The 144179-nt window shown below is 41.4% G+C and overlaps 2 protein-coding genes, 1 long non-coding RNA gene and 1 pseudogene across 5 annotated transcripts; 2 read left to right on the forward strand and 2 right to left on the reverse strand.

Moving 5' to 3' along the window:
* The first annotated feature begins 7287 nt into the window (after positions 1–7287).
* On the forward strand, positions 7288–63921 carry KCNJ16 (potassium inwardly rectifying channel subfamily J member 16). Of its 2 annotated transcripts, none has more exons than XM_084749377.1 (2): positions 7288–7392; positions 61419–63921. In XM_084749377.1, exon 2 carries the CDS (start codon positions 61531–61533, stop codon positions 62788–62790), a length of 1260 nt encoding a protein of 419 aa, XP_084605503.1. In that variant the 5' UTR covers positions 7288–7392; positions 61419–61530; the 3' UTR covers positions 62791–63921. The 2 variants fall into 2 exon arrangements, with proteins under 2 accessions (XP_084605503.1, XP_084605504.1); XM_084749378.1 differs by lacking the exon at positions 7288–7392 and adding an exon at positions 36688–36823.
* LOC311579660 (ATP synthase subunit d, mitochondrial-like) lies at positions 25407–26177 on the reverse strand (annotated as a pseudogene). Its single transcript has one exon. The product of its transcript is annotated as an ATP synthase subunit d, mitochondrial-like (transcript).
* Positions 63748–68246, reverse strand: LOC311579119. The gene is made up of 2 exons (XR_014773060.1): positions 66448–68246; positions 63748–66359 (listed from the first exon to the last, which is right to left on the reverse strand). It is a non-coding gene; the product is annotated as an uncharacterized lncRNA (long non-coding RNA).
* A 26838-nt stretch (positions 68247–95084) lies between these two features.
* On the forward strand, positions 95085–105899 carry KCNJ2 (potassium inwardly rectifying channel subfamily J member 2). Its single transcript, XM_084750232.1, has 2 exons — positions 95085–95253; positions 100391–105899. The coding sequence occupies exon 2, from the start codon at positions 100603–100605 to the stop codon at positions 101884–101886; it is 1284 nt and encodes a 427-aa protein (XP_084606358.1). The 5' UTR covers positions 95085–95253; positions 100391–100602; the 3' UTR covers positions 101887–105899.
* The last annotated feature ends 38280 nt before the right edge of the window (positions 105900–144179 follow it).

Here is a 144179-nt window from a genome sequence, read left to right on the forward strand (position 1 = left end):
TCCTTCCTGATCCTCCTAGCTTCGTTTACCTAGTATGAACCTAACCAGTTGGCAGTGTCTCACACTCAGTGATGGGTTTTCCAAAGACCAAAATGTACTCTTTTTTTTTTTTTTCTTGCCTTTTCAAAGAGAGCCACACAGGAAGGAAAACAAGAAATTCAACTTTTAAGCTGGGCTATTCACGGCCTTTGCTAAGTCCTGGCAGAATTACACGGTTTTTCATTACGATTCATCTCACTGATTTCCTGACAAAATGAACTGGCCTTTTCATTGAGGCCATCAGGAAGTGAAGTTGGGTCACCGAGTCATTGGGTTTTCGCTATCTGATGAGTGAAAAGCGGACTGCTCTTCAGTGTGCGTTTGGGAAGCCCTGTGTACTCTTTCACTAAGTTTCATTTTTGTGAAATTTGAGTCAAAGAGAAGGAGACGGTTGTTAGAACAGTGTATGTCTTTTTGTTCTGGGAGCCCGAAAAGGAGATGGATGGCCTCAAGAATTACAACTGCAGGGCTCACAGCGCCATTTGTTCACTTTCCGCAGGACACAGTCACTTCACCTGCTCAAGCAGTGCTGTGCTTCGCTTCTCAGAGGGCACACATGTTCAATTGACTGACGTAACACACTCCTCCCAACCCCAGTCCATGGAGAGGTCAACTCAGATTAGAGAAACATCAGGTCATTCAAACCTATTCCAAATTACCTGCTAGAGCAAAATAACGTCCACATCTGACTTCTAAAATTACTTCATGGATAAACCATATAATTACCCTTTTGTTTTTAATTTAGTTAAAATGTACTATTAAAAGAATCTGTGTTTATAGTTACTAAAACATACAGGATATTTATTTTTTTAGGGTAAAACTAAACAATCTTTGACTATAATAATTAAAATCTATACAATATAGTGAACTTTTTGAATGCCTATTCATTTTATTTTATTTTATTTTTTAATTTTATAGAAGAAGGAAAAATGGCAGTGTGTTGGGGTTAGTATTTGGCATTTGACATGATGCTCGAATTTTGTTAACAGGAGTAAACAATCCATCAGTTTGGCTTAGAGTTGGTTTAGAGTTCTAAATATTCAGATATTGGATTCCATATAAATAATAAAAAAATCATCATTAACTTACTAACCGTGCTTCTAAGTGCATTGAACACACTTGTTTTGCAGAGATTTTAATATTTTATTGTGACTGAAAACTACATACATCATTTCTCGTATCATTTCATCAGTCTACATTGTATACAATACAGGTACACCTGTGTGTGTTTGTGAAAGAGACAGGGGAGGGGGGGGAAGGAGGGAGGGAGGGAAGGAGGGAGGGAGGGAGGGAGGGAGAGAGAGAGAGAGGGAGGGAGGGAGAGAGGGAGGGAGGGAGAGAGAGAGAGAAAATGAGAACTTTTTTGTGGACGTAGCTGCTTGGGTTTGAAGTACACACACACACACACACACACACACACCAGGGTCCTGGAAACCATAAATACAATTCAAACTTCTAGAATGGTTGCATGTAGTACTTTAAAATTTGGTTTATTTATTTGTGCTTTATATAAATCAAAGCATGTAATTCAAGTGCACAATGTGTTGCTTCCTAAACTGGACTGTATATAAGAGAGCAAAACAACTGGCCACTAGAAATAGGGAAACAAAATCCATCATTTGTTGGGGGAAATAAAAGGAAGAAAAAAAAGGAAACTATCTTAAAATAGCACAGAACAAATCTACAACCAAATGCAAGAATTCTGAGTTTGTGAAATTTCAGAGAAAATTCCGTGTCTAGAGGTCTGTGGTGTTTACAGTGAGGTGGTGATGCCCTGCAGGGATTACAATGAGAATAGAAGATATTTCACACTGTCTATAATACTGTATATCTATTAGTCTGAAGACAGAACAACTGATCCATTCGTATGTGAACAGTTCCAAATACATTTTAAGATTGCAGGGCTCCCACTGAGGGCGTGGCTCAGTGGGTAAAATGTTTGCCGTGCAAACACGAAGACCTGAGTGCAGATCCCCTGCATTTATATAAAAGCCATCTTTACATGGTCATGTATATCTATAACTCCAACAATGGGTTTGTGTGGGGTGGGCAAAGACGTACTAATCCTTGGTATTGCCTGGATCCAAAAGGGTAAGCTCTAGGTTCAATGGGAGAGTGTGTCTTAAAATATAAGATGGAGAACAATTGAAACGACACACAGAGTGGCTTCCAAAAGTACATGGACTAGATAAGGTCATTCTGTCTCCCCTGCACACACACAAGCATAGAACGAACACACACACACACACACACACACACACACACACAATTATAGGCATACGAGGTGAGACTACAAAAACAAATCAGTGTTATATTGCTTATCTACCTTAATCAAGCCCTGTGACTTGCACTAAGTATTATACTCAAGGGTCTGCGTTAACTCAATACTAGATAGAACAATGAAAGTACTAATTTCTTTACTATCGTGTGTGTGTGTGTGTGTGTGTGTGTGTGTGTGTGTGTGTATACTTACATTTACTAAGCACACATTCTACATTAGGCACTATCCTAATTGGTGACTGTGTGGGGACACAGTCCTTGTTCTAACCTACGTAGTTTCATTTCATTATAACGTGGACAAAAGAAATAATAAGTTATTTGTAGCTAACAGAGGTTATCCAAGTCTTAGACTTTACATTTTGAAAAATATAGATGGGCAGACAGAAAGTGTCTTGTCAGAGGCACACTTCCACTGACTCATCTTCTAATGCCTGCTCTGACCATGCTCTCTCTTTATTTGTTTACTGCTGCTGAGTACCACTGTGGCATTTTCCTCTCTTGAAGAAACAAAAGATCTATAGAACAGTTTCCCCCCCACCCACATATTTGGATAATAAAAAACCATAATTATTTTTGACTCCTTATTCCTCTCACATAGCTAAATAATGTAAGAACTTTTATTCCATTTTCTTCTGTCAACAACTTCTTCTCCTTCTTCTTCTCCTTCTTCTTCTTCTTCTCCTTCTTCTTCTTCTTCTTCTTCTTCTTCTTCTTCTTCTTCTTCTTCTTCTTCTTCTTCTTCTTCTTCTTCTTCTTCTTCTAAACTCTCTAACTTCAGCATCCTCACTAACTTGTTCCTTCTAACTCCCCTCTCATACTGTCAGCTTAATCTGCTTCCTATTTCAGGAAAAATCTACTTTGGTTTCAGACTGCTGCCACATCTCTTAGTCCCTCGTGTAGTCTATAACATACTGCAAGAGACTTCATCCTAGACCAATCACTATGCCTGAAACCGCATCAATTTGCCTGAAAACTTTCCATTCATACTTTGTACGGGATGTCATCTCAAGAGAACAGCAACTGCCCGACTTTACAAATATTATTTGTTGAATTATTTTACATTGTCTCGCAAAAGCAAAGAACGGGATTGATCTTTGAACTACCAGATTCTGCTTGATTCTTTTGCTCTTACTCCTGAATCTTATTATTAGAGTCTCGGAGGACGGAACGCAAAGTGAAATGTCCAGAGCTGTTAGATAATGAGATGCAAAAAAGATGGAATAAAGGGGCCGGGGGGCCGGGGAGGGGGCTGAAAGAAAATGAGCAAGGCTTTCAAGGAGAGAAGTGATGTTTGAGCGGGTGACTTATTGTAGGAGTCCAGCTGATGGTTCTTGTTACCATGGGGGACATTTTGGTCTGTGATCCAGTGGCCTAGCTGGGTGAATTTTGTCTTCACAAAAGGGAAAAAAAATTCCATTTGCATAAGCCCAGGCATCTCATTGCAGCTGCACTCCCCTTGGAGATTCAGAAGCTCTCATGTTCTCCCTTGTCCAAATGCAAACAGAGGCTGGGTCAGGTTCTCATCAGCGCAGGAGAAGTGAAAGGGCACGTGACTCTGCTAGACAAAACAAGACGACTTACAGACTCACTGGAAATGTCTAGGTTTTGAAAAGTACCTGATGTGGAAAAAAATTGAGAGAGACAGGAATGGAAAATTCCTTTGCTGGCTTCCTGCTCTCCTTCCTGCTAAAGCAGGATTAGTTACCAGCTGTCAAAAGAAATATCATTTTTTGATTCTTATTTTGGGGAAAGGAAAGCATTAGAAAAAAATTCTTGGAAGGGAGTGAGGCAACAAGGTCTTGCCTTTTTTACAGTTCATTCTTGGAGTTTGAAACAGCAACAGAAGGTTCTAAACTAGGAAGAAAAGCATAGTACCCCTGTGTTGGAAAATGAAGAAAAATAGAGGAGATGGTACGGGTAATTTTCTTTCTCTTGAAGGTTTCCTAGTGAATAGGGCAATGTGTCCATGGGGTCATGGACACAGGACTTGGAATATTGAGGTAGCGATCGAAAGTCATCTACACAGAGATGAGGATAGGGCAAATACATGCATATTTATTGTGACTATGACTGCTGAGTGCCCAGGTCTAAATAGGGCATTCTATATCACCACCTTTGAGGCCCATAAAACGTCACAGAAGAGGACACAGGAAGATTCAAAGAGGTACAGATGGAGAGGGAGAGAAGAGTGCCATGAAACTGTCTTCTGGATGCGTCGTGGCAATTGCAGTCACAAATGACAGATGGAGCCACCTGTAATGAGAGAGAGAGAGAGAGAGAGAGAGAGAGAGGACACAAAGAAAGGGGTACTGTGGGGAACTATGGTCATAGTACCTTGTATGCATAAAAACGGAAAATAGAGTGTTGAACGCGGGCCTGGAGGGATGGCTGCACAACTGAAAGTGAGTATTGATCACTTAGAGGATCTGGAGTTCCCAATACCACAGGCAGGAAGCTCGCAGGCAACTCTAACTCAGCTAGGAGGATCTGGTAACCCCCACCGGAAGCTGCGCTTCCTTACCTATATACAAACCCACCCAGATATACATGTAATTTAAAATAGTAAAAGCTACTATGAAACTGAAGTCTGTTTCTATTTTGTGGAAGAGCTGGAAGAATATTGGTATTAGCTCTTCTGGGAAGGTCTGGAACAGGAGATGTCCTCTGAAAGACTCCACCCCGCAGGGAATCGAAGCAGATGCCGAGACTCACAGCCAAACCTTGGGCAGAGTGCTCGGAGTCATATGGAAGAATGGGGACATAGAAGGACCTGGAAAGGACAGGAGCTCTACAAGAAGAGCCAAAAGAGACATCAAATCTGGACCCTGGGGGGTCTGCGGAGACTGATGCACCAACCAAGGACCATGCATGGAGGGGACCTAGACCCTCTGCTCAGCTGTAGCCAATAGGCAGCTCTGTCTCCATGTGGGTCCTCTAGTAAGGGGAGTAGGGGCTGTTTGGGCCAGGGACTCTGTTGCCTCCTCTTCTATCACTCCGGGCAGCCTTCCCAGGCCACAGAGGAAGAGGATGCAGGCGGTCCTGATGAGACTGGATAGGCTAGGGTCAGTTGGTAGGGGAGGAGGGCTCCCCCTTTCAAAGGACTAGGTGAGAAAGATAATGAGAAAGAGGGAGGAAGGATGGGACTGGGAGGAGAGGAGGGCAAGGATGTATAATTGGATGCAAAGTGAATACATCTTAACAAATAAATTTAATAAGAAAGAAAGAGATCAGGTCATCTTAGTCAGATTGTGTCTGTGTGTCTATGTGTGTGTGTGCACTGCACCTGAGGAACAACATCCAAGCTTACGCTCTGACATTCACACGCTTGTCCACACAGATGTATTTATGCCACAAGCACATGCATATATAAGGGCGTATACATGCACACAAGCTCAAAGTTAAAGGCAGCATATAAAGGAAACCCAGCTCTCAGTCAGTGTAAGGGACAACAGCCACAGGACAGTGTAGACAGACGGATGTCATAGACACCACAACGAAAGCTGTTGCTTCAAGCAGTGCAGAAATGGAAGTCCACGGGAACTTCGTCTGGCTTTCAGATTTCTTTGCAGCGAAGGAAGGCAAGCTTTGGGCCCACTGTTGGCTGGACATTGGTGGGAAGCTTGGAAGAGTCTTTTGGAAGGTTGAGATTCTTCTGAGGTACTGCGCTTCTGTTTGTTCAGCACGTGTTTACATTAGAGAGTCAGGACCTCAAGTTAGCTAACAGTCGGGGCACAATGTTTATCTACCTGAGGGAGGCGTTGCTGCAGCTGTTGTTCACTGCCACAATCTAAACCGCCCCCCCCCCCCCGCCCTTTGTGCAAATGAGGAAACTGAGATTCTTAAATAAAAAAAAAAAAGTGAAGCTTCAGAAATCTCTCACAACTGCTGGGAACACCCGCGTTCAAGTCCAAACTTATTTCCCCAAGCGTCAGAGCCTTTGGAAATAGAATTCAAAGCCAAACAGGCTGAATACAGCAACCAGGGTCAGAAACTACAAAAAAATAAAAGTCCCCTAAACTTGGAGTGTGAACCATGCTATAGGGATCCTTCTCCCCCTCAGCCTATCTTTGTTCTTTGGAGTAAAATAACACAAATTCCTAACTAGAAAAATACCCCACGGACCTTTCCTGAAAACAGCTCTCTTGGGGGCAGGGATAGAAAGCCAGGGAGTGATTTCTTTAGTTCCCCATGGCTGGCTTTTGCATTCCTCTAGCATTTTAACCCACCTGTTCCCTTTTGAGGCAATGTTCTGTCTTCTAGTGAGCCGCACCGACAACATGAGTCCTTAAGTGCTTTACTTAACGCTCTAGGACACACTTGCAGGTACAGTAACTGACTATCAGGAAGTGTGCTCACGACCTGCACTAGAGCCTGGGCTTCATTTACCCATCTCATGGTTAGAGTGTGACTCTCCAGCTCTTGCGAAGGAGCAGTCCCCAGTCCCAATCCGTTGCCTTCCACCTTATGAGGGCTGGTCTACTGTGTTACCCACGATGACTTATCTTTAACTGCATGTAGACGAATGAATGTTTGGGTGTCTCTAGTGGCCTCCTCTCTCTTTCTCACTGCTCTTTGGCATGCAGTCCCAGCCCTCACCTGCTAAGCTATAGACAAATAGTTCTTCTGAAAAGGGCTTCATTGTATGGCACTTTTCAGAGTCATAAGAGAGTCAGGAATGTTTTCTGTAGGTTTCTCAATAGGCCTGTTTATAAACATCAGAGTCATTTACTGGCATGATCGAACATACTTCTGGCTCAAGAGCTCTTCCTCCTCCTCTGTATCCCTGACTGAAGAAAAGCTTGTCAGGGTATACTTGAACGACCTTCAGAGGCACAGAACCAGTGAGGTCATTGCTGTCTCAGCTGACCGGTTATCGCCTGCTTCATAAGATGCCAGGGGCTGCTGATGTAGATTCCAGGGTGGAACCAGGAGAGCAAACCAGTGTCAATGGTTAACCTGGGCTCTTGATATCTGAGGCTTTTCTTCCCTTTATTATTAACTCAGAAACATTCTTAACCATTGCAAGCTGAGAGCGACCAGCTCATACCTCTCTATGGAAGAGTGCGAATGAAGGTAAGCATTACTTCATATTTTGTTATTATATAATCTTTTGCTATATTGACGCCTTGCAGTTGATCTTTCTGTGCTGTGTGTATGTGGGGGTGGATCTTCAATACCATCAGTACAGATGCCCATGTTGAATTAGATACAATTAAATGATTTGATATTAGTGTGTCTTGTTCCTGAGTCTTTGGAGGCTCTGAGTAAAAGCAGTTTCACATCGGCGGCATTTGCCAGACAGAGATCATCCATCACTATACAGGTGGATATTTTAAAGTCACTTATCCTTATTGATTCCACCTGGGGCATTTTAGTATTTCTTTCAAAATCAGATTACTGGCACCTAAATGAGTATATGTATACATTTATCGGTGTGTATGCATCAAAGCTATGTATTTTATTTTCTCCCAAAAGCCTTTTTTAAAACTCAATTTTTTTCTTATAAACATATAATGATGCAAGAGGAAAGAAAACATCTATTTCTCTAGACTTGTCTTAACATGAATTTGATACCAGGAAATTGTTCCGCCGTTCCTCCAAAGCAGTGGTTCTCAAGCTGTGGGTTCTGATCCCTTTGGGTGGGGGTCATATATCAGGTATCCTTCAATCAGATATTAATAGTATGATTCATAGCAGTAGCAAAATTACATTTATGAAGTAACAACCAAATAATTGTATGGTTAGGGTCACCATAAAGTAAGAAACTGTATTAAAAGGATCACCGGATTAGGAATGTCATGTTGAGCCTATTTACTTATTTATTTTGTCTATGAGAATCTTAGACACTTTATTTTTTTTAATTCATTCAGAAAATTATGAACTACACTGTCTATCCTCTAGTTTCTAGGAGTTCAGACATATAAGATCGAATGTCTGTCTGTAGGCTCATGTGGTCAACAAGAGCTTTTCTCTAGACTAAGTGACATTTGCTGAGTGGCTTACATCCCTGTGGAGTTATGTGTCCGGGAGAGTGGGAAGAGAAGAGAGGGTCTATAGTATGACTTTTTAACATTACCCCTCACCACTCAGTGAGAGCCAAGGCTTTAAAAAGAAAATAATATATGCGTGTTCCCTTGCTGGTTTCTATGGAAAATGGAAACCAAGCACTCCCTGTGTACAATTTTAACCAAAGAAATAAAAATAAAGAATAACATGAGGTATTTGAATTACAGCTGATTTGTAGAACACATGTAAAGATGTTCTGAAATTAAGCCAAAAAGGAGGGCTAAAAATGAACCAGGCTCAGAGTTCAATTCAAATTAGGAGTGAGCAGTGGAGGAGTTAGGAGGCTGGGGAGAATCTGGAGAGACTGAGGGAGGGAAGGCGGGGGAGAGACAGTCAGAGAGAAAGACAAGACAGAGACAGAGATAGACAGTAACAGACTGAAAAGAGACAAAGAGTCACAGAGAGAGACACAGAGATACACAGAAAGAGAAAAGAGACAAAGAACAAACTTGGAAAGTATTGACGGATAGCATCTGATATAAATTTAATTTTAGAACAGAAGTGCTGTGATAAATCCAAGGCTCCAGTCTCATATGAAGTTCCGGGTGTGGTGGCGCACGCTTTTAATCTTAGCAGTCAGAAGGTAGAGGCAGGCAGAGCTCTGTGAGTTCAAAGCCAGCCTGGTCTATGTAGCCAGTTCCAGGCAATCCAGGACTACATAGAGAGACCCTGTTTCAAAAAGGCAAGCTAAATAAACAAGCAAACAAAGCCAAATCAGAACAAAACATTGACATTTGAAAGCATAAAATCAGAATGGAAAGGAAACTCCATGTGCTATTTTGATATGTTATTTTAAATTAAGTTCGTTTTGTGTGCATGGGAACTTTGCCTAAATAAATAAAATATATAGATATAAATATATTAAAATAAATGTCTGCACACCACGTGTATATTCGGTACCTGTTGGCTTTAGAGATGTCAGATTCCCCGGAACTAAAACTGTTAGCCACCTTGAGGGTTTTGGTAACCAAATCTGGTTCCTTTGCAGGAGCAAAAAAATTGCTCTTAACTGATGAACTATTGTCTTTCCAGCACCATTGACATACTCTTTTAATTAGCATTTGACTTATGGGGAGAAGATTTTAAGGACACTGAGGGGAAAAACATTTGTTGCACAATACATCTATGTGTTAGTTGTGAAGACTTTAGTGTAAGTTCAGAAATCATTAGGATTTGGCAAAATGATAGCTTTGAAAAAAATAAGGAAAGGTGCAAAAGGTCATCTAAAGCAAATATTTGATAGCCAAATAGTCTGTGTAATTTCTTGGTTTAGGTTGTAAAACCTACCACTTGAACACTGTTGAACTTTTGTCAAACATGAACTTTCCACTTGAGTACCCAATGGTGATTCCTAGTGGTATAAAAAGTGGCCACAAACCTAGCTTTAAAACTTCGGTGAAATTTTTGGTTACTTCATTCTCCATATAGACGACAAATATGCCCCATTCATATGGGGATGAAACACTTGGGTGATTACGGTATTCTGGGTGCTGAAGGGCTCTCCCCCATAGTATTTTATGCAAAGGACCTGTTCTGCTAGATCCATCCTATGCACGAAGCTCTGGTTTTTTTCTTCACAGGATGTGTCTTGGAACAGTCATATAACCTCTCTAAGAAGCAAACTCAGTCTTGTCTGAATTTTGACATGCATACAATATGCTTCCTCACCCCTCCCAGGACCCACCTTTTTCTGATTCAGAGACCCCAGGAGAGCATGGGTTGATCAAGGAGAACAAGGAAGTTTTCCACCAATATAGCTGACATTGGTTGCTGTGTTCTTCTGTGGCTGTAAATTCACTGGACCACAAATACCATCTCTTTCTCCCTTTCTCCAAGCTTATCAGTGACTCTTATTCCACAGGTATAGTTTCAAAAAATCGATGCAGTGGCTACCACTTAGGAAGCTTTCACTTCACTTCACGACTAAAGCCTAAAGTTTCAAGACAACTCCGTAATTCCTTTCTTTGCATTGCTATCACACATTTATTTTTAATTCCTAATGATATCCTATTATATCTTACTGATGAACATTTTTAAATAATATAGTAAATTATATTTTTGCCATTAGTACAATTTTATAAATAAAAATGAATTATTTTCATTTATTATTTGAGTATTTCATACAGGGATAGGATATAATTTGAGCTTATTTGCTCAATTTATTGCCACATCCTTTAAGGAGAGTAATACCTCTGTTAGGTTTTTGAAGAAAAAACCTCCAAAATTCTTGGATTTTTAAACATCTACCATAGTCTTGAGTTCTTTTCCAGTGTAAAGCTTAACACTGACACAATGTGTTTGTAGTCATTTGCCTGATTTGGTTGGTACTGCACTTAACAGTACAATTTTCCTTCCATCAATTTATTTGCTTCTTGGTTTTCTGAGAAAACTCAACAGGCTCAAAATCTGAGGATTCAATAGGATATCATCTATTAAAATTAAGCCATTGTCTTGAGCAATGCATGATTAGGACAAACGAAATATTTATCATAGAATAATAATTCCATAAATCCAAAAAATACTTATTATTTACCTATTCTCTGATAGACATAGATTAAATATAACAATATGTTAATAAATAGAAAATGACAGAAGATCTCTGCCTTGCTTAATCTCCCATTTTAGTAGAGCTTGTGAGAGTGTGTCTGTGAGTAAAGTGTATGTTAAATTATTAGTATATTGAATGGTGATAAGAAGCATGGGAGAAAACAGCCTAAGCGGGGGATCATATGGAAAGGACAGAGGACTGAGAATAATGTCTTCCTCCTCTAGTGATGCATAGCAAATGGTTTCAAAGTGCACCGATAAAGAAAGAGCAAATATTTTCCACCTTGTCATATTTGTGGGTCAGCGGGTTAGCTTCTGCAGGTCTTCTGGGGCATGTTCAATGTTCCTCATGTGCTGCACTCAAGATATCTACAGGAGCATGTCACTTGAGATAATCTTTATTTCACAATTCATCCTCTGGAAACTAGTAGGCTTCTTCATGTGCAAAGGGAGGGTAGACTGCCTCTCCTCTCTACTCTTATACTAGAATATGCCTTCAGTTTCTTACAAAGTAGGCTTCCTTGTAAACTGCCTCACAACACAGATACGGGGTTCAATTGTAGCAATCAAGTGAAAAGTTAGCATAAGAGCCGGAGCCCTTTTTCCAGGTAATCATGAAAGTGACAACCCCTAATTTTGACCATATTCTATTCATTAAAAATGTGTCACAGGGCACTGGAGAGATGTCTTGGTGGTTAATAGCACCTGTTGCTTCAGCAGAAGACCTGGGTTCAATTCGTAGACCCCATAATGTTGCTCACAAGCATCTGTTACTGTGCCAAGGGATCTGACATCCTCTTCTTACCTGTGAATGGGAACCAAGTACACACTTGCTGTATACATACAACCATGCAGGGGAAAAAAACCATTCAGACAAAAATAAACAAATTAAAATACATTAAAGCAAATCACTTAATACAGGTCACACTGAAGGGGAAGTTATTAAATAGACCCATGAATGATGGGAGGTGGGAATAACACTTTCAAGGCTTCTTAAATACACATCGGAATTTGTAAATTCCACTAAGAATGTACATTCAATAAGAACAGTGTTATCTGAGTGAAGACCCAAGGTGGTAAGAAGTCATCAATATAGATTCCTTCTAGAAGAACATTCCTGGTCTGTGGAAAAATTTCGGAGGCAGCAGGATCAACATTATGGTCAAGAAACAGGAAAGAAGTGAATAGGGCAAAAGCCAAGTTGGAAGAGGGTAAAGCTGAGGTTCCATGAACCAGATGTGCCAGCGTAAGTTTTCAAGATGGTGGGTGGAAAGGTAGTGAAGTGCTCGTGGGCAAATGATGTGGGTGAGCAAAGTGCGGAAGGAAGAACATGCAGAATTAGCATAGGCACTACAAGAGCTGAAGACACAACTCTTCTAGCTTACCCATAAGCCAATGACATCTTAGAGCCAAGACCGTGCTGAAGTTAGAAGGCACAGTCACCACAAAGAGACTAGTATGGACACCCAACTAATCAGCACAGGAGCCACGAGCTCTCTGGCTGGTCTCGGATGCTGGTCACACAAGGTAATGCCAAGTGAACATAGATTCCAGGGCCGCTAAAGAATTGGAGATGGTCTTCCATTGCCCTCCCGCTGGAAGGCACGCTGTGTTGTCATGGGGTGATGCCTGACCAACCAGCACATCTGTCAGCTTTGGCGCCTCCAAATCATCTCTGTTGGAAACCATACTAACGCTTTCTTTCAAGAGATCCTTTTGGGATTTCTTTCAAAGTTAAAAAATCAACTAGTAGGTGTTTGGGGCTGGAGTTCTTAATGCCAAGTCCAGCTTTTGGGAGAAGATGGTTTACGCTTTGAAATGCATTGCACAGAATCTCCCCCCACCGAGGAGAGTCCCACTGTGCCTTCAGAGCTGGCCATTTTCTGTAGACTCCTCTCGCCATCATCCTTCAGATCCTGTGTTCCTCATCCGTGCTCTGCATCCGTTTAGCTCTTCTCAATGAATGGGAAGATGGCTGCATTCCATGTAACTGCTTTTAAGTGAAGGGAAAAGATGAGATCACTTTTTTCCTTTACTTGTTCCAGGGTTCCACGATTCCAAAATCAAGAATTCTATATGAAACATACCTAGCACTCAGTCGAAGCGTTCATTAGTAAATGCAGCTTCTCCAAGTACCTTCGTTCCACATAAGGAGTCATAAAAATAAGTCTGAAACTATCCATAGGTACAGAGGCTAGTGTAAGAAAAGACAATCCTCGGCAGGGAGAAATGCCCTCAAATTAGATTTCCCAGAAGTTCACAGCGAGATAACTTTAACCTTAGCATCGGGTAGAAGTATGACCTTAATTCCAAATTTTCAATTTTCACTAAGTCCTATTTCAATTTATAACCATATTCCCATTAAATCAGTTCTCAGTGAGTCCCGTTTTTCTAACATTAGAATGGGGCAAGAAAAGGCTAATTTGTCAATAGTTCAGGGCAGACCGTGTTCAAGCACTGTGGTAACACATCTAACTGCACTTCCGGCAGGAAAACAAGGGTTCGTGGCTTACTATGTTGTCCAGAGTATGTCTTTGACACTCAGAGCACTTTGAAATACCAAGAGATTCTTCTCTGAACTCAGATTGTCCATCCTCAGAGGATCACTCTGACAATTCCCTTGCAGCTAGTCACTGCCCCTCTTATCTCAGTCATAACTTACTAAATGGGGTTCCCTAGAAAACATATGAGATAGTGTGTATAGAAAGATGAGGAGAAGGGGAAAAGGAGGAGGAGGAGAGAAGAAGAAGAGATGAAGAAAGGATTCACAATCGTAGTTTGAGACAGTACAAGAATATTACAGATTATTAGCCCAACATTTGTTTGGGTCAGAACTGATCCTGCTTTCAGGAGGGTGCAAGGAGAAAGTGGTGGGTAATTGGCACAAATGACCTAAGACTTATAAGTCACTCATTTTTAAATTTAGGCTTTCCGGGAATAGCAGATTATTTCATTTCCTCATGGCTGAAATTTTATTAGTAATGATATTGAGGGAAAGATAAGATTGCATGATTTGTTCTGTGGTTTTACATGATTAAGAACTATACAGTGCAACAAATGGGAGCATAGTAAATGGCACGGGCAGGACACAGACCCAACAAAAGTCAGACAGAATCAATGTGCCGTGTGCCTTATGCTTCTGAAAATGAACACCAGTGAGTCTTGGGACAATATCCCATGATTTGAGGTGCTGCAGACAAGAGTGTTTGCAGCTTTTCCTGCACAGATGTGTCAGCTTGTGCTTGTTGTTTGTAAGTGTAAACAGTGGGCGCTGCTTCTTGAAGTGCGCATACAATTTGGCTGACATCCACTAGGTCAGCTTGCGCAAAGGAGCAGGAACACAGAAGAAGCACAGCTAGCAGGCTGGGAGCAGCACAGCATTCTTCTATCACAGTGTCTCGCATGTCTGAGGATATATAAAACCAATGCCTGTTTAATGTATGGAGTGCTACCTTGATAACTGCTATACAGAGAGTGATATTTTTGTGGACCTGGTTATTTATACATCAAAGTAGCAGTGTTTGGGTAACCATTTCGCTACTCTGTAGGCAAATTGCTGTTTTCCTGAGTTGAGCAAATGCCACTACAGTGACTCACAGTTGGGTAATGGGGTGGGGGCGGTGGGGGTTAAGATTACACTTTCAGTTTCCTAGCCTTTGGTGAAGTCAGACGTTTGTGAATGGAGACATGTTCAGAAAGAAGGACAATGCCTGGGATGTTAGGAAGCCTTATAGAAGCTGTCATTTTTTTGTGCTGCAAGTCGAGAGAAGAGTCATCTGCCTGACTGTGCAGAGGCTGCCCGGTTTGGGAAATGTGAACCGTCCATGGTTGGAGTGCAGGTCCTTGGTGTGAGGACAGAGCAGAGTGGAAAGAGTGTGATGTACTAATAGTTACAGAATCATGTTGGCTTTCTACACGTGGGTAGACATGTAGACACTAGGACCTCAGCCTGCGTGAAAGCAAGTGGAAGGACCAATGGATGCGAAGGGGAAGAAGGCAAGGGATGAAGATCAGTGGTGATCTGCCAATGCCATCAAGGCACCATTAAGTCTCCATTGTTCCCTTGTGGCTTTAAAGACTCCAACTTGATAATGAAGATGCTCAGCAGGAGGGGCTGAAGCCACAGCAGTTGAGGAGGGCTGGCAGGATCCGATGACACGCTCCAAGAGTGTGCTTCCGGGAAGCTGTTGCAAGCTGCGTACTTGCCACAGCCATATGGTGTGGAGACTGCTTGATGCAGGAAGAATGAAGGTATTGGTTCTCTTCTGCCCTGCATTTGAGAGGAAGTACATTTCCTATAGCCTGGGCTAACTGGGAACCTAACTATGAAGTGTACAGGAAAAGGAGTTGTAAGCCTCTAGTACCAAAGTTTGCATACACCCAAATTCAGAATAAACAACAACACCAACAACAAACAATGCAGAGTTTCTGCCACCACGTAGTTGACTGGATGGTAACAGTTTCATCCTGCTCTTGACTATACGTGAGATCAATGCAAACTAACAAGGCTTGAAGCTGTTACATTTCTAGGAAGTTTTCGGAGAGCCACCTTGGCTATCTGCTCCTAAATTATTTCCATTTTCAAAGGTGAAATACTGGGGAGTGAATCCATCATAGATAATTTAATGAGCTTGGATTCAGTAAGATTGCCTTGTCTCTCTCTTGTCATATCAGGTGGTGGAATCATGGTATTGAATGGATAGCAAGCGAGCAACTTCATTAACCACGATAATTTGTTTTACATAAGTGTGCCCACTCTATAAAGCCACCATTTACTTTTCCACCATGTTTATATACTTTATATCTACTTTAAGCAATGAAAGCAATAAAGGTATATTGAAAACATTATCAAAAAAAGGAAAACATTATCAAAATTCTTTAATAATTGAAACACAAGGACAGGAGGTAGGAAATGTACTCACAAAATACAGTGTCAAATCCACATGATGCAAACGGGTTGCTGTTATGCAATCTACAGATGGTCTTTCATTTTTCTGTCTTACTTTATTCAATTGAGCCTGACCAACCTTTTTATTTAACCTTTACCCCAGTTTCTTCCATGACAATGTTATCTAGTAAAGAAGATTTTGTGTATTTCAACATTCTGTATTTCCTGATATTATAAAGATAGTGTCCAACTAAGTGAAGTAACTTACTCAAAATTTTATTTCTGTATCCCAATTGTTCTTCCACTGACTCATGAAAAGGCCATATTTCTGAACCTTTTATTAACAATAATAGACTGTGTGGAGATGGTACAAAACCATCACCTACAAACAACAAAGGAACACCCATCGGCTCATAGCGGAAGTCATAATTTGACATTAGCATTTATTATATATTTAACTCATGAAAGATTCTATGCACTACTATAAGTGCTTTGAAATACGGATTCTTCAGTCCAAAAGACAGACTTTATTGTATATGAGGAATACACAGGGAGGACAGCAGGTCTTCCAAATGTCACACATATAATACACTAAGTGATATAGCTGAGATTGAACCAGACACTCTTTCTCTGTAGTATGTATGTTTAGTCACTAGGCTACACACTCTCTAGAAGCTCATTTTCTATGAGTTTGTATCTGTATGATTTGTTGGGGGATGTTAAAAGCACTTGTACATAACTTTAAGTGTTATCTTGGGAGATGCTTGGGCTCTGAGTTGATGAAACACAGTAGGATGCTTTACTTCATTCCTGCTAGAGGTTTCAGAGTTCTAGTTTTCATTCACATTGGTTCCTCTGTGACCCTGTGACAAAACACATTGCAGAACAGAGGAGGAGGAGAAGAAGAAGGAGAAGAAGGAGGAGGAGGAGAAGGAGAAGAAGAAGAAGAAGAAGAAGAAGAAGAAGAAGAAGAAGAAGAAGAAGAAGAAGAAGAAGAAGAAGAAGAAGAAGAAGAAGAAATCGTTAGTTTGGCCCATGACTTCAGGGTGCCAATAAATTTCTGGAAGAGCCATTCATTGTGTGGCAGTGGGTCCTGTAGTGGAGGCTGATCACAGAAATGTGGATGGGAAAACAGCACATGTCAGGAACTGGTACCAGACTAAGCTGTCACAGTCAAAGACCCATACCCACTGGCCTGCTTCTACCAGCTGGGGCTCTACAACCTCCCAAATTAATGCCACCATCTGGGAAATGGTTGGTCAAACATTAGCCAGTCAGCAACAGTTCATTTCCAAAGCAGAGCACATACCAAGCTTAAAAAGCTCCTACCACATCGGGGCATTTAAATAAAAACAAAACAAGCAGATCAGAAATAGAGCAGACATTTGTATTTTATTGAATAGGTCCAGCATCTGATGTGCCAGAACAGGGCTTGTCCCTAAGATCAAAAGCTAATAACCCCAAACAAAGCTTCGGTAACACAAATCAATGAGAATTTTGACTCATTGAGCAAATATACTATCCAATCAAAAGGAAGTAATATTTCATTGATGAAGAACACTGTTCCTTGTGTTCTTAACGATGAGTGCCAATCTGATGCACTGAATATCAAATATTGAACTGTAACACCGTTTGAGGATAAAGAAGTGAGAATAAAAGCATAAAATATTTAAAAACACAAGAGCTGAAGAGCATAAAAGCATATAAAGATTCAGGAGTATTTGCTAAGTTGCTTAGTTTAGGATGAAAAATTCCTCCCTAAAATCCAACTCAGTGTGAACGGCACACGAATATTACTTTATAGCTACTGATTGCTGGGTCTTCGCCATAAGATTTTCATGAGAAAGGAAAGGCAAATGTTACCTTTTCTCTTTATGTGACAATTAGTTAATGGAGATTGACAGGGGTATGCAGTCACCTGCTAACATTTTGTATGCTGCTGAGTGCAAGGATCCTGTATTATCCATGAAGTCATGTTGATTTTTTTCGATGAAATTCAGACAAAAGCCTACAAAATAAAAGGCAGTTTTGGTGAAATATTTTCAGATTGGCAGGAAACTATAGCACCTAGGAAAGCAAGCGGCGCGGAGGAACCTGAACCGTTGGCTAAAGCAGTTACTCTCAGGGGACCAACTCAGGGGGAAAAACCGAGGATGTTTATACTTTTCAACTGAAAACAAGTATTATTGGAAGAGACACCGTGTTGTCCTCCCTGAAAACCATTAGTTCAGGCATTTTAAGATGACACAACCTCTGTCTGAGGTTCAAATAAACTTCTTTGTCATTTCCTTTAACGTCATCTCAGCTTTTAAACTAAAGATCAGTCTCTTTACTGGCGCAGTTTTATTCTTTTTTTTTTTTTTTTTTTTTTTTGGTCTATCTTTAGTTCTTTGCTGTTTTGATTCCTGCCGAAAATAACAAACAGCATTTGCGGTGGCATGTTGGGGCTTTGGCAATTCTTTCACACTGATTGGCACATTAAAAAAAAAATAACACTATGACATTTTCATACATGTATATAATCTGTTTATCATAGTCTCCTCTCACCTCTTCTGAGCCTCTACTTGTCTCCTTCCTGTGTTCATGTCTCTTCATGTGAGGAATCCAATTCAGTTATTTAATTTCACTATGGCCCCTTACAGGAACATGAGTGAGGGATTGCTTACAGGAGCATAAACAACTTAGCAGTAGCTATGCGACTTCTTCTTCAGTGTCTCTCATGCCCAGAAACCATTATCTGTGTCTAGATCCTAAGGTAGGCCTGTGCTCTAGTAAGCCTTGTCTCCGCTAGCAACTGGGAACTTGACACATTTCATAGCAAAACAACTCTTAATATTAGAATTCTCACTATAGTGCCGGAAATAACAATGATCAAATTCATTAAGTGATGTGATGGCATATCACAGACCCAGGAGCCCAAATTACAGTATCCACTAGTATTTTATTTGCCATCTGAGCACCATCGTGCCTTTTCCCTTGTTAACTAACTTACTTCCTTCCTTCCTTCCTTCCTTCCTTCCTTCCTTCCTTCTTTTCTTTTTTCAACACAGACATTTGAGTGTGGGGAGAGGCAGGAGCAAGAGGTGCCCCTCTTCTTCGTCACCTTCACCTCATGTACTATTTATGTGATTCTAACTTCTGTATCTAGTACTTTCTGTTCTGTAGGCTGATTTCAGTCTCATAGTTTGAATTTGAACTCACCTGCAGTTTAGAAAGTAAAATATGACTTACTAAACTAAAAGCCCTCATTTTACAAAAGACTACCAATGCAACTCAAAAATTCTTATCAGTCTTATCTTACAGGCAAACAGGTGCATTTTCGTGTGGTCTCAGAATGCTGTTTAGAGTCAGGCAGACAGGAGTGTGATCTATGCTCCTTGCTCATGAACAGCAAAGCCGAATTTAGCAGTTCTCAGTGTGAGGGAGTATTAGCCTCCTGTGGGAACTTATAAGAAATGCAGGTTCTTAAGCCCTGGCCTGGCCATTCACAACTTGGGGGACAGAGGTCAGTACATGTGTCTAACAACCCCCAACAGGCCTGTGGCACACACTGGTTTGGAAAACAGGTGTGGGACAACGTGCTCTGCAGAGCCTGGGCCGTCTTTGGTAATTGGATTGATGGCAACCGTGCCACAGAGCTCTCAGGAGGATGGGGATGTGGTTAGGATGCCAAATACAGAGCCAGCATGCTAGAAATGAAAACATTCCCAGGGCACTCAAGTTCCTTGCAAGGATTTATTCTAATGAATCACTTAAAATTGGCCTCTATAGGGGAGGAGAGCAAGATGGTTATCTGGTCACCTTTCTTGGATGCACCAGTATTTCTTAACTTGGAACTAATTAATTGGGCTACCTATGGGCACTCGGGCTGTATTCATAGTGGTCGGTGGCTGGTATGGAAAAGGAGGCAATAAAACTCATTGGTCTGTGCTTTCCCTTCCTTTCCCTTTTATTTTTTTCAACACAATTACTTTGGGGGGAGGAGCACATGATCGAGAGTTGCCTTTTTTTTCATCACCTTTATCTCATGTACTGTTTACGTGATCCTAGCACTTGTATCCAATACTTTTTTGCTCAATAGGCTGATTTTAGGTTCACAATTTGAATCACCTGCAATTTATAAACCAAAATATGACTTAATAAACTAAAAGTCCCCGTAATAATCTCAAAAATTACTCTCATAAAAGGTATTTTAATTTTGCTTCCCCCAAACATGTGGGCATTTTTATCTTTTTTCATTCTTCAAGCAGTTACTGTACTTGTCTCCAACCCTCACATGTCAAGCAGCAGTAGTATTAATTTTGTTGGGATTTTGAGGGGGCATAATAGAGCAATTCAGTAAAATAAGTAACATTGCTAGATGGGAATTCAGAAGCAGATGCGTGCGCGCACATGTGCACGCACGTGCTCGCGCGTACACACACACATACACACACACACAAATAAAGCAAGCCAATTCATGCTTCTGATTCATCATCCTTTGTTCTTTCCTTCCTTCCTTCCTTTTACTTTCCTTCCTTTTACTTTCCTTCTTTCTGACTCATCTTCCTGGATCTACAAAGGCATAAAATGGTTGTTAAATGCCAACTGAGCATCAGATTTTGTGCTATTCGTTAAAAACCATGTTATGTCATCTATATGTCCCTTTTAATGGGAGACATTCCATAACATGAGCTGGAGGGGGTAAGCTATATCAACTGGCTGCCTAAGATTTTGTTTTAGAATTGAGTTGTGTATAACTTAGCAGTTTTCGATGACCAGAAATTTGAGTAGTTGGGTTTTTTTTTTTTCATTCTGGTTCCTTGTGTTGGACGAGAAACAACTCTCTAAGTCCCTCCTCCTGGATCATTTTGTTATTTATTTCAGTAGAACACCAAAGTGATATTTCTGACTGGAGAAGACAGTGTCCAAATTACTGGAGCATAAAACGACAGGGCTTCAGTGACTTTGGCAGTCTACAACCTGAGGGCATAAACTGTTAAGTAAGTTTAACTTGCTTAGAATGAGGGGAAATATTTAGACATAAACTAGACTTCTAACTGCAAGTAACAATTCTTTCTAATCTCTGTTTATCAAATCTATGTGTAGGTAAAGAGACGAAAGAAAGCTTCCTTCTCCAATGTTTATAGAGAACACAGAGCTCGGAATGTTTTGACTCCACACTTAAACTACACTCAAGGCAAAGGAGACTATGACAGTTCTGACATGGTCACTCTAGAAACACTGGCCCCTGTTCTCCTGTGTCTATTGCTAAATCCAGCCCTGCTGCTTTAATGGAAAAGGCCCGAGAGGGAAACTGGTAGAATCTACTTCTGTCTGGCCTCGGCTGTCTGGTTCACTGTACCCAAAGAATGTGGCTCCATCATTTGCCCGAGCATTTAGCCTTTAGACTTCACTTAGAATTTAATCACCTATTATCTTCCTGTCAAAGTATCTGTGCTGGTGAAACGGGGCAGGCGATCTGGGCAGAACCTGTTTTCTCTGCTTCTGAGCAAAGGGTACCTGGAGAAAGCTGATGGCAGCGATTTCATGACTGAATGGGGAAATTGTTCTGAGGTGGTTTTTTTCCCCCTTTAAAGAAAATTCTACAGACCTGAAAGCTCTAAGATAAGGAGAAAGTCCATCTCTGTTTATTCTCTCACAGGCCTTTGGTGACTAGGAAAATAGAACATCCTTGTTGCTTGTTGGATGGATGAAGTTGCACACAAATACTTGAGTAATTCAGGTCAACAAACCACTTAGACTTTATTTTCCCAGGTATTTCTTTTTTGCTGGCTTGAGTTCTGTCTTACAGTGCTAGTAACCAACTATACTGTGCATTGGGTATGTTCACTTAACATTTAAAAAAATTTAATCTGTCTTCATTCTTAGGATTTCATACAAAGGCAAGGAAATCTTATAGCCACCCACTGTTTTGACCCCCTTTGACTCTCTGGAACATTCCACATCTACTGTCTTTTTAAACCCTTCTCTCTCTGTGTGTCTGTGTGTCTCTGTGTCTCTGTGTCTGTCTGTCTGTCTGTCTGCCCCTCTCTCTCTCTCTCTCTCTCTCTCTCTCTCTCTCTCTCTCAGGACCTATGACACTATGTAGCTCTGGTGGGCCTAGAATGTGCTATGTTTATCACACTGACCCAAAATGTACAGAAATCCACTAGTCTCTTCCTGTCTAGTATTGGGATGAAAAACTTACTCCATAAATGGCCTCACATGTTGTTGTTGTTTCTTTTTTTTTTGAAAACCCAAGTTCAATTATTGATACCCACATGTGTGTGGCTGTGGACAACCTACTGGAACATGTGGAACTGTAAACCAAATAAACCCTTCCTCCCCTATGCTTTATTTCATTTTATTTTAAGTCAGGTTAATTTATCACAGAATTGAAACTAGAACTGGTGCTTATCCATGAATTGGAGTCAGTGACTGGATTGTCTTCATGTTGAACATCAGTCATGAGAGGCCGGATCACATCAGTCATGAGAGGCCGCATCCCAGTCAAATGAACCCATCTTAGCCTGAGGCTTGAGAGCATGGACAGAGGCCATAGTGGGTTCAGTTACAACTCTTGAGAGGACCCAGGCTCAGATCCCAGCACCCACATGGTGGCACAGAGTCTGCAACTCTAGTTCCTGGGCATCCTACCCCCTCTTTTGGCCCCTCTGAGGGCACATTATGCATGCAGTGCACATACATACATGTGTGCAAGGGAATCTTTTAGCCATCTCCTATTTTGCTCCTCTGCAACTTTTCCGATATGCCTTATTTTATTTTTATCATTTTGAGACAGTACTGTACTACATAGCTCTGGCTGGCCTGGAACGTGCAGTGCATAGCGTGCTGACCTAAAATTCACAGAGCTCCACCTTATGGATGGACAAAACACCCATAAGCACAAGATAAATGAAAAGGAAACAAATGTCAAATAAGGTCATAGTCACAAGTAAAGCCTAACTTCATAGTCAGGTAAGATGGAAACACCTTTTTTTTTTTTCAGTAGGTCTTCTGTAATCCTCATAAGTACCTGAAAGTGATTACATGTCAATAAGCCTTCTTTATTCTAGTGATAATCAAAATGGAAAGACATGGACAGAGGAAAAGTCCTAATAAAAAATGGAAATGAAGCCGGGCATGGTGGTGCACACCTTTAATCCCAGCACTCAGGAAGCAAAGGTGGGCAGATCACTGTGAGTTTGAGGCCAGCCTGGTCTACAAAGCAAGCCTAGGATAGCCAAGGCTACACAGAGAAACCTTATCTCGAGAAAACAAACAAAAAATATGGAAAAGAATAGGAACAAAGGACCAATCATATGGGGAACATGGAGATTTATCATAAATAGCTATACTATAAACAAAGAGAAAATAGTGATTTGGATGTTAATCCCGTGAGTCGGGTTTTCTTCCATCACTTCCCACACAGCTGGTAATATGAAGCTTTCCTCTATACTTCCCATCTTCAGCATGAAGAGAATCAACAACAGTAACAGTAAATTTCCCTTTGCTTAAGGCTTTGGAGAGCATCAGCGTGAGCTTCCGGGAGTGCCACACGGAGTACCTGACTCAGGCAAGTCCGTCGGCAAGGATGCACCTGGGTCCTGACTTTCCTGGAAGCAAAAGTCTAGAGTAAGGGAGTTAGCAGAGGGTAGAATACCAACAATGATTTCTGTAGGGAATAGCATCCATGTAGATTTGTCTGTAAATCAGAAGAGATTACAGAAAATGGAAGAACTTGAGCTGGTCAGTCAGTAAAACTATAGATGGTTTGTGGATAGGCCATAGACTTTGTCCTCAGAATTCCAGAGGCATTGAGCACTGTTATCCTAGATTTCTTAAGATCAGAAAGTTGGACAGGAGAGATGGCTCAGTGGGTACTGTGCTCGCTGTGAAAGAACTGAGAACCGTAGATCAGACTCCTTGAACCTGTGGAAATAACCGAATCTGTGAGCACAAATCTGCAGCCCCTGAACTGCATGGACACAGATAGGCATTCAACTCAGGGAGATGCTGACTATCCTTCCTTTCTATCCAAAAGGCGATATTAGGGCTCCGTGGAAGATCCTGTCTGAAGGAAAATAAGGAGGTAAACACAAAACACATTGCATAACCTCTGACATTCACTCATGCATATACATGCATAACACACACACACACACACACACACACACACACACACACACACACACACACACACCCTACAACCCACAGAATGGGGGAAGGATGGAAAGGGAGAAAAATTCCAAAAGGTGTAATTACAATTAAATCAATCAAGCTTCAGTATTTTGACAAATATACATATATATGTATACATATTGTGTGTTTATATTTCTTTTTTAGTTTATTTATTTATTCAGAGATGGCTCAACCATTAAGGCTAGGCTCACACTCCAAAATATTTATATTTCTAAGAAAATAAATTACCTAGAAAACAAATGAGTAATTAATTATATGTCTGACTCAAATCATCATGGAAATTTCTGAATAATTAATTATCTCCTGTTACTCATGGATGGCACATTAATACTGGTGTGGAGAGAAGCATTTTCAGGAGTGTATTTCTGTACACTCAGTGCTCCATTCATTTCGTACTGTGTTGTGCCATTCATTACCTTGAGAGGTTGAGTATACAAATGGACAATGGCCAGGCCACACTTGGCAATGCAACTCTGACCATCCATAACAAAGAGCCAAGATCCCTTTATGCTTGTCTTCTCTTTTTCACCCAGAAGACACCAGAGACAGAAAGATGATGCTCCTAAACCAAGCCCAGAGAGAGGCTCTTACTTCTGGCTAGCCCAGATCCAGCTTCCCCTGTCAGCAGCTATTGATCAGAGCACACTTGAAGAATCCTGACCCCACCCCCAACCCCACCCCCACCCCACTATAAAGCTTCTCCAAGCCTCTGCACAACTGTGCGACTGTGCATCTTTACCTGATTCTTGGGGACAGCGAGCTGTGAACAAACAACCCATGCAAGTTTTGATTTGCAGTATCTTTGTCTATTTTCCGTGTCTATTACGCTTTCTGCACAGAAATATGTAAGTGCAAGATTAGCTCTGACCAAGTAAGAAGGAATTTAGTGCCAACTGGATGTCAAAGGTGGCATAGCTAGTTTTGATAGACAGATGAATGGTTGGGATTGGTTCGCCTATGGAAGAAGACTCCCGTGGGCTGGCTGAGACCTGCGATTATTTGGTGTTCCTAGACTCAGTTGACTTTCTAGATATCTCAGCAAAAAAAAAAAAAAAAAAAAAAAAAAAAAAAAAATATATATATATATATATATATATATATATATATATATATATATATATACATACATACATACATACATACATACTTCTTTGGGGAACTACTCAGGAATAACAAGAGAGTCACCTGCAAACAATGACTTGGCTCTATTTCTATTTTAATGAACCATTTCTACTCTTTGAGAATTTCATCCAGCCTATCTTGATCATTTTCACCCTCTAGTCCTTTCCCCAACTCTACTCAGACCCACCAGTTCCTCTACTTTATGTCTTTGGTTTGGTTTTCTTTCTTTCTTTCTTTTTTTTTATTTTTATTTATTTAATTTTTTTGAGACAGGGTTTCTCTGTGTAGCCTTGCCTGTCCTAGACTCACTTTGTAGACCAGGCTGGCCTCGAACTCACAGAGGTTGGTTTGCTTCTCTGAGTGCTGGGATTACAGGTGTGTGCCAACACGCCCAGCTATATCTTTTTTATTTTTTTTCTTAGTAGGAGACTATCTAGAAGCAAATGTCCTTGCCCTCTGGCTCTTAGAATCATTGGGCCCTTTTTCTTTCATGTTCTCAGAGTTTTAGGTATGAGGTTGTGTTGTAAAAGTACATTTTTTTCTATGTAAATGTTCTATTTCAATGGAGGTGGTGCTTCCTCCTGGCCTCCTTCACAGGTTCTCAATGGGCTGGTGGGGCCAGTATGGGTAGTTCTTAATTGTTTAGCTTGGTTACTGGGAAGGCTACACTCAAGTCATTAACGGCCATCTGGTCAAAGGGAATTATGTTCTTCATTTTCTCCAGCTGCTTCTCATATTCCTGGATCCTGACCTAGGATCCAGACTGGAACTCAGCACAGTTCTTAATATCCTCCTTTGCCTTCTTGTTCACCAGGGCTGTGTATTTATTCTCAGGCACAGGGATCTTCAGGGCATTTTTCTTCTTTTCAAAATCATCCACCAAACTCTCCTTGGCCGCATTGGCCTTGTTGTAAGCCCAGTCAATCGCTGGTGGTTTCTCAGACAGATTAGCCAACCTGCTGTGGAGAGCCTTATTGCAGGACTTGAAGGAGTTTGCAATTGTCTTTCGGTTTCAGGGTATGAGCTCCCCAAGAGCTACCCAATCAATGGTTTTTTATGACATATAAGTACCTCGTGCTAACCAATTGCGCCACTGGAGCTCCTGGTTTTTAGAGCAAGTTTACGCCCAGCCAACTTGGGATCAGTTGTGATTTTCTGTAATGATCTCCATTGCTGAAAAGAGAAGTTTCTCTGCTGGTGGGTGTGGTGGGTGAAGAGGACTACATTTATATGTGAGCACAATAAAATATATTTAGCATGCAATTAGAGATTACCCTGGTTTGGGAATAATACAGTATTATCTAGGTTTCATGCCCTTGCAAGTTTATGGATGAAGTTTATGGTTCCAGGCTATGAACTCCTTCCTATTGAGTGAGTCTAAAGTCTAATTAGATGGCATTTGGCTACCTCCAGGATGCACATGCCGCTATTGCACTTTTTAGAATCTCACCATAATGGTCCATGTTGTGACTCGTAGATGATACAGCTAGGTATGTTTATTGATTTATTCTCCCAAGTCCTGTGTTTGAAGTGTGTGGTGTCTTTAGCGGTATGCCTTACCTCCTATATGAAAGGCACAAGGACAATCATCTATTTTATTTTGGGGGTGGTGGTTCCCTTAGATACCCCTTACCTAAACTCTAAAAGAGTCTTGTTCTATTTCTTTAAGAAAGTCTGTTGTTTTTATTATTATTATTATTATTATTATTATTATTATTATTATTTATTATTATTATTATTATTATTATTATTATTATTATTATTATTATCCGAGAATTATGTATATGGAATCTACTGGATGACTCCAATTCAATTTCAGCCAATAAGATTTGTTCATTGTATGACATTGAAATGGTGTATTAACATGTTGGAACCTTATGTTGCTCATGTAAAAATTGCTATAATGGCCTTGGTACTTAGTATATGAGGTGTCTTAAGAAATAACACATAATTTCTGTAAGTCAGTGTCCTAACTTCTAACATACATCACTTATCAAATAAATAATAGCTCTTTTGGTTCATATTATTGTCATTACATCAGAACCTACACTTCCACTTCCAAATGCCATATTTTTGAAATGGCTCACTCAGCATTCATACCTGCTAAAACCTGAAAATTTCCATTAACTGGTTAATGTGTCAGGTTTTATAATTATCAGCCAAGGCTGCTACGAGAAAGCCTAAGCATTGAGTAATATGTACAGTAAATATGCTGTGCTCACAACGTAGGCCAGGAAGACCCTCAACTCTCCTGGGAATTAGTCTTGGAACCAGCACAGTGTGATGTTGTCCTGTTGGGGGTTCGCTTGACTTGCGCCTTCCCTGTGGCTTCTATTGCTGGAGCAGATCACAGGTGATAATCCTGGTCACGATGTTTAGGAATGAGCTTCATGTTTGGGAACGGAGACAAACCTACATTTGGAATCCTCGATTCCAGAAGAATAGACAAGCAGAGACAACCAAAGTCAAGCATGTCCTGAAATTAAAACAAACAAACAAACAAACAAACAAACAAACTACATATTCTCTTTTGAACCCTACAGAAACTTAACACATCATCCTACACCACAAAATACCCATTTTGCAGACATGGTGCATGCACATTTGAGTTCTGAAGTAAACAGAGGGAACATTCCTGCACATTCCTGCATTTTCTACCACTGTGATTCCCCAGATACAATTAGGTATCCAATCCCTAAAGAGACATGAGCTCACCTGGGTATAGGAGGAATTGTTACTGCATTTTTTTACTCAATGACAGGTTCCCCACAAGGGGCAGCATCAGTCACCGTGCCTTTGAGTGTACGCCTCTTTTTGCTATCGGAGGCTTTTGTGCCTCGAGGTCTCTTGCAAGCACTTTAGGAACAGATGGCTTGTGGTAATATCATTGTTCTGGTCACAAAGGCTGTTTTATGGTCAGTCCGTAAACTGAAAAAGAAATGAATGACCTATTAAAATTCACAAGTCTAACAGTGTTTATTTAGTCTGGTGGGCTTCCACAGAAGTGGAAGGAGAGATGGTGGTGGCGAAGCGAGCACCTGGAATCTGACTAAATGCAGACCACCTAAGGAGGGCCGTAGAACAAACTTTTCAGCGCTCCAACCTCGTCTTCTTCAAATATTTTCCATTCTATTTAAATGCATGCTTTTCTGGCCCCTATTCAGTAGCCTTCATATAAGAAAATAGTATCATGTATACATTTCATGCTGCTCAGCTTGTGAGTCAGATGGCGTTCTCTTCCTTTCAGACCTTAGACAAACCTACATTTGAAATATGAGAGTTCAGAAGCACCAAGAGTTATAGCCTACTGAAGACATGAAAAGTCTAATTCATTAAATGTTGTTGATTGTTCTCTTTTAAACCCCACTGCACTTCAAGATACCAGCTTATGCCTTGAAATGCCTGTTTTGTAGACATTTCCCAACCGAGTTCCTTGGAGTCATCTGGACCCTCATCACATCCTCTACTCTCTCTGCTCTTCCACTGCCTTTTTCTTCTGCCTCCTTTCCCTATTCTGATTGATGTGGACGCCATAGCTGACTCCCAAGCATCTCCAGAATTTATCCCCCCTTCTTTATTTTCCAGAGTTACATACTATTCTCCTTACTCATGTCTCCATCTCTTCTGTAAACAGCTTAATCACTCCCCTAGGCCCAGAATCTTCTATGTAGCTTCCATATTTTACCCATCAGGGCTGGAAAGATGAAGCAATCAGGAATTTGCCTGATGTGAAAGTATACGCACCTGAGAAGGGATCCCTGGGATCCACATAAGAAGCCAAGTGATTGGTTCTGTAATCTCAGTCCTGCTTGGAGCAAATGAAGAGATAGTTGAATTCCTGAAGCTCCCTGGACAACCAACCAGATCAACTATCTCAGAAAATGAGGTGGAAAGCAATTAAGGAAGGTACCTGATGTTGACCTCTGGCTTCAGTATACAAAAATGCACACAATCGCAGGAGTATGTGCATGCCTCACCCCCTACACACACACACACACACACACACACACACACACACACACACACACATTTTTACCATCGTGCTATTCAGATTGTCCTAGTTTCTGGATCAAAGCTTTGCATTCTCTGTGAGAAACTCCTAGCAGTTTGAAGAGATTTAACCAGTGGCTGCTCATCACATCAGCTCTCTGTGATATCTCTCCCACTAACTGAGCTAGAGATGAAACCCAACAGGCATCCTGCTGATTCATATTCAGGGCTCACACCGTTTGTCTCCCTCCCTGTCAGTATGAATAGAGGAAGGGTGTGAATTGCACCCTTGGGAAAGTGTGACTCAACAAGTAGCTACTGGAGAGTGGATACACTGGAAAGCAAAAACAAAGGCATCCACAACTTTTATTTATTTATTTTTTAGTTAATATGTTTTTTTTCATTCATTCATTTTACATCCCAATAGTTATCCCATGCCTTGTATCCTCCCATTCCACCCTCCCTCCTGCTTTGCCCCTACTCTCATCCCCTATGACTGTGACTGAGGGGGGCTTCCTCCCCCTGTATATCCTCATAGGGTATCAAGTCTCTTCTTGGTAGCTTGCTATCCTTCCCCTGAGTGCCACCAGGCCTCCCCATCCAGGGGACGTGGTCAAATATGGGGGACCAGAGTATGTGTGAAAGTCAATCCCCACTCTCCACTCATCTGTGGAGAATGTCCTGTCCATTGGCTAGATCTGGGTCGGGCTTCGATGTTTATTGCATGTATATTCCTTGGCTGGTGTCATAGTTTGAGCAGGACCCCTAGGCTCAGATCTGCCCATCATAATGTTCTTCTTGTAGGTTTCTAGGACCCTCTGGATCCTTCTATTTCCCCATTCTCCCATGCTTCTCTCACCTAAAGTCCCACAGGATGTCCTCCCCTCCATCCCACTTTCCTGATAAGTGAAGACTTTCATGGGACATGCCCTTTGTGCTAGTGTCCAGATATAAGTGAGTATATACCACTTGACTTTTTCTGCTTCTGGGTTAACTCACTCATTATGATCATTTCTAGTTGAACCCATTTGTCCACAAATTTTGGAAATTCCTTGTTTTTAATAGCTGAATAGTATTCCATAGTGTAAATGTACCACAATTTCTTTATCCATTTTTCTACTGAGGGACACCTAGGCTGTTTCCATGTTCTGGCTATTATGAATAAGGCCACTATGAACATGGTGGAGCATATGTCCTTGTTGTGTGCTGGAGCTTCTTCTGGGAATATTCCAAGGAGTGGAATAGCTGGGTCTTGAGGAAGCCCTATTCCCAGTTTTCTGAGATAGCACCAGATAGATTTCCGAAGTGTTTGCATTCCCACCAGCAATGAAGGACAGAACAGCCCAGGCCTTAAGGTCAACAATTAATAAATGGAGCCTCATGAGGCTGAGAAGCTTCTGTAAGGCAGGAGGCACTGTTAACAGAACAAAGCAACAGCCTACAGACTGGGAAAAGATCTTCACCAACTCTGCATCTGACAAAGGTCTAATATCCAAACTATATAAAGAACTCAAGAAATTAAACACCACCAAACCAAGTAACTCAATTGAGAAATGGGGCTCAGAACTCAACAAAGACTTTGCAACAGAGGAATATCAAATGGCTGAGAAACACTTAAATATTCAACGTCGTTAGTCATCAGAGAAATGCAAATAAAAAATGACTCTGAGATTCCATCTTACATCCATCAGAATGGATCCATCAAAAACCTCAAGTGACACCACATGCTGAAGAGAATGTGGAGAAAAAAGCATCCACAACTTTTAGAGTCAAGGAGCCTAATACTCCAGAGTGGCAAAGACTGGGCATAAAAACATAAGGAGATGTTTAAGTTCAATGTGTATGGATTTTCCATAAGTCATGAAAAGAGCTTGAGCATTAATTGACCTTTATGAAAATACGTTAAGACATTAAAAGCCATCATGATGTGTGTGTGTGTGTTATCACTCATTATAATACAAGTTTCTTACAAGTACATCCAATTCTTGTTAAAAGTTATTTCTTTTCCCTTCCCCTATCTCTCCCCCTCCCCCATGAAATCCCTTTTCATTACATCTGAATGCCACATGACACTCTGCAGCCCCATAACATGTCTTTGTGGATACCCCTCTTACCTCTCATTAGGACTCCAGTGGCTGGGGATTCCAGGAGTGTGCTCCTGTGTCCAGCTTTCATTTTCCTTTAACAGGCACCCCCAAGAGCTCATCAACGCAAACTAAAGCCTCAGCTCACAAGACCCAATGGTTCAGATCTCATACCAGCTCTTGCCCGATCCTGAGCTCTCGCATTTTAAACTTAAAAATCAGCCGTGATTGGAATATATACAACACAGAAATTGAAAAATGATTTGTGACTGGCCATGACTCAAACCTTTACACCGCAGTAATTGGAAACTTTATAAATCAGGCCTTTTGGTTTTCCGTAAGAGAGTCAGTTGTTAAAACATATGAGAATAAGCCTCGAGTCGTAGCTCAGTGGTAGAACATTTGCTTGGCGTGGCCAAAGCCTTGAATTCTGTTGTCAGTACTACGTGGCCCTAGCCAAAGCCTGTGAATAAATAAACCATCTAACCATCAGGTCTCCTTGGTACCCATTTCTTTAATGAGTTGGGACTATAACATTTATTCCATATGATAACAATAAAGGATTAAATGATTACTATGGATACTGGAAATAATGAAAGACTTTGTGTATTCTTTTTCTGGAAGAAGTGAAGACTGTGTTAGAAGGTAAGCTATGATTACAAGAGTCCCATCTTTCTCAGCTGAAAAGCTGGCTATTGGATGTTTTGCAGCAATCTGGGGAACCCTGAATACAGGAGAGTCTGTGAAGGCTATCAGAAGGCCCATTTTTATCTGCGTCTAAGGAAGGGCTTCCTCTTTAATTGTGTAGAATCATCAGAAAGCAAGAACAGAACATGTGGGTACCACTGAGATCCTGGCCTATGAAAACCATCAAATCAGACACTGAGAGGCATTTGGAAAAGGCATTATAGAGGGGACTCAGCTGATAAATTCTTATCCTACTATTCTCGTGATTCATATGAAATTTTGTGTGTGGTTGGCAGTGAGGAATACCAATCAGCTGTTTAAAAAAAAAAAAAGGATTCAGTTTCATAAATAAAGATCCACCCAGAAGTGCGTGGGGGCACCTCGGTGTTTGGTTCTAAAATTAAATGTTGTCTCTCATCAGAGAGGAAGTAAACATCTTACCAGTGTCCTACGCAGATTTCACAGGCCAACATCTATCAGAAGAACTTCACTTCAGGCGAGCCTGGCCGAGGGAAAGGAAACACATCGGGGAAGTGCAAAGCACAGAAGGCTCTCAAGCAGTGGGAAAGACATTGTGGGGTGTGTGTGTGTGTGTGCCCTGTTTACTGATGAGAACGTTAAACACTTCCTCCTCCACATCCTAGGGTAGTCCAGCAGCCAGAATAACAGGAAGTTCTCAGGCCAGCAAAACATGGCACCTGTGCAGTTTGCTTTAGTCAGTCTGAAGGGGCCACTTCAGCAGCGGCTAAGACTGCAGGGAACAGGAACAGCTTACGCATTTTCACTGGATATTGAAAATCAGGCTAAAGTTAAAAGTTCTGCTATTGTCCGTATGTACATGGTACTGTGCAGAGCTGGACAGGGTTGTGTTTTTGTCATACTCAGATTTCTTTAATGGGCTGGATATTGGGAGTATGGCTATGTTCCAGTGAGTATATGGACAACACAAATTGGACTTTGTGGGGTTTTTTTTTTTTACCTTTCTTTCTTTTTCTTCTTCTTTCCTTGGAGGATGGGTGTCAGAAGTGTAAGGGAGCAGACATGGGAGCACAGGGAAATGAGTGTGATCAGGCAGCATGATATGACATTCCCAAATAATCAATGAAAATAGTATGTCGGGGGGAAAAAAGTGCCAAAACATAGGACTGAGGTATAAGTCAGTTGGTGGAATTCATGCTCTGACTAAAGCCACGGGTTCTATCTCCAGGATGGCATAAACGCAGAGTGGTGATGGTGGTGGTGGTGCCGTGTTTCTGTCTTTCCAGCACCAGGGATGTGGAGGCAGCAAGATTAGAAGTTTAAGATAATTTAAGGCTCCATTGCAAGTTTGAGTCCAGTCTGCTATGCATGAGACGCTATCTCAAAGGAAATGAAAATTACTTTAAAAAATAGAATTACTGTATACAAATTATGTAGTTTTTACAGCTTCACCCGAAGTATAATTGGCAGTATTTCCAAGATCAATGTGTTTCCTTTGCATAACTTTAATTATACCTGATGCTTTTCTGTCCATTCCTTCTGTGGTGTAAGCTTTTTTTTTTTTTTAGCTTTCCCCATTTCCTGTCAATCTTTACACTATAGAAAAAAAATAATCCCACTCACTCACCACCCTCCTGTTGGTATCCTTTCTTTATAATCTTCCAATTAGAAACATTTCACGATGATTCTGACAGCTTTTACTTTGTCTGATATTGTTTTAACTCTTTTGAAAATATTAATTCATTTACTTCTTCTAAGAACTATATGAAGCAGGTCTTGGGGATTACACACATACACACACACACACATATGCACACACAGGCACATATATATCTTGATGTTTTGATGTTCAAATTATATATGTATATATAATTAGTTTAGCATGATAAGCAAATTAAGTCTACATATTTTAAGTCCCTTTAAAAAATCTTTCAATTATAAAGAAATCAGACCACTCTCGCAGTAAATAATTTCAATTATAGACCTTTTTAATGCTCTATTTATGCAGATAGTTATTCTGGCCTTTGAGAAATAAGCATTAAGCACTGACTCTATGCTCATCCATATTTTAAATGAGCATATGATTTAGTACAAGATTATAATTAATTTGCACACCAATAACCATATTATCTTAATGATAATGAAAATTTTGGGATTTATATTTCATATTTTATTTTATTTTTACATATTTAACAAGAATCATTACTTAAGAAATAAGAACAATATTTTTATAGGAGATAGAAGATAAAGAAAATATAGTAAATGAGATTATTTACTTTTTGGTTAGGAACATCAGACTCACTAGGAGAATGCAATGGCGGCTCTAATATAAGCATTGTATTCATTCCCTGTAATTTTGCAATGAAACCATGGAAGTAAAACAACACCTTCATATTAACCAAAAGACTTGGTTTTTAAAATAAATGATACATGAGTCGGGACAGCTACTTAATTAAGAAAATTAACCAATGGAGAGTTTTTTCGGTGACTAGTCATCCCCATTTTCATAGCCTGGGAGGCTCCACCCCTCCCCAAGAAGCCATTGGCCATTAATGTGTAGCTGGGAGAGAGTGGAATTCTTCAGAGGTGGCATCACTGGGTGCTCACCCATGCCACAGTATACAACTCTACACCATACTCAGGCCAACAATGTCAGTTAAAGCCAGTGGGACGGACACACACACACACACACACACACACACACACACACACACACACACACACGAGGTAAGTAAGTAGGAGGGTTGACGGGAAGAAGGAGGGTTTCAGCAGCTGTGAGGGTTTCATAGAGGATGTACATATTCAAACTAACTGACGTGAAAGCACTAAGGAATTCATTTGTTGCTGTTAACTTAGTGGTATGGCCTAAGAAATGCTTATTGTTAGGCCTATAATCATTTACCCACTTTTACAATCAATAACGACACAAACACCTGATGTATTTTAGAACAGCCTTGTTCACCTGGGGCTCGGGCAGATATTACCTCCTAAGCTACCTTTCCATTACCTCCCGGCCTCCAGCCCACGCCATCTGCTTCTAAGCATTTCTACCGGGGCTACCTCCCATCCATAATCCCCAACTACTTGCTAAGTTTGTTCATTTGGGCCGTTTCTTTTTATGTGGAACTTCAGAGTTCCTCCTCTGGGCCCACGTGGCTCTTTTCTATCCCATGGTGATTTTCCTCCCTTTTTCCTCCTCTGGCCCCTGGCTGCTTCTTCCTCCCAAGACCCTTCTCTCCTCAAGCCTGAGAACCTTAGCCATGCCTACCTTCCTCTGATCCTTCCCGGGTATTGGCTTTCTTCATTAGTCAAACAGGGAGGCAAGGTTAAACACCAATACTTGGGGCATATGAGAGTCTGTGGTAAGAATCTCTGGGGGCAAGCAATTAACAAATACAAAGCACCCGACCATACTCCAACATCAATTGAAGAAAGACAAACAAATCTCTCTTTCCCAGGATATCAAGTTGCTCTTCCTCACCCACGTGCCATTCCGCGCATCCCTCTGTCCCATTCCATCCAATCCCAGAGCCCTGGGAGAACCTGATGCCTCCTCTCTCTAATACCCTCTCACTGTTCTAAGTGCTTCGCCTTCAAAATTGTGACTTGTTTTCATCAAGGTCACCAGTGCCACTCCCCTGTCAAATGCCACTTCTCAATACTGAGGCGTCTCGAGCTACCTTCCGTGTCTGACGAGGGTGGCATTCCCTAGCCCCGGGGCCAAACTTTCATGGTGTCCTGTAGCTTACGTGTTTACTCTACATGGAACGATTCTCTTCAGTTTCCTTTTGTGAATCCCCTTCCTTTCCAGCCTCAGATTGGCTTTCATCCTTGGCCTTGGTCATGGAATTCTCTCTTCTAACTGTTCTGGCTTCTCGTGTGGTCTCTTCCATGACCCATGACTTCAAATGCCGAACACGTAACAGTAACTTCTAGTCTTACTCCTCTGAACTCTAGACCACTGTGTTATCTCCAGGGCATGTCCATTTGGTTGGACAGCATATTCAGTCTACCCCTGCTAGAATTCCACCGCTGAGTCTCACGTGTCGAAATTCCTCTTCCCAGTTCTCCGTGAATTGACCAGCATTCACTTGTTTTTTTTTTTTTAAGTCAGCATTTTCATGATTAGTTGTTCAAAATAAAGATAAGGCCTCATGGTGAATGAAAACGAGATGAGTAAGTGACTCATTCTTTCTCTCACTCCCAAAGTAAAGAAAACAAAAGAAAACAACCACGGATGAGAGCACCTTCTTGGACAACACGCAGTGCCCTTGGAATTAATACCAAGGTTGCTGATAATTTTTTCTAGGGTCACCTACTACCTTTGAGCCCACGTGAAATGATGTTGGGCAAGACACTTGTTTGCCTTTGGTATAGGGTTACAATCATCAGGCAGGGTGTATGTTTCCACAGAAAACTCCAGAGAGCCCGCACATTAAAAAAAACAAAACAAAACACCAGACTGGGATGAAGTTGTGCTAGCTCTGGGATGTCAGGCGGGAGAAGCCAGCCTTCAGAGTCAATGTGATGTTCAGGGGGCAGCATGTGGCCACTCAGTAATTTGAGAGATTCTTGTGACTTACCAGGCTCCTAGAGCTGCGATCAAAAGACTGAGTTGTAAGTGAGTCCAGAGAAAGGATATTTCTCCCGGCTTCTTGTTTTCTGTCAGCCCCTGTTGGCAAGCATCTCTCCCATGAGTAGGCATGGGAACCAGCTAAAGAAAGTGTTGATTCACTCGAGTAACGCTGAGAACTCTGGCTTTTGTCTATGCTGAATGTGTCCGGAAAGGCAAAAAAGGGCGAGATTCTGCTGTGGGGTTTTCTCATCTCCATGGTGGTGGGTGCTGCCGGCTTCGGAGGGTGAGCTAGAAGAAAAACAGAGAAGAGAGCGCACGAGATGTGTCTGCTGTAGTCAGGTTGAAGGTGAAAAGGCCACAGGGTTTGGATCTGCAGCTAAGGTAAGAGCTTGCTGCCATGCACAAACGGACCGAAGCCTGGGTTGCTTGCTTGCTTGCTCATCTGTTTCTGTAAGCTCATTCTTTCCGTGTGCGGGCCTTTGTTGGGTGGGCACCTGCATCTGCCATGGCTACGAAGTCATGCTTTACCACCACAAGGTCTATGGCTGGAGATTCCGTGTCCCTTTCCCACCAGCTCTAGGGAGTGCTGAACCAAACAGACTGAGAATGCAGGTGCCATTTATAGATTTCTTACGGGACGTGACATTCAGAGGAAGAGACTAAAAGGGGAGTGAATATTATTATTGTTTACTGACATGGCTGGTGTTGGAAGAAGTGAATCTTTAATTTCCTGTGCAAACAGGCATTCATAAAACAAAGCTATGCTGTATCCCTGTATCACCCGTTTATCGCCTCCAAGTGACAACAAAGGGACAGGAAGGACTTGAAATTGTGAGGAGATGCATCCTGCCTCTGCACTAATTTTGCCATAATTATATCTCCAAAACTAAAAAATAAGGGCACAAATTATTACTAAAGTGCATTGTAAAAAGTAGCTACTAAAAGGTCTATGGTAAGCAATAACACTCCAACTCCCAAGCACTGGAATATGTTTTAGGGATACGAACATCACCAGGCGTTCTAAAATGTAATGTTTTTCTTCCATTAATTATTTTATTTCAATTGTTATATCTGAGTGTTGTTATGGAATGAATAGCACTTGGTTTGACTGAAAATCCTAAGGCTATGTGTAGGTGCAGGATCATAGACTGGGCCAGAGGTGTCTTTGAGAGAACACTAATCTTAGCCTGTCAAAAGTTTCCTTTCCTTCTTTGTTTCCTGTGAGTCATCGAGTCACCCTGAGGACCCAGAGGAAACAGAGGCTGTGTCTGCAGAGGTTATGGAAGCTCAGCATCCAGTCAGCACTGGCTGCTTATCAGCAATGTGACCTTCCCAAGTTTTTCAGCTACTCACCAACTCCTTCAGAAAAGCCTTTAAGAGTATCTGTTCTTAGACGGTACATAATCTCTGTTGATATGGTACCTGGCACGTAGGGACCATGAGCTGCACAGAGGTAATTATTATTAGATACAGTTTTGAGGGAAGAGAAATTCTAGTATAGAAAGTCACTTGATTGTAATAGCTAAAGCCAGAGTAATACTCCAACAAATGGCTCAGATCCAAAGAACACACACCTCATTTTGTATTTGAAGAAAATATCAGCTAATAGTAGTTTTGTAATGACGAAGGTAGAATAGAAAAAAGGTGGTTCTAATATATTGCTAATATGTTGCTGCCATGTATTTTGTTCTTGTATAGCTGTATTCCACCCCTGGGCCTCACTCTGCCGATGAGCCCAGTCTCTGTGGCTAGTGATGCAGCTGAGGTCAGAGATGGTATGTTGAGATGGTCTGGCATGAGGAAGAAACAGGGTCAGGTGGACTTACGGCCAGGCACACTCTCTTCTGTGGAGTGACATTATAAAGGTTAACCATTGTATATGTGAATCTTTTAAGTTGGGATACATCAAAGCATCCACTATTGAATGAATCTGTCACAGTGGCTTCATCTATGCTTGTCATAGGGTTGTTCCAGGTCAGCTCATGTTTGACCCAAGCGCTTGTTTGGCTTAGTATACAATTTATAAAGACTGACAGGACCCCTGTCATTCCACAAGGCTATTGGATTTAGTTTCTGTAATTACCTATTTCAAGGGGTAAAATAAATAGCCTGGGTTACACAAAGTCAGTGATTGTGATGAGATTCTAATGAGAATACATCTGTCCATTCCAATCAGCTCTGAATAACTGAAGTAAAGGCAACATTGGATTTGAGAAGTGATGTGGCTGGTGTGTCCGATGACAAGAGCAAGAAATATCCCTCATAAGGCACAGATATATAAAAACAAAATTTTGCTTATTTGATCCCCTAGCCTCGTAAGGGACCGGGGATATCTGGAGTTCACAAGCCACTGGCCCAGAATCATATGTGGCTCTTGAGCATTTCCTATGGCATTATGCTTGTTTTGTCCTGTTTTGGGACAGAGGCTCTTTATACAGTCACAGCTGAACCAGAACCCATGAGGTAGACCATATTGACCGTGAATTGCCAGCAATCCTTCTGCCTCCATTTCCCAAGTCCGGCTATATAGTATGTGCTACCATGTATAGCTTCCTAAGTTTTCCTTAGTGGTTGCTCAGAAAAATCTGTAGTTGCATGTAAACTGTTTCTCTTCCTATTGTTGATTTGTTTTTAAGGTTTGAGCTACAGGCAGATCACAAAATAAAAATGAAAACAAGGAAAGTAAACCATAAAAGTCAACACGGATCAAAAGCAAACATAGCAGACATGAAAGGGAACTTCCTGCTGCTAGGACAGCAAAGCTCATAATTCTCCCTTTAAGTCAGAAGATTCAAGTACCTGGATCCTAACGAGATGATGGAATCTTTGTGTCAAAGATTTTTTAATCCTTTCGGACACCTAATCACCGTTGTTCATCTCCTAATACTGGAATAGATAGTGTGTGCTTGTTAACGAAGACTTTTAGCATCTTACTGTTAAAAGAGAACTTCAGAGTTATCTACCCCAAGCCCTTAACAAATGCAGGAAATTCCCTCACAAATCCTTTGATTACACAAATTTCAAACAAATAGTCCCAGCATGGTGTCTATTGTTAAAAACACTAGTAGCAAAACATTCTTGTTGATATGGGTATTAAATCTGGAACCCTATAAATAGAGTAGGCAGTTCTTAGTCAGACAAGTATTAGAAAACAGGGCCCCTGTGTCTATTGCATAAACATATGGATTTTCCATTTCTACATGCAAGGTGCCAGCTACTTGGAGCAGAGTTGTGTTTTAATTATCTTAGAAAATCTAGATCACCAAATACAGAGCAAAACTTGTCTCATGATTTTTTTTCCCAAGAAAGCATAAGGAAAGGACTAATGTGCCTCCATAGATCACCCACAGACCAAAGAGAGATTTCCCTTCAAGTCTAGAACAGTGTGTGAGTTTTCATTAACTACTTAGAGGGACAAGGGCAGCTGTCTAGAGTGCTGCAAGGTACCTTGAGCAAGTTCTGGGCACCTAAGCCACCAGGAGATCCCACCAAAGCCACCAGGAGATCCCACCAATTGCCTATGCTATCAATCGTGATCATTGGGATCTGGAGGAGGAGAGAGGCCTGAAGATCTCAGGACACTTCCTGCTGCTTCTGTAGGAGGTGTTAGCACCCGTGACATTATGAAGTTCCTGTGTGGATGATTGTAGCCGCTCAGCTCCAAGACATGTCCAGCCTAGAAAGAACTGTTTCACTGTGATGCTCGGTAAAGATTTTGAATACAGGAATATGTGTCTTTAATAGTTTCTCTTTCACTGACTCTTGTATTATTTCCAACTGTTTGTCTTTACCATTACATAGACCTGCCTTAAAAAACACAATACCACCACTCCCAGCAGACCTCCGTATATAAAATATTTTCACACAAACAACTGTTTGTTGCTTCCACTGGAAATTCTTTGTGGAACAAAATCTGGTTTTTCTTTTTTCCTTTTCCTTTTTGTTGAATAGTTGTTTGAACTTTCTGGGAAAGATGTTTGCTTTTTGTCCGTTTGCTTTTGTTCATGTCTCCCAGTTTGTTTGCTTCAATGTCTGGGCTGAACTCGGATGAGGTTTTAGGGACCAGCTTCTTTAATTTCCTTGTCTGTGACCTTCTCCAGCCCCTACATCTGAGGTCATTTGATGTCACATAGGGTCTTCTCACCTCCAGGCTCTGAGCTAGGGTATTCCCTAGGGTACTTACCTGCAAGGCTCTATAGTATATTTCTTAGGACACAACCAACATTCCTTGCATCCAATTCTGTCCCGAGTCCATGCTAAATTATAAGAATGACGTATTAATGAGTTTTGCCTCCAGCCACTTCTTAGCTCAATCCATCTTAGAGCTGTAGTGACATCACAGAAGGATGTCTGTGTCTCAGTGGTAAAGTGCTTCATAGCACAAAGCTTAGGCAGTGGAACGAGAAGAGCGCTCCGTACTCCTTTACTCCTGGTAGTTCCCGTTGGTCCTGGAAAGGCTACCAAGCTAGTTAAGCATCATTTCTGTATCTGGGGAGGAAATGATATTGGTGCCTGGTTCTCAGGGTGATGGGGAGAATGAAAAGCCTGACACTTAAGAAGTTCTTCTCTGGCTGAGGATTGTGCCATCCCCATGTGGTCTTTGGTTAGAGATTCCCTACATCCGGCTTCGTACCTGGGACCAGTGCTGTACAATGCTCACTAGCCTGAGTCATCGCACTGTGCACACTAACTTGCCTAAATTCCTTAGCTCTATGTTCTCCTCCCCTTCTCTTTTCTCTCTTTCTTGTCCATTAAGCTGATTAAAGCCCTGCCAGTCTTTGCTCCCCGTGCTTTCACCAAGAATATGCATGAAACGCCTGTCCTTCTCCAATCAGAGCTAAAATTTCTGTATTCCCAGTGAATACCCTTCAGTATATAACCTCAAATTCTAGGCTTTGCCCCCACAGTATGCTGGTCATTATATCATCTGTGAAACCAAATGCTTCAAATCTGTAACTAAATAAACCGTTGCTTACTTCTTTCCTGACGAAAGCACTCCTCCCCGACCCTGGTGTGCTCAATTCTCCGAGTCCTCATACCTGATGCAATGAAAACTTCTTGTCACAACCAGTGAAACAGCAACAGCGGGGAATTCTCAAAGACAGACTGAGATGGCTGGCTACTTTCTCTGTTCTTTAGAGATGGTGTCCTCGGAGATGGTAGAAAAGTTTCCCTTGGGGTTATAGCCACCTCTACTTTTATTTGCTTATTTTGATTTGACAGATAATAATTATAAATGCACACATATAAGCCGTGAAATGACAAATTTTCCCATAAGTTGTGTGATTAAAAACAAAAGCATTGAAAATCAACAATTAAAACATATTGCTTAGCATAGTCATCAAGTTGTACAGTAAGTTCACAGACTGCATTGCTTTGACCTAACCAAATTATTGCCTGTGCATTCTGTGTGTGCATTGAGATACATCTGTTTCTGGTGGTGTTGCATATGTGTGTGGAAGTCAACATCTGGTGTCTTCCTCCATTGCTCTCCAGGTTTTACTCTGAGACAGGGGCTCTCACTGAAGCCCAAGCTCATCAAATTAGCTAGGCTGGCTAGCCTAGGAGCTGTGGGAATCCACTTGTCTCTGGCTCCCTGGGGCTAGGGCTATGGGCATGTGTTGCTACTCTTGGCTTTTCTATGGGCGCTGGAGATCTGAGTTCAATCCTTATGTGTACACAGCAAGGGCTCTACTGATTGAGACATCCAGCCAACCCCCACTACTTAATCCTTTGTGCCATTTGATCTACATTATCTGAGGTATTCTTCAGTCTCTAATTTTGCCTGACAGTGTCTCCCCAGCTGTCTGTTATGGAGTAATTTCTTTTCATTTAATTGATGCTGGGCTGACACTGACAAAAGCTCTTTGATTTTTTGGGTCAGACTTCTACAATCCCATCTTTCCTGTATCTAATGATTCCAGTTACAATATTATTAACATACCACCAGACCTTCATGGGCTTGGTTTTTATGCTCGGGCTGGCATCAGACACATGATTCTTCTACCTCCCGAGTACTGGATTACAGGTTTGAACCGTGACAACCTGACTGGGGCTTGAGTCTTTGTAACTAGGACTAGCTCATCCACGAGAGCAGAATGTCTGCCTACAGAAGCAATCAGTGCCAAGATGAGGCTGGATACTGTGAATGCATGCAGCAGGAAGCTTCATCTTTGCCACTTCCCTCAGGGTACTCAGTGACATCATCCACACCAAATCCCGTTGTGTTCAAACATTTTGGCTTAATTCCAAAGGATGCCTGGAGATGAGAAGGCTTGTCTTTCACCCCATCACTGAGTGGGTAATCTCACACGTGAAATGCTGTCCATAGAAAGGCATCCCTGGATTACCTTTCAGTGACAGTGGTCCTCTTGGGTCTGGACTTCCTTTAGTCTCTTGCCACTTGAGACTCAAGATTCTTAATGTTTTGTTTGTGGGATGATAGTTTCTTAATCTATATGTGTAAATTGATGTAGTAGATGCAGCTCAGGTAAGCTGAGGTGTCTTGCAGCAACCTGGCATTCAGAGATAGAAGAGCAGAAAATATGTTTAATTCTAGAAATGAGGCTCAGTCTTTACACACAAAAGATTGACAACCCCAGACTGTGGTACCAATCTATTTGCACTGTTTTCATCTGGTTATAGAGAACTGGATTGTAATCCTAGCTATTGTTGTTGTTGTTTTCTTGGCACAGTCTGGTAAACTCCTAGATAGTTTTCTTTTGCAGATAGTTAATTAGCAACATACGAAAGATATAAACATAATATAGAACCTAATTAGTAGGGCCTGGTGGTGCATACCTTTAATCCTAGCACTTGGGAGGCAGAGGTAGGTGGATCTTTCTGAATTCAAGACAAACCTGGTCTACATAATGAGCATAAGGACAGCCAGGGCTACGTAGTAAGGTCTCAAAAAACCAAACCAAGAACAAGAACAACCAAGGTTCTGGTCAATAGGTGCTCGTCCCATAAGTGAGAGTTGCTAGTTCTGGCTACCTCTCTGGGTAGTACGACAGAGATGAAATTATACACTCTGTGCCCACTTCTGGGCAGTTCTTTGTAAAGGTGGTCCACAGGTGCTAGCACTGGCTTTGCTTGTTGTCTTCTGTCCACCAACAGTGGAAACAGAGGAACAGATAAAATGCTGCCTGTGTGCGCTGTGGAGCTGTGGTGGCCATAAAAAAGAATGAAGGTATGTCTTCATTGTAGAAGACATACACAATGCATACAACTAGGGATAAACATGTTAAGTTAGTCTCAGACTAATATCATGTATTTTTTTTCCATATGTGTTTTCTAGCCTTTATATAGATACATGGAATCGTATATATGCATATATAAATCATTTAGATCACATATATATATATATATATATATATATGATATATATTAGAAATAAAACTGCCTAGAAACAAAAGGACAAAAGGGGGATGAAAGAAGAGAGAAGAGGGAATAAAGGGGATGATGGGATGGTGTGCCAGGGGATTTGCTCAGTATGTGCTGTGCATGTGTACGAAATCCCCACTATGAAATGCAGCACATGTACAGCAAACATATACAATGAAAATTTCGTAACGTCAAGAGAAAGGATTTATTGAAACTTGCAGCACACAATTATCATTAGGAACCAATGAGTAAGTGGCCAGGCACGGAAACAATGAGAGAAGAGATGAGGCTGTCCTGAGGACAGTGTCCCTAAGAGCAGAAACAGGGACCCCATAGGTGAATTTTGATTGGCATCAATACTGATCTGCAAGGTTGTACCACACTGCTGCATTGTACCTGACATCCTAGCCATCATTGCTTATATGATTGACATTTGATTAGCGTTGTCATACGGAACTCAGGGAAAGGGTAGGGCAGCGAGTCCACAGAAAGGCAAGACCAAAGGCCCCAATGTGTGGTTCCCGTACAAGATATTCTTTGCTTGAAAACACATGAGGATCTTCTCAGGAAAGGAGGCCGAGACCTGCTGTGCTCAACGGAGTAGGTTGACCCATGCTGTTGCCATGTTTTTGCAGCTCTAGGAGAGAGAGAGAGAGAGCGAGAGCTGGTTTCCAAGTGGAAATCCCAGAGGCTTAGAAGGGGGTGATAGAGTCAGCTTTATAGTTCTTGGCTTTCAAAAGATTTTAGTGCCATTTAAGCCAAATGTGAATGAATAAAAGCACAAATATTTTCTTAGCCTGTTATGTGTCCTTTAAAAAATGTTTGTGGATGTGGGAGCTGGCATGGGAACACTCACAACTGGCTGGAAATCAGCCTTGCAGGACTGGGTTCTAAGTCTCTTTCCTCTCTCTCTCTCTCTCTCTCTCTCTCTCTCTCTCTCTCTCTCTCTCTCTCTGTCTCCCTCTCTGTCTCTGTCTCTCTCTCCCTCTCTGTCTCTCTCTCTGTCTCTGTCTCTGTCTCTGTCTCTCTCTCTGTCTCTCTCTCTCTCTCTCTCTCTCTCTCTCTCTCTCTCTCTTTCTCTCTCTCTCTCTGTCTCTCTCTCTTTCTGTGTGTGCGTATGGTCTCACATGTGATAAACAAGTACCCAGCCCTTAAACTTTGCCTCGGCCCTTCCATTTTTTTTTGAATTAAGATCCCCAGCTTACTACAACTACAGGAAAGTTACAAGAGCTGAAAAAAACCAAAATGCCAATGAAGTTTTACATCTTACAACCACCACCACCACCAAAACAGTGTTTCTTCCTCTGTCCCTAAATTATATGAATGAAAAGTAAGCAAACAAACAAAAGAAGTGTGCTTAACATATCCTTCAACTGCATTTATAAACTTCAAAAGAATTCCAGGACGTATCAGTAAATGAATTTCATGCAAATAATATTTATCATATCTGTATGTAAAATGTCATTTTGGCTCTGTGATATAGCAAAATTAAAATTTATTTTTAAAGAAAATATTTGGTTCGTCTCTGTGTCTTCTCCAGGTGACCGCAAGCCAAAGGCATGGGGTCATGTGGACTACAGTTAAAATGGTCGTAGCTAATCATTAATAACATCAGTAACTAAATATTACTGAAGTTTGAAAATACAGTAGGATTTGCTCACTATATTTCTATGTTGTGTAAATGCTTGGTGAATAAAAAGTCTTGATTGGCATGTTAGAAATGCCTTTACTGAGCCAAGGGTCACACACATTTTCACAGGCACACTGCCTGCTGAATGATTTAGACTTAGGAATTAAACTCTGAACACCTCAACTGCTTTTTGTTTACCAATCTACATCCAGTGTTGTTATCTGATTTCAGGGAACACAAAGCCAGTGTGTATAGCCTCCCAGGTATAGGAATGGGTGTTCGTTACAAATGCAGTTTGGTTCCTCATTAATTTACTTTTATAGTTTATCTATGTATGGCCATACCCTCTGTCATTAGTTGGGGAAGCAGCATTAACTGTGTCAGCGTATTGTTAGGATGCACGTTGGAGTCTTAGATGCTGGGAGGGTCTCAGGCTCAGCCAACCTTTCTTTTGCATGGAGCCCTATCCTCAGTCACTCTGATACTGTTCTCCCCAAAAGGCTTGCCTTTTGAGATGGCTGTTTGAACAAAGCACTTTCGTCTGACCAGAGATGAGTTTCTTAAAGGCAAAAAGAATTGTCCCAATCCTTATTCCAAATCATCACAGATGCAGTTGAGTATTGATTAAATCGAATGAATGAAACCATTTCTGTGTTTTTTCACACCACTATAGGCATCTGTATATTTGGCTGTGATACTCTTTATAAGGAGATATAACTCAAAAGTGCCTTAGGCTGACTCCCCAGGTACCACCCAAATGAATATGCTAACCTGAGAAACACCGGGACCTTTCTAAGGAAAGCATCACTGAATTGGGTTGTCACTTTGTGCAGACATTCATGAATAATGAATTCAGACCTCCTAAATCAGGTCAGGCTGCCTTAATCTACAGCACCCTCATGGGAACCAAAGTATGATGAGAAGAGAAGGCACAGGGAATCATATTCCTGAAAATCTGAGCATCTATCAAGTGCATTTTAGTCTTACCATCTACCCAGATCATCTGTACAATACTCATTTGCTGTGCTTCCCACCCAAGGAGCCCTGAGAATGTGCACGCTGATAGAAAGCTAATGCCACTTGCTAGCAGCATGCAGTGTGCAGGAGCCTAGAGACTGTGTATCTGGATCGTCCTACGAGGCTCTCTTGTCTCATTCAAAGGCCTCTTCAATTCTCTGTATTCACGGGGGAAATGGGAATTGAGCCAGCAAATGATAACAGTCGCTTCATTTTCCTCCCCAATAAAGATGTCCCGAGTCTTCATTTTGACAGCTTAAAACAGAAACGGAATCATTTAAAGGTCAGGGAAGTTGTAGACACTATCCAGGGAGTTCCTAGTCTACAAGCACAACACATCTGCAAGTTCACTGACTCCCAGCAGATGCAACAGACTAATAAATAGCCTTCACGTTGCCAAAGAGGACAGTTCACAGGCCCTCATCACAAACAAGGAAATCGCAACAGAGACACAGGAGTTGGGTTTCCACTGGAATGCCATTAACACTGAACTGAGGAGGTCAAAAGTCGCGGCACATATGCTTTCCATAAGTTACGTTTGTTTGGGAATGCACAGTTAGGTCTAATCAAAGCAGCTTTCAAATAAAACTGTCTGGAATCTATTATAGGTCAGTCATAGGCAACCTGGCATTGGAACCACAAACGAAGAGCATTTTATTATCCTTTGGAGCAGGGGGAGTGAGTGCCTGGCACCACATGATTTCTATTTTTAGTGATGCAAGGAGTTCTGGGCAGATCTGTCACATCTTCCTGAAGTAACCTGAAGGTCAAGACAATTAGATGTGAGAGCGAACTTTCAAACAAGTCTCGGAAGTTTCCCGTCCTATGATTCACAGCAGGTATGCTCACACAAATTCCAGCTAATGCTCTTCTCATAAAAGACTACACTGGAAGATGCTGGTGCTCTGCAAAGGATGATCCCAAGTCATGGTCTTTGATTCACTTGAAGCAACTGTAGCTATGAGCCCAGCGGTTAACCCTTCACTAAATTCCATGTCTTTCAAGAATGAGTTCCAGAGCAGTTTCATTTCATGTTCAGAGCAGCACTTTTCTCAAAGATGCAGATGAACGAGCATCAGCTTATTTTTAGGCAAAATCCAACCAACCAACCAAACAAACAAACAAAAAAAACCAAACCAAACAAACCAGTTCTGCACATCCTAACCTAGTCTGAAAATGTCATCTTTCCAGTGAGCCATCAAATATTTGAATTCGAATTCTTGCCTTTCGATAGCTAGTCTCAATAAACATTTGAAAAAAGCAGACGGACTGCAGTCTTGAGGGTGTCTAAGAGTCACTTGGTAGCATCATAGCACAGTGATGGAACAAAAACAATCTCAGAATCTGCAAGACTCCTGGACCCTTCTGGGATTTTAAAAGCAGGTTGTTAGAGGACCACACATTCTAACACTGCAATGCCATCCTGCGTTTGGGTTTGTACACGAGTAGAGTGCATTGAGATACATTCACTAAGAATTCACTGAGAATCTTGACTATTTAGACAAGAGCACATCCTAGTAACAGTATGTAGCATCCACCCCCTTCCTATTTCTTTGCGGTTTCCGAGTCTGTTCTTATGGACCATGATGTTGTGCAGTTACACAATGGTATAGTTTTTTTTTAAATATTTTCTTTCCAAAGATAAAAGAAAGATTCTGAAAACAGACTTGGCTCTATTGAGCCAAGACTTGGAGATATTAGCTGTTTAATGTGGTCTGGAATGGGGTAGGCAGGAAAGTCGGCACTAACAGGGACATGTGCATGTCCGTGACGCCTTAGAACCAATGCTGCTTGATGTAGCCCTGATAGATTACCTACAGCTTTCACAGGTTCCCCAGTTGTTCTCAGTGGCCAGATCTGATCAACCCCCGCTTCTCCCAACCTCTGTGTTTCAAAGGAGATCTGGTTTTACTTAGAGGAATTAAATGTCACTATATTTGTTTCTGTGAATTGTTCCAGCAAAAATTACCGCATCAATGTCTGACTTGAGATGTCTGTAAGACTGTCTGCTTCTCTGGGCTATTTATAGCTGCCTTTTTAAAAGATCTAATAAATGCTTGTATATTGCTATTGGTTTGTTTTCTCTTTATGGAGCCTCGGAATTGGCAGGTTTCAAATCTTGAACTGAAAATACCTGGATTTCTTTTTTCAAAAGATGTGTGTACTGAAAAAAAATTAGTGTCTCTGTCTCTCTCTGTGTGTGTCTATCCATCTCTTTCTGTCTCTGTCCCTGTCTGTCTGTCCCTCTGTCCCTGTTTGTCTGTCTGTCTCTATGTCTGACTCTGTCTCTGTTTCTCTCTCTGTCTCTCTCTCTCCGTGTGTGTGTGTGTGTGTGTGTGTGTGTGTGTGTGTGTGTGTATGTGTATTTATATATAGTGTGTTGTATATGCACATGTGTGTTAGGGCATCAGGTATCTTGATGTAAATTATCCTGAGACAGGGTGTCTCACTGAATCTGGGTCTAGGACAGTGGCCAGCAAGTGTCAGCAATCCTCTAGTCTCTGCTCCTCCACCACAGTGCTGGGGTCAAAGGTGCACTGAAATGATCCAGGCTATTTTCATGGGTTCTGGAATCTGATCTTAGCTCCTCAGGCTTGCACAGCAAATGCCCCTATAAACTTGGGCATCTCTGTACCCCCTTATCGTAAAATTCAAGATACATAAATATACAAATAATAAATAGATAGAAAAGGAAAATTAAAAAAATCACACTAACCTGATAGAGTAACAATTTATATGTTGGTGTATATCACACCTGCCCTATGTTTAAATATATTTAAACTTTAAAATTACCTTGCTCAAACTGTTTCATAATCATTTTTATTTGTGCCAAATCATATATTACATGCTTTTCTGTATAACATTTAACTTTACAAGAATAAACCTGATTATGCTACTTACCTATAAAGACCCATGCTAATTAGATGGTCTCAGAGCAAACAAAAGTCACCACAAACAGCTTTTGCTGTGTTTTTTTTTTTGTGTCCATCCATGATAAAGTTTTAGAATGAAAATTTTCAGTAGAATTGCTAGATTAGTGCAAGTTTCTGTAATTTAGGTTTGTACCTTTGGTTTTTTTATTTTAAAAACTATGATAATTATATAATTTTCCTCTTCCCCTTTTCTCTTTCCAATCCCTCCTATGTACCCCTTTCCCTTGCTTCTTAAAATCATAAGCTATATTTTTAAAACTGTTCTTGTTACACATGTATATATGCATATATATTTATCATATACATGCATGTGTATATGTATAGATACACACATGTAAATGGCTAAATATAAACATACAATTTACTGATTTCATTTGATGTTGCTTGTTTGCATGTTTTCTGGTCTGCACTCTTATTTTTGGATCATCAACTAGTAGGTTCATCCCTGGAGAAGATCATTTTTCCTCCTTGAATTGTGAGGAGTTGTAGGCTCAATTTTCTTAACCAGTATATTTTATTAACAACTTAGTGACTGAGCATACATCCCTTATAACCTGACTAACCAAAACAATAGGAAATAAGGATTAATGGACACAATAACAAAACCATAAGGTTATCAGTTCCGAAGAACGATTCTCCTGGCACAATCTGCAGGATTTCTTCTGCTGGAACCTGGAATAACCAGAACCCAGAACCTCAGCAGGAGCCGGAGCCCCAAAGCCTTCCCTTGAGCGGTTCTCTCTAGGACTGTCTCGAAGTGCAGCGATGAACAGCCAAAACTATCCCAAGTCTCCAAAAAGCCCCACCTCCAGTTCTGGGCTCATTTATATATCTCCTCCCAGATTCTGTTCATGGGATCTTTTCAGCTAGCAACAATCAAGTTCCTGCATGGGGTGGTTATTCTTCTAGTGGATTAACCTCACCTGTTCTCTCACGAGATCGTTCCCATCCCACACTTGGGGTCCTAAAAAAACAGGTTTATCTGTCCTTCAAGGAGTATTTTCACAAGCAGATAGCTGACCTTTAGAAATAGTTCCAGTTAATATAAACATATACATATAAATGTGTACATTCTGACATATCCCTGAAGTAAATATTTAATAATTTGATTGGTACTGAGAAATGGCGCTCCATTTCTTAAAAAAAAATTCAGTTATAGATCGATTTAAGCACCTTTTACTTTTCAAGTGTATTTGTTTATTTACTTAGAGACAGACTAGCTGGAACACAGGCTGTCTTTCCATTTCCTATGCGGCCATGGATGGCCTTGAACTTCTGACTTCCCTGCTGCTCCTTCTACAACACTAGGAAGATACTAGGAGTACAGATGTGCACTACTACACCCATTCTGTGTGATGTTGAGGGCTGTCCTGCATGCCGGACAAGAACGCCACCAACAGAGCTACACTGCTAGTCTTAGGTAAATAACTTCTAGTACCAAGTATACTGTTTAAAATTCCATATTTCTAGAGAATTCTGTAACACCGTTGTACTCAAGTATTACACTGAGGCCTATAGTGGCTCCAAAGAAATTTGATTTTAATTTGTGGATTGGGAGTTAAAAGAGGGCAGAAGCATGATAATTCTGGACTGGAATTTGGAAATGTCCATATTGCCATGCTCTGCAGGGTTTTGGTTCACGTGTTCTTTGATAAGGAATAATGTCTTTGTCCCCCAAATTACTACACTTCGAATCAATCAGCATATTCATGTGGTGCTTGGAGTTAGCTCCTCTTGAACTTCTTTTGAGTATGTGTGGCCACAGACAGTATCTACTGTGTTCCAATCCAAGGGAAAAGAGTGCTGTGGGCTGAGAAGGTGGTTCAGTGAGTTAAGCTGTCTGCTGCAAAAGAGTTCAGATCCCCAGCACTCAGAAAAGCTGGAAGTGGCAGTGGGTACTTGGAATTCTAGAGCTAGCAAAAGGGTAATGCAGAGACAGTTTTCAGAAAGGGCACTAGCCAGTTTATCTTAAAGTCCCAAGTTCCATGACAGAACTTGTCTCAAAACGTGAGTGGAGAAATGGTTTAGGAAGTTATCCCATTGTCAATGTCTAGCCTTCACTCCCACCTGCACAGTTGAGTGTTTGACTGTTCTCTCTCTCTCTCTCTCTCTCTCTCTCTCTCTCTCTCTCTCTCTCTCTCTCTCTCTCTCTCTCACACACACACACACACACACACACACACACACACGCACACACACACACACACACACACACACACACACACACCACTACACACACATAAAAACAAAAACAAAAAAAACCTAAAGATGCAGGAAAGGGCTCGTTCTAGATCTATTGAAGAACATCTATTGAGAGATGGAGTGCGGTCAGACACAAGTACTCTGTCTGCAGTAGAGATTACACAAACACCCCAATGTCAAATGGGAAGATTACTTGTTAAGCCAACACTGATGGGTTTTGATTTCCCTTTCTAAAAGGGAATAAAGTGGGGGAAAGACAAAACAAGGAGACACATCAGGAGGTTTTTTACTGTGGCCCACTGACAAGAGGAGCAAGCAGTGAGAAAAATAATTCCAGCAAGTAGGACCTGCTGACAGCTTGAATGTAGCTAAGAAAACTGGTTAGACTACGTTATTGCAAATAGGAGGTATTTTCTGTGTGTATTAAATTGACTTTTGTAATGCTCTGTTGTTCAAGCAAGAAATAATGTTACTGTTTGATATGAAGATGAGAAATAATGAAAGAAGCAAAAGACAGAGCAAGACAGAATGTCTGAGACAGGTCCCCTAAGAAGAGACAGCTATGTCCCTTCTTGAACACTTCAGTATATGCCACCTCACCACTGGCATCCTGACCCCCCTGGAGTGGCCTTAAATAATAGTGCTCAAAGCCTTTATGTCATTTCTTCAATTCAATCTTGACTGTGACACTCTGATTGGTCACCCTTATATCAAGATGACTCTGCACTAGAAATGTTATAGTGAGTGGAGAGTTCTGCTACATCTCTCAATTATTTTCCCTCAAATCTCCCAATATCTCCCTCCCTCTCTCTCTCTCTCTCTCTCTCTCTCTCTCTCTCTCTCTCTCTCTGAGTTGTTTCTTACATCATTGGGTCATACAGCTTTTAGTAATGGGTTTGCCTCTTCCTGAGGGGAAAAATGTCTTTTCTTTCTTACTTAGTTCACTCCAACTCATCTTTCATAGCTCAAACGTCCACCTCTATGAGACTACATAAGTACTCAGTATGATGAGCTATTAGGGTACAGCTATTTATTCAGGTTAGGAAATTACAATAAAACTACAGAACTGCCCACCCCACCCCACCCCAATTGGTGTAGCGCGTTCCATTTGCTATTCATGAAAACATTTTGAGATACATCAAGTGCTATTCTCAAAATTGATAATATAAATTCAAGAGGCTTAAAAATATTTGTAAGGTGAATGATACCATTTTGCTAACATGTGGTAAAAAAAAAACACACATAGACACAGGTCCTTGATTTTCCTGTTCCTGCCCTTTACACATTCTTCTGCAGGCTCAGATTGCTATTTCAGACTGTGCCCACAACAGCAGGAGGTTTTATTTCAGGCTTAAAATGTTCCCTGGAAGAGAGAAGCAAGAGACATGTTAGAAGGCAGGTGTTATATAACCCAGGTGAGGCCAGGTGAGAGCCAGCAAGAGCCTGAATTCAGTGGTAAAATGCAGATGAGTTCCTGTAATGTTGCGGTCCGGTGAGAACCAGCTCTTCACACTAGTGTAGAACAGTCAGCCAGAACACCCCTATAAATAATGGAAGCCTTAACGACCAGATAGTGACTATGTCTTAGACAACAAAATAGAGCGCAGAGCCAAGTCTGTTTGGAAGCATTTTACCTCAGGCAGAGACTGAAAGAGCACAGAGCACGAATGGCAGGTTCTGAGTCAAACCCTTTCAGGTGGCCCCTGTCACACACTAACTTCCTGTTTTGTTTCTGTCCCTTCTGCATGTGGCATACATTGTTCATTTTCCTGAGAAGCCGTTAGTAGCATAGATTGTCTCCTTAATCGCTTTTTGTGGTTGTTTGAAGTGAAGTTCACAAACAAACTCCACCACCGATAGGAGGCTCTTCTATAAAACTCGGGAAGAGACTGGACCTAATATATAGTAGAAGTCGCTTGAACGCGATTTAGAAGTCATAGGAGAAGCGTTTTCATTATACAGCAAAGACAGACATGTGTCTTTTAAAGGGACATTTGATCTTATCACAACTGGCTTCTGAGCCAACCCCAATCCAGATCAAACTGAGGTCTGAGCAACCTAGGCTAGCATCCAACCAAGACAGGGATGGGCCCTCATCCAACCAAGACAGGGGTGGGCCCTCATCCAACCAAGGCAAGGGTGGGCCCTCATCCAACCTAGGCAGGGGTGGGCCCTCATCCAACCTAGGCAGGGGTGGGCCAGAGTCCAAGCAAAGACAGGCATGGGCCAGCATCCAACCAAGACAGGGATGGGCAAACTGGTTATGAAGATGAGACTAAGAGAAATCATCAAAACTTGTCTTACCCAAACAGGTACTCTAAGAGGACAAAGAAGGGCAGAATCGCCTTGTGTATTTCCTAGGCTGTTGAGTTTGCCAAGCTTAAAAGCTCTTGCTTCTTTCTGGTTGAATCCTCAGAAAAAGTAACATTAAAATTCTCAGATTGAGTTGGATGAGCATGTGTATGTATGTGTGTGTGCACATGTAGGTGTATGTGTATGTATATATGTACATAGAAAAAGATATGGGCAACCTCTCATGTGAGATAATTGTTATGAAAAAAAAAGGCACCTGCTTTCTGGGCTTAGGGGAACTAGTAGGACAAAGAAGCAACTCTCGTGGCTCAGTGGTAAGGACGGTGGTGCTGTCCCTGAATTCACCTAACATTAGTGACTGAAAACCATATAGGGTTTACCACTGTCATGCCAGCGAGGGATTGTTTTTTCGAAAGAGGGAAAACAAATGTGCTGACGTTTGCCAGTAAGAAAACAGCCTTCACCCAATTCAGACTCAGGCCGTGGTTACTGATCGGTGATGACTCTGTCTGCAACATGGACTCTGCTTTCGTTATTTCAGTCAAACCTCACAGTAACCCAGCGTCACAGGGCACATCCTCTCATGTCACAAGTGAACACGTGAGATTTCAGGGAGGTAGCTTACTCGAGATGTCCTTGGAGTAGAGACTAGACTTGAACTGATGTCTGCCTGACAACTTAAGAGTTTCTCTGTGATAACCCCCCGTCCGCACTCGCCCAACACACTTCTGCGTCCGTCCAGAAACCATACACAGATACTGCCATTGTCAGGCACTCTTCTCTCTTTTTCTCTACTTTATTCTCTCCTTGAGACAGAATCTCTTAGGCGACCTGTAGCTGCCATGATTCTCCCATCTCTGTCCCATATAGTGATGTGGTTTAGAGGAACGTGTATGGACATGCTCAACTATTTATGTGACTTCTAGACACCCCCCCCCCCCGAGATCAGGTCTTTATGCTTGTATAATAGTCAGGACTCGTACTCAGATATCTCTTCAGTTTCAAAAACACGTTTTAGACATTCTTACTGCTGTCATTTGATGTTTAAGTTAGATCGTTTGTAATTATACATCATTTTACTTTAATTTTATTTTAAAGGCACGTTGTCATTGCATATGACAAAATTGTGATTTTTCAACACGTGTGTGGGATCTGTAAAAAGCAATTTATTTTTATTTTTTTGCTATGATGTTGACATCAAGAAAACTGGGAAACACATCCTAGTCTCAAACGCTGTGCTTGTTGATGAAGCAGCAAGGCAGTTGGGCTGATGGGACAGCTCAGAGAGCAAGCACATTTCACTGGGCAAGCCTGGCAACCTGAGTCCCGAGTGTGGAAGCAGCAAATGCAGTCCCCGGCACTCTTATAGCAAAATGAGACATGAGGACAAAAGAATCATGGGAAATTCTAGACGGGGAGTCAGAAGGTGTAGCCAAAAGCCCTGCCCTGCCCCCCCCCCCGAAAAAACCCTGCCTCAAAATGAGGTAGGTAGAGAGAACTGTGCCTGGAAAATTATCTTCTGACCTCAACACATCATGGCGTGTGTGCCCTTACACTCAGTACACATATACACAGAATAAAGAGATATGTTTTTTTTTAAGTTCATAAAACACACAGTAGCATTTGGAGTGAGGAAGAATTTAAATTAAGTCATGGATGTCACAGGAGGACATACTGAGATAGAAACAGGACCTCAAGTGACCAGCCACACAGGTTCTGCTAACGCCAAGTTCTCCTCTGCCCCACATTCCGGGCCACTTGCCTTCTCTTAACACATCCTAGCCCTCTTCCTCTGTCTTTATTGTTTACTGTACATGGTACTAGGTAACATAAGACTATTTTCGCGCAAAGGAAAGCTGCAGGCACTCTCCTTGCACACTCCCACCCCAGCTTCCAGTCCCCCGTAACTACTCTGAGCTGAAAGTCTTAGATGAGAGTCTGTAGAGAAGAAAACAGGAGAATGGCGCAAATGCATCCTCAGAGAGATGCTCCTGGAGACCAGAGCTGAGGGGACTTGGGGAAAGAAGTAGAGTGTCTTTTAGGTTCTAGGCAAAGCACAGTTAATTTGCTGAGTAGGAAACTCTGTCAGAGGGTGACTGCACGCCTTGTAAGAATCAGGAAAGATAAAGTTGAGGAGGCACCATTCCAAGGGAACGAATGATGGGACAGGTTTGGGATAAAACAGCAAAGGCCCTCCTTTATTTTGAGATAGAATTCAACACCCCTCTCTCCATCTTCCTTCAGCCAGAGCCCATCCTGCCCTCATCACAACCTCTCAGGCTGAGTTTGTTATTCCCTCTCCTGCCTTCCCCACTTTTCTTCACAAAAGAGGCTGACGAGTTTGCAGGGGGAATGAAGCCATTCTTTTCTCCTCTTTGCCCTACCAACTCTCACATTTCCATCAGAACTTATCTTCTTTAATGGTTGCCAGGAGAGTAACTTGATTACTGATGACTTAAGTGTCAACTGCCTCAGGTCTTTTATGTGCAGAAGAAAGTGCTTGTTAACCTCAGAAGCCACTGGCTTCAATAATTGGATTTCACCAAAAATATTTTAGGACATTTTTTGTGGCGCGTACTGAATTATGCAAGAGAGATAATGAATGTGTTTATGCTAAGTAGGTGGTAGAGGCAAGATTACATTTTAGCATCGATGTGACACAAGGTTGTAAAGTCTTAAGTCATTGTGCAGTACACTCAACCTGCCGGAGGGAAATACCTTATTTTTGAAGACCTAACTGCAGAAGTGTTTTACCTGGTAAACAGTTAAAATATGGGAGGATGTGGATGAACGGAAGAGAAAGTGTTTTAATTTTATGAATGAGGAGACAAGAGGGAGTCAGGAGATTGCAAGTGTTTTCTTTCAACATGTCCCCTACGGTGTCTACTGCCCATTCAAAATGCACTGGATTAGCAAAAGGTGGCCCCTGACCTGAATCTATGCAAACGAAATATTAAAACAGAAGTCTGAAACAATGAGCGCAGTAGTCAAAAGTGGATTAAAACTATTTTCAGTTTCGACTCTTACTATAATTGGCAAGATGTCAGGGAAGTGGCTACCAGGAAGAGGACTGCTGTACTGATGTAACTGGCGCTAGCTACTTTGTGGGCTCTGGTTTCTTCAACCTCGCTCTACTCTTTTTCTTCTTTCCTTTCAGCCCCCTAAAACTAGATCGGAGAGTAAAAAGCATAGAGAGGAAAAGAAAGAGTTCCCTGAATAAAGCCAGGGATCATAAAGGGGGCAGCATTAGCATTAAACTACTTCCTGCTGATTAAGAGCATAGAGTTCCATGGGGCAAGTTTGATCTTTGCCCTCAGAATATCTTTTTTTTTTTTTTTTTTTTTTTGGTGTTTCTTATATGCATACAACTATTTAACAAACAGCAACCAACCAACAACCCACCATGCCTCTTGGGACTGAAGTCTAGAAATGCTCTGAAAACTCCCCAGAAGCCCAACCACAACCTCAAAAAGCCTACTGTACCTGGCAAAACCGTGCTTGTGAGGATGAAGCAGATCGTAAGTTCGCCAGTGCAAAGCAGCCCCGTAACCGCACACCTGAGATTAAAACGAACCCCTACCATATTCTTGTAATATGTCCGTGCTTTTTAAAAAGCCAATGCTCCAATTTTTTCACTAAAGCGTGCTTTTTCCAGTTCTCTGTATTCTTCCCACCTACCCACCCTCAGCTATCTCCACAAAACAAAATACCTCTTGGGAGTTGTCTAAACACCTTCGGATGGACTTGTTTTAGTCCATGTGTGGGAGTGCATTTTCTGCCTGAATATCTGTGCACCCACCGTGTGCCTCTCTGGTGCTCGTGGAAGCCAGAAGAGGACAGAATCCCATAGAAACTGGAGTTCCAGAGGTTGGTAGGGTACCATTAGGTGATGGGAATTGAAACTGGGTCCGCTGGAAGAGCAGCCAATGATCTTAGGCTCTCATCGATTTCTTCAGTCATGATCTTAGGATGTTTTTAATAAAGTCTGATAATATTTTAAGGATTCATCATCCTGACTGTGGATGGCTCCTTTTGTTTTAACTCCAGGGACAGACAGTGCTACCCCTTGGCTGAAAATCAGAGTGCCTCTGCTGCCTTTATCATTATCACCTGGAAAATGGGTTTCTCTTGGTTCAGCGTTTGCCCTTGACCTTTCTATTTCATAATTTCATAATTATGCTTCTTTCTTTCTAGAGGGTGACACGCAAGGTAAATGCTGAAGTTGGGAGCCTGCAGCTGCTCTCTCTTGATGAAAGGGGTGGTGGAAAGATGGCTATGGAAACATCAAAGCAATTCAACATAATTTGTGACAATTACGTGGGTGCTTGTGTGTGCAGTGTGGAGTGTGGAGGTTAGAGGACAACTCGCAGAAATCAGTTCTTCCCTTCCACTGTGCGTATCCCAGGGATCCAATTAAGTAGTCAGTCTTGGTGACAATCACCTCCCTGAGCCATCCTCACTGGCCAAGAGTACGGCAGTTTTAAAGGTTCAGATTTGATCCTAAGAAACACATATTGAAAACAGAACGCCAATGAACCCACAAGCACACTCCTCTCATGGTTAATAGCAAGTGGTTGAAAAAGTTCTCTGGTTAACACAACACTCAACAGGCATGAATACATGTTTAGTTTGTTTAAACAAAAGGGCCTCCGTCAACCCCATTATTTCTGTGTGGGCTGAGATGACAATTGCACAAGGCAGAAGGAAGCTCTTCTGCTTTGGCTATAATGTATCACTTAGATTGCAGATATTTGCTTCAGAGCATGCCTGCCTGATGTGTTTAAAGAATCAGGACCAGATAAAGAAAGCATTGAAAGGCTTTCGCAGAATGTTTGCCTCTGCATAGGACGGACTGTGTGGTTGCAATGATCAACCCTGTCAGAGACCTGGAGAGCTTACAGCAGAATTCTCAGTCATCCGTTGACTCTGTGACATTCTTTTAAAAATTCTTTTTATTGTTTTATATTTTATGCAGATTTCATCTCATTTGTGTCTTCCCACCCCACCTCGCTTCCTCTTTCGCCCTTTCTCCTCCCCTAGACCTCTGACAGGAAGGGAACCTCCTCCCCCAACATGTAACCACAGCCTATCAGGTCTCATCAGGATAGCCTGCTTCCCCTTCCTCTGAGTGTCAGCTGGCCTCCCTATCAAGGGGGAAGTAGTCAGATTAGGGGCACCAGAGTTCATGTCAGAGGCTCAGTCCCTGCTCTCCCCACAACCATGGAGAATGACCTGCCCATTGGCTAGATCTGAACCAAGGGTCTAGGTTTACTGTATGCATTGTCCTTCTTAACAGTACTCAGCAACAAATTTTCCACATACTGGAATTTACTCACTTATATCTTGTATTAATTGCAAATCAATCCACCAATTATCCTGTTTTGAAGGTGTTTCAAAAGTGGCTCGCTCATTCATAATAGTCCCTAGCACCACTGGAATGCAAATTGCATGTCAATGGAACACCATTTCAAATAGAACCATTTCCCCCTTTTGGCAGCTAAACAGAACAGAGACACCCAGTAGCTCTTGATCTGCAATCTGTTCTCTTGTTTCTGTTTTACTCTCAGCCTCCCTTGGTTTTGAGAAGTTCTCCTTAAGGAACTTTCTTGGTTGAAAGCATTTAACAAGCAAATGATTCTACCTCTGCATCTATTCTCTAGTTTAAAACCATCTTTTTCTCCTCCCTTCCTTCCTTCCTTCCTTCCTTCCTTCCTTCCTTCCTTCCTTCCTTCCTTCCTTTCTCCCTCCCTGTCCCCTGTCTCATTGTTTTTTTAAAGTATACTTTCTCCTAGACTTGTGTCTTCTATGGTCAGTATAGAGTAAAAAATAAGCAACACCACAGGGAATCTGTTTTGAAGTCATTTAATTAGATAAACACACCTGATGACGGAGGAAGAGATACTACAGATAACCTTTGAAGAAATATTTTATGCTCTACATTTCTATTACCATTTGGGGAGATCTAGGTCATAACTTGAAATTATTCAAATATCTTTCCTTTAAAAAGGGCCAAGAATTTCCCAGACAGAAAATGAAATCAGTCAAAATAGACCTGGAGGATAAGCACAGGCATTAATGGAGAGAGAGAGAGAGAGAGAGAGAGAGAGAGAGAGAGAGAGAGAGAGAGAGAGTGTGTGTGACTTTACAGGCTTTTGGCCATCAGCACAGTCCATCCTTGTGAGTGGTCCTCTAGACAAAGAGTTCTTTGTAAAGTGGGCCTGATCCCTGGAGAGAGGGAAAATGACTCTTTCTGGCTGGAGAGACGTTAACTCTTTCTTCTCTTCTGCGCTTCTGCAGCGGAGAAGGTGGTGAATGCAGAGTGATCAATTCCCTAATGAGTTTTAGAGCACAGTATTTAATAGTATTGCTTTCATATGTGACCAAGTAGATTGATAAGATCTTCTCGTTGCCTGTTTCTCCTTATACCTCCCTGGCTTCAGTCTGGCACAGGTGGACCATGTCAAAGACATAGCCCAATAACGATTGAACCATTTTATTCCACAGAAAAGGATCATATTTTAAAGGTTTACTTTCAGACTTGACATGCCCCCCAAGAGAGAAGTGTATGTTCAGCTTAGTAATTAGTCTTGCCTAGGGAAGGCTGCACATGCATCAGAGAAAACACTCAGAACTAAGGAGGGGGGGTATATTGACCGGTAGAATGCTCCTTTCAGGAGTGAAACAGCTTAGCAACTCTAGCAGAATATCTCTTTCTATTCAGTGGTAAAGAGAAGGACTGTTAGTGTCAAAAACCAAAAAGGCTGGAAGGATGGATGAAGGCTGTGAGACAGTAGCAGAGGCAACTTTACACCTACCGGACAGCTGACCTGGGAGTGGTTTGAACTCCTCTGGGGTTAAGAAAGCTTTGTTTTTCCAATCAGAGCTAAGGGTGGAGTCAGGAGAAAAGGAATTTAATGTGAAGTAGATGTCATATTAGCTCTGCTCTGTTTTGGGAAGGAGACAAGAAGAAAAAGCCCCAGTGGGACAGAGAAGAAGCCACAGTAAGGGGCTGCCTACTCCGGGACCCAGGGAAACTATGCCATTATGTGCCAAAGGTAGAAACTATTTATTGTTCTGAATTTAGCAGTTGGAAATCCTATAACTGAATCCTACTTCATCTCTGTATATTATAGATTGCTTTGTTTTCTCATGAAAGAAAATGTGTCATTACAAAATTCCTGCTCTCCCTATCAGGTGAGAAAGGGCCATGAGGCACCGTTTGAGGCAATCATAGTGTTTACTCAAACACTGTGTATAAAAAAAAATCTTATTTTCTCTAATTGCATATTTTGTTCCTATAATAACTGAGCTGCTTTCTATACCAAAATGTTGAATCAATACTGAATGTCTCCGTGGTTCAAGTGAAGTCTTTGCTACTACTTCAGAGAGCACAAAATTGTTCCCAATTTGTCAAACTGCTGTCAAGATGGAAATTGGAATCTAAAGCTAAGATGTTGCTTAATTTTCTCTTTCTTTGGTCTGTATTTTCTTTTAGGCTTTAACTGAAAACTGAAGGAAAAAAAAAGACAGAGTACAAAAATTAGAACATACCTGGAGCCATTAACTGATATTAACTCCCCCTGGATGCCCTAAAGGACCAAGGAAGCATGAGCTATTACGGAAGTAGCTACCGGATTGTCAACGTGGACTCCAAGTATCCGGGCTATCCCCCAGAGCACTCCATAGCTGAGAAGAGAAGAGCAAGGAGGCGCCTGCTCCACAAAGATGGCAGCTGTAACGTCTACTTCAAGCACATATTTGGAGAATGGGGGAGCTACATGGTGGACATTTTCACCACCCTTGTGGATACCAAGTGGCGCCATATGTTTGTAATATTTTCTTTGTCTTACATTCTCTCCTGGTTGATATTTGGCTCCATATTTTGGCTCATAGCCTTTCATCACGGAGACCTATTAAATGACCCAGACATCACACCTTGCGTTGACAATGTGCATTCATTCACGGCAGCATTTTTATTCTCCCTTGAGACCCAAACCACCATAGGGTACGGCTACCGCTGCGTCACCGAAGAATGCTCTGTGGCCGTGCTGACAGTGATCCTTCAGTCCATCTTAAGTTGCATCATAAACACCTTCATCATTGGAGCAGCCTTGGCAAAGATGGCGACTGCCCGGAAGAGAGCCCAGACCATCCGCTTCAGCTATTTCGCACTCATCGGTATGAGAGACGGAAAGCTTTGCCTCATGTGGCGCATAGGTGACTTCCGACCAAACCACGTGGTGGAGGGCACAGTGAGAGCCCAACTTCTCCGCTATACAGAAGACAGTGAAGGGCGGATGACTATGGCATTTAAAGATCTCAAACTCGTCAACGAGCAGATAATCCTAGTAACCCCAGTGACTATTGTCCATGAAATTGACCACGAGAGTCCTCTGTATGCCCTTGACCGCAAGGCAGTGGCCAAAGATAATTTTGAGATTTTGGTGACATTTATTTATACTGGTGATTCTACCGGGACCTCCCACCAGTCAAGAAGTTCCTATGTCCCCAGAGAAATTCTGTGGGGCCACAGGTTTAACGATGTATTGGAAGTAAAGAGGAAGTACTACAAAGTGAACTGCTTGCAGTTTGAAGGCAGCGTGGAAGTCTACGCCCCCTTTTGCAGCGCCAAACAACTGGACTGGAAAGACCAACAGCTCAACAACTTGGAGAAGCCATCCCCGGCCCGAGGATCCTGCACGTCTGACACCAATGCCAGGAGAAGGTCCTTCAGCGCAGTTGCCATTGTGAGCAGCTGTGAGAACCCAGAGGAGACCACCACTTCCCCACCAGATGAGTGTAAGGAAGTCCCCTATCAGAAAGCTCTCCTGACATTAAACAGGATCTCCATGGAGTCACAGATGTAGCCATCCTCTCTGCCTCTTTACCTAAAGGCATGAAGCTGTAAAGCATAATTTTCAACAAAATGTTAGATCGGTGCTTTGCGGCAGGAATAGAAAGTAGAGCAGGTTAAACTTGGTAAGTGATCGTCTAAAAATTCAATAGGTTTCTAATATTAAGTTTTGGCTTTGGTAGCAAAGTTTGTATTGAGAAAAAAAACTATTAAGAAGCTTAATTGATTACAAGTAGCCTCATTATTGCATACACTGGTGTCTTCGCTTGAAGGTGAAATAGGAGTGGGAGAAAAGAGGCTGATAGAGTAGAGAAAAATAAACAGGTAAGCTGAGTATTTACATTTATAAATCAATTATGCAATAAGAACATATAACAATATCTCACCACCTAAGCACAAGGGATGAGATATGCCTCAGCTCAGAAACATTGAGATAAGTAGGTAAAAATCAAGTGTGGTTTTAGCTGCCATATTCACCTCTGTTGGTATCAGCACACAGAAGTGTGACTTTAATTACAATGCCCTCAAAGCCCTAGATTTCTGTTGGTGACACTTGCCTCAAGTGTTACTAGTGAGTGCTAAAAGCCAGAACTATGTGACAGAACGAAAGTGGACATCATTATTTAAAGGATTATTTCTCTCTTAAATACCATGGTTCAACCAAACAGTTGTGGAACAGGAGTGAGACGGAAGCCTTTCTGTGTGCTCCTTGGGGAAGTCACCTGTTCACATACTTCCACTGTTATCAAGCATTTATGGACAGGTGAGATCACAGAGGCAGGACGCAGGAGAGAGTGACAGCTGTATGCATCCTCACACATAGAGCCAGTAGATGCTACTGGCTCTTGGTCCAATAGTGTGGTCTACAGCGTGGGCTGGGAGGAATTAAAGATAAAGAGCCTTTCCTGAAGGCAGGGGGCAGTGTGTATGGTAACTTGAGCTGCAGGTATGAACAGTTTTGTGAAACAAGGCAGTGAAGTTGATTTGATAAACAATATTATAGGAATGCTTAAATTTTAGAACAAGAGATAACTGTGTATTCTCTGTTTCCATGTTGAAGGATTAAGTTAATTCCTGTCTGGGTTTAGCATGAACCCAGTGTCAGACACTATAAGCTTTATAAACTGAAGAATTATTAACTATGGCTTGGCATCATTTGTGTATTTTTTTCCACTGTGGTTGAGCTAGGAATGGGTATATGACACAGCTGTTGTTTAATTTAAGCGTGCGCGTGCGCGTGCATGCACTCACACACACACATTTTGCTTCTTTTGATGATCTTTCTCTTCTCTCTCTCTCTCTCTCTCCTCCCTCTCTCTCAAACACACACCCTTACTTACCAGACTAAACTGAATCACACAGTTCAAGATTACCAAGCTAAGGAAAATAAATAAGTATTCGAAGGACTCTCTTCTTCTTTTTATATAATTTTCTCTTTCCCCCTCCTTTGCCACTCCCTGTTACTCAGGATCAATACCGTGTAACTTTTCAAATGCACATGTGTAAATAAATCTTTCATTTGTGCTACTTAATGAATAAGAGATCTGTTCAAGGGGCAAGTTAAAAACTGTCCTGAAACTTAATATCTGAGACTTAAGTCATGTTTAACCTGCACTGCTCAGGAATGGAGAAACCACTGTCTAACCCATACACCCATGTATTTATACACCCACATACTCTTGCAGGCATGTGCGCACACACACACACACACATATACACACCGAGGGAGAGAGAGGGGCAGAGAGATGGACAGAGACAGAGAGACACAAAGACACAGACATGTACTTTCTCTCTCTTTGTCTCTCTCTCTCTCACACACACACACACACACATGCACACACACACACACATGCACATGCACACACAGAGAGACAGAGACACAGATATTTGAACACATGCACACATACAGAGAGACAGACAGACAGACAGACAGACAGACACACACACACACACACACACACACACACACACACACAGAATTTAGATTTTGTAATAGTATTTACTTGTCTAAATTAGAATATTACCATTCCCAAGTCTGAAAATCATCACCATAGCAATATTTTCGTTTCCTAGAAGGCAGGTACATTTCACTGCTCTGTCCTCCCTTTGCTCTGTCCTCCCATGATGCCTACCTTGACAAGAACCGAATAGGGATATCATTAATGTCTGATTAAACACGTTTGGTTCACTACGTGCTCATACTCAGAGTGGAATGTATGGTCAGCATCCATGTGCCCCATGCATCTCTAATCTGTGCAGATGTATAACGTGCCTTGAAAACACCAATGACTTACTTAATAAAGATCTTAGAGTGATGTGAAACACTGTATATCTCTCTCTCTGCACCACGCAGTGTCGACTCTACTTCTTAAAAATGAGGATATTGCCTCTCATAACTCACAGGACACTCTTATGGCTTTTTAAGGGCACAGGGAGATGCTGCGTCTCTGCAGCACAGTATACAGCACAGGATCAGTTCTGTGCGAAATGCACGTCTCATCTTAAGTGCACTGTTGCTGATGTTAGATAGGCCGAGCTGAATATTTTTCTTATGCCATCTAAACATGAAATTACTCATCGGGGTTAAATAGATAGAAAACAAATGGTAGCATCAAGTCTCTGCTCCGTTGGGTACTGTGATCTGTAAGCAGGAAGGGCAAATGAACAGAGAGGGGGGGGGAAGGAGGGAGAGTGTGTTGGAGGTAGAGGAAGAGGAAGCAGGAGAAGGAAGGGCTGAGAGAGGAGAGACTGGCCCTACGTCATCACTTCATCAAGCCCTGTCAAGAGCAGCAGGTCCACGGATGCGTTTGGTCTCCATGACGAAGTGGTAAGGTGGATATTTAACAAATGTCCAATCCTCTGTTTCTTCCTCAGAAACAAATTTCTAACTGGGACAGCAGTGTGCTCAGGTGAAAACACGAAGCAATGCTTCTCGGTTTCCCTTTCCTCTGGGGGTGGAGTGTGGGGTGGGGATGGTATTAAATAGCACCATTCTAGGCCATGTGTTATCAGCACTGGTCTCTCGGCGTCATTTCCATAAAAGCGCTTTTATAGAGGCGGATTTAGCAGGCATATACCTTTTCACTCTCCCTTGTCACCCGCTTTCTCACGTGGGCTTCAGGCTTGCTAGCTGTTGGCTTCGCAGGCATGCGGTATGGAGACAATGAAGTACGTCTTGTGCGAGGCAGAATACAGGGACAGGAGGGGCTGCACCCTCCAAATGCAAATCTCTATGTAGCCTTAAAGGAATTCATACATGCATACAATGTATGTGCACTTTGGTCATATTCACTCTCCGTTTTCCCCCCTCTCTTTCCAGATCCCTCCAGAGTACCCCTCTAAACTTCGTGCCCTCTTGTCTTTTTAAACCCACTGAGTCAAGCTACTGCTGCCTACATATGATTGTGTGTGAGGCCACCCACTGGCACAGGGGCAAGGTATCAGAGGCCCCATCCCTGATGAAAATGGACTCTTCCCTGGCTAGGACTCTCAGTGCTAGCTAGCTACTCAGCCAGGGATCCAGCTTTCTTTATGCAAGAGCAAAAATGAGCACTTCTGTAGCGATTACAGGGAGTGCCATGTCTCCAGGGAATTAACTTCAAAAACAAGGCTGGTAAGGGGAAGAAAGAAAGGATGTGCAGTTTAAGTCCAGTCTGTACTTGGGCATGACATTTGTTGGAGCTGGTCATTGTGGAAATGATGTATTTTCTTGGGAGTTGAGGAAATGCCATTATTACTGGAAAACCAATCTGAGAGAGTTGCCTCTGACCTGGAGATCCCTTTGAGACCCTGGTGGCTGACTGATCTTGATAACAGGAGTGACCAGGCCTCCTATGGGGGCTGCCTTGAAGTTCTCCCTCCCCCACAACCCAATCACATAAGTTCTGGGCCTTTGTGGGACTTTTGAGTGAGGTAATAATATGAAATAAACATAGGCCCGTCGAGCCCCGTAGTGACTGACGACCGCAGCAAGACAAAACAAAACGAAATGGCGTCTCTCAACCATGCTTAAATTCTCAGTAAAGCTCAGAGAGACCAAATGTCTTACTTTTAGAACAGTCAAAGAAATCTTAGGAATATTCCCAGGAGCCTGGATTCTGGGCATGTTTACTTTTGGGGGCTAGTATATAGCTCGGTTGAGAGAGTGCTTGCTCACCTCACATGCATGAAGACATATCTTCTATCTCCAGCCAAGAAACAACACAGGGCATGGTGCTACATGTCTGTGGTCCCTGCATTTGGGAGGTGGAGGGCATGAGGATCAGCAAGTCAAAATCAAACTCAGCTGTAGGTAGTCTGTTTCATGCCATCTTGAGCTATATGAAAACCTTTCCTAGAGAAGAAAAAAATATGAGAAGGACAGATGTTTCAGTGGTTAAGAGCAGCGCTTGCTCTTCCAGAGGACCCGGGTTCGAGTCTTTGTACCAACATAGCAGCTTATAATTGTCTGTATTTCAATCCTAGGGATTCAATGCCCCCTTCTCTCCTCCACAAGTTAATCAGGTAAGTACATGGTACCCAGGCAGACTTGCAGGAAAAATATTCACACGCATAAAATGTTTACTGTACTGTAAATGAATTTCTTCTATCGGAGTTGGCCACAGAATACAGCAGGTTCCAAAGTCTACCACTCTTTAAATCACTAAATCAGCAAATTCTCCTGCTCAGCTGGAGGTGCTCTCTGCCCTCTCTCCAACAGGCCTGCTGAAGCTGCTCCAAAGGCCAACACACTTCTCTGTGACTTTTCATGTCAGCTTAGCCTGAGGACTTCTGAAAGCCAAGCCTCCACACCCACGGTCCTCTGTCACCCATCAACCCTACCTCCATTCTCAAAGCAGCACAACCTCTTTTTTTTCTCTCACGCCTGCTTTTGAAGGTGCTACATAACCCCACATCCAGCCACAGCCAGAGGGAAAACATCCATCCACAGGCACAAAATACAAGTGGGGTTCACACAGAGCACACAGGGATAGAGCGACCAGCAGGGAGGCATTTGAACACATCCCCTGCCAAGCTTCTCCTGGATGCTGAGGAATGGAAACTAGTGCTTGAGACTTGGGTTTGGACAAATCTGTGGGCAGAGAGCAAGCGAGGTCCCCAGCAGGGCCTTTTCCTGAAAAGACACAATTCTACTAGTGTTGATCGCCCGTCTGCACTGCCATGGCAATTTTCTTTCTAAGTGTTTCTTTCACTGCCCTTGCCTCACTAAAATATCTTAATAAGGATCTTTCAGAACTCTGCGGTTGGGTTTTGAGGTGTCACCGGAGTTGCGCTGTATCTTGCTCTTTTACGCCGTTGTGCTTGGGAAGGTTCAGGACTGCAGTTTGGGGTCCTTCATGTACCGTGCAGAGATTGAGTGTAAAACCTCTAACGATAATTAGCTGTGATACCTGTTAAAGTTCAGCCTGCTTTCTGGTGGAGGAGTACCCAACATGGAAAACTAAGAAGATGAAACAAAAATAAAGCATATTAACCAAATATCCTTTGGCTTTTTATTTTCAGCCTTACTGATTTATTCTTTTATATAAATACTGTAAAGTTGGGGCTAGAGAGATGGTCCAGCAGTTTTAGAGCAGTTGGCTGCTGTTACGGAGGACTCTGGTTCAATTCCCAGCATCCACAAAGTGACTCACAACAATCTAGTTGTAATTCAATGGATATAAAACACTCTCTTCTGCCCTGTACCTGTACATGGATACTAGGCATGCACATGGTGCACACACACACACACACACTCACACACACACACACACACACACACACACACACACAAGCAAAATACAGACATAAAATAAAAACAAATCTTCAAAAATACTGTAAAGAAATGTCATACCTGGAGTGTGCCTATTGTCTCAAGAAAAAGCAGGTGGCTGTTGGGAGGTTGCAAAGTTGGTGAACTGCTTTCCTTGCAAGCATGGGGACCTGAGTTAGCTTCTCAGCTCCCAATTATAAAATTGCAGGCATGATAAGGAGCCTCTGTCATCCCAGGGCTCAGCATGCTGAGATGGGCTGGATCTCTCAGACTCATTGGCCACAGCCCTAGGAGAGTGAGAGATCCTGTCTCCAGAAACCAAGAGGGAAACACCCCATGAACATTTAGAACTCAAAGTGGTCCTCTGACCTCCATGTGCACCTACACGCATGTGCAATAGGAATATGCACTATATTTTTGCATATGGGAATATGAAACTGTGGGAATATGCCTACATGCCCACACCCAAAAGAGGGGGAGGTGAAGACAAAAGGGGCCAACGGAGGTTTCCAGACTTTTTAATAAGTCTGTAGGTTGATTACCCCTCTTGCCTGATCTCATATGGAGACTCTGAAAACTCCGCGGGTTGTACAGAAAATGGTTACTTTGAGCTTTTCAGTAATCCCAATGCCTGAAAACCTAAACAGATTCTCTTGCTAAATTACATAATCATGAAGCGCTTTTCCTTCTATTACTATGTTGACTCCAGGGGCCTATAAAATATCCTTAAACACTATCGAAGAAACTTGAACATGATGCAGCAAGAGCCCCAACTCAAAAAGGCTAGGCAGTGTGAGGTTTTCTTTAGGGAAAATTATCAGAAGTCCTCACATTTTCACATGAAAGACTCCATCCGGTATAATCTTCACTGTGGCTTAACATGCTTCGTTTTCATTCAAAGCACATGTTGGAGATCAATTATTTATTATACTTCTGGTTGAATTTTTTTCCTGACATTAGTTTGCCTGGAAAAGAAAAGCCTGCCCACGGGCTGAGTTTATGGCAGAGCTCAACCCTGTCAACTGCTAATTTGACACCTAGAAGATGGTTATGAAATTGGCTCATTCTATCAGATGCCTGTTGTATTACAGACAAGGAGCTCTTCTTCTTGGAGACAGATGAAGAAGAGCAGAAGAGGAAGAGTGCCCAATGACCAATGATCTGCCTGAGATCACCCCTGTTGACAGGCCCTGATGTGGCTTAGGACTGATAGGCCAGCATCTCCATAGGAGAATTCGTAAATGAGAGACATGGTCATGACAACATCCTTTGTGAATCTAAGGAAATATTTCATTTTTTTCTACTTTACGTTTATCTTATTGAGAATTTCTTACAAGAGCACTATATTTACATCATTTATAATAGGTTGCAGGGATTTTTTTTTTAAGGTTCCTATTTTCTTGGCTTTTGGTCCTAAAGTCTGAACTAGGGCTTTGAGCATGAGAGAGGCAAATAATGAATGGTTGGCTGAAGCATGTATCAAAAGATAGATGACTGAAAAGGACTTGGAGATGTCTGATACCCCTTGGCTTAGTGTTGATGCAAGGTTTTTAGGACTCAGGGAAAATGCAATGCCAGTTTGGGTACGCTGTGTAAAACCTCATCCTCCAACAATAAGAAATCCCAGGGACATGCCTGTCACTCATCCTGTAAGATGCAAAATGGTGACGGGGCACTAGGTTTGTTGTCACCTTTTTTCTTGTCCCAGACCTTAGGCCTGCACATACTACTGCTCAGTTGAATGAATTAAATGCAGTGGATTTAATTGGGCCCTAAATCAGCAGGGCCCAGGTGGTAGCACCAAATCACCAAAGGCAAGGTGATTGTAGTTACCATAATGAGCAGCATAGACAAATATGTATATGGCAATGCCAATATATATGGTGATAAGAACTCCTGAGTCATAGAGACCAGGGTTGGTAAAGCCTGGAGCAATACAGCTGAGGATGTTGCTGGTCTGTACTTGCTCATTTGTATTTACTGCTGCTGTATGAAACTATAACTGAGAGTGTGGAATTAAGTACCAATTGCCAATCTCTGAATGCTATTATTTCTATATTCTTACTGAATGGCTTTGGGGAAACTGCTTAACCTTTCTGTTTTGCAAACTTCTTCAGCTGTGAAATAAGAAAAGTAATCACACCCACTTCAAAATTGTTGTGATAGTAAGAGAGAGAGTATTTCTAAAGAGCTTTGGTGCATAATGGAGGTGCATAAAATTCGTGTTACTAATGGCATCGCCAGCAGAAAACTCATCATATCTTTTAGTGTTTCAATAACTTGTACTGATCAGATTTTAACAATGACTAGAGACAAAACAAAAACAAAGCTAAGCAGCTTGAAGGAGGAACTGAGGAGGCAACCATATGGAGGAAAGCCAGTAGTCGTTGGCGTCCACAGGGACGTGGTTTACTGACAGTGTTGCCAGAAACACCTTGGGCTTTGTACATTCTGTATCATGTATCCTCTCGGCATCAGTGTGTAATAAAAACGAGGCTTTGAAAGTAAAAAGGTTGCTCTACACAGATATGTAAGCTTATCGAATAGTGCTAAACCGAGGACGCACCAAACCTCACCTCACACGGACAACACCCGTGTGTGAAATACCATTGAACATTAAATCAGAACCATTGCCTGTTCAACTATTTTATATCTTGCGTGGGTTACTTTCAAACTGTGCAACATTCTTCAGTACATTTGAAAGGCCCTGGGGAAAGCAAGTTGGTGATCTCAAGAGTGTTCATCACAACCCCAGTGCAGCCCTACTCACAGACTCAAGCAGCGTTTCGCTGCCTACAGTGTGGGTGACCTCCAGAGATCGGCAACTCGCCTGAGAGGATCCCAGCCACACTCACCGCACTGGATGAGAAAGGAAATGTAGACTTCACGATGGGTAGAGAAGAAAAATTCCATTCCACCGCCCACTATTGCAGCTAACCTCATGTGTGTCCCCTAGGCGCCATCTTGGTTTTTTAGGGGGAGGGGTTGAGTGGGCAGGGAGGTGGGGTCATAGTCTATTTTTTTCCTGGTTCTCTCCATGTAGAGCATGCTGGACAGTGAAGCTCAGGAATCCACCTGCTTCCACCTCCACAGCATTAGGATTACAAGTTCGGGCCACCAGTTCTGCTTCCTACGTTGGTTTTGGAGATTAAACTTGGCTCTAATGCAAGCACTTCACACACTGAGCTTGTGGCTGGTAAATTTATAATGAAAGGTTCTGGAAACTAGGAAGTCAAACTGAGGGCCCAACTGTTTGCAAGGGTCTCCTTTATTGTATCACCCCAGAGCAGGAGAGTAAAAAAAGGAGAGGCAGAAAAGTGGGCCAAAGTTACCCTGTACATCTACTTCCCCAATACTGGTATGGATGCACTCGGGAAGGTCAAGCCCTGTATATAATCACCTCTAGAGGTGCACTCATGATTCAGTTATGAAGGCAATTAAATTTCAGTGTGCTGCAGAGGGAATAAACATCTAGATTATAGCATGGATAGTGAGGAATATATTGGAATATCTACACACACACACACACACACACACACACACACACACACACCCCACTACCACCACTACCACCACCACCACCACCACACAATGTGTGTGTGCGTGTGTGTGTGTGTGTGTGTGTGTGTGTGTATGTGCTCAGTAAACCAACATTCCCTGTTACTCCAAAATATTTTAATAATAGTGCTATACTTCATAGACATTTAAAAGCAAAGCTGTTATCTAGTTAATGGTAATGCTTTAGATGGATGGAGAAAGGGCTCACAAAGTCCAGCCATTAGCAGAGGCATCAGTAGCAATTGATGTTGCTGGGAGGGGAAGGAACAATTTTCTTCAAGCATTCAGCCTTTGAGAGAGCATCCATTCTCCACGGATAGTCCCATGCCTATGTACATATAGGCAGAGGTCAGTGGACTCAGCGGGTTTAAGAAAAGGAGCATATGGATGTGGGATGAAAAGGCAACCTGGGGGCATAGGAGAGGAACAAAAGGGCAATGTGATCAAAACACATAATGCACATGTATTATAAAATTCTCAAATAATAAGAAGGTTTAAAAATTGTAATACTTATCTCAAATTGTTAAATGGCCACTATTTCATCTGGACGCAGTAGAGGATGTTGAAGCCACGCTTCTAAATGGATTTTGATGGCCGATTCCAAAAGAAATTGATTCACATCTCAGTGCTACCAAAGATGAATTATGAATCTGACAGAAGTGGTCTAATTTCCCTGCCCAACTCTTTTGGAATACTTATGATACAAATACGCTTTAAACGATTTCTGGGTTCCTTGTAGCCTTCAGTTGCCATGGTTATTCCTCATTTTGCTTCTAATCTTGCCCTCTTTGGTCATTGACTTTCCTTCCTGACTTTATTTATGCTTGCCTTTCCTAATATGTTACTGTGGTTTACTATGTACCACTAAAAGTCCCATGTAGATGTCTCCGTGCCCAAGGTGGGTGCTTGGATCAAAGGTCAAGAGACTTCACAGGAGGTGGTAGCACCCTTACAGAAGAGACTCGAGACTCCTCACCTCTTCCGCTGTGTGCGGTTCAAAGGGAAGGCTTTCTTCACCAACCAGACACACTCTGACTACATCTTGAACTTCTACACCTCTAGAAATAGATCCTTACTTCTGATTAGTCAACTACTTTATAGGATGTTGTCAGAGCAGGCCCCCGTGCCCAACAAAGTGGGAGTATGTAGCTCATGCTTTCCCTCCTCAGAGTTCGGATACAGTGTGAATTTTCCTAGAAATTTCCAGTGTCCAGTTCCTCTCTGTACCATTGGGATCTTCCTTTAATGAGTAACTAACTGTGATTTACTCTGTAATTTATACAGTAAGAGCTTGATAATTGAGTTTTTGTAAGAATTGCTGACCTTGTCTTTCCAATCTGCTTTTAACTGTCCTTTTCTATGACTGTACCTATTTTTTTTTTCAAACAACAGGATAAGGAGTTTATAAATACCACCAAATCGAATTGTAGAAAAGATGAGAATATTGCTTTTCCACCGCAAAGGTAGGGAGTTCTAAGAAACTATACTAAAACTGTGATGAGGACGACTTATATGCACGACATAAACTAAGACAGGGCAACATTCAGGCTACTGAATGGTGTTTGTGATGTTTCCAAACTTTATTTTTATTGTTTGAGAATTTCATTCATGCTTGTCGTATGCTTTGATGAAATCCACACTCCCCATCCCCTGCTCACCAATTTCTCCTCCATCTCTATTTTTCCCTGCCAACTTCATGCGCTATTTTTAAAAACCCACCAAGTCCACTTAGTACTGCCTGGATTTACAGGAACATAGGACCATCTCCTGGAGCTTGGGTAGTCTCTCAGGGGCCTCATCCCTGAAGAGAACTGATTTTCTCTCTTCTAGTAGCCACCACTTGCCAGTGGTTCCTCGGCTAGGAGTGGGGCTTTACCAGCCCTCCCCCAACCATGCTGGGATAATAACAGCATTAATAATTATTATGGAAATGTCTCTAGTAATTGGATTTCTATTAGAGGTTGAACATTCTTGGTCCCTATTGTGCCACCTTGTGGTCACAAGGCAACACAAGTTTTCCCATGAAGTCAAGCCGGTATGGTTTTCATTTTCGTCCTCTCCTACGGGATAATATTTGGAGTGTGTTTTACCAATAGAAACAATAATCAAAATGTAACCATTCAACTCAGAAAGTAGTATGCACTGAGGGCATGTGGCACCCGTCTAAGTACAGATCCCATGTGCTCTTATCTTCCCTCTGCTAACTCAACCTAGATTACATTTTTACTAGAAATTAGAAGTTGGAGCTCATACAAGCTGTTTTACTGGGTCTTCAGAAACAGTCAAGGAAGTCTGGAAATGGCCATTGAGAATGTAATGAATAATTCATCATTCTATTTATTACAAGGAAAGTAGTCAGAGTGTATGTATTAATCACCAAAAGACTATACAGAATGATCAAAAACACGCAGAAAGGAAATGGCTCTCAGAACACAAGTTTCATTACTGAGTAGGATTTGCACATTCCACTCTAGTAAATTGTGTGCACCTCACAGATCTGTGATATTTGCTCACAGGGTATTTCTGTTCTGTTCTATCTTTTAGATTCCCATTTTGTCAATGTCCAAATATAGATGCCAGAGAAAGATAGGACTGTTCCTCCTCCTACAGAATGCTGCTTGCTAGAGTCTAAATATCATAGTGTAAAGTTTTAAAATGAAATGGTTATGGCCTTATATCATCAAAGCCTGTTTGCCATGGAATATACAGTCAAGGCTCAAAGTATTAGGCAATAAGGAAGTCCAGCAACTCTCACTTTATGAAAGGGGGAGTGTGGGGAGAGAGAGAGACAGAGACAGAGAGAGAGAGAGAGAGAGAGAGAGAGAGAGAGAGAGAGAGAGAGAGAGAGAGAGAGAATCTGAATACCCCACGTATATTGCCTTGTTAATATTTAAATTTCCACCTACCCATCCATCCATCCATCCATCCATCCATCCATCCATCCACCCATTCATCCCCACATCCATCTGTTTCATATTAATTCTCTACTGAGATTGAGTGTTAATTACTAACTTGATAGAATCTAGAATCATTTTGGAGAGAGGTCTCTGAGCATGCTGTGAGAGGTTGTCTTCTTTATTGTGTTAAATAAGAGACTACGCATGGGATGGACCTGGACCACCCCATCACAGATGTAGGCAATGGGCAGCTCGGTCACCAAGTGGATATCCTACTGAGGGAAGTGGGGGCAGGCTCTGACATGCACTCTGCTGCCTACTTTTTTTTTTCACTTTCCCCTGCAGGGGCTGCCTTGCTGGGTCACAGGAGAAGGGTATGATGTTACTGGATGTGCTGGGGTGGGTGGGTGGGGGGTTCCCCATCTCTGGTGAGTAGAGAAGGGAGGATGGAAGAAACAGGATGGGACGGGCCTATACTAGGATATAAACTGAAGGATTAATTTAAAAAGTAAAGGTAAAAATTAATAATAAAAAATTAAAATGTTAAAAAATAAGATGGAGAAGATCCATCCACAGGGGGTGATGGCCACTCCATGACTAGAATCCTAGAGCATATAAACGGAGAAAGAGGCTGAGCATCAGGACACATAATCCCCCTTTCCTGACTGTGGATATTATGTGGCCAGCTTAAGCACAGCTTACCCCCCTCCCCTGCCTTACAGTGGAATGTACCTTCAACTGTGAGCCAGAATAACCCCTTTAGCCTTTAAGTTATATTTGTTAATTTTTTTTATCATAACTACAGATAAAAGAAACTACGTCATGTCTCTTCTTTATTTAGTCCATATATGTCTTAGTCTCCCTACATATTTTAGTTTCTCAATATCTTTCTCTCTTGTTCTTACCATGTAGCTGACACTGAAATATATAAGAGTCTTGATTTGAATTCCACCTCTTCAGATTCCTCCGTGTTGCCTTAGGCAGGCGAACACAAACATTTAAATTCTTTCCTTACCCATTAAATTGGGATTAAAGTACTTTCCTTACAAAATTCTGACAATTAAAATGACACATCTATTATAAAAGAATTGGAACTGATGTAATTATATCTTACTTAAAAATGTAAATTAAAAATAAAAATATACCAAAAAAAACTAAAAAATAAAATAGAAGAATTTTAAAAAATGAAAATATACTTTTAAAAAGCAGAGATTTGTCTAATATATAGTACTTATTTTTGTTCTCTGAAAGAAGTGAGGAGTTTTACTAGCCCAACGATGATCTTGAGACACTCTAACCGCCTTGTTAGTAGGTCTAATATAACCATGAACTAGAGCTGTTGCTGAAGAACTTAAAAATAGAATCTTGACCGCACCTCTTTGAGCCAGCTGCCTTATCACTATCAACATAACACGCTGAAGAAGGGTGCCCTGCCAATAGTCACAGGTTGCTAAGTGGCAATACTAATTAAAGAGTTCATGCCTTCTACCTCTACAGTCTTACCCAGAGGTCATGGCAATGAATACAAATTGTCATTCTGAGCTATAATTATTTCTCTTCCTCCTCTCCTCCCTTACATTTTCCTCCTCCTCTCTCTTTCCTTGCTTTCTCTTCCCTCCCTCCCTCCCTTCCTCCCTCCATTCCTTTGTTCCTTCCTTCAAACCTCCCACTTTTATATCCTCTCTCTCTCTCTTTTTTTATTTTTGAGGTCCAAGCTAGAATGAACACAGCTGATGAGAAAAGTGATGTTCTTTTAACTGGTACCTGTTTTTTAAAAAAAACCAACAAAAATTTATGTATTTATATATTAAGATACTATCTTCTATTGAATCATTTATGGACATTGTAAAGAGATGATGAAATAAATGAAAAAAGATCTTGTCCCTTTGCAACCTAAAGTAAGGAAGACAGAAAACAAAGAAACGATATACACATTTATGTCAGAGTTATTTGTTTAAAGGAGTTTACCCATTCAGAGTACAATGGACTCAGACTTCCCAGGCAAGAGATAGTTTAACATGTAGAGACCTTGAGGAAGAGTTCCAAGCAAGTATAAGTGCCTGAAGCAGGATTTGACACTCTAGAACAGGAGGGAAAGTGTTTTGACCGGGATGTGTTTCAATATTTAGTTGATTCCAAATGGGAGCTAAAAGTAGAAGGAGCATGTGTGAACTGGGTGTTGTGGGAGATGGTCAGACCTGAAGTTGTAAACTTAAATGGTATTTGCATGGGTACTTGTTTAAGGATATAAATCTGGCCCAGCTCTCCTTGGATTCAAATAGCAGAAGAAGACCATAGAACTTTATAGAGCAGGACCCGTGAACACCATGTGAATCAGACATAAAATAATGCATTAAAGAACAATGAAATGGAGCCACCAGAGGAGAAGGGTGGCTTAGGACCCCAGTGAAGAATACAACCCGAAACACCAAGTAATGGGTTGCCGTGATACAGCTGCCATGCCTTTGAAACAAACTGTCTGAGGCAAGTGTCTGACTGACAGGCTCGACTGGCAGAGTGCTGAGGATTTCGAGATGACTTTTGAAAGAGACAGATGTCAAAACAGAAGCCGCGCAAAGTCACAAAGAATGAGAGTTAGAAGGTCGAGGGAAAATTACAGGTTCTTAGTTGTAAATGTTTTTAGTTAATTGGATGATGGTTTATTATGTTTATGAACAAATGGGAACAGCAGCTTGTTAGGGGGACATAGATAATGTAGGAAAAAGATGGAAAATAAAGGAAGCCCCATTGAACACAGAAGAAGGAGTACTTCCTACTCCATAAGTACTAGACAACAGCATGGCACTTTAGCTGCAGATACCACAAGGAAACGACATCAACAGGTGGGTGCTTCCATTTTTTAAAAGTTGAGTGAGAAGTAAGATAACCATAGGAAAATGAAGAGTATTATCAGAAATTTGAGGGTGGCAGGCAGGATTCACATACTTATCACTTATCCAAGAGATTAGAAGCTCAGGTAGACTCGGGAAAACATCAGGACTGGCCTGGGTAATCCCAGAACTCCAAGTTTGGTATAGGAGAACTGTTCACCAAATGGCTGGTGGGATGCAGGTGAAGGTTGATGGAGAAAAGTTCTATCCATCAACCACCACACTGGCTGACTTGCATGCGGCACAGAAGTGCCAAGAACTGGGCATGACTTCCCTGCACATCAAACTCTGGTACAAAAGAGGTTAAAAAAAAAAAAATCAAGATCCTAGAGTCTGGGAGCCAGTTTGCCCTCAAATGTCTTGCTCACTCTGGGATGAAGATAAGGCAGATTGAGGATGTCACCCACATCCTCTCTCACAGCAGAAAGGAGGTTTGTCCTGGTCATTGTCACTGCCTTATTTTCTGTTAACAAGTTACCTTCATGTGCACTAGTGTATAAATAATAAATAAGATTCAATTTCTTGGCATTGTTGATAATCTCTTGGAAGGTTTTGAATCACTCCTCTCCTCTTTCCTCCTCCTCCTCCTCCTCCTCCTCCTCCTCCTCCTCCTCCTCCTCCTCCTCCTTCTTCTTCTTCTTTCCTCCCCCCCCCCCCTCATTGCTAATGATTAAGGCCAGGGCTTCATACATAGTGGACAAGTGCTCTACTACTGAAGTACAGCAACCAACTTTGGGGCTCAGCATTTTTTCCACTTTTTGTTCTGAAGTTTACTTCCTAAGGACTGACCATCTGAACAAAGCATCTAACTTTCTATATGTTGTTTTATTTTTGTAACTAGCACAGGTGCTAAGACTTTAGTGAGCAAGAAACGACTTTTTCTGTGATTGGAGCCTCAATGGCAAAGATCTAGATACACACGACTAGACTGGTATATGGCTAAAGACCACCATTTGGTAACTTTAGTAGCCAAGTGCTCAAGAATTTCTATCTTGGCCATAGACTCTAGCTCTTCATTTATTAGGTCGTTTATCACAAACAACTGTTGAAGGGAAATTTGCAAAACGTGTTTGGATTCTATCCGAAATACTTGCTCCAGCCCACAAGTCTGCACACCATTTTGTAAGCTTTCTACTGTATAATTTTAAAACATAACAAGAGAAGTCTCAGTTGTGAATACATTACTTACAAAAAAATATGAATCTGTTTAAATCAAACTCAACAAAATGAGCAGAGGCTAACACGGGCTGGCACTGGAGATAACAGCAATCCACTCCCAAGGGAAACATTAATCAAATATCTGCTTCCCTTTGTGATGATTTAACACGTTTCCCATCTATGGATGTGAATTTTTTTCTTCCACATTGCTGCGTAAGTTTAAAGCTGATCCCTCACTCAAAACCTCATTTCTATTGTAAATTGCATTAATGATCATATGCTGATCGATTGACTATTTCCCCCACTGACTTTCAGAATCTTGGATAGGTATTAATGGAGCAGATTTTAAATTTCCTTGGCTTGTACACTCGTTCACATCCCTTTAATACAAAGCTGTTTTAAATTAAGCATTTCAATGTAGTTTTCATGATTTCAAAATTCACTCCGGGAGAGCACATAGTGACATTAAAACCCCTTGGACTATTCTCAATGCACCTGCCGTAATATGAGACAGAAGAGGCTTCCATTTCATTGACAAAGCTATCAAAAGGGATAGATAGTAGGGTATGCATTGCAGTGCAGCTATTCCATTGCAGCTATTGTGGTGACTGAGGAATAACATTCCATGCTAAACTTCCATAGCTTAAACTAGTTATGATGCAAACAAAACTCTAATGCATTTGTCATGCTTGACATGGCACGATTCAGTATTTAATATGTCATTGATTTTTGTTGAATCCTGTAGTGGTTAATCTTGATTGATCTCATAAGTCTTGTCAAATTGAGTCAAACCTAGATATACACACTTGGGAAAGAGGGACTCCTAATTGAGGAATTGCTTCCTTCCCTCAGAATGACCTGTGGTCATGTCTGTGAGGGCATTTTGTGATTGACAAAGGTTCATGTGGGAGGACCTAGTCCACTGTGGGTGGTACTATTCCTAGCCAGGTGGTTGAGTGAGGAGGATGCTGTTTAACAAAGGCAACTCATCAGTCCAGAGAGAGTATGACAATAAGCAGCATTCCTCAGTCCTTTCTCTGAATTCCATCCATAAAGGACTGTAACCTGTAAGCCCAATAAATCCTTTTCTGTCCAGGTTCATTTTGGACAATGTTTATCACAGGAGAGGAAATCAAACTAGGACAGTGGTCAACTTGATTAGATCTGAGATCAACTAAGAAACATGCATCGTAGTGTGCCTTTATGGCATCTCTGAGTATTAACTGAGGGCAAGACCCTCCCTCAGAGTAGGCAGCCCATTCTGGCTACGTCTCAGATATTAACAGGCCTGAGATAAAACAGTGTCCCATTTGAGTGTGACCACCTTCTTGTGATCGCTACTGCGGAGTCCATCTTTCTTGAGCTTTGCAATATGGGTGGAAGACCAGAAGCTCTCCAGCAACTCTCTATGCCTTGGCAGCAGACGGAGACTTCTACGACATCTATTATCATGGACTGAGGGCAGCTACAGTGTGCAGACGTCCCATGGTTGGACTATAAAATCTTTATCTGTTGCGCTAATCTAATACCCCTGCTCCTCATGGTAAATATTCATTCTACTTGCTCTGCTCATCAAGAAGATCTTAACACAAGTCTTTACATGTAAATGAGAGAGCCACAACAGGCATTTGTTCATATGGTCATTGACAAATGTTGACAGTGGATCACTCTTGAAAGTGTGATCATTGTGTTGTTGGTTGTTAATTATTATCAGTTATATCCAATAGTCTGTTTTTCTCAGGTGGTAAGCACAAGTGCCTTCAATTTCAAATACAATTGGGATTCATGATTTTAAAAAAAACTAGTAATGGTTTTTAGTACGGAATAATTTATCTTGAATATTAAAGTCATAATGACATTGTTAACAGTAGCTATGATGAAGATGCCTTTGGACTCAACGGAGGAAAGAAAAGAATGATGTCACATTGAATTTCCAATGGATAAAACCTCCAGACCATAAGAAACAAAGAGGAGGACAGTTAAATGGTTTCATATAATCCTTGTTTAAAGGATAGGATACTCAGAAATCTTACATTGAGTTAGACATTTTTTTGAACAGAGTCTAAAATGTTTTATTTCTAGTAGATGAAATTCTTCAGAGGACTGAATCACATCTGGGAAAATTTCTGAACTTTTGCTTGTGCCAAAGAGATCATAGAACAAATAACTCTGCAGTGAGCCATAAGGAGAGCCTTGATCCACACCCTCACCCCTGAGCTCAGGATGCAAAAAGGATAAAACAAAAGAATACATTTGCCCGTAGGTTTCTGATGCACATTTAACTCAATACCTTACTACTTAGGGGGGCTGGAGCGCTTGATACCCTTGCAGGTGTGTTCGGACCCCATCTCTGCATAGCAACTCATAAATACCTATAACTTTAGCTCTAGGAGAATCAACACCCTCTTCTGGATTCCGTGGGGTCTTATATGAACATAAATTTTAAAGAAGATTTTTTTTACACATATCATTGGCCTTTTTTATTTAATACTGAACTATTTTATACTTGTATGTGTTCATCATAGGTACCATTGACTTTCATGAACAGAGTTTAATACAACTATGTAATGTCGTTGACAATATTCTCTACCACACCCCTTGTATTAGGTACTTTACTTTTTATGTGATAAAATACCAAGTCCAAAAGCAATTTATGGGGTGGGGTGGGGGAGACAGAGAGAGAGAGAGAGAGAGAGAGAGAGAGAGAGAGAGAGAGAGAGAGAGAGAGAGAGAGAGAGAGAGAGACACAGAGAGAGAGACAGAGAGACAGAGACAGAGACAGAGACAGAGACAGAGACAGAGACAGACAGAGAGACAGAGAGAGAGACAGAGAGACAGAGACAGAGACAGAGACAGCTGGGGGGTGAGAGAAAGTGGAGTGAGGTTATAAACCCTCAAAGCTCAATCTCCTTGACATACTTCTTACAGCAGAAGTGTACCCCATAAAGGTTCCATAACCCACACTAAACAGCGCCACCAAGTGGGGACAAAGTGTTTTGCTACATGTGTCCATGGGGAACATTTCTCTTTCAAACCACAATATCAGTGTACTCTTCTCTCCACTGACTTCCTGTTGGTCCTCTTTATTCCCCTTCTACTTTCACGACATATACATACAAGATCTTACATATCTATAAATAAGAGAAACGTGAGTTTTGTCTTACTGAGTCTGCCCTCATTTGCTTAGTTTTATAATCTCCAATTGTATCCAATTTTCTCCAAAAGGCATACTTGCATTCTTTTTGTTTGCATGCATAATAATTTTGAGGGTTTTTGAGAACTTTTCACCTGAGTATTGAATCTACAGCACTCCTAGCACTTTTTCTTTCCCCAACTCCTCCCATGCCTCTGCCTTTCGAAACCTTGGTTCTTATTTAACTATTATTGCTACATGTACATACATATGCATGCATAACCTACTGAGTCCATTTAGCTTTGCTTTTATGTACACATGTGCAGACAAGTATAATACAACCTACTGAGTGACACCCTGGAGTTCAAATCCTCCGTAAAAGGCTCACGATTTCACTTGTTGTAAGGTCAGTAATGTAACCACATTCTTTTGTAAGTCACACATCTTTGCTATAGTTTATCTTCTTGACAAAAAAAAATACACTAATCCCATCTCTAGCGCTTCATCTTGTATTGTTTGTCATGAACAAAAATAATGGAATATGTTAGTGGACTCAAGAGAGTCTCCCAATGATCCTCTTTTTTCTCCTTTCAGCATGTTTCTTCTGTCTTGGATCCATCTTCTATTTAAACTAAATTTCTCATTAGCACCTGCATTAGAATTGACAGTCTTCAAAAGTCTGAAGCACAGCTTTTCTTCCTATCTGCTGTCTAGAAACTTGAGCCCTGGAAGTGAGGAAGTATTTTGGGGGAGAGATTGCATAGAGATGAAAGAAGGACTAGGGTAGAAGACCACAAGCAGCCGTTGGTGGGATGCTGTTGAAGTGCACCTGTGACGTGCGGGCATCTGTGTGCTCCACACTCAAATTCTTGGCTACTCAGGTGCTTCCAAGACCAATGGCCAAGGTGGTGTTCACCCCGCTGTGACAATGGATGAAACTGCACTAGAGAAGAATGAAAGATTGAAAGAAAATGTTTCAAAGCACTACTATGTGAAGATGGTATCTGAGGAGTGGGAAGGGAAAAGCTGAAGTCTGTCCCTGCCCACACAGTGCATGCTCCTACTGTGAGCTCAATTTGCAATCAGCTTCATCTCCTGGGAAAGTCTCTCCTGCATGGCTCTGGTAGCAGACTAAGGTAGCTGCTTTGGTTCATCTGACAGACACAGTTTCTCTATTTGCTCCTCCAACTACTTACCACTTTCTTAGGCAATACTTATCCTGTATTTGGAAGACGATAGTGTCAGGGTCATTATCCTGGTTAGCTTTGTGTCAACTTGACACAAGCTGGAGTCACTTAGGAAGAGGGTCTTTCAGCTGAGAACATGCCTCAATCTATAAGCTTGGCCTGTAGGCAAGTCTGTAGTGAGTTAATTTAGTTAGCTATCCATGTCAGAAGCCCAGCCCACTGTGGGTGGTGCCAATCCCTGAACAGGTGGTCCTGGATGTATAAGGAAGCAAGCCGAGTAAGCCGGAGAGGAGCAAGCCAAAAAGCAGTACTCCTCTTTGAATTCTGCTTTAGTTCCTGCCTCCAGTTTCACCTGTTTGTGTGCTTCTGCAGATATCCCTGGAAGATGCGCTGCAAGGTACAAGATTAAAGAAACCCTTTCCTCCGCGTGTGGAGTGTGATCATGGTGTTTATCACAGCCACAGAAAAGTGACTGAGGCAGCTGTGCTTTCTCTTTGTCTTAACAAAGTCAGTGCAGTGGCTTTCCTGTAAGACCCATAAGCCAAGCCATCAAGTCGAGATTGAGACAAAATACTTATAACGCCAGAACTTGTCAGCCAGAGTCAAACCACCAGCAAACAAACCACAGAAGCATGCGGCTCCTTGCAGCTCAACCCTTGAGGTTATTTTTCCATGATGTAATAGACCGTTTAGATCCCTTATGAAAGAAAACTCACCAGCAGATCTGTCTTAACCAGAGTGTTACTGAGATCATCCGCGCAGCCTGAAAACGTGTCCTGCAGGGACAAGGGTTTTTATTTTTATTTTTTTGATACCAGAAGCATTAGTTATGAGGGCTGTCATTGTTGTTGTTCCTTGCAAGGAAGAGAATAAAAGTGTATTCACACTAGGTCATGTGTAAATTTATGCTGTTTTTACTGGCTCTTAACCCTTTTCCTTCCAGGAATTGTTAGGTTCCTCTGCGGTCATATGTCAGCCTTTGGGTATGTTCTCACCGAGGGTGACTGTTTGACGGTAAGGGCTCTCAGCAGCCCAACAGAATAGAAGGCAGGTCGAGCAACTGGTTCCCTGGAAATTACGCAAGAGAAATAAATACCCTGGTATTTTAGAAAGGAAATTATGACACTTCCATCAAACACGGATTCATAGACTCTCTTAAGCTCTCTTGTGAGAAAAAGTGTTCTCGAAGGGGTCTTTAATGGAGTCAGGGGTAAAGATGCTTGCATGAGAGAGCTCCAGGTCTTAACTGCTGCAAATAGGCTGTAGGTCAAACTGCCCTCAAAGGGAGACCTGGGAAGGGGGTCTGGACCCAGGAGAAAGAAGTAGCGCCTGTTAGTTCCTAGAGGTCTTTCTTTATTCTTTCCTGTTCTTTATCCTCCTGCCTTTTCTCTTTGGGTTCCTACCCTCATCTCCCTTCCTCTTTTCTATTCATCCCCACCTTCCTCTTCTCCCCCTTTTCCTATTTTCCCCGCGGTTTCTCTTCTCTCCTTTTCCCTACTTCTTACCTACAAGTCAACTCATCAAGAATTGCTTTCCACTGTGATGAAATATTCCCAAACCGATCTATTTTCCTCCCAGCCTGAATTGTTTCATCCTGTGAGTCTGGCGAGCTTACCGTGTCAGATGTGCCTGGTGCTTTTCTGGCATGTCCTGTTGACATGTGATGCTTTTGGATGAAGCTAGAATCATGCAACTCTTGAGCTTCATTTACAGAGACATTAAAAACGTAGTAACGGTAGCATATAGGGTGCCTTACCTAGACCACTGCTACGTTTGAGTTTTAATTTTCTTTGGGTGGGTCTTGAAATAATGCAGGGGCGAGGGAGAGGGGGAAAAAATGAATGAAGCAGAAAGACAAAGATGGAGGGGAAGAAGGTTGAACGCTGCAAACAGTGAACTAGTTTCTGTGTGTACATCACTTAGGGAGAAAGGGTGATTCATGCCGAGGCCAGGATTAAGGAGACTTTGATAAATCTCCATCATGTTGCCTGGATTTTGCAACTATGGATACAACATTGGTGACTAAGCTCAGGCCCACAGCGCTAACTGACATTGTGACCAGGCAGATGTTCAGAATGCTCCTGGAAGGAAGTATAAAGACTGCTTTCATTGTATTCTTCTCTATGGGGGCCGCTCAAGCTGCCTGTCCTGTGCTTGGGTGTTACTGGAAGGTGGAAACCATTTAGCCTCAGAATTTTGTAGGTGATTCAGCCTTCCAAAAAAAAAAAGTCTGAAGGGAGGTGTCAGTATCTATTTAAGAAGTGTTCACACTTTCAGTGTAGAAGAAATGTGTGTGCAGTGGGTGCAGTGGGTTAGTAGGCGACTTTCAAAGATACAAGTTGTGAAATGTAACTGGGCAAAAAGTGTCAGGATATCAGATTAATGGAAGGATATTTCTGAAATGGAGAATCTTTGAGCTGACCACTGCTTTTCTGTCACAACATATCAAACATATCAAAGCTTGGCTGTCTTCCTTCCTTTACGGAATTTTGCATGTGTCATTCCTGCTGCCCCTCCCGTGCTAATATATTCGGTATATCCCCTCCTTAATGCATAATAAGGAGGCATGCTGGTTTTTTTTATATAAAAATAATGTCAGGAATAGCAATTGCTTTGGGGTTTGACATTTATCTAAGTGGGAAATCCATCATTTTTCAAGAAGCTATTTGGAAGCATGGCTGCGTGTGTGTTAACATAAAAACAACGTTTAATCTCAGCCAATGTGAAAGCTAGTTCTCCTAATGGGGGTCCTATTGGCCAAGATGCCTTAGCAGCCACAGTGCATCTTCACGTATTTCAGCAGGCTGGCAGGGAAACGGCCATCACGCTGCAGAAAAGGCATTATTTATAGTGTCGGTTCCTGCTATGCTAAAACTTGGTGACTCAGTTATGCAAACCACCCAGAAGAATAGACTGCGGTACAAATGAAAGGTCTAAAAGGAGATCGTTGCCAATAAAAAAGACCCAGAGGCCGAAGTCCTGGCGATAGAGTATAAGTCTGTTAGGAATTGGGAGTTCATTGCTAACCTCAGGGACGATCTGTGAAACACTGGCTTATGTGTGGGGCTCATTTAAATGTTACGAACACTTAAAATGGAGCGACTTTGGCACAAGCATGAGTATAAGAAGTATCTGGATTTGATCTCCATAAATCCATTAAAATATCGAAGCACTTACAAAAGGAGCAATGATATTATTTGGATTTTTTAAAAATCAGAACATACAGGCCGGGCGTGGTGGCACACGCCTTTAATCCCAGCACTCAGGAGGCAGAGGCAGGTGGATCGCTGTGAGTTCGAGGCCAGCCTGGTCTACAAAGTGAGTCTAGGACAGCCAAGGCTACACAGAGAAACCTTGTCTCAAAAAACCAAAACCAAAAAAAAAAAAAAAAAAAAAAAAATCAGAACATACTCTGAAAGTTACCCCAGCGTTGCTGGTGATTACTGGGTATGCCTCTTTTATTTTGTACAGTTATAATACCAATTTTAATGGCCTGTAGCTTGGACAGAAGAAGTTGACTCTGGGAGGATGTGTGCTTCGGGAATGGAAACTGGTCAGTGCTAGAGAAAGGGCACAGACACCAATCAAATTTATTCTTAAAATAGGAAGTGCGAAACTTCAAACAGTTGGAGCTGGGTTCTGGGGTTCTGTACAAAGACCAAAAGGCCCATGTTTATGTATTTCAGGGTCCCGGAAAATGATTTAGGGAGAAGTAGTGATATATGTAATGTCTGCCTCTCTGTTTGCAGAATTGCTCTATTGGGGGTAACCTGGGAGTTACATCCTTCACAACGCTGTGCAGAGGATGGGTAGACGGTAGGTTTGGAATCAGTAGGCTTAGAATTTGTGTCCCCAGGCTTCAAACTTGTGTGGGTGTTTACCAGAATATAATTTTCATACCTCTACTTTCTTTTTAACTTAAAATGGGGATTTGGGAAATAATAGTTAGCAAAAAAAGACAAAAAAATTAAACCAAGACACAGACACAGACACACACACACGCACATACACACACAAAGATACAAAGACACACACACACACACACACATGAAACTAGTATGGCATGGCTACAGTCAGAGGGCATAGGTGAATGCCAGTTTGAATAATTGTATCAGTTTTCCTGCACCTTTTATCCTTATGTATGATTTGTAGAGTTCACTCTGAAAAACAACCATCAACTGGTTGGCCTTAGGCATTTAGAATCTACACAGAGTCTATGTTTCAGTGTGTACCTTTTTAAGAAAGTCTTCTGTGTATATGTGTGTGATTGCATGTGTGTGTGTGCATGTGTGTAGGTGATGTGTGTGTGTGTGTGTGTGTGTGTGTGTGTGTGTGTGTGTGAGTGTTCATTGTTCTACCTCATCATTTCTCTAGTTTGATGTTTTGCTTTGAGACAGAGTCTCTCACCGAACTTGGAGTTCACCAATTGACTAGACTGGCTGAACAGGAAGCCCCAGCGATCTTCCTGTTTCTGCATTCTTAAAGCTGAGACTTCAGGCACTATGCCATTTCTAGCTTTTGACACAATCACCAAGGATCTGAACTTATGTTTTTACGCCTGCATACTTGCATAACAAACAGTTCCCTCCTTGGCTGCCTTCTGAGCCCCTATGAAAAGTATCAAGTATGAATGAATCATTAGCTAGAAGTATTTTGCTTCCTTCCTTTGGTCTGCTGCAAGCCTGTGCCTTTGCCCTTGTCTAGAATGCATCTCCTCAGGGTGCTGATACTTCGTTTGCTACTGTGGCATTTAGCTAGGCACTGCAGAAGACTTACATAGCATTTCAAAGCTTGTTGTACACATAGCTTAGTCCCCCAACTAACATTTATTGACCTGGCAGTTTTCAGTGTCATCAGATACATCTGTAGTGTAAATAATTTGCATTGCTTAGGTCTTCAGTATGTCTCATACATTTCAAGCCTATGATTTCCAATACCAGTATTTTTTTTTCACAAATAGTAAGGGGCAGACTCAAATTGCAGATTCATACCAGGGTAACCCACTTCTCAAACCCTTCCTGCTATATGGAATTTATACCTGTCATCAAAATCCCACAATTTAAAACTTAAAATTCAATACGTTTGAGTTATGGTAATGGGAATTGAAATTAAGATAGTTTTAAGGATTCCCAGGCTTTGACCTAGTCAGTCTACATCTAGAATTCAAGTCAAAGAAAATGAAAAAGATAACGACAACACTATAGTGTTTACCCCAAATGTTTCACTAATTTGCATAGTCTTTAACCCACAAATAAATACAAACATAGAAGGCTCAAAGATGACTATCATTCTTATGTATTTTGAACATAAGATGTATTATGAAGTCATTAAGTTTGTCTTTGGGTGATTTTAACTGCATCACAAATTTTTAGGTAAAGTATTAATCATGAGCTAAAAAGAACAAGACCAAAGTGTTATTTAATTTAGTTAATTTAATGATCAAAACCGATACAGAAATATAGAAGGAAAGAAAATCCTACAAAGCTAAAGTATATTTGCTCCAATAAAGGAGTTATGGTCTTCTTGTGTTTTTTCATTTTCCAACACAAATATATATTTTATTTTTAATCATCTTGATTCTCTGTGTATGAGATTTTGCCTGCACATGTGTCTGGGTGCCATGGGAGTACAGCACCCTCCCAGGCCAGAAGAGGCACCCCAAGACCCAGAACCATAGTTACAGATGACTGTAATATTGTTGTCCCAGGTCATCTGGAAGAGCCCTTAGCGCCCTGAACAGCTGAGCCATCCCTGTTGCTCCACATTTTCAATTTGTTTTAAAATAACTTAATGTTTCCACAAGAAACATGAACTGTACTTTAAAAAAAAAAGCTGCAAAGTGTCCAAGACAGCATACTAAAACCTAAGCATTCAGGAATATAGCCTTTCTTTCCAAAGTATCATTACAGTGTGATTGATTGGTTTAAAATATATTTTTGCATTTTCCCTGCAGCCTGGAGCATAAACTGATGAGTCCTTGGCCGTCTATTTTCTTTGATGTTAGTAAATGCCAAGTTGGGCAAGTCTTAAGGTATTCCAGTGAGTTATTTTAAAAGCGTAGAGGCATCATTTCATGAGTTTTAGACTTTGGATTTAGTTGCTAATTATAATGGAAGCTATTTTGCACTATATTAGGGAGGGGCTGAGGTGCTAAAAGCAAAGTACATCTTCTGTAAGTGTCTATCTCTTATAGATGTGTACCTTCTATCGGCCACTGATGGTGTTTGTGTCTTCTTAGAACACATTGTTTTCTCCAAGAAAACTCTCGTCTCTTCTCTCCCTTCCTACTCTTGTTCTCACTTCCACCATCTCCTTGTGCACATGCGCACATGGTGCTGAGCCACCGTGTATCACACACTGCGAAGTACAAGAGCAGCGACTGCTTCTCGGGAAGCTGTCCATCTACCCTGGCTTCTTACTGATCTTCTTACCAAACTTTCATCACTCTTATCAAATCATGGCACTGAGCCTCCAGCAAGCAGGAAGGCTTGCCTGTCCCCAGAGGCAACAGTGATGATACAAAAATAATTAAGCATTTTTTTTTCTTAGCTGGATTCTCCTCAACCAGTGACCTGTGCTGGTGGCAGAATGACCCAGTGGAAGAAGCTGCCATCTGTGGTGAGAGAGGAAAAACAAAAGCTGTAGGGCTCACTGTCTTGGAGAGAACTAACACTCCGCAGATAACACAAATAAATCAATCCTTGTAACCACCGTGTCAAGGACAGTGAATTAAGACCTGGCCCTGTGATGGATTTGAGATTTTCAGGGGGTGATTGTTTCACCTATCTGAGATAAACAAGAGATCCCAGGGCAGGACAAAAGAACTAATTTACTACATAACAACCTATCTGCTCAGGGATGGAGGCTTCTTAAAAAAGAGATCCATTTGCTACTGGTGTTAGATCGGGTGGGAAACGAAGCCCTTTAAAATGTATCATCACAGTAGGCAATGACATTTGCTGAGAGAGTAAGTATGATTTTGCTATACATGTCCCTATTATCACCCAAATAATCATAAACACACAGACGCCTTGTTACTTAGAGTTGCTTCTTCTGAACAGCTCACTGTTAAAACATGACAAATGCCAACGCTTTTAATAGCTGTGCAAAGCTAAAATATATGTCTTAGATAGATCCAGAAAACTGACCAAGTTAAGGTAGCTTGAAATTCAGCATCTGTGCTGACTATTTTTTTTTTAAAAAATACATCTTTAGCTGTGTTAGATCATATTTGTTTTCATTCACCATATATTTTTAACAATCTTGGTTATATAATGTCTCAGCCTAGTGGAGATTAGAATCAAGAAATTAGACACAGGGTGGTGCTAGCCTGAGATATTCGCAGCACACAGTCACAAGAAAAAAAAATCTGAAGTGAAAATTCTCTCTGATGAAGAAGAAAGGTTTTGGAAAAAAAAACCTTACATATATTTTGTCCAGTCATTTGATAGGCCCAATGCATTGCAGGTAAAAAAAAAAAAACAACTTAGATAGCAAATAGTAATCATTATATAATGATGTCACATGTATTCATGTGTCCTTTTGCCTTTGCAACAGAGTATTTGACATACCTTTTGCTTATGGTCTCAACCCATTGTGCTTGCATTCAGTGATTCTGGACTCAGGGTGAGAGGGTACATGATAGCAACAGGAACATGTGCCATAGGTTACTCGTCTCATGATGGAAAGATACAGAGAGTGGCAAAGAGACTGGGGACCAGATAAAACCTTTGGAGTCAGGACACATTTCATGACAATTTACCCTACTACTAGCTAAGGACCACACCTTCTGCATATGAGCTGTGGAGGACATCTCATATTCAAATCATAACACTGACTCACCGTGCAAGCCAGTTTTTTAAATAAAGAATTTATATTTATTCTCTTTAGTTCACCATGGAGCTGAATTTTGTGGGGACTAATTTACACACTTGCCTGCATGCAAAGTGACCAGAATATAGAGGAAAAATGGCATAACAATGAATTTTGAAAGTCACCTACTGATAGGTATAAACAAACACAGAGGGGAAATATTTTCATTAGCATAAGTGGAGTAAAATAAACTACATGAAAGGTAGGCTCAGAGTGTTAGTAAGACAATCAAAGAGCTATGTGTAATAATTCAGAGAAAATAATCTCCAACTAACCAGATTTTAGTCACAAGGAAAGCTACGATATAAGGTGCTGTGTTCCTAGGTATGCCAGTCACAGAAAGCATCTTTACTATGATGTGACACAAATGCTTATGGAGTAAATTCACTCTTACAACGCCTCTGTGTAGATGGAGACACTCAGTGAGGATGTGATACTCAAAATTCATAATCACACTTACAATTTTATCAACATAGAGCTATCTGGGTATTGCGGTTACATGAGGACTTTAATACAACAACTAGGTGACAAGTTTGCCTTCTGGTGTGTTCTCAGCATCCTCAATACCAATGCATATGGCTGTATTTTTTTTTCTTCTTCTTCTCAGCATTGGATCATGTAAGTGTTTTACTTGTTTTGTGTTTGACATCTTAAGCAAAAGCTCTGACCGTGGGGGGGGGGGGGGGGAAGAAATACTATTTATTCAACTAGGTGCTGAGTGGTTATTTTAGAAGTATGTTAACATGATCAATATAAAGAATAAATATTTACTAAATGGTAAATAATACTGAATAATTTCCAATGAAGATTCTATTCCGTCTTTTGAATACCGCTTTAGGTAGCTTTGTCTAATATCATTTAGGCAAATGCATCCTGTTTATGTTCTAAATCAAACTGGTAATACACCACCACCACTACCACCACCACCACCATCATCATCATCATCATTGTAGGTTAGTGGTTCATATTATGGAGTAACTGAAAATGACAGAAGTTATTGATTTTCTCTTGACTGCATTGTGAATATGAAAATGCCAGAAGTTGCTGGTTTTCTCTTCACTGCAGTGTGATTATGAACATATATGGACAGTGGACGTCTAAATATGTTTCTACTTCTTAGGGTAAGTGTGAAGGAAAGATTTATGCCTCTGGTGAGACAGTCGCTCTCAGTGTCACATGACCATGCACTATCAGCCTTCTCATCCACAGTCTGACTAATATTGACGCGGATGTTATAGGTGGTTGCCGTGGAGGGAGTCAGTGAGAGCATAATTGTCATTTCCTTGGAAAAATTTAATCCGCTGATGGATCCCAACACCCAACTTCCACGGTATCCAAAACTAATGGGGGGGGGTGTGGGGATGGGGGATGAGCTGAATGAGGCCTGAGTCAGCCACAAAAAGGTAGACTGACTAGAGAAATCTGTATCATACCCTGCTCCAAGAAGAGCAATATTTATCCAAGTCCTAATGCTTTGGCAGGCTAGATAGACTTCTCCTAATGGGGACAGAGTGAAAAGCCATTTATTAATTAAAATGCATGGTTACTTTCTTTCTTTTTTTTAAATGCAGAGGCCCTATGCAAGTCTATCAAACAGAAAAACACTTTAGTCAAAATTAAAGCCTTCATGTTTGTTTAACCAAACAATGAAGGGAAAGGTTCTATTCAGACTGAGAAGCTGATTGTAAAAAAAAAAAAAATTAATTTTCCTCAACTTTCTCCTTCAAGATAACTTTCTTGTGGCCTGCCATTCATCTAGTCCCTTGGAGAGGAGTGAGAATCAAATATGTGGTTGCCAGAAAGACTCAAGTCCTTATCTTACATACTTCTACATACATGAGCATATGCAGCTAAACAAAAGCATAGAATAATGTGCTTGCTTTATTAATGATCTTCCTGTTCTGCAAAGCTGATTGGCCCTTGCATTCGTTCATTTTTTTCCAAGAGTAGAATACTAAAATAAAATAACTGCAAACCAAGATTCTAGAAAATACTTCCCTTTTCTGGTTTGCTACCCTATTTCAAACACAGAGCCTTACGTGTGGGGGGAGGGGGAGCCCAGGGGGTAAGGGTGTTTATATCATTTGGAAAACTCTTCATCATATACTTAAACAGTGAGTCAAAACACAAGGAAAAAAAGTAAATGATCTGTTAACTCTTTATGTCTTGGCTAATGAAGAGTTAATTTTTTTGTCTCTGGATTCTTTTAGCTTTGGGCTACAGCTTGAGTTCTAATATAGACATTTTCTTAACATATTTAATCCAAGCTATTTATAAATAATATGACTTAATATATGATAAAGGAGATCTTCCTTGTCGGAGACAATATCCCGGTGTAAGAGGGTTTAAAAGGCAGCACTCAGTATCGGGGCTTGGCATATTCTAGGCTCAACAAAGGAAGCACCATTTGGCTATCAAAACTGTCTCAAGGCTTGCATGATCTAATTCACATCATCTTAAGTGTCTTTCTGGGTGCTCCGGAAAGAGGCAAGCTCAGTAAAGCAAAATGAAAGTTATGCATATTTCACTAGCACCTCCTAGGGGCCATGCGAGGTTATGAGACTAGGAGGTGCCTTTATCCGTGCAGCAACTCGGAACTGTTCCTTTCAACTCTCCTAACCATAAACGCGTACCCTGCTTGTAACACTTGGAATGTGAAATATATTGTAGAAGTAGTTTGGTGACTTCTGGCGGTCTTTAGGGTTTAAATAAAAGGTACACAAGATGCTTTGGGGTTCTTGAAGCGTAATCATTAAAGCGGACTGCAAACTCCATGGAAGATAAAAAAGAAAAGACTCTTAAACGCATCGTGTTCTTCTCTGTGATACCAACATACTCAGAGATAATACGCATTTGCTTTACACACTTAAGAAGTCCCTTATAAACTGTAACGATGCAGGCTCTAAGCTAAGGGAAGCTGGTTTTTTGAAGGTCTACAACATTCTTGCCTAGTTGCGGGGAAGGAGGGTTGGGAGGCGCTGGTGCGAGGGCAGAGCTGAGAGTCTGTAGGAGTTGCCGTTCCAGAGAATTCATTACTCTCTAATTGTTCTCATTTTACATGAGCAGAGCGTGCCGGGTGGTGGTGGAGAGAAAGATCGAGGGCGGACAAGGCGGTAGGAACCAGAGGCTCCTTCCCTTCCCCCACACACCCAAGAGAAGTCCAGGCGCTTTTTCTAAGTAATTCACCATCATTCCAGAGGAGAAATAGCCCAGTCAGACAAGCTATTGCTGCACTTGGGCTCATCTAAATGTTGCTGGGTGTAGTGTGCGCGCCCCAGGACCCCTTTGCGGTCTAATTAGTGGATTATCCGCAAGCTGCAAGCTGCTGTTGAATGCGCTGTGGGTTTCCACAGCTGGATAAAGGGAGTCGCACCCCAGTGATCTTTCCTTCCCTCCTAGCTGCAGACCCCTTTCTTAGGCACTGGCACCTCTTAGGCCCTTACAGGAACACTTACAGCCGGCCTCCGCTGTGGAAAGAAACCGGGAAGTGTGGGTCTCAGAGACCCAGTAGGAAGCTCTGCCCAAGGCCAGGCTGCAATTAGGCAACTGCATGGCGGCTGAGCTTCCCACCTGTTGCCGTCCCTGCTGGGCCACGACTTCCTCCTCCTCCCCAGCCCAGAACTGGACTCTCGGACCAGGCTGGGAGGCTGGAGGAGGTAGAGGAAGCCACCGCAGGTTCCTTGGCTGGCACAGCTAGGGGCCGCGGGTGTAAGGATCCTCCTCCTCCTCACGGTGGCGGTTCCCCGAGCTGGCCGCGCACCCAGGTGCGCTCCGATTGGTCAGCAGTGGGCAGGGGGCGGAGCCAAGAAGGCCGGTTATCACAAGGACCGCCTCAGAAGCTCCCAAGCTATCGCAGAGCGCTCTGGAGCCCTGGCCAGCGCGCAGCCTTCCCGGCGCCGGCAAGCAGGGTGTTAGGAATTCTCACTTGCTTCGCCTCACTCTCTTTCATAAAAAAACCACTGGATCTTACATGCTTCTGTAACTCCCCACTTCCACTCCATGTCCCCATGATCCTGTGTCAGCAACAGGTAAGGGATTCTGTGTTTTCTTCCTGTTCTCTTTCTGTTGTCTGTGTGTGTCCAGGGCAATGGACTTGCGCCACCGTCCTCTACCCTACTGTCCCGCTGCTCTGCTCTGGAGGTGGCCAGCTGTCAGGCTGCTGTAATGCTTCCCTTCGCAAGCTTCGGAGTCCCGGCTCATTGCCTATATAGTTTGTGTGCGCACCAGAACATCCTCAGAGCTAAAAATACTGAGACACGCTTGGAAGAGTTGAGCAATAGAAACAGATTTCTCTGCAGCATCTGTTTGTGCTCATAACTTCCAATGCACCAGCTGTAGCGAGATATTGAGTTTAGAGGCAAGCGCGAGCCTGGCGTGGATTCTTCCTTTTATTGCGGGTGAGAGGGAGGAAGAGAAGGTAGTTGGGATTGGAGGTCCCTTGTGAGCGCTGGTCTGACCGGGAGACTCAGCTCTTCTTATTCTAGATCCTTGGTGTGTGTGTGTGGTGGGGGCGTCCTTGCTACAAATACAGCACAGAATTCTAGGGTGAGCATCTCCAGTCTCAAAGTTCCTTTGCTGAGAAAAAAAAGAGTAGGAGGCAGAGTTGGATTTTGGCCTGAAGATCGCAAAACTTTCCCGACCTATGTCAGTCTGTCTTAAGCACTTTGCTATTCTTAGTAATAATGGTGTGAACCCCTCATTTGGAGACAGTGTGGTGTTGTTAGTGAAGCAGTGATCAAAGCTACTGGGTTCTAAAGAAGAAGAAAAAAGACTGCATCATAATACGGACTCCTTATGATAGAGAGTTGGCAGGGTGGGGGGTGGGGGGGTACTAAGATGGGAAATGGGTAGTCGCATGTCTGTCTGGTTCAGTCTGTCAATGGAGACCTGTATGAGGCTGTCTGTTTTGAAGATTCTCACAAACCCCGAATATACCTGTCATGAGATAAAGGCTTTACTTGAAAACCTGGCTTGGCTAAGCATAAGGAGAACTAACATCTCCTTTTAATCATTTGTTGTCTCTTCCCATTAATAATTGATAGGCAGTCATATTTCCTCTTGCTAACCAGTTCTGTATGTGCACTGCGAGCTACCACTAAGCTTGTTTGTCTCTTCCTGCTCACAATCTCCAATGCGCAGGAGAGAGATAGGCTACTTCAAACGTGGTGGGAATGGTGACAGTAGGGGTCAAGGCCATTTCACTTTGTTTTGTGCCTCTCAGTCCATAGTGTGGGAATGTTCGATTTCCATATTCTTGATATCTGTAAAGATATTTGCTTTGCACCTTGATGAAATCAATTAAACAAACCAACAAACAAACCAACAAACAAACCAAGCAATGTCTTTCAGACCCTCTTTATGAAAAACTCTGGGCAGTTGCCCTTCTTTGACCTCTGGGCAGTTGAGAAGACAGGCCTTGTCTTTAGTCTTACCCTTACCAGTGATGGTACCATCTGAGGTTTTCGAAAGATGCCAGTTTTGATTAGTAAACACAAGTTGTCCTTGCCACGCATAAATGCCTAGAGTTGCCACAAACATTGCTGCGTATAAATGTTAGAGGCAGCACTCACGCAGATATAAATGGGTGTCTCCCCACTCCCCCCCCCCTCTTCTTACCCTCCCTTCTGTTTACTTAGCTTCACAGAGGTTGCTCTGCAGCAATAGGACTCACATAGCAACTTGTGCCCAGAGCACTCTGGGGCTGGTCTACATGGCGTCAGCTGGGGAATAGCTGCTCCAAGCACTCATTAGCAGGCTTCTCTCACCCAGCACCTTTTATTCTGCTCTTTCCTGTCTTCAGTCAGAAACGTGGTTTTGTGCTTTTTCACTGAGAGTCAATGGCCCTCTCATGGGACATCATGATTCCCATTTCTTCTTCCCGAAAACCTTTATCTAGTGTCTCACCTGCTCTACTGGAGGTGTTTCCTGTATAGAAAACAATTAGGATTCTCCCATTTCTGAAGTGTGGTCTCCTCACCCCTGCATTGTTCCCCCCCTTTCTCCTTTAATATCTACCTAAGATTGACGTGCTGAACTATTTTTTCCATTGCTTATGCTTAATTTTGGATCAGCCTATAAATAGTCTTAACATGAACTGCACCACATGTAGCCATCTCAGTTTCCCAGAAATACTTTCTACCTCATTGGCCATGGCTTGGGTGAAATGATTATTCTTGTGCGTTGAGTATTGATCTGGATCCTTAAAATTTTGAGCTTAAAGCAGGGGGGAGGGTTCTATATTATTCACCAAATCCAGTATCAGCTTTCTAGATAGCCTGAATATATTACTAGTTTGCTGTTTCTCAGAACATTTTTAGAATAATATTGCATGGAAGTCGTATATTTTTTAACAAAAGCTTTTCCCAGATGTTTTGGTGATTCCCACCGAGGGAGGAGAGTGTAGGGAATTTTCTGCTTGTTTAAGGTCACTGGGACATGTGGACAGGTCCACAGCAAAGGCACAGTGAATTATAAAGACAGATAAGCTGTCAGACTGGAGACGTTTCTAGACTTTTGTGGTTGTAACAAGGTCCATAAAAGTCTGAAGACATATGACATGTGTGTGCACATATGCGCACTTTACTCTGGTTGGAGCATATGTATTTGACGTGTTGAAATTTTCCATTTCGGAGAAAGAAAGAAAGAAAAAAAAAAAAACAGTTATTTTTTCCCCTTTCCAGGAAGCATTGGTAAGACCTGAAAATGATGCTCTAGCATGTGGAACAAATTCTGCCATTAGCAATGGAAATGAGACAATAACAGCCCCCTCAGTACATGCTCTTTGCAAGGTTCCAAGTGGGGAAAGCTATTCATAGGAAACAGCTATTGTGTGATTTGTGGAATTCAAACAGATGTCCCAGCGTTGAGATTTTGGAAGGTCCTAATTAGACCTTTGGAGTTTAGGGGGTTGTTAGGTCCTTATCTGGAAAGACACAGGAGTCAGTGTGAAGAAATCTAAGAGAGTCTGCCCAAGGCCTTTAATGCCAATGCAGAGTAAGGCTTCTTTTGAAGAATGAAAGGGGAGTTTATTGGTGTTAGTTTATAGTGAAATAATTTCAAGTCAATCATGGCACAGACACACTCTTTGAAGAGACTTCTTCGTCCCATTCCCGTGTTTTATAGAAAAGCACACCTGCATTTGTTATCATGCTGCTGTCCCACGTTGATGAAGAAACATTTGGTACCATTATGTGAGCCAAATAATCTGAAAAGACTGTTACAATATTTCTTTCCAAGTCCACGGTCTAGACCTCTGAGGAATATGATTCTTTGTTCCTTTGTCCAACTGCATACTTCACAGGGAAGCAGACAAAACCGTGAAGCAGGTAAAAGGTTGGGAAGGCAACGGAACTTCTTTTTATAAAGCAGTTCAAAAGCACTTTCAAATAAAGCATCATTTAGGTGTCAAGAGATGACAGACTGAAACACACATTGCAATTTTCATAGATGACTAATCTCAAGAAAAAATAAGTTGGGGGTACATCTTGATTACAACTTGGATAAAGCAGGGAACATCAGAAGACTAGAACACGGCATTTACAAAGACAATGCACATTGCCCCTTGGTAATGGGCTGACTGAAATAAGGACAAATGGATCACTTAATATGTCTGCAGCTGGCTTGGCTGAAAATGGTCCTATTAACTGATCCATATTCATGTGCCTTTGGGGGGAAATCAAAACTGGAGTCCTCTTACCAAGGTCTCAACAAATTTCTGATCCTTCCTATTGTCCCACTTAAAAACAGAACATGGATTTGGCAGTTTGCAAAGTTGGAAATCACTTTCAGTTTTTAGTTCTAGGCCATATTAATATTAATCTACTTCTAGACTCTGTTAATGCACATTGCATTAAAAAAAACCACACTTTAGACCATTTCTTAGACATTGTTTCTTCTTCTTCTTCTTCTTCTTCTTCTTCTTCTTCTTCTTCTTCTTCCTCCTCCTCCTCCTCCTCCTCCTCCTCCTCCTCCTCTTTCTCCTCTTCTTCCTCCTCCTCTTTTTCCTCTTCTTCCTCCTCCTCTTTCTCCTCTTCTTCCTCCTCCTCTTTCTCCTCTTCTTCCTCTTTTTTCTTCCCCTCTCCCTTTTTGGTTATGGGGGAAGTGTAGGATTTTTTTTCAGTTAATCGGGAAACTCAGAGCAAGTAGCTAAATTTTACCTGGGGCAGAGTAAAGCAGTGGGAGGAAGCTCGAAGCTACTATTTGTTCATGTTAAGTAAAGGTGAGCGCCTTCTCCATAGGAACCTACAGCAAACAACAGCACTAGAAGTGAAAGTAAGCTGACTGGCATTTATGAGCTACTTTGATTACAAAGTTGTCTCTGTTTGAGAGCACACAGCCTTGGACCCACATGAAATGAGCTCCTGCCTTATCTCAATCCGCTAAAGACCTGGGCATTTGGCACAGAGGTGCTTGCTTCCTACCCTGTCATTACACATGGTAATCCCATCTCTGGAGAATTTCAAGACTCATATTGCTAGGCAACAGAATGGCTCTCTATCCCCCAGAGCAAATCTGTGTCCTCAAGTCAGAATCCCTTGCATTCAGGGAGATGGCATCAGACATTTCTGCATAGTACCTGCTCAGATGTTTAGAGTGATGGAGCAAGCCCAAACAGTATTCAGAAGTTAGGATCCATTTCAAATGCTGCAAAGGACTTTCTGCCCAGTGTTATTACTGAAACAAAATTGTCTGTACATGTAAATGCCAACCTTGTCAGCAAGGGTTGAAACCTTATCCCTTAATGTACACATAACTAGATTATTATCCAGGTTGTTCATATAAAATATCCTCTAGACATATCCTACCTTTAAAAGCTGATACAAACCTTAGAATCAGAATGACTCTTCTCTTTATTACCACGAGAACCTAGAATAGAGTAAGGGCTGATAGATAGATATGAATTATAGAATATTCTAGATTGCTGACAAACAGTAGAAGAAAAGGGAGCTGAAATTTGGGCGGAATGATCATCTATGTTCAATGACTGTGATTTTAAATAAAAATTCAAAAGAGCATTTATAGGAAGAAAGAAAACTCCACACAATTCAATCCAAAGTATAATTGTTTGTCTCTTATTCTGTTTTTGTTAAGACAGGAATATTGTCTTAGACAGTGGGGCTCCTTTAAGTATGGCTGCTTTGTAACGAATGCTCTCTTTTCTTGCAGGACAAGTTCTCTGGATGCCAGCTGAATTACTAAGGTAACTCTGCTGGTTAAAAGAACCCCAAGGTTCTTGGAAGCATCCATCTCTCCTCATTTAAAAAATTTTTTTTGGTGTGTGTGTCTTCACTGAACATTCAAAACTGTTTCTTCAAAGGGTTTTGCAAAAACTCAGACTGTTTTCTAAAGCAGAAACACTGGCGTCCACAGCGGAAGCAATGGGCAGTGTGCGAACCAACCGCTACAGCATCGTCTCTTCGGAGGAAGATGGCATGAAGTTGGCCACCATGGCAGTGGCTAATGGCTTTGGGAATGGCAAGAGCAAAGTCCATACCCGGCAACAGTGCAGGAGCCGCTTTGTGAAGAAAGATGGCCACTGCAATGTCCAGTTCATCAATGTGGGTGAGAAAGGACAGAGGTACCTGGCTGACATCTTTACCACCTGTGTTGACATTCGCTGGCGGTGGATGTTGGTTATCTTCTGCCTCGCGTTTGTGCTCTCCTGGCTGTTCTTTGGCTGTGTGTTTTGGTTGATAGCTCTGCTCCATGGAGATCTGGACGCTTCTAAAGAGAGCAAAGCTTGTGTGTCTGAGGTCAACAGCTTCACAGCTGCCTTCCTCTTCTCCATTGAGACGCAGACAACCATCGGCTATGGTTTCAGGTGTGTTACAGATGAGTGCCCAATTGCCGTTTTTATGGTGGTATTTCAGTCAATTGTAGGCTGCATCATTGACGCCTTTATCATCGGCGCGGTCATGGCAAAGATGGCGAAGCCAAAGAAGAGAAATGAGACTCTTGTCTTTAGTCACAACGCTGTGATTGCCATGAGGGATGGCAAGCTATGCTTGATGTGGCGGGTGGGCAATCTTCGCAAAAGCCACCTTGTGGAAGCTCATGTCCGGGCACAGCTTCTCAAATCCAGGATCACTTCAGAAGGGGAGTATATCCCCTTGGACCAGATAGATATCAATGTTGGTTTCGACAGTGGAATTGACCGTATATTTCTAGTGTCTCCTATCACAATTGTTCATGAAATAGACGAAGACAGCCCTTTATATGACTTGAGTAAGCAGGACATTGACAATGCAGACTTTGAAATTGTGGTCATACTGGAAGGCATGGTGGAGGCCACCGCCATGACGACGCAATGCCGGAGTTCATATCTGGCTAACGAAATTCTCTGGGGTCACCGCTATGAGCCGGTGCTCTTTGAAGAGAAGCACTACTACAAAGTCGACTATTCGAGATTCCATAAGACTTATGAAGTACCTAACACTCCCCTTTGTAGTGCCAGAGACTTAGCGGAAAAGAAATATATCCTCTCAAATGCGAATTCATTTTGCTATGAAAATGAAGTGGCCCTAACAAGCAAAGAAGAGGAAGACAGTGAGAATGGAGTCCCAGAGAGCACAAGTACAGACTCACCTCCTGGCATAGATCTCCACAACCAGGCAAGCGTACCTCTAGAGCCCAGGCCCTTAAGGCGAGAATCGGAAATATGACTGACTGATCCCACCTTTGGGATATTTACTTCGCTACACAGTCTGTTGTTGGTCAGAGGTCCGGGACAGTTATACAGACCACGGTACTGGTCGTGAGGTGGGTGAAGGAGAGCAGCCGCAAGAGACTAAGGCTAGCACAAAGGTTTCAAGAAAAGACTGTAAGCTGGATGACTGACATAAAGCATTTTGCAGGCTTTCGAGTGACCCGATGGCACATATCTGTTGTAGAATAAGTTATGGGGTTGTTTTTTAATGTATTGTTTTGTGGTTTTTTTTTTTTTTTTTTTTACAAAACTTGAATATGCAGGCAAGCCTCGGTTTGGGTATGTGACTTACCTGGAATGCTTCTCTTTAGGGGAACAAGAATGATTTTAATGGCATAACACAGGCAAGACTCTGCCTTAATTTTTTTGAAAAGCTGCTAACTACATGAACACAAACTGTATTTTTGTTGCAGTGTAGTTTATCTTTTACATAACTTTAAAAAGTCAGTGTTGAACATTGTCGAAAGCGCACGGTGTGCTTCAAAGTGTCAAGTATTTGGCTATTAACTGCCAAAATGGGAGCCTGATTTTCTGAGGCCAGTAATTTGTTTGCTAAAATTGATTTCTCTCCTCTCTCTCTCTCTCTCTCTCTCTCTCTCTCTCTCTCTCTCTCTCTCTGTCCCCTCCCCTCTTTCTTGTTACATAAGGACATTATGTAACACTAGCCAAATGGTAGCCTCCGGGTTTTAGACTTTTCCTTTCCGTGATGCTAATAGGTTATCTCAAATTGTCAGTTAGACTACCTAAAATAAATACCAAAGATAATGCACATTTTTTTTTTGCACAGAGGAGCTTATATTTAAAAGGGGAAAAAAAAAGCCTAGCCTCATAGGTTATCTGGGAAATCCAGACACACTAACTTTGAACCTTAGCGAGATGTTGGGCTGCCTATTCATTTTGCACCTTAGTCTGAAAAAGAGCATCAAGATCTGATGAGAATAATGTTTTCAACTCCGTTCTTTGGTGCATCTTTATTTGAAGGGGAAGTGGGAAGCATGGGTCACACTGACATATGCACTATGTCAACATCTTTTTTCCCCTGTTAGGTCGTGTTGGTCAGGCTAATGTATGAGAGAGAGAGGGAGAGAGAGAGAGAGAGAGAGAGAGAGAGAGAGAGAGAGAGAGAGAGAGAGAGAGAGAGAGAGAGAGACTCATTTAGACTTTTCTGGGCTCTTCTCTTTTTGCACATTCCAAAGTTAATTCCATAAGATCAGATCTTGGTTGAACTTTGTTGGTTACCTGGCACCCTCCAAACAGAGCCACCCAACGCAGAAGATAGATAGATTTCAAATTCTTCAGCTGAGTCATCTACCCTTGATTGTCAGGTCATTTCTAGTTTGATGTCACATTAAGAAAGCTGTCTGGGCCTCTAAGCTTGTCCCTCTGAGGTAATCTGCAGAGAGTGATACAGTCAACATGCGCTGAATATGCCAAAGTAGGTGTGTGTGTGTGTGTGTGTGTGTGTGTGTGTGTGTGTGTGTGTTATGTGTAATACACGAGCCACTTCAATGCAATAGTCTACTTTACAAGGGAGAGGGAAGTTCCCTTTTTCACGGCAGAGGGGAGGGGATATCCCAGTGTTCTAATGTCTTATTGAGCCACGTAAACACCAGGCAATTACAAGCTAAGGCGTTAAGAGTCTAAAGGGTTATTTCTCTTTGTGTACACACTCATGATTAATGTGAGTTGGCCATTGTCTCTGGTAAAGTACCAGAGCAGGTTACCAAGGACACGTCATTTTCTAGAAGCCTCTCTGCCTAGTCACCTGTCTTTTATAAAAGCATCTCCCTCTACCCGCATTCTAGCCCAACAATGTACTTCTCTCTCTCTCTCTCTCTCTCTCTCTCTCTCTCTCTCTCTCTCTCTCTCTCTCTCTCTCTCTCTCTCTCTCTCCTCTTTTGGTTTCTAAAGTTCCCTACTTGTGAATCCTAGGGCTGCTAATTTTGCTTTGTAGTTGGAGTCTCAAAATCAACTCTCTAATGGTATTACACCCTAATATGCCATTAAAAATCAGCTTGTTCTAGAATCACGTATTTGATTTCGGGCGATGTTTGTGCCGATTTGTGGCATGGTGAGCAGCTGTCTCGGGATGCAGTGCCTGTAAAATGATGACGGTTTCCGCTGTTTTCAACTTTGGAAGTCAATGGATTTGAAAACTGTTGGTGTTACGGAAATCGAGAGGGAAGTGTTGAGAACGTGGTTGTCATTGTACATCCAAGTTTAGAGATGGGGTTGGGAAGTTGGCTGAAGAGGTGGAGGGGGATGGGAGGAGGTAATTCACGAGAGAGGAAACAGACTGGCTTTGCACCCTGCGAGGCTGAGGCGAGGAGGGCTTTCAGATGCTGCTACTACAGTGAACTACAGTGATTCGCAAAGGAAAATAAACAAACCAAAGAGTATTTAGTGGAATGTCAATCAAGTGAAGATGCAATGGAGAGTAGGGGTGACCCGCCTGGAGGTTCTCCCCCGCCCCCAAAATTCAGAGCTACCACTTACAAGATTTGAGTCATTTGAAAAGGGGTGGGTACAGACACAAGAAAAGAGGGAGGGGAAATCTTTCAACTTGTTAGTTAAAAAGAAGAAAACATCTAAAATTTCTGGTGCATAGGTTTGTTTGTTTGTTTTTTTTTCATTTGATTTTTGTTTTTCAAGAACTTTTTTTTCTTGCAGAAGCTACGTTTTTAAAGTGTACATTTTATAAAGTTTATCAGATATTTTCATATTTAAAGCCAAATGTAAATAGAAATCTGTAAAGGAAAAAAAAAATACCACAAGAGGTATAATTACCAGTGAGTTCTGAGAGCTAGCACCTCTATGCTACCGGTTAGCATGGTTTTAGCATATATTACCAGCCCTTTGAGGTTTGTTCTGGTATGTTCTTCTGTTATTTATTTCAGCATGGACTGTTCCTTTGAGAGCTTTTTGTAGTTATCAGTATCTTAATAGTTACAAGCTTTAAATGGCTTTTTGTTTTGTTTTGCCAAGAGCCAAGACATAGGTAATGCACGGTATTTCTTCCTGCATTTTTACCTTCAGAATATCTGTCTTTCTTGACTAGGCCTCCGGAACTAGTGTACACATCTGCCACTAGTATGCAGATGGAGGGACTCACCTTGAATATCTGGGTCCATCCCCAGATGCCCGTTGCTTCTCTGCTGCAAGCAAATCCCTCTAGGATGTATTCCCTTTTAAAGAATGTTTGCCCGTATCCGAATGGGCATTATATATATTATTTTTGGAGGGGGGAGGCATAGATTCCTGGTTATTCTATTTTTAAATAAAAGGTAGACAAAGTGAATTCTATTTTGATTATTGAGAAAGGAATAGTTTTCTATCCCTCTAAGAGTATACTTGAATCAGACATTTTTAGAATGTCGTATAGCACTGTAGTAATTTCCAAATCGCTAGAGAAGTTTGTTCGACTTTGTTCTTGTTCTGTTTATGCCTTTATCCTTTTTCTTTCACTTCCTCTCTCACTACACACTCCCTCCCTAAATCTAGATGTGTGTCTCATGACCCTGGTTCCCCAAAGATGTTCCCCTTGCAGATAACAAATGTCAGCTCTTATAACCAGTCACCCCATAAAAGCAAGTGTCTCATCCCGAGGGGTGGTTTATGCTCCTTGTCATCATTTTTCATGATCGTAGGGTGGGAAGTATAAAAGTGTTGCATTATTATATCTCCTCCCACCATAGGGTGGGGAAGTAGAAAAGTGTGGCATCGTTATGTCTCTTCCCACAATCTTCAGCAAACTAGAGTTCCTTTCCTAGGAACATTTCGGCTCCAGGCTCTGGCGAGTTGAATGATTCTAGCCCTTGACAATCATGATGGTTATTATTTTCCCATTTGCCATCTTTTTGTATCTAAAGTCTTCCTATTGTACCGCACAAACCATGGGTTGTACATATTTTTTTATATATTATGTCTTATTTTATTATTTCTAAATAAAAATTAAAAATTGAAAATTAATTTGTGGTAGCATCATTGGACCTCTTGGATGATTGTAACAGAAACGTGTTCTCAGACAATGGGACATAAACTGTCCTCATGTGAATGAACAGAGCCATAGAAATCGCCTGAACACACGGGTGCAGGGGACTGGCGGATTACTTTAATCCAAGTAATTAGCTTGGTTAGAGGAAACCAAGCTTATATTTTGGTTTGGGACAGCACAGCTTAGAGGATAGAAAAGAGGAAACAAAACAAAGCTAAAAATGCTTTATATTTTGATTACTAACTTAAAGTAGTTATACTTTGTTGTCCCTTGACTATAAATAGATCCTGCCTTGTATATAATTTGTCTTTTCTTTATTCTTTTTTTTTTTTTTTAAATTTTTAAGGTAGTGTCTCATGTAGCTGAGATTGGCCTCTGAATTAGGTATGTAGGCAAGGATGACTTTGAACTAATGTTTTTTCCTGCGCCTGTCCTCAGTGATGGGATTCCAGGAGTGAGCCATCAGGCCTGCCTTATTTGGTGCCAATGATAGAACCCTGGGGACTTTGTGCATGCTAGGCAACCACTCTGATAATGGAGATACAGCCCAACATTTTCAATTAATTTCTACCCAGAGAAAAATCAAGATATTATTGTTTTTTCAATTCTATGACAAACATAATTAGAGTGAACTTTAAAGCCAAGAAATCACTAAAGAGTGACTTGAATTCCAGTTTTATCTGCCTCTACTGTATTACTTACTGTTTCAGAACATATCACCAAATCTAGATTGTCTTCAAGAAAATCTTCTTCTACCAAGTCACAAATAAAATGTTTTCCAAAGCCAGAACTAGGAGGGAAACTCATTATAAAGTATGTGATTTTTGCTGTATCTTATACTCAGAGAACCCTTTCAAAATATGGGTCTAAGTTCCTGGCAAATATTAAATAATTTCATCTTAGTGGTGAAACTCTGGGGCTCTTGTTAGATCCTCACTTGAGGAATGAAGTCACCAAGGCCTGGAGAAGCACCCTCATTAGCTGGTCTGATCCACATGGCCAAGGAGGGATGGGACGAAGCTCTCACAAAAGAAGGTGCTGCTGCTGAGAGGGAATACTGAGTGCTTCGGCCCTATGTTGTTCTTCCTGTCCTCTGCTGCTGTCCCTCATGGGTTCCCATTGTAAGAATTACAATCTAACCTAAAGCCATTGTGCCCTGTCACTTTTATATTCCACTACACACACACACACACACACACACACACACACACACACACACACACACGGCCCAGGAACAAACGCTAGATAGGAATGGAAGCTATCTCTCTTTCTCTCTCCCTCCCTCCCTCCCCCCCCCCTCTCTCTCTCTCTCACACACACACACACACACACACAGCCCAGGAACAAAAACTAGATAGGAATGGAAGCTATCTCTCTTTCTCTCTCCCTCCCTCCCTCCCCCCCCCTCTCTCTCTCACACACACACACACACACACACACACACACACACACACACACACACAAAGGGTCTAGAAACAAAGGCTGGATAGGAATAGGAGCCAGATTGTGAATGTGTTTCTCAAGCCCTCCTTTATGAGCTGGACAGTCAGGGAGGAGAGATCCCTTTATAGGAGGTAGAATTCACTGCACGTGCAAACATCAATTTTGTGATCGTCATACATTTCAAACTTCAGATTCATTTCAGTTAACTTCAAATAGCTCCAGGCAAACTCACACAGTTCTGCCCCTCACCAAACTGCAGGTACCTAACCGCCTCACACACTTCTGCTTCCCTCCTGCTGTGGGCAGCCAGTGGGTAAGGAGGCTCCTGTGATTCAGAGGAGCTAGCAGAACATGATAAAGCCAGGATGGACGCAATAAAGACTCCACCTCTATTTCTACTCGCTCATCTCTTTACTTGTATGTACACACACACACACACACACACACACACACACACACACGTATATATCTTTGAATGTATTCCGGTATTAAGTATAATAATAACAACCATAAATAACCTTCGCAGTTGAATTTCAGAGAGATTTTGGTGATGAGATAATACAGTCATCTCTTCCACGCTCCAGACTTCATAAGCCACAGCTCCTTGAATGTTATTTATGGAGAAGGATGTGCGTTTTATTCTACAAGATCCCACTGTAGCACCAGGGGAATCGATTAGATCCACCAGAGTTGTCTGAATAAAGCTAAATATACATGCACACACAGAGAGGACCCCAGCCAACACACAACACGAGCCCACAATGCACTAAGTTGGAGATCTCCCTGATGCCCAGTGAGGCCATGGCTCAAAGGTCTGTCAGAGGTCTGTCCTTAATTCTCTTTCAAGAACAATTTGCATCGTCTCGGGCTAATCCCTTTAAGATAAAGACAGAAATTATCGGAGTATTCAGCTCTGAAATAAAGTGATGGGTTCCCAGGGTGCTGAGCTTTCAGAGCTAAAGTGGGGAGTGTTAGGGTGACAAGGGTTGGTTTTTTCTAAAGCTGGAGAAGATGAGGGGTGGGTGAGAAAGGGGCATAGCTAAGAAGAAAGTGGAAAAGAAGAGAGTGAGCCAGGTGAGCCAGCTCCAGGGCCGAGAGTGAGCAAATCCCGGGGAGAATAATGGCGAATAATCACACATAAGTAGCTCTCTAGAATGCGTAGCCTCAGGCATACTCATTGTTTAGAGGAATGATTTTCTTACATTATCATTCTCTTCCTGAATTCAAATAATGATACATATTATTTAACATTTCCTTGGGTTACTGAAGCTAATATGTGCTTTTCTTCATGGTGGCACCTATGCTTCTGCATGTCTTATTTATTATGAAATCATCACCTGCTTTCCCCCCCCACACACACACTAGCAGAAGTATCCTAGTATAATTCTTGGCTTTGCATCTGATTTTTGGATCAAGGAACACAGGTCAATATACTGTGCTGGGCAGGCCATACGTTATCATGCCATAGATATTATAAGCATGTCAGAACAATAATGTCAAAATAATATCATAGGTATTAAAAGCCCTATTGTATAGGTTATAGGTTATCAAGAATTCTGTCAGAATAGCCGCAATAACATGCAAGTCACCCGGTCCAGGTAAGATGTGAAAGATCTGCTTCAATGGGGATTTGCAATGATTTTTTTTTAAATCGCCTTCATGAATCTTTTGTTTTCCTTTCATTTGCCTTCCCTTCTCACCATCACCCCTGTCCATTTTTTTCCCTACCTTTATGGTACAGGAGACTGTTACCAAGATCTTGTTCATACCAAACAAGCAGTCTACCACTAAGCTAAATCTCATCCCTGTTTATTCTTTTAAGCTTGAGAAAGGCTTTTACTCAGTTGCCAAGGTTGGGCTTGAATTTATATTCTTTCTCTTTCAGTCTGAGAGTAGCTGAGATCGCGAGCTGGTACAACTACACCTGGGATCCACGTTACTTCTTATTTCAGGTTTGGGGTTCTGTTCTGAGATCTGGAGGCTGCTCAGAAGTTTGACTTCTGGAAAGTTCCATTCAACCAAGCCAAAAGGAGGAGTTACTGTACAGTTCTGGGTACTTAAAGTTGCCTATGTTTCGATTACCATTTGGAAAGTGGCCAGCATGATTGTTTTCTCTGCTTTAACGTTAGGAAACAGAGGCGGGCTTAGAAATAAAAAGCAAATAATTGATACTCAGAAATCACTGCCTATTGAGTCTCATGAAGATAGACATACAACTCACCCTCCATATTTAGGAACATTCACTTGTAAGTTAAGGATCCTTAAGGGTTTATCATACCATGGATTCAAGTATTTATGCAACAATGGACTGGGGGCCATTTTTCTTACAGAGCACATCTTTTAAATAAGGGCTATTTTTATAAACCTGCAAAATTTGCTATTATGAAAAGAAAGCAGGAACCTGGATGAAGCAACAAAGGTATTAAAGGTAAGATGACAGTTGCCGAGCTAGGGAGATGCTTCTGTGGGCAAAAGCTTGATGTGAGGACATGGGTTCTAATCCTATGAGCCCATGGAGAAGGCAGACTGTTAGCACAGACTTCTGTAATGACAGAATTCCTACAGAGATGTGGAAGACAGAGATGGGAAAATCCTTGGAACTTTCCAGGTGGACTAGCCTGGTATACACAGCAAATAAGATCCACACAGTCTCAAACAAGGTGGGAGGTGAGGACCAACACCCATGGCTGCCTTCTGACTTTGACACACGCACAGTGGCCTGTCTGTACCTGCGCTCACACACATGATTGAGCACATACACACACAGGTTGCACATAAATGACTTTAAGGTGACAAATCATCATTTCTTTGTTACGTTCAGCCTAAATTGTTCGTGCTCAGATTTTAAGTGTGTCTTTGAGGGACTATCTTCCTATGGACATAATCTTACTTTCTCCATTTTAATGTTGGTTCACACATCCTAAGTTGTGCTCTGATCACCTTTGCCTCTGGTCTCCAAGGGGAGGGCCAGGTGACCTTCCTTAAGTAAGCAGCTTGGCCTGTGTTTGCGTAACAAACAAATGACTCAGTTCTCCTATTTTATAAATCGTGTTTGCCTTTGGCTTTTCACAGTTTTTTCCTAAGACAGTTCTTTATTTGATGCCTCAGCTAAGCAATTTTAATGGGATGCTATAGCAAAGAGGATTTCACTAAATAGTATGTAGGAGATTATTTTAAAATATGTAGTTAGCTCCATCAAAAAAAAGCTACTTATAGAAACACATTATTTACCAATAGACACATTTCAAAGGCAAGTTTATACACATCCTGAGCACCACACTCTTGGCAGAAGCAGTCTCAGATGGCACCCGTTCATAGCCAGGCGAGGAAAGGTTGAATAAACATGTCAGAGGTTTCCTCCAGCCCTACTGTACATTTTCTGGTGGCCATAAGATCCGCAAGAACTCTGCCTCTTCCAAAAGCGGCGAAAAGTTGTAGTCAGCATCACTTGTGTACCCTCGCAGTCAATGAGGCAGCTGAATAAGATGCCCCCGGGTTGCCATAGAAACTTGAAGCAGCATTGAAGCACCTTCTCCTGCATGCTCTTTAATTTCATCTGAGTGACTATGTTCAAGAACCAAAAATAAAAAGTGCACAAAGATGTAATTATATAAAAAGCTGTGTTCAATTATAAATACAGTATGTACTTTTGCCTCTGTCTATGGCTCACTTGCTTCTTTCTCCCATTTGAAGTCATTTGAACTATTCAAGGGAGAGTCTCCATTTTCTATTTAACTTAAGTGAGGCCAGATTTGCCAAGATACAGGAGCAAAGCTTTCTTCTTTTCCACCTTTGCCTGGCTCACGCTTGACATCAGTCTGGCGGTATTTTTGATAATAGGGTCCCTTTACAGTGAATGCTTACACTGAGCAATGTGGGCTTACCTGAAGCTCCTGAAACTGCACTGCCATTCGGCACTCGTGAGTGCCTAGATGTCTAGAACATTCTGTAGGTTTATGAACTTTTTCGTAGGCTAATAAAAGCCGACAGCAGAATGCCAGAAAAGCTATTAGTAAGGAAAGCCAACAGAACCTTTTTCTTTAAAAAAAATTTTTTTTGTTGCTACTTGTAATAAACCAGTCATTTCACAATGGGGGTGGTAGATAAGGAACCCAACAGTGGCATGTACTCTGGGGACAGGTTCAAGATGTGGAAGACCTGCTTCCCTTTGTGCACCTTTTAATTAGGCCAATCGATTAAAATTTCTGACAGGGGAAACAATGCCTCCTCGTCCTGATGAAGCGCGGCAGTCCTGGGCCTGCATCTTGCCATCCTCTGGAAAGGTGATTGTGCCTAGGCAGTGGCTTCCTGCTAGTGATTTGCATGAGGCTGTGTTCCCTGTAGAATTTACTTGAAGAAGAGAATGCAAAGGTACAGGGTGTGTCTGCTGAGGCAGGACCCGGATAATTTGTTGTCTGTGACCCCGTCTCCTGGGAACTCTTGATGACTGTACAATCAGGGCAGTACACTGGGTCTCTCTGCAAGGGAAACAAGTCCTTTACATGAAGAACTATGAAAGAATTTTTTTTCCCTTTAGGACAGTTGGCAACCTGCAGGAAAAAAAATGCTGCTGGTTTATCTAGCAGCATTTGGAAAGGCAGACTGGCTATGTTGCTTAAATACCTATTGAAACCAGGACATGCTTGCCAAAAACCAAACCAAACCAAACCAAACAAAAACCACAAAAAACAAAAAACAACAACAACAACAAAAAAACCCCAACTGTGTATGGTTGAAAAATTCTACTTAATGAATCAATAATTTTCAGACCTTTGTATCCAGGACTGAATAACAAATACAAAATGAAATTTAAAAAAATTATAGCTTAGAATATCAAAAGCATGTTTTATGTTTTTTCTCCCACTAACTCCAGGTATTCTGGGTTACGGTTCCTGTTTGATTTATGTTGTCTTTGTGGTTTGCTTAGGATTTTGTTACCATATGTTAATTTGTAGTGAGTGCTCAATTTCTTTTTGAATTTTCCAAAATTAACGTAGGAATCTGGCCTCGTCCACTCTCAGTGATGCAGAATACTTCATGCCAGAGATGGGAAAGGACCTGTCACCACACACTTCATGGTGGACATCAAACTTGTCATGTTTCTTTAACAGCTCATTTCCTTTCTGTCCCCTCTCTATGTACCTAGTCAGATGACGCCTCCTCTTCCTACTCCTCTTCTTTTTTTAAAAAAAAATTTATTATAATTTATTCCGATTACATCCCAAATATTATCCCCTCCTTTGTATCTTCCCATAGGCATCCTCTCTCCCTCTTCTGCCCTATTCCCCTACCCTAGACCTCTAAAGAAGGGGATACCCTCCCCTACCATATGACCACAGCCTATGAAGTCTTATTGAGATAGCCTGCTTCCTCTTCCTCTGTATGCCCACTGGGCCTCCCCACCAAGGGAAAGTGATCAATTTGAGGGCACTGGAGTTCATGTCAGAAGCAGTTTCCACTGTCCTTACAGCTGTGAAGAATGAGCTGTCCCTTTGCTAGATCTGAACAGGGGGTCTAGGTTCACTACATGCATTGTCCTTTCTAGGTACAAAAGTTTGTGCGGACAATCCTAGGTCCAGAACTGCTGGCCTTGATTGTCTCCATGTGGGACTCCTGAACCCTCTGGGTCATTCCATCCCCCCATTCTTCCTTATCACTCTCAGTGATCCACCTGGAGTCTGGCAGGAAGTTCCAGCATCTGTCTGGATCCCCCACTGGGTGGAGTCTCTCAGGGAAATGCAAAACAAAACGGCTCAGAGATTCCATCTTACACCTACCAGAATAGCTAAGATCAAAAACTCAAGTGACAGCACATGCTGGTGAGGATGTGGAGAAAGGGGAACACTCCTCCATTGCTGGTGGGAGTGCAAACTTGTACAACCACTTTGGAAATCAATTTGACACTTTCGCAGAAAATTGGGAATAGTTGCTACCTCAAGATCCAGCTATGCCACTCCTGGGCATATACCCAAAAGATGCTCCACCATCCAGCAAGGACATTTGCTCATTTATGCTCATAGCAGCCTTATTTGTAATAGCGAGAATCTGGAAACAACCTAGATGTCCCTCAACCAAAGAATGGATAAAGAAACTGTGGTACATTTATACTATGGAATACTATTCAGCTGTTAAAAACAAGGAAAACTTGAAATTTGCAGGCAAATGGATGGAACTACAAACGATCATCCTGAGTGAGGTAACGCAGACCCAGAAAGACATGCACGGCATATTCTCACTTACAAGTAGATATTAGCCTGGCAGAGATGACTCTTCTTATCTCCAGGCTCCCTTTAAGGTCCTGAGTAAATCAAAAGGCCTTACAGTTAACAAGACTCACACTAAAATGGCAAGCTCTGGCGTGTGGGAAGAATACTATATACATAATAAATAAACCTTTTTAAAAAGCCCACATTAAAAAAAAATGGGGGAGCTCCACAGCAGCAGAGCTCCACGATGCTCTAGACTGTAGCCCTACCACTAAAATACACCAACGAGTAAAACTTCATTACCACTTTAGCCTCTTTGGCTCAAAGTCTTTGATTCCAGGGCACATGAAGGCAGCTCAGCCAGCCTTGGGAGGTGGACACCTGAATGAGAACTATATAGAGCTATGAACACAGGGCAACACACACACACACACACACACACACACACACACACACACACACACACATACACCACACACACACACACACACACACCACACACACACACACACACCACACACACACACACACACACACACACCACACACACACACACCACACACACACACTTGAGTTTGGCCTAAGTTGTCCCTCTGTGAATTTCCCGTGTGGCTTGGGATCTGGAGAAGGAGCCCAGGTGAATGACCCGGAGTGTCAGCAAACAAAAAGCTTCTTGCCTCTTGGCCCAGTGGGCATCTGATCCCATATATGGAGTCACGTGGCACGCACAGGAAAGACTCCCCTTCTCAGATCTGTCCCAGGTCAACTGGTGTCAACACGCTTTTCCCCCTCATAATGAAAACAGGTGTTACTTACATAGGTAGATATGTATAGCACACTTGGAAATAGGCTTCAGTATGCCTGAAAATTAATCCCTGTTCCTTCCTTTCTTCATTTTTAAATGTTATTTGTTTATATCAGAAGATGCCCTGTGTAGTCCAGAATGGCCTTGAATTCAGTGTGTAGCTTAAGGATCACTTTAAACGTCTGATTCTCTTACTTTCTGCTGCCTGAGTTGAGGCTGGGGTTGCAGGCATGTTCCAGTACGGCTAGTAGACACAGTGCTGGGAACCGAACCCAGGGCTCTGTGTGTTAGGCGCGCACTCTACCAACGGAACTGTGTTGTCTCATCTTCAGCCTCTTATGTGTAACGTTTTAGAAGTTCATTCTCCTCTTACAGTGTTTTAACACACATGTGCGTTACGTAGACTTTTGTGCCTCTCATAAACGTGTGTGTTCTTATCGAAGATATAGCATCCATTCATCGTATTTGTATTTATTCCCAAGCTTCTTTAATTCCTTATTTCAGATAATCTTTCAACCCCAAACCACATCTGGCTCCAGAAAAATCACAAGTTAATTTGATTTATTTATTTTAATGTGAGAATTCCAATAATTGGTATGCCATTTTCATCATTGCTGCCCCCTCTTTCCTATAGCTCCTCCTCCTGTGTCCTCTCACTTGCTCTCAAGTTCTTTTCTATAATTACTGTTGACACACACACACACACACACACACACACACACACACACACACACGTGTACAACCCACTAAGTCCATCTAGTGTTGTTTAAAACTGAAATTAACTTCGTCTTTTCTAGAGAGCCATTGCTTTCCCTTTACAACTTCTCTCAGTAACCCCGCTTAGGTGCACTCCATCTGGAATCTGCCCTCTAACTCCTAGAAGAAACTCTTTCTCTCTCATTTTCAGGATCTTGGGAGCTTTGAATATTTAATGTACTGCTCTCCCCACACCATTTCTTCTAACCACCTGCCTCCCCGCTCAGCCACTTTAATCACTGACTATTTTTGCTAAATGAGTAACGGTTAGCTTTGGGGAAAATGGTATCATTGTGATTAAAGACTATAGAGGATCGTGTACATATTATGTGTATATATAAAGGCAAATATGTAAAGATACATGACCTAGCATGCATTTTGCCTTAAGGAAACCTTCAACTCTGAGACAAATTTCACAGGCACCTTCTACAGGTTTTATAAACAGACTTACTTGTTTCTCCATCCTTTTATTTGTGTGCACAATGTATTTAGTCTCTCATCACAAAGTATTACCTTTCTCCCAGTTCATCTTCCACAAATATGTGGTTGAGAATAAGTTGCCTTTTATAAGTTACTTCAACAGTTTGAGTACTGGTTGGATTGTTCAGAAGTAGGGATGAAGGTGATAATTTTTGCAAAAGCATTTTATAAATTATGTAGTGGGCCCATTGGGTAGCATGCTTGATGTTGCTTGTCTGAGGACCAGAGTTCAGATCCTGAGCACTCAGGTAAAGGCTGGGTGGTTGTGGCATCCTACCTATATTCCAGTGCTTGGAAGTTAAGATGCTGGAAGCCAGGATCAAGTTGGCTATTTGGACCAGCTGACTAGATGAACTAAAGTTCAAATGAGAGACTCTGCTTCAGTATAGAGGGTGGATAGTGATCAAGAAAGGCAGCTGAAGTCAACCTCTGACCTCCATAGGCGTGCACACACACACACACACACACAAACATGCAAGCCCATCCACATAGGCATGTGAATGTGTAGAAAAGTAGACACCACTCATACATATGTGCAAAAGTATATAGTGTTATGTATATGTTGTTTATATATTTACGACACCAATTTTTCATTTTCTGTATCATTCTTCTCCTTAACTTCCAGATAATGGAACTGGGGAAAAAAACCTTCTGTTTTTGCAAAATGTTTTCCTAGCACCAGGTTACATGGAGCTGTGATAGCTATTGCGCATTCAAAGGTACTCTTTGCAAAGAGCTTGCAGCAGAGTTAGGGAGAAGAAGAAAAGCAATTATAGTAATCTAATTTTAGATTTCTATATTTGTGCTTTGGCCTTAGCAATTAAGCCAAAGGCCTCCAATGAAGTGTCTGTGAAGACACAGGCTAAGCATTCTTCCACACAGTGGCCGAAACGCTCCACACTTCTGCCTGCCATGCTCCGGTGAATGCTAAGTGGAGATTTTCCTCCTTAGATTCTCTCTTCCCACTTGTGTCTCTAGGAGGGAGCTCACGCACCTGGACTCTGGCACTATGTGAAGGAAAGGCGTTGTTGCTGGCAAAATGCTCCGTAGCAAGCCTATCAGCTTACGGAGTGGATTTCCTTTATCTTGGGGCATTGGACTCTATTCAGGGGGCAAGAAGGCTAAGATTTCAGGTCTTGTTTGGGCATGCTACCTGCTCCTTTCTCTCTCGTCCTTCTGGAGGGAAGAGTGTAGTGTCTTGGCACACATTCTACCAGGGTCAGTGTCCATTTAAGAAATGTCACTGGGGCACTAGATACCGTTTGCTGAACAATCATGACCTTGTTGTCCAAAACCACAGCTACTCCCCAGGAGCAAGAGGTTGGTTCTTCCTAGAACTTATGTGGATGTTGTGTCCCTGAAGTGTGGCAAGGTTTGGCGGCATTTGTATCAAGGTCACTTGTAGAAGAGTGTGCCCTCTCCTGTAATATGTCAATGAGGGTATTTTTTTTTCTAATCAGACACTAGAGACTCTGTTTTCTCACTTGCCATAAGACATTTTTTTTTCAGTGTACATTGCTGCATTTTGTAGGGTTAATTTTTTTTTTAAATCAGACTTCATTGTTACAGAAATCTTCCTGGAAAACCTGCTAAGATTGAAATATATATTTTCGTTTGACTGACTCTTTTTGTAAGGATGATGGTATTCCTGAAAAGCCTTATGAAAAGGCTTGGTTCTCCTCACCCCATTACTGTACATAAGGCAGGCAGGAAGACAGACAGACACAGACAGACAGACAGACACACACACACACACACACATGCTCATGCAAGAAAGACAAATATAGATAGATGATAAATAGATTAATAGATAAATAGATAGAAAGATGATAGATAGATAGATAGATAGACTTAGAGCCTTCCATAAGAATCCCCACAATCTCACTCTCAGAGTATCTCTTAGGACATTGGTAAAAACCAGAGTAACAAGTCAGCCTTAAATCATACAGACATCATAACCTGGGAAATTCAGCTTCATTTCTTTGTCATGCCTTATCTGTTTGCACAGGAACTGAAAAGAAACAATGTAAGATTGGGGATCAGTTACATTTGTCCCTCTCGTTTGCAACTTGCAAACTTGCTACAGTAAATATATGTAGCATTTTTATACTTCCTCCAAGATTGCATTGCATTTAGCTGATTTTCTATTTGTTTATGTGGGGTTTTTTGGTAATAAATGTGTTAAGTCTATGAGGTTTCATAAGCAGCATTTTGTCATAATATTTTATAGCAGCATGAATTCTAAATAGACTGCTGCAAGTTAACTCGTGTTTCAAAGTGTTTACAAATGTCCAGTTTGTGCCAGGTGTGGGTGGTACAGGCCTTGAGAGTTTTGGCATCCATTGCTCTGACTTTGAGCTAGTTTGGTCTGCATACTTTCAGACCAGGCAGAGCTTTGGAGTATGAGCCTCTTTCAACCAATTGATCAATCACTCACTCAATTTGTAAATTACAGTTCGATACATTGTTCCTGGAATTTCAACACATTGTAGCACATAATAAAAAAAAATACAAACGGAATGGGGTTTTAACTGATGGAAATCCATGATACGTGTTTAAGATGAAGCAGCTAGTACAGCAATTAAAGCAAATTACAAATATTTTTTACTACATCAAGGCAGGCACTGTAGATTAAGCTGTGAATGTCAGGAAATGGGGCAGGTTGTTAATTTGATACTGAGCACAGCTGCCTTTCCATCTGTTGTGAGAGTCCAGCACTGCTTAATCTTCCCTTGCTATGGCCGCACGTGGTCAAAACCACTCAGCTCCTCCTCATGGGCTGGAACCTGAGAGGGTCTGCAATCCTCTGAACACAGACTGCCACCTGTGACCCTGCATGTACACATGAGGTTGTTTTTATAACCCCACATGTGTACTAACAGCAAACCTACTGCAATAAATTCTAATCAGGGCCCTGAGTATTTTCCGAAACTGTGATAGACACAGCAGAGCCATCAGCCTGTCTAACCTTCCAGTTTCTTCAAGAAGCCAAGGATTCTAAGGTTCAGCTACCTCTAGTTCTTGTCTTTGCCTCTGCCCCGCCCCCTTCTCTCTCTCTCTCTCTCTCTCTCTCTCTCTCTCTCTCTCTCTCTCTCTGTCTCTCCCTCTCTCTCTGGTGTAATTAACTGTCTTCCTCATTTCCTAAGTGAGCACTGCAAACATTATTGCTTTTACCAATGAGAGAAATTGAAATAAAGATGCTTTCAGTATTTATAGGGCAGTAAAATACTTATACAAGAAAATAAGTGTATTTGTTAGAGGCATTAAAAAGTGAGGGAATTAGGTTTAAGCTGTTATATAATAGCTTGCTTTTACTTCAATCCTGACATATTTATTTATTCATTTAAAAACAGGCCAGCGATTTGCTTCCATGTTGTTTGCTTGTGATGGAGTTTGCATGTGCCTCAAGCTGGCCCTGGACTCATGGTTCCTTTTGTTCAACATCTTGAAATTGTAGCACACGTACCTGCCATTTTTTTTTTTTTAGAAACCAAATTAAATGAAAATAGTTAAAATGAAAACAGATGGTTTGTGTTGGGTTAAACGTCATAATGATACAAAGGTGAAAGAAAATATTTACATGCCAGTTTATTTTTTAACTAAAGAAGGAGAGGTGTGGTCATACACATCTGTGCACCTGAACCTCCAATACTTTGGGACAAAGAGGCAGGAAAAATCACATCTTTAAAACCAGCCTCCACAGAGAGTACCAGAGTTTCAAGCTATTTAGTGCTACAAAAAACAAAACAAAACAAACAAACAAACAAAAAAACCTGAGGGAATGAGGATGAGGAGTGGGAGAAGAAATCTAAGGCATATCTGGATAACAAAATAGATCTATGCTATCTAGGACAACATTCCTTTCTGCGAATGGCAATGTCTTCCAGTATTTTTATCGTTTGTTACTAGTTAGGGGGTATCAATAAAACCTCCAACAACAGATAATTATACACGGTATAATCCCCACACTCCTGAAACTAGGAAAATCATTATAGTTCATTTTACCTCTAATTTTTGAATGTACAAACTAAAATGGTGTTATTATATTTCTATACATATACTGCCCTTTTACTGCAATCACTCTTCTGCTATAATTATTTATTCCCTATCTGCCGCCCCCCCCATCTTTACCCCTTTGCAAATACCTAATAGTCCTGATTCTGTTTTCAGAGCCATCCTTCCATGTTGTCAGACTCCGCATTTGAGACCCAGTCGTGTCAATTTGTCTTTCTAATGTTGGCTTATTTCTTTTAACACAATGATCTCAATTTGACTGAAAAACGACATGACTTCCCTCTTCCTTGTGCCGTGTCTTCTTTGCTTTATCAATTCGTATATTGACGAACAGATGGTCTGACTCATGGTTGTTGAGGGCAGTGTAGCAATAAAATGGGCGTGTAGAGGTGTCAGTAGGAAACAAGACTGGGGACTTATCTTAAGGGTGTTGGTGCTAGGGTAAGGAAATCATACTGGAGAGAGTAGACTGTGAACAGTCTTTCAAGTTTCTTTGGCTGGGAGAGTGATCAGACTATATTGCCCCTTCAAAAGATGAAGTGTCAAATGCAGAGGGTTGATTGGAGGAGCAAGAGATAAAGACAGAGATAAGCATACCTCTTAATAGCCTGTGGTGATATTTTAAGTAAGAGGTAATAAGTATTTGAACTTCAGAAAGGAAAAGAAGTCGTCAGTTCTGGAGGCATTGCAGAAGAGGAGTGTATGTAACTTGGTAATTGTTTAGATTAGGAGAGAATAAGTGGCTGTAAAAATCACAGTCTAGATACACTGATAAGGAGAAAGAGGCAGGAGAGAGGGCTGGTCTCCAACAGGAGACAACATTCTGGAGTTGGAGGTTTAGGCAAGTATCTTCTAGGTGGACCCATAAAACTGCATGCTACAAGGCAGGTAGACTCAACTTATCTTCTGCCTACATTCCTCAGCACTTCCAACTGAGCCAATTCCAAGTTCCCACCCTCCTTTGCAGCAGAGCCATCTCTTTGCTCTCTCAGAGGGAGGGGTCTGAGCATGAGTGACTCTCTAGCCCTTTAACTCCTGAGGTAGGCACAGCCAGCCTCATCCTATTGGCACAGGAGTTCACTAAGGGTTTAGCATTAGTGAAGGATGCACATGGTTTTTGTTTTGTTTTGTTTTGGGTTTTTTTGTTTGTTTGTTTGTTTACCATCAATGGCATCTTGTTGCGTGTGCAGTTTCCCTGATTCCAGGGCTGTGAAGGTGCGAGTCACACTTAGGTTCTGGGCATGAGTTCACATTTATGTAAATCTCCCACATGCCGCTACAGATCCACTCAAGCCGACTGCTCAGCACATCCCAACATGTATATTTGAGAGGTTTCCATGAATTACATTCTTTGTTTTAATCCAGCATTGACTCATTCTCATGCATTTACCATCACTCCTGCTGCAACTTGACCCGCAGCACTTCCTTAGCCTCATTAGAGAGGTCTTACTCTGGAGTGGGCCCTTTGAAATACTCATGGGATCGAAGTCTGGCTATCTTAACACCCCCTGACTTATGCAAGGTAGCTTTGCTTCCTTGTAAGAGTTTCCTCGTGTTTCTAACTCTGCCGGATCACACAAAGAATGAGTCTTGCAATGCTATATATAGTCCAATCATACCTGTGTCGTGCAGTTTGAGCCTCATGCTATAACGCCGTGGTTCTCAACCGTCCAAGTCTTGGAACCCTTTAATACAGTTCCTCATGTTGTGGTGACCCCCCAACCATACCATCATTTTTGTTGTTACTTCATAACTGTAATTCTGCTACTGTTATGAATCACCATGTATGTATTTGATCTGAGGGTTATCTGATATGAGTCCCCCATGAAAGGGTCATTTTATCACTAAAGCAGTCATGATCCACAGTTTGAGAAACATTGCCATAAAGAGTAAACCTAAAGTACTTAGAACTGCTTAATTGCAAACTTTGTTCTACATCCCATGAGCCTTTTCTCAGCTGGTTTCCTAAGTATAGTACAACTGTATTTGCATATGGACACCTGTATCTACTTAGATCTAGTTTGTGAGTTTTGTTGCCTGAACTAGACATGGTACCCTAATGTTTTTAATGTTCTATGCCCCAGTAGCCAAATACATGTTCAAGGAAATGCATGCTTCATCATGAATCCTGCCTAAGAGCCTGTAGGCAAAGCATGTCCCATAATGGACTAGATTAGGAGGTCTTACATTCAGTTTCTCACTTGTGTGTGCCACAAATAACCAGCTGCTACAAAGATAGATTGGCCAGGGCCATTGGTCGGCCATGTGCTTACCTTGGATATTTATTATAATGGACACATCTACCCCACACTTGACCCAGCATCCTGACTCATCACAATCCTCTTATCACCATTGAGAAATCTGACTTGTTTTGATTGGCTTCTAGGTCCCAGTTCCTTCTTTTGCTACTTCCATTTTCTTGCACCAAAAGACATGATTTGCATTTCCAGAAGTCCACAGAAATGGGAAATAGGTGCTTTGGGAAGAGAATGAAATGTAGGGGAAAGCTTGGGGGTAGAAGAGACAAAAGCAAAAGCAAGACATCACAGTGCATCGCAGTTCTCAAGAATTGTCCCTACCCTGTTTCCTCAGCAGATTTCAAGTTGAAGTGGTTAACAACTGCTTGAGGTTGACGAAGATAAAGACTTGTACAGAACACAGGCAGATGAGATGATGAAGAAAAACGAGTTTTAGGAAATGTGGATGGTTGACATTTAAGGAAAAGTTAAGATTATTAATATAAAAGGATTCAGCCAGTTTAGGTCAGGCTTTATTATGTGTCTTTAACAGTGAGTCTCTTTGGGATCCCAGAAGGGCATTCTAGAATGTAAAATGTAGACACTTAGTTCATAGAGGGCTGACATTGAGGAGCATCTATGCTTGCAAGTCTTCCACTTGAGACGTAGTCAATCGCATAGTTTCTTCCCACTTACCTTAACTATCTGGAATGTTCCATCATCACAGTACAGTTTTCAAGAGAAGAAACTGAAGCAGTACCCCTAATGACACATTTTCTCCTTTAGAGAGGGTTTGACTGTGCATCTCAGATGGCCTGGAACCCTCCCTGTGGACTAGGCTGGCTTCAAGTTTACAGAGATCCACCCTTGTTTGCCTTCTGGGTGCTGGGATAAAGACACAGATGCCACCATGCCTGGTTCATCTGGTCCATTTACTCCAAAGACAATCTTAGATGAAGAAGCTGTCATCCCTAGCCGGGAATGAAAAGAGAATTTGTTAAGCCTGCCATTTTAATTACATTACTGGAGATCTCCAGTGAGTATTAGTACTATTTAGGATCCAAAATCAGGTGTCAGTTTATCCTAAGCACTTTAAGGCGACTCTTAAACAACCTACCCAAAGGCAGAAAGCAATGGAAAAGTGGGCCATTTGCTTTAGACACCATAAGATGGTGCCTATGCTAATTAAACCAAATGAATCTATACTGCTTGGTGGACATAATTTGTTGCATTTTGGGATAAAGTTATATGTTTGCTGAATATCCTTCATTTTTATTCCCTCTGATAATGACTTGGTGTGGGTGACTAATGATAAATATTTTTTTATGGTGAAGAAAATGAGTTTTCAAGGTATTGATGCTGAATTTGGCAAGCAAGCTCTGAGGTGTAGATCTTCCTCTTAAAGAAACCCAGGAAGGCTGTAATTGTTCAGATTCCATTCTGGAGAATCTCTTAAACACTCAAGAAAACATCACTTTTGAGAAGGACTACTGTGATGCTGAAAACACATGGTTTATTAAATATTTCTGGAGGTTAGGTCCTCTTACCATATTTCCTCTCTTAACTCACTGAGATGTGAATCATTTGGACATTTGTCATAAAAAGCAGCTGAATGATTAGTTCCTGAATGCAGGCATTAGAATAAAGACAGATTGTGCTCTGTAAACTAAAACGGAAATTTAATAAGCACTAACTTAAAAACTGTCTAGTGGCTGTGAACATCTAGGTAGTTTTTATGTATCAATGTAACCCAATGAAACCTGAATTAGAATTTATTCCATGTACTGATTTTTATGAAGTGAACTGTCTTTTTTATTCTTCAGACTCCCCCTACAGCAACATTTTTGTTTTCTAATGCTAAAAAATAAAAACTTCTCTGATAGATGGTTTAAATACACACACACACACACACACACACACACACACACACACACACACACACACACACTTCATTTGTTGGTGGTAACTAGCAAGCTGTTCTTCTTATTCTATATTTAATCAGTTAGATGTTAAACACAGAGCAAATGAATGGACAAGAGATAAGTTTGCTATGTGCCACAGACAAGTGTGAGCATTTAAAACACTCTACATGCTCATATTTATACATTTGCATCTCGCATATTTCAAAGGAGGCAGCACCATGATTACCTTTGCCAGAGGGAACTGAGTCAGAGATATGTCAAGAAACTTGTTCGATATTAAATTACTACCAGGTGGTAAAAAAAAATATTTATTTTAGTTATTGGAAACAGAATCTTGTTATGTAGCCCAGACTGTTTTGTCACCTACTAAGTGGTTCTTCCTGGCCTGGTATTTAAGAGTCTTTTGCCATGGTCACCCAAGTTCTAGAGTAAAAAGTGTATGTTATGTTCCAGTATCAAGCTAAGACTTCAACCTAGTTCTTCTAAAACATTAAAAACATGTAGTGTGTGTGTGTGTGTGTGTGTGTGTGTGTGTGTGTATGTTCAATACATGCCTCAGTGTGCATGTGGAAGTCAAAGGACAAGTTTCAGGGTTGTGTTCTGTGATTCTTCCGTGTGGGTTCCTGGGGTCAAACTCTCCTTATTAGGCTTGAGACCCAGCATGCTTCCCTATCGAACCACGGTGCTGATCCCTAACTCAACTCTGTTTTACTGCAATCAATCTGAAACATAATTTTACACCATTAGGAACCACCATTTGGTGACCACATTTGGCAGGGAAAACTATACTCTATCATATGAAGTATATATAAATTGATATACATGCTTTTCTCATTTTTACATTTATGTTTTACATGGCATTATATATTTATGATCTTAGTTTTCCATTATTCAAGAAGGTCCCAGCTTTTGTGAAAAAAAAAAAGTCTGCATTGCTGCACTTACCTATTAATTTTCCCTTTTCATGTGTGCATGGGTCTGGCCTAACTGCTCAACATTTTTTTTGCATGGAAAAACAGAAAGCAATACAGGACAGAATTGCTTTAGAAACTCTTAGGAGTGAATGAATAAGGCAGGGTCAGGGGACACAGACAGTAGAATTGTTCACTGTTTGAAATGCAGATGTTACATGCAGTCGACTTCTAAAATATTTGTAACTATTTTACAACGTGAACGGTTACAAAGTTAAAAATAATTATGCTACTTGTTATGATGCCTTATAAACACTCAGAAGTTCCCCCATGCATTTGTTTGTCCTTGTTTTTCATTTATACAGTTTTCTTAAATCCATACTGAGTGAATCTAAAGTATGCTCCCTTCCCGTTGCCACACTTAGATGATGACACACAGCTCACATAGCAATAGCTGCGATTCCTTACTAAACTGGCATGAGACCATAATGCTTATTTTATTGCTTGTATGCAGTCAGAGGACCAGTTAGTTACCTTAGGTGACATTTAGAAGAGATGATTAAGCTTGCATCTATTGAATCTGCCTAAGTAGCGCTTCAAAAGGGAAGGCACCCCAAAGGAGATCTCACCTGGCTGTGTTCCACAACAGACAGGCAGAGCAACAAAGTGAACAAGGAAGAAGAAACACGTTGCACAATTTCGCATGAGGAAATGTTCACGGCAGCCGTGGTGAGAGTTCTCAGCATCAACTGAGCACAAGGAAGTAAGTACCTCTCACAGTTCCTGTCTTTAGATATTAACCAAAATGATTGTTAAAGAGACAGAAATCAAAGGTTCAAGTTGAAACAGCTCTCGCAAAGCTAATGTCCGAAGAGCCCGAGTTCTAAGCACGGGGCACAAGGGAGTGGGAAAAGGGACCATGTAAGCACGTTTAACTTCTCTTTTCAGACAGGTCTTGAGGGGGTCGGGGTGGGGTGCGGGGACTGAGACCAAAGCCGTCAAGTGTCTTTACATCTGTTGGCCTAAAAACCTGAGTAGTGGAAAAACAAAATACCACCAGACACAGTAATGGGACAGAGAGCCTGCAGCGGTCAGCTGGGAGTCAGAAGGACAGAAAAGTCTGAGAAAGTCAGCCAGCCAGCTGAGGACCATTCTAAGGGAGGATGCTCAGAGGGTGAGCCACTCAGCACAGGTGTGAAACCCTGTCCTCCTGGCTTCCAGAGTCCCCTTTGTCTTTAGGATTGCCCTTTGCTGTCTTTCTCCAGGGCCACAGTCATCCAGAAATGTTTAATAATCCTATGGTTGCCATCATTATATCTTAGTGTGTTCATTGGGTTTAATTTATAACTTAGAGCGACATAGGCCCCCACATTTAGGAGAAAGCACATGTGCAGGATTTAGCACTGGCCTCGGTTTCAAGTTATTTGATGGTGGCATTGGAATTTATTTCCTGTGCATAAGGGAGCAGTGACTGTCCTCGGTAAGTATTTTGTGATGATGAATAGAAAAAAGAAAGAAAGAATGCACGGGGAAAGAAAACAGAGGAAATAACGATGAGCATATAGAGGCATTTTTTTTCTTTCCTAAAATCAAGTTTACACTTTTGCAGCGTATAGATGTGTTCTTTTCTTTCCTCCCTCCTCCCCACCCCCGTTTTTCTAGCAAACATCAAGAGCCCACGTGACATTCTGAGTCCATCTCCATCTGAGCCAGAAGGGTACATTGTGTTCTACGCTTAGCTCCATAGCAATAGTCCAAGTCCTACAGCGATAGCCTGAGTCTCCTGAGAAGTGCTAAAATATCATTTTCTTTCACACTTTTTTGATGAATTATGAAAATAACTGAGGTAAATTTAATTTTAACCCATTGGTTTTCTTTAAACACTAAAATGTAGGCTAGGGGAATATATATTTACATTGTTAGTTTCAAAAATATATTGATATTGAGGGTATCCTAGACAGAAAGACATTAACTTTTAAACATTTTAACTTACGACTTCTAAAACTGGTATGTGTGTATGCACGCTATGTATAAGACATGGTAAATATATGTTAAGGAGTTTCTTAACTTTTCTTTAGTTTAATTTTCTTATATAAAATGTTGATAATAGTATCAGCTATGTAGATTTGAAATAAAAGTACATAGAGAAAAATGTATAGAAAGTTCTAAAACAATTTCTGATGCACTGCAGGAGTCTAATCCAACCTATATAAATAAAAACCAAATGTATTAGTATTTTGTGTCTACCTAAAAATAATTTAGGGTCACTTTTAAAAAATCATGTTAATTTAAAGGAGTGAAATAAATTCATGTTCATTTGAGGTTATAAAACAAAGAAATTAAAATATATTTCTAAGATGTTTGAAATGGCTTATTTGCTGTAAGTCTATGTCTCCTAGTACTGTCAGAATCTACACTCATAAAGTCAATAAATGAATAAATGACAACAAAAATAGATATGCTGTTGTGAATGGGGGAAAGACAAGACCCCAGCTCTACACAAAACACTGCAGGCAACTAAGCAATGCTGAGAGAGGGAGAAAGTCTTCTCCAGGGAAGAGCACACGGATTGGTTATCCAATATCAGAGTGTTAGCCCTGAAAACATACATACAAGCGACAGACGAATTGGATTATACTTAGAAATATATATGTATATGGCTATATATATATACATACATATTTGTATGTAACAATAATCAATGGAAAAACGCTATTAATTAGAAAAACAACAAAAAGAGGTACAGAAGAGAGCTTGGAGGGAGAAAAGTAAAAGGATATTGATGTAATATAATCATAGTCTCAAGAATAGTATATATAATAAAAATGTAATCCAAAATAAAAGTAAGACAATAGCTTTAATAAAACCTGGGGATGCAGCTCGGCTGGTAAAGTGCTGCTTTGCTACACAGGAAGCTGTGGGCCCAGTCTCCGGCACTGTACAAAACTTGGCCTAGGAGCTGGAGAGATGAAGGCTCAGCAGTCAAGATCACTTATTGCTCTTAGAGGGGAGTCACGTGGAGCCTCAGAGCCACCTGTAACTGTAGTTCACAGGGAACCGATGGCCTCCTTGGACACTGCACACACGCGGGACACACACATACGCATGGGTAAAACGTTCATGCCCATAAAACCAAATGAATGCACAAACCAAAACTCTTGGCCCAGTGGCACATTTCTGTAAACCCCAACCATTAGGAGGTGGAGGCAGGAGGATTATAAGTTCAAAGTCATCCTCAGAGACGTAGTAAGTTTTGAGACTGGCTTGAGCTGTCTGAGTCTACGTCTGAATCATCACCATCACCACCACCACCACCACCACCACCACCACCATCAGCATCACCACCACCATCAGCATCACCGCCACCATCAGCATCACCGCCACCATCAGCATCATCCTCAATATCATACAAGTAAGGGTCATATTTCTCTATACAATGAAGGTATATTATATATTAGGTGATTTTTTGTTTTGCCTTTTATATTTAGTTTCAACAAGACTTAAAGTTGAATGTCTTATTTTCTCTTTCACTTCCTGTGTGGGCTTCCTATTCATTTGCAATGGGTGAAGATTCCAAGCTTCTGGTCTACTTTGAGCAGTGGCTAACCCCAGTACTCTAAGTTAGGAAAATTGGGAAAAATATTTTTCCTAGAGAGCATACTCACAAAGGTGGAAAGGACTCTTTGCAAAGGTTCCTTGGAAAGAGTGATTGTGACAACCAGTGACATCAGTCCAGGCCACTGGGCTACAAAAGAAAGATTCTGCAGCTTGCTTATCGGCTCTTCAACACACAATTTCAAGCATATGGAATGAGGGGGCAGGAACGAGAGAGCAGTACTCATCAGGTGTTAGGGACCATGCCTCTGCACCTCTGAGAGCTGCAATAACGAGAGAGTAACTCTAATATTCATTGCCAAGACATCAAGGATGCAATACTCGTGTGTTATGCTAAGGAGCTTGCAAGTAGAAACATATTAAAGCCAATTTGCATATGCATGAATTTTAAAGCACCATTATGTGCTTGTGTATTTGCAGGTATACTGGTCTATAAGCTGAAAATTTAATATGTGTGTGCGTACCAAAATGCTTTCTATATTATCAACATAGACACTGTTGATACTGATTATCAATACTACTAGCATAAGCACACAGGATTACTGATGCATTTCTTAGTGCTTGGCGTTCTTAGAGATGAATCTTGCCTCATTCTAAATGTGATCAACGCAACATGGGCAAATAGTGTTATCCACCCCCCCACCAGTTAAACCCCTATTAAAAATTTAGCATTGCATAAGATATTTAAAATTCATGAAACTTGCATTAAAATAACAACAAACGATGACAACAACAAAAACCTAATGGGTTAAAGAATCTCCCTCAAAGATGGGCCAGTGGGAAGGCCATCTGTGGTAGGTAGTAAACGTGTATGCGAGCCTACATGTGATGCATGTTGCTTTTTAAAGGAACACGTTCGTGGGTGGTTCTTTTTTACTCTACCATTGCTTTATACTGGAATCCTCCCCCACACTCTTTCATTTGGTTGCACTTTAAGAAAGCCAAACTTATGAAAAGACATATTTCTCTCTGTCCTTTACTGAAGTAGAGCCGCTTCTTATTTTTGGACACTGTCTTAAGGGAGTTGTTATGAAAACACAAAATTTTTATTTTGCGGGGGAGATGGGGGGAGGGGGGGCGGGGCTGGTGCATCATGTTCTTCCTAAATTCAGAAGGACCTGAAGGGAATTACAATCTACGAAAACAGACGTTTGAGGTCCCTTGAGGGGAAGGGGCTATCGCTGTCTCTAAGGTGATGTGGTTCTGGGCCTTTGGGCAGTGGCCTTCTAGAGACTCAGGGTCTGGGGGGTTTCGGGTTTTTCTGGATGAGCTGCTATGAGCAAGAACAGGGAGAGGCATGATCTCTATGGCCAAGATTTACATGTGAGGAGAAAGGGAGCATTCTGACTGCAAATGCTTTTCTGTTGAAAGCCAGAAGTTGGTGAAAAGGTGGTAGCGTTGTGACAAGGACAAGCCTTTGTTTCTTGTCAGAACATCAGTTGCGCACATTAAAATATTTGTCTCTTTCCCAATCTGTGGTGGATCCCACAAGCCACACATATCATCTTATCAAACACATGCAAATATTGCTAGTTTATTTGTCAGGGGAAAAAATACCAAAATGATTATGTTTACTTATAGAGCATATGCTTTGCAGAAGGGGCACTGGTTTTGAATAAAAAAATAAGTATCTATCACAACAGTTGGGTTACATTAGACATCTCACAGAATTCCAATACTTACATTGAGTGCAAAGGTCATCTGGAAGAATCTACGTCAAAGACCAGAAATTCCATTCCATTTATTTTTTTTTCTTTCCCTTTTATATTACTTTCATATTCAATTACATTTCCTGGTTCTGTTGCATACTGGAAGTGCTAAAATGAGGCAAGAAAGGCAAGTTCTAGCCTTACAGGAAACATATTTAAAAGTTCCTTCAAGAAAAAAAAAGCCATTGTGAAATTTCTAATCCAGTTGTGCAACCTGCAAGTTTCCATTGAATAGAAGCAACGCTCTTGAGGCAGGTGGGTTGCCATGATTTTTAGTCAGCCTGGACTCTAGAATGAAAACAAAACAAAATTTTTTTCCAGTTTAAACTTGCCTATGTGCTCTGCTGTGATCCACAGTGGGAAACAACTTATGTTTTAATTTCATTTAATGAAGAGATGTGCAGAGGGAAGATTGTTCAGACCTTAGTACCAAAAGGGCACCACACCTCAGGGGTTTCCATGGCCCGTTGTGCTCTTCTCATACCCCTCAGGAGAGGGCTGGTGGCGTCAGATGATTTAGTTCTTGTGACTTATTTGTGACATGTTGGGTGATAACATGCACACCATAGAACCAATCTTTCCCTTGGAACATGTGTGTACTTTAAAAACTTAGACCGTGAATAACTTGCAAAAGTAATCATGTTTACATGATGTTCAATGGACTAGCAGAGACTTCTTGGCCTTGGCATAAATATTTATTGAAATGAAAAGGAACCAGCATATTATTATTTTTTTGTACTTAGTTCGATTGGCATTACAGGAAGAGAAAGCGCTATTATCTGAGAATAAAGCATTTCTAATTTAAAGCAGAATAATCAATCACTTTTTATCTTCTTACTCAGCATGAACCAGCACATCAGCACTTCCCTTAATTGTAGCCATCTGTCCTTTCCTCCTGTCCTTAGAAGACTCTGTTCTGCTCAGGAATGTTATCTTTGAGTTCGAAATGCTATAGCATTGAATGAAAGGTACAAATTGAATTTCTTTTCTTGCTTTTTGGAAGTTCCAATCTCTAATGAAAAAATACCTGGGAAAGTGGCATGTTCTCGCAACAAAGACATTAACTGGATGAACAGATATGGGTTTTTATAAAGAGTCAAATGTAATGAAAAAAAATGGTTTGATTCGGCCGGTAGTTCCATAAACGACAAAAACTGCATCTTTCAAAACAGGATTATAAAGATGCCATATGCTGGTTAGGTCTTTGACAACTCGACCAAGCTAGAGTCAATCAGGATGAGGAAGGGAACCTTACATAAAACCTTGCTTGACTGTCACGTCTATGAAGCCTTTTCTTGATCAATGGTTCGCGGTGGTCCTGGCTGGTATAAGAAAGGAAACTGAGCAAGGCATAGGGAGCAAGTCAGTAAGCAGCACTCTTCCATGGCCTCTGTTTCCGTGTTTAATGCCTGGTCCCTGTCTTGAGGTTTGGCCGTGATTCCACTCAGGGATGGAGTGTTATCCAAGAGTTTTAAAATGAAATAAACCTTTTTCCTCCTCCAAGAAGCAGTTAGCCATGGAGTTTATCACAGCAAATAGAAAACAGACTAGAACACAGAGTATTATGGTGTAATTTCATTCTGTCAGTTGTTATTAGAAGGGCCATGGACCGCATTGGTCTGCCTTGCAGCCTAGGCCTTTAAACACATGCATAACCATTCAATGAGAACCACAGTGCTGAGCTGTAAGGACAATGCCCTGTTAGACTTCTTTCCTGTCACTGCCTCTTAAAACAGCAATATTAGGAATATCATTTTAGCAACCTGAGGCTGTAATTCGATACGTATATGCAATTCACAGGTCTTCCGAATCTCCATGCAAGCAGAAACAGAGCACGCTAGGTCTCTGCTGTTATTAAGATAGTAAATACTATATCATATTTATGACTGTATTTGTGTTTTTTGTGACATTAGTCGGAAATTACATCAAAATATTTATATTGTTAGTGGCTTGCCGACGAAGCTATAAATAATTCGTTGCTCATCTAAAAGCTCTGTGATTGTGCAAGATTTTGTCAAGTCTAAGTGCTAATGCAGTCAGAAGAAGACAAAGACCTTGGTAAAATGAAATTAATGCTGCCTATCATCTTACACATAGATTAGGGCATCTCGCAACCTCATCATAGAGGTTTCTTTCCATAGTAGACATTGATTAACGGACATCCAATGAACAGATATAAGCAACTGCGGAGTACTTAGCCCTAAACGGAGCATCTGTATCACACCCACTCCTCCCAAGGCTCAGGATTATTTTAGAAGAGAGGGAAGAAATATCACAAGAGGCAAAGGCAGTGGGTGTGTGCAAAAAAAAAGCCAGTGTCTTCTGGAGACAGGAGGGCAGTGTTACATATGAATTCGCAGCTGTTATAACACCATGCACAAGCTCCGTGCAAGCTCACGCTGGACAAAGTTCTACCATGAAAAGGGGAGGAGGGCACAGAGTCCCACCCTTACCTGTCTGAGGAGCTTTTGCCGTATTATAGCTTCTGGGGAAAGCCATTCTACTTCAAGGGTCTGACTCCTCGTAGGGCAACTACACACCAGTGGAAGGCCACACATTCAAGTGTATATACTCAGCGCCTGGTGTACTTGATGGGTTAAGGCAAGAATCAAAACTAGAGTGAAGAGAGAAAGCTGGTTGGGTACCAATGCAGGGAGGGTATCTAGGACAAGTTGGGGGGATGTGTGGGCCAATATGATCAAAGTGTATTGCACAAAATTCCTAATAGACGAATAGAAACTGAGGGAGAAGGGATTAGCTTCACTAAATTACTTGCCCAAGGTGTGGATGGGTACGTAAAAGTAAGATGGGATGTGCAAGGAGCAAAGTTGGAAAGCAGAATAGAAGAAAAGCCAAAGAGTGCTATAAATAAGCACAGGACGCCCTCCAGAAGAAGCTGAAGCTCTGACACGACCAGAATTTGGGAAAATATATTCGTCAATAGTCTATGTAGGTTACCAGTGTAAGTCTCTCTCTCTCTTCCTCTTTGTGCATTTATCATAGGGTTATTAATAATATTTTAATCTTATTTTGCCTATCAGCATTTTACCTCCATGTATCTTTATATCTGTACAGCATGCATGCTTGGAGATCACAGAGGTCAGAAAAGGACATCTCATACACTGGGACTGGGTTCATATTTGATTATGACCACTATTTGATTACTAAGAACTGAACCAAATTCTTCTGCAAGAGCAGCAGTGGACTCATCTGTTCAGTCCCTATCAATAATACTATAAAACAAATAAATTATGCTGCAAGATATAACTTGAAAGTTTGCTTTAAAATCTATCTGAGGACTAATATTTGTATGTGCATGCATATGTGTCTATGTGGGAATGCATGTGCTTCTATGTGCACATGTGTGCTCATAGTGCATGTGTGTGTATGTGCATGTGGTGTCGTGTGTGTGTGTGTGTGTGTGTGTGTGTGTAGACTAGAAGTCAATAGTCAGTATTGGGTGTTTTCATTTATCACCCTTCCACTTTATTTTGTGAGACAATACTATCAGTGCAGCCCACTGATTTGGAAAAGCTAGCTAGTAAAATATTATTTTAAAGTTTGACTTAATGTCTTTAAGCATGTTGGCCAAGATCTTTGACTATGGCATTATATATGGTTAGCAATTTTTGCAGAAGAACTAGTTACTGGAGGATGGTACAGATGGTTTGTGGCAACTCCTGGTTTTTTGGGAAAGTATAGGTCATGTTTTATTCCCCTTCAACACCCAGTCACAACACACACCTAGCTTTGTCTGTGTGACAGTGTCTCTTCACTGTCTCAACAAGTTCCTGGCTTTGGCCACTCCTCTCTCCACTGTCGTAGTTCAAGCTCTCACTGAGTAGCAGCTGCAATGGCTTTTCTATTGGTGCCGGATTTATTTGTTCAAAAACACACAAGCTTTTGCCTTACTCCTAATAAGATAACCCTAGGGGCTGCTCTTTATCCCTGGATAAAACCCCAGTTAATAAGAATGGGTTACCATTCACCTCAGAGGTATTGCTGTGTTCTATATTCTGCCAGTACAGTCAGTGGTCCTTTCTCCTGGCTCCTCAGTCAGGCATTTTGGTTGCTCTAACTTAAACACTTCTCTTTGACACATTGTTAGAGAGAAACTCACGTCATCTCTACTGGCCTGAGTTTTCTCACCTTCATGAGGATAGTGAACTGACCCCTCATGGAACATTTATGACCTTTTAGGCGATCCTATTTGAAAACAAGTGAATGGACGTATCATTTAGAATTCAGAGTGTTCCTGAAGCACATAAAATGGGCCACTTGCTAATGGCATACACACACACACACACACACACACACACACACACACACACACACAGAACTCCAGGCTCCACCTTAAGTATTTTACTAACACCAACTCATTTTAATTTTGTAACAGCTTGTGAGCTAGGGAATGGTGGTCACTCCACTTAAAGGAGGAGATCATGCATGTACTCAGACCTATAGTGGCTCAGCCATACACGGGACAGGAGTTGAACCTGGGACAGGGGAGCTCCTACACCTATGCTCTTGTTGACTTCTGCACTGTCCAGTCCTCCTTGAACGTGGGCCTCCAGGGCATCTGTACCCAAGGATCTTCTGTCTAAAGGGGTTACTTCAGAGTGGTTACTGAGGTATCTGACATCTTGCTACTCAGTCCTCTAATCCGTAGAAGCTGAGTACAGTGGCCACAAGTTCCCGCTGACCCACAGTGCACGACTCTGGCAGGTTGTATGTGAGTTTACGATCTCTCATTCACATGGTACAAAACCCAGAACAGCCTGTTCCCACTGAGCCCAGTCGTTCCCCAAGTGGAGGAGATAGGCAGCCCTCGTTAAGCTTTATGAAGCTGCGTGCTAAATGGGAGCCAGGTTGCTTAGAGACAAGGTATCCTTATATCTCTCCGTTGCCCAGGATATTTCCTGGGGCAGAGCTCAGAAGTTGAAAGTCCACAGCTTGGGGGTGACTTTTTTTTTTTCCTTCCTGGGAAAAATTGATTGAGAAGTGGTCAAGCAGGTTCTGAGATGTAGGCTGTACATGAATCACGGTCCCTTTAGCTTTGTTTCTTTCCTGAGGAGATGGACCACTTCACAATGGAAGTGTGTGGATTAAGGGTTACAAGGCTAGGCCTCGGGGTCAGAACCAGAATACGATGCACGCTGAGTTCAAGGCACCAGGTAATTACTGTTTTGTAAATCTAGGCTAATTATCCTGTTTTTTTTAAATCTGGTTAAAAAAAACTAGTATACCTTTTTAGAAAGTATTCAAGAATTACAGGGAGACAGCGTGGGGAGATCTAGGGAACCATTTTGTGAGGGAGACTGAGGCTAATGTCAGGGGATGCTCTCCTGTCACTGTCAAGCAGTATCCAAGCAAAGGACTCCCACACAGCTGTGAATAACAATTTTAACAAAATTAGATTATGCCGCACATATGGGTTTGATATTTGCTCTTTAGCTGAGAACTGATTATTGATCATAAAGTCAATCTACTTAAACAGAATTAAGCAACGTACTTTCTATTGGATGTGTCAGTCTTGTAATTTAACATATAACTTCGGAAATATTTTATATCTAGTAAATGAAAACTGCCAAGCTTTAGCAAAAAAAAAAAAATGATGCTGTTCCCTTACCTGAGAGAAGTTGCCGTTTCTTTAAATGGCTCTATATATACCATTCTTACGTTGGTGAGCAAGTGCATCGACATAGTAAATCATGCAGCAGCTCTGGTGTGCGTCTCCGTTTTATTTTATTTTATTTTTTTTCATGTCTCTCACAAGTGTTTATTATCATGATCTCAGAGCAAGGACCACAAAATCGCACGTGTGTGTTAATAATATATAAGGACCCCATCAAACAAATGGCATTAGGCTGTGAGAGCTTCACACAGCTGTGTGCAGAACTTTGTTTCACTCAGTTCAATGAAGGAAAAGCTGAGTATATTAGCATCTTTCCTTAGTCAGGCCCCTTATTTATTTGTTTGTTTATTTATTTATTAACATATATATTTATTTTATTTCACATGAATAAAACAAACTACATACAGCTGGGAGAACCATGAGACAATCATGAGTTATATAAATGTTACATTCATAGTGATTTGGCTATTTGTATTTGTCAAACTCTAAATAAATATCTTTCCCATTTTGTTGGGTCTAAATTTCTGAATGAAGTACCTCTATTAACTTAATTCCTTTATCTTGATCTAAAAAAATCTTATCCCCTAACCAACTAAACTTGGTTCTAAAACTAGACAATCTGCTCTTCAACTCCCCTCAGAGACTTGAGAAGGAATAAAACATAAATGCCTGTGTGAACCGGTAGTGCAGATTAGCAGTTTCCAAAATGAAAAACTGACTGAGACAGTTTACTGCCTGAACAGCCACCCAACACGCTCTATAACGTTGGAGCCTCATCTTCGGCCTCCTAGCCCAATATCTCTGCCAGACTTCTTTGTGAGGCAGGAACTATTGAGGACTTGCTTACCCTGTCTTGGCAGAGTTTGGCCGTTGACTCTGCCTGCATCTCTGCTATAAAAACAAGGAAATCTTGACTTTTTCAGGCAGAATGATGGAACTAGAAACAATCATCCTAAGTGAGATAACCCATACCCAACAAGGCACACATGGGATATAGTCACTTATATGTGGATTCTAGCCCAATATAGACGTGCTCTGAGAGACTCCATCCAGCGGGGGATAGGAAGAGCTACAGAAACTCGAAACTGTGTCTCCATTTTAAACACATGCAGGAATCAACCACCCTAGCTGCATGTTTACAAAGCTGATCCTTAATCCCTATGTAAAGATTCATTTTTCTTCCTTTTCATCCCAAGTACTTGTATCTCTATCATCAAAAAAATAAAAATAAAAAATAAAAAACCAAGAAGATCCCTCTGGACAAACACCCAAAATATCTTTTATATAATTTCCCATTAAATTTGTATAGCAAAGAGGTTCAATAATTTAAGCTTGGAAAAAATTATATGCAAAGAGAACAACCAAGGAATTGATGATGGTTGGGATGGGTCACCCTGTTCTTAGAAGCCTTACCACCCTCCCCTACTATTTTTTAAAATATGTTACACAGATGGGGAATTTTTAAAAAAAGAAAACTGTCTTTTATGATGAAGCTTCGAAGCACACGGCCATATTGAGCCCTAATCACAATGGTGAAAGACTCCCTTCTTTATAATGTCTCTTCCCACAACTAAGTTTAGGAAATGCCCCCCAGTGCAGGGCATAGCCAGCTATTTCAGGGACCTGTTGATAACTGAATTTAGCTGCCTAAAGGATTTACATTGTTATTTACTGAGTTAGTTTCAATGAATGAAAGGCTGACTTACAATCAAGGGGAGAAATCTCAAGTAATTATTTTATTTGTCTTTGTGTTGTAGGAAATCAAATTCGGGCCCTAGATTAAGCTAGGCACGCACTGAGCTGTTACAACATGAACACAGGAGTTAAGTTTTGGGTTTTGTCTTTTTTTTTTTAAGGACTTAATTATTTTTATTTTATGTATATGAGTGATTGTTGGCATGTATCTATATGCACCGTGCACATGTCTATTGAAGAGAGACCGGAAGTGTGTTTCAGATCCTCTGGAGCTGGAGTTGCAGATGGTTGTGAGCTGCCATGGGGGCGCTAGGAACCAAAGTTAGGTCCTCTGCAAGAGCAGCAAGTGGTCTTAAGCTTTTTTAAACATGCGATTGTGAGTTCAGAGAAATAAATAAGCAATATTCTTGCATTGGATCGTGTTGGTGATGACCGAAACTCTGATACGATCAAATGTGTTAAACATCCTTCAATCATTGTCAACTAACTGCATTACGCACATTATCATCATGTTCCGTCCTTACAGTAACTTCACTAACAAGAGACTTCCAGTATTATTTACAGATAGGGAGATGGGGACTTTGAAAATTTACAAGTCTTAGAGTTGTTCGGGTTGAATGCAAGGCTTTGCTTCCTAGCAAGTGAAAGCAGAATGTTAGGTGGTGCACATTGCTGCACAGACTGGGTTTGTAAAGACTTTGCTAATGAATGGCTGTCAATCATCTCTTACTATGTTATCTTCACTGTTGCAGTAAATGTGTAGCAAACTCTGGGGCACATGGCAAAAACCTTTGTGACAACATAAATGGGATAGTAAGAGTGTGGTGAGTGTCCACCCAGCAACTGACAAATGGTCTTGCTGGAGTTCATTGGCACTGGATTTGTGTTTTCTGATCAAACAGGAAGGTCACGATTTCTACACTTTCTTTTATCCAAAAAGCTGAAAAGTGATTTATGTCACAATCTTTATATTGCCAACTTCATTAGTTTTCTTTAAATGTGTACATAATCACTATAAACACAACCCCACACAATTATTACACACAAAGCCAGATTCCAAGTCATTTTAGAGAAGCAAAGCTTTTAAGTCCATCCACGAGGGAAATAAGTGTGGAGAGTTAACCAAAAAAGTAAAAATAGAACTACTGAATGACCTATTTATAACACTCTCGAGTATATAACCAAAGAGCACATAGGTCAGCATAGCACAGAGACACTTAAACATCAGTGTTTATTATAGGACTTGTCACCAACATCATTATAGCTTCAGCCTAAGAGTTCATCAACAGACGCATTGAGAAAGCACTTGGGAGGCAGAGGCAGGCAGATCGCTGTGAGTTCGAGGCCAGCCTTGTCTACAAAGTGAGTCCAGGACAGCCATGGCTACACAGAGAAACCCTGTCTCAACAGAAACCAAATAAATAAATAAATAAGAAAGTCTGACGTATGTATGTGTGTAATTGAGTTTAATTCAATCTTGAAGAACAAGTATGTCATTTTCGAAACAATGGATGGCAACAGTAGATCGCCGTGTTAAAAAATTATCTCAGACAAACACAGAAAGAGAAATAGTCTTTTTTTTTGTCACATTTATGGATCCTAGGTTTTAATATATATATTAAATATGTACATATATATATGTATATAATCAAAGTAGAAGTAATATTATAAGGTTGGACTAAGGAAGGAAACTATTGTAAAATGAGAAGGGAGGACAGGGGATACATGTCAAAATGCATGATGTAGATGAATGAAAATTACTTTATTAAATTCCTCACTATTTTACAATAGTTTCATGTGTCAATAACATGTTAAGACACAAACAAAAGAGTGTTAATGAATCTGACATGATGGCAGATCCAATACATAAGGCCTTAGCATGATTTCAGGAATTATCCATTCGTTGAGAATTTCATGCATGCAGGCCCTGTATTTTTTTTTTTTTTTTAACATCAAAGAGGCTTTCTGTGACACTGTGTCTTCTGGACCCTTCAGAATCCCTGCACCTGTGGACTCACAAAGTTCCATTTCTAAAGGCCCAATTGACAAAAGTCACCCTTTAAAAACTCTTCCTTAACTGTTACACTGGCATGTTCTCTTGCTGAGAATGAGGAAGTCCAAGGCCACACTGTCACTGTCAGGATTGTCATACTCTCTGCCTCAAATGGATCCCAGACCCTGACAGCTACAGCACGTCACCATTGCAGCAATAACCACAAAGACTGTGTGCTAATGTCAAGGTTTCCAAATGAGTGACCGTTTTCTCTTCAGAGGCCTTTATTTATATTGTCTGTAGCCTCTTGCCTGTTTTCTAGTGTATGTGTTGGCGTGCATTTGTGTGCTTTGCTTTTTTGTTATCTATGTACCTTTAATTTTTTAATGTATGTATATGCTCTTGTATGGGTGCTCATGTGTGTCTAGGGTGCCTGTGTGTATGAAGTGAGTGTGCACATGCATGGGGATGCCAGAGGGCAACTTGAACTTCCTTCCCCAAAAGCCATCCACCTTGTTTTCAACACAGTGGCTTTTTTTTTTAATTGGCTGTGTAAATAGGCTGGCTGTCTAGTGATTTCCAATAATCTCTGCTTTTCCAGAAGAGGGATTGCACGCTTATTGTCACATCTAACATTTTAAAACTTGGTTTTGGAGATCAGAACTCGGGTCCTCACACTTGCGAGCTAAGCGTTTCACCCCTAAGCTCTGTCTTCAGGCCCTCTATGTGCATAGTATACCCTATGAGCATATACAGGGGGAGGAGGTCCCCCTCAGGCACAGTCATAGGGGAGGGGAGTAAGGGGAAAATGAGAGGGAGGGAAGAATGGGAGGATACAAGGGATGGGATAACCATTGAGATGTAACAAGAATAAATTAATATAAAATATGCATATTCTGTTCCCTTTACTGGCACATAAGGTTTCTAAGGGCGGAACTTACTGCTTGGATGTAAAGCTCCTCACAAAAGCTAGGGTTTACTTTTACATAAGTGAGTTCTCAGAACTTGCAAAATACAAAAAAATATTATAATGAAAATTAGCAAAATTCATTAACTGTTTAAATTTAGGTATCTGAACCAATTGTTATTTCAATTTTTTGAAAGTCTTATCATTCTTACAAATGTACCTTAAATATACATTTGTGTAGCACGTCCCATTTGTTTGTATTCATTTTCTATAAACTCATTTCTAGTGGTCCCTAGATAATGGCTGCTTAAAAGGGATATTGCTAGAAACTCCTTTATACTGCAACTTGTGTAGTTGTAGTATATATGCATGTATATATGTAGTATACATATATAGTGTATATGTAATATATATGTATGACTTATGGCTAGTGCATTTTTGCTGTTTCTGTTGCTATTGTTTTACGAGAATATTTTTTTTCAATGTGCCGTGAGACTTCAGGATTGTAGATGAGTTGACTTTAATGCTGCTCTGATACCATGTGACTAAGGCTCTGCCCTGGTAGTGAGAGGGTGTTTTCCATGCTTCCCAATAATAATGATTTCCATTATGACCAACTTCATGTGACCGGAAGAGCTTTCCTCACATGGAACAGCACGGCATCCTTTTAGAACAGAGATGCTTATAAAGAAGCATTATATTCCCTTCTATGGTAGCATTGTTTTTACATGTGTCTTCATCACTCACACACCATTTCCCAGTGCTACTTCACATTATCTCATATATCCCGTGTCCACAAAGTCAAACGTTATGATTCAGATAAGGCAACGAATGGACAAAATTGCTCCCTTTTAAATGTCTGGGTAAGGAAGAAAAAAAGACAGTCTGGGTTAGGCTGTCCAGATCGTAGTTGCTGATAACACACCCCAATTTTTTTTAACAAGGTAAAGACACTTAGAATGGAGCGTTATTCTAAGATTTTACAGGGAAGGAAACACAGATTACTCAGCTATCTAACCTTTCTTCCCTGTTCTGGCAGAAAGAAATCTCAGAGTTAATCATGGTAGGTGATTTGCCCACACCTAACAAGTGTCTTACCTAGGAGAGGTGCACACTTTAGGAGATTTATTAAAGTAAGTACATTAATGAAAACTGGTAGCTGAATTTCTAACATATTTTAGGAGTGATTATTGATTATTTTAACTTAACACTGAGATCTCTTTATCAGATTTGAAAAGGATGCCAAGGTGGGACTCGCTGAGTTTGAACAAAGTATTATTTGAGTTGCTCAGGTACCAATTGATGGTGTCACACATGTGTTTATGTGGGAAGCACTAACTGGGCTTGGTGCATTATAAAGACATGAGATTAGGAGGGAGATAGAAGATGTATTAAGAGGTTATGGGAGGAGCTGGAAGGTGGGAGTGCAGGATGGATATGACCAAGCTATATTGTATACATCTATGAAATTTAAAAACAAATCATTGAATCAACACAGGTCCTATTTTGGTACCCGGAAAACACACACACACACACACACACACACACACACGCACACGCACACGCGCACGCGCACGCGCACACGCACACGCACGCATGCGCACACGCACGCACACGCACACACACACACACGGCATTTAAGAGAAAAAACAACTATAAGAATAAGTATATTGGGATAATAACTCCTTTTCTGAATTACTCAAATTTTAATATTGCTAAGTAACTGAGATTTGTGGTTTTGTTTTTTAAGCCAATGCTATTTCCCACTGCTGGTTTTTGAAAACCATTGTCATGGCTACTTCATGTACCCTTAACAAATTCTTTATTTCTGAAGGTAACAGCATGTATAACTTCCCTAGGAGAGGCACCCATAGGTCAAGATAAAGTCACTCATGTGGCTGTAGGTCTTTAGGGAGAAAAGAGAGTTTTGTATGGGTGTTATTTCTCCAAAATTTAAGAAAAGATATAACAATTTTCTTGGCAAAAACAGCTTTGAAAGATTGGGAGATGGCCCAGTGGTTAGGAGGAGTGTATACTGCTCTTGTTGAAAGAGGATTAGAAATTTATTTGCAGTGCCCTTTGGGCATCTACAACCCCTGTAACTATAGCTCCAAAAGATCTAGTGTCCTCTTTTGGCCTCCATAGGCACACATATGGCACACACACACACACACACACACACACACACACACACACACACACACACATTTGCACAGCAATTTTTTTAAAAGATGAAAGTCTGTTTTTAAAAAAAGGTCTCCTAGCAGTGGGAGCAGAGTCTCTGACTCTGTTGCATGCCTTTGGGACCTTTTTCTCCTTCTGGGCTGTCTAGAAGAAGATGCACCTAGTCTCACTGCAACTTGATATGCCACAACTGGTTGATATGCATGGGAGGCCTTCCCTTTTCTGAAGAGAAAAGGAGGAGGAATGGATGGGAGGGAGAAGAGAGGTAGGAAGAAACGACTGGCAAGAGACGAGGGAAGGGAAAATGTGGTCCAGATATACAGTTAATAAATTACTTAAAAGAGCTTTTATAGCAGAAAGGAGTAGAGCAAATAGATGTGCCTCATTTATTCACTTGCGTACAATCAATGTGACTTAAATGCCACACAAGCATAGGTCTCTGAATTCCTTGAAGTTGTCAGACATTTAAAATGGTGATGCTCTAACTTAATTCCAAGGTTCTCCTGAGCGTCCGTTTCATTTGCTCTGGCTGTTTGGTTAAGTCACTTTCTACACTTAGGCGTGCCCTCCTAATGTGTGAATCCACCAGGTAACATGTGCTAGGTCACTTTCTCCTCTTTTCTGGACAGTCTGTTCTGACTTCGGAATAGCACAGTGTTGTTTAGAATGACAATCCGCTCTCCATGCTCGTGTCACTCTCGTGTTGCTCCATGTGACATTCTATCCCCGGGAGTTACATCACAGGGACGTGACTATGTTTTCCTTGGTGGTGTCCAGCCAGGACTCAGAGGGCTCACCATAACATTTACTTCATTTGTTATATAGTGGGGGAGTGGTTTCATTACAAGGAGGTACTAACTTCCTCCAAGCTACCTCTTTTTAAAATAGCCCTAGAAAATGAGTTCCCTCCCCCTTTTTCCCTCTCTTTTCCTTCTCCTCTTCTCTCCAGTCTCCTCCCCTGCCTCATCTGCAAAATCTACTTTGTCTTTAATGTTCCCCATTCATAATGTTGTCAAGCAGATACAGTAGGATAGTGAAAATAAGGCTTCTTGCTTCCACCTAACTTGGTCTGTTTCCAGTGGATTTCCTTTGGTATCAGAATCCAAAGGATCCCAGCTGTTGAAGGGATGTTTCTAGGTTATACATCAACGAACATAATATCAACAAATCCAACTCAATAAAAACTGTACTTGGTTGCCATAGATTAAAAAACTAGACAGCCCTTAGTAAACAACCAGAATTGGATATTAATTATAATTACCATTTTACAGGAAGAATAATCTTGCCTTCTGGACAGCTGTTACTCTGTGAGTTCTGTTCTTTCAGCTGAATCTGTTGAGATGCACACTTCTTTTCTTAGCCCTCAAGATATGATGATAAAAACCTTACCAAATGTGTGAATGTATTTGTCAAAGATCCAGAAGGATTTACCCTCTCCGTTTCAAGACAGTGTAGATGGGAGGTTGTGAACTGAAGAGTGTAGGCCAAATGGCCTGTTTTGATAAGAAGTGTTTTATTAAAAAAAAGAAAGAAAGAAAGAAAGAAAATAGCATATGGCCAGTTCCTCCTCTGATCACACAGCTCTGTCAGAGGTTACACACAGCCCATGAAACCTAAAATATTGACTGTGGGTTTCATTTAGAGGAAACATTCAACAATGTCTGATACAGAAAATTAGCTTCTATTGACTTAGCTAAGAGTGAAAATATTTATTCAACAAATATTAGCAAGAATTTCCGAAGT

Source organism: Acomys minous (genome assembly GCF_964271855.1).
Source record: "Acomys minous genome assembly, chromosome: 12".
NCBI lineage: Eukaryota > Metazoa > Chordata > Mammalia > Rodentia > Muridae > Acomys > Acomys minous.

Coding starts and splice junctions, on each gene's coding strand:
- KCNJ16 (XM_084749377.1), top strand. CDS start 61,531: ATGAGCTATTACGGAAGTAGCTACCGGATTGTCAACGTGGACTCCAAG.
- KCNJ2 (XM_084750232.1), top strand. CDS start 100,603: ATGGGCAGTGTGCGAACCAACCGCTACAGCATCGTCTCTTCGGAGGAA.